Source organism: Coptis chinensis, chromosome 5 (genome assembly GCF_015680905.1).
Source record: "Coptis chinensis isolate HL-2020 chromosome 5, ASM1568090v1, whole genome shotgun sequence".
Lineage (NCBI taxonomy): Eukaryota > Viridiplantae > Streptophyta > Magnoliopsida > Ranunculales > Ranunculaceae > Coptis > Coptis chinensis.
In genome coordinates this window covers 68683139-68795900 of record NC_141460.1, presented here as the reverse complement: position 1 = coordinate 68795900, position 112762 = coordinate 68683139, and the positions used below count along the sequence as shown (strand labels likewise).

At 37.3% G+C, this 112762-nt stretch overlaps 8 protein-coding genes and 4 pseudogenes across 19 annotated transcripts; 3 read left to right on the top strand and 9 right to left on the bottom strand.

Moving 5' to 3' along the window:
- Positions 1–1755: 1755 nt before the first annotated feature.
- Positions 1756–3019, top strand: LOC147498565 (Late embryogenesis abundant protein (LEA) family protein). Its single transcript, XM_086560512.1, has 3 exons — positions 1756–2143; positions 2241–2460; positions 2552–3019. The coding sequence occupies exons 1-3, from the start codon at positions 1944–1946 to the stop codon at positions 2765–2767; spliced, it is 636 nt and encodes a 211-aa protein (XP_086416638.1). The 5' UTR covers positions 1756–1943; the 3' UTR covers positions 2768–3019.
- Positions 3020–5738: 2719 nt separating this feature from the next.
- LOC147498564 (3-oxo-Delta(4,5)-steroid 5-beta-reductase pseudogene) lies at positions 5739–7263 on the bottom strand (annotated as a pseudogene). Its single transcript, XR_015195517.1, has one exon. The product of XR_015195517.1 is annotated as a 3-oxo-Delta(4,5)-steroid 5-beta-reductase pseudogene (transcript).
- A 716-nt stretch (positions 7264–7979) lies between these two features.
- LOC147498563 (3-oxo-Delta(4,5)-steroid 5-beta-reductase pseudogene) lies at positions 7980–9098 on the top strand (annotated as a pseudogene).
- Positions 9099–36108: 27010 nt separating this feature from the next.
- Positions 36109–38792, bottom strand: LOC147498562 (uncharacterized). The gene is made up of 3 exons (XM_086560511.1): positions 38511–38792; positions 37741–38141; positions 36109–37634 (listed from the first exon to the last, which is right to left on the bottom strand). The coding sequence occupies exons 1-3, from the start codon at positions 38577–38579 to the stop codon at positions 36332–36334; spliced, it is 1773 nt and encodes a 590-aa protein (XP_086416637.1). The 5' UTR covers positions 38580–38792; the 3' UTR covers positions 36109–36331.
- Positions 38793–46741: 7949 nt separating this feature from the next.
- Positions 46742–47221, bottom strand: LOC147498561 (uncharacterized). The gene has a single exon (XM_086563273.1). It carries the CDS (start codon positions 47219–47221, stop codon positions 46742–46744), a length of 480 nt encoding a protein of 159 aa, XP_086419399.1.
- Positions 47222–59142: 11921 nt separating this feature from the next.
- On the top strand, positions 59143–60021 carry LOC147498560 (uncharacterized). Its single transcript, XM_086563272.1, has one exon. The coding sequence runs from the start codon at positions 59143–59145 to the stop codon at positions 60019–60021; it is 879 nt and encodes a 292-aa protein (XP_086419398.1).
- An 8321-nt stretch (positions 60022–68342) lies between these two features.
- LOC147498559 (uncharacterized) lies at positions 68343–71400 on the bottom strand. 6 transcript variants are annotated; one of them, XM_086560507.1, is made up of 7 exons: positions 71077–71400; positions 70912–70985; positions 69507–69569; positions 69108–69155; positions 68849–68911; positions 68696–68759; positions 68343–68598 (listed from the first exon to the last, which is right to left on the bottom strand). In XM_086560507.1, exons 2-7 carry the CDS (start codon positions 70969–70971, stop codon positions 68594–68596), a joined length of 303 nt encoding a protein of 100 aa, XP_086416633.1. In that variant the 5' UTR covers positions 70972–70985; positions 71077–71400; the 3' UTR covers positions 68343–68593. The 6 variants fall into 6 exon arrangements, with proteins under 6 accessions (XP_086416633.1, XP_086416632.1, XP_086416634.1 ...); XM_086560506.1 differs by having other exon boundaries at positions 69507–69584; positions 71249–71400; XM_086560508.1 differs by having other exon boundaries at positions 71249–71395.
- Positions 71401–75779: 4379 nt separating this feature from the next.
- Positions 75780–91389, bottom strand: LOC147498555 (nibrin homolog). 6 transcript variants are annotated; one of them, XM_086560503.1, is made up of 11 exons: positions 91026–91389; positions 90878–90933; positions 81778–81983; positions 81559–81678; positions 80245–80375; positions 80095–80141; positions 79904–80012; positions 79541–79624; positions 77183–77990; positions 76938–76998; positions 75780–76782 (listed from the first exon to the last, which is right to left on the bottom strand). In XM_086560503.1, exons 4-9 carry the CDS (start codon positions 81665–81667, stop codon positions 77907–77909), a joined length of 564 nt encoding a protein of 187 aa, XP_086416629.1. In that variant the 5' UTR covers positions 81668–81678; positions 81778–81983; positions 90878–90933; positions 91026–91389; the 3' UTR covers positions 75780–76782; positions 76938–76998; positions 77183–77906. The 6 variants fall into 6 exon arrangements, with proteins under 6 accessions (XP_086416629.1, XP_086416625.1, XP_086416630.1 ...); XM_086560499.1 differs by having other exon boundaries at positions 75780–76248; XM_086560504.1 differs by having other exon boundaries at positions 75780–76248; positions 79541–79613.
- LOC147498558 (nuclear transcription factor Y subunit B-6 pseudogene) lies at positions 77440–77889 on the bottom strand (annotated as a pseudogene).
- On the bottom strand, positions 80387–81434 carry LOC147498557 (uncharacterized; annotated as a pseudogene).
- On the bottom strand, positions 84572–85379 carry LOC147498556 (uncharacterized). Its single transcript, XM_086563271.1, has 3 exons — positions 85078–85379; positions 84904–85005; positions 84572–84805 (listed from the first exon to the last, which is right to left on the bottom strand). Exons 1-3 carry the CDS (start codon positions 85225–85227, stop codon positions 84572–84574), a joined length of 486 nt encoding a protein of 161 aa, XP_086419397.1. The 5' UTR covers positions 85228–85379.
- Positions 91390–92837: 1448 nt separating the features above from the next.
- Positions 92838–98902, bottom strand: BXL2 (beta-xylosidase 2). The gene is made up of 6 exons (XM_086560498.1): positions 98177–98902; positions 96131–96409; positions 95314–95483; positions 95061–95158; positions 94495–94839; positions 92838–94322 (listed from the first exon to the last, which is right to left on the bottom strand). Exons 1-6 carry the CDS (start codon positions 98570–98572, stop codon positions 93310–93312), a joined length of 2301 nt encoding a protein of 766 aa, XP_086416624.1. The 5' UTR covers positions 98573–98902; the 3' UTR covers positions 92838–93309.
- Positions 98903–112762: the final 13860 nt, after the last annotated feature.

Here is a 112762-nt window from a genome sequence, read left to right as displayed (position 1 = left end):
GTTTAGTCACTCAACTAATCTAGAGAGAAAAATTCATTGCGTTCAAGCTCGGCTCGTTTAAGCTAGCTTTGAAAATCGCTCGAGCTTAGCTCATATAATATAATAACAAGTATGAGCCGAGCTTTTAGCGAGTTGAGCCCGAATAGCTCGGTTATTTTACACTACGGTGATGCTATTTGAGTTTATTGAGTCGAGCTTCGTCAAGCTCGTTTATTACACGAGCTATAATATAGGCTCAAATGTGGCTCCTTTATTAAATGAGCAAGTTTAAACCATGTTTCGAGCCACTCAGCTCAAATTTCATCCAAGTCCAATGAGGGTGTTATATGGGCTACTAAAAGTCATATAACACTCCAAACACCAAAAAATCATTCCAATGGAAATGTTGTAAAGCTCTTAAATTTGGCTAGTGTGACAAACTCAACCAAAATTGTGGTATTATCTGCCATAATAAGTTTCGGGAAACAGACAATACAATTTATGTCGTATGTGTGTTAAATTTCGATGAAGGGTAGAAATTGTGTTGTCCGTCAAAAAAAATCGACTCAAGTTATAAACTAAATGAAGGACGGCAAAAAGTGTGTCGTCCGCATCATTTAGTACTTCAAAACACCAAAGAGCAATTGGAATGAAATTCAAGTTTTGGTATGCCCGTATTTGGCCGGCTAAAGTAAAAACCCTACAAATTTGAATTGGCAAGGGTTTAGCAACCCTTCACCTCAAACAACAAGTTAGTACAAGTGTGTCGCCCGATTAGCAAATACAATCCTATGTCATATCGTCATTTTGGCCAAATGACCACGTGTCATTGCTTGCTGTTTATTATTTCCTACCACATTTTTTTGTTGTTTGCTAGAGACTGGTAGGGGTAAACTAGGTAGTGAAAAATAAAAATGGTACTCGATATCAATGATAATTAAAATTTCGGTGAATATGCTTATGAGAACGAGAAATTGGTCTCAAGGCCCAATTTTGGGGAAAATGAAGTCTAGAGGACACGATTTTTTGTGAGTAATTCACAAGAACAAATTTTGGAGAAAAATGACTCACGAAACCACTATTTCAAAATTAGTAACTCTCAAGGGCAAAATAAATTGGCCCCGCCTTTTTATATTTTTTTAAATGCCAGTTATACCCTTATGTGAAAATAACCCTCATGGACAAATAGTCCAGATTTAAAATAAATATTTTCCAATTTTATATTTTATGTCATTTTACTATGAACAATGAGTGTTCATACTTTCTATTGGTGTATGAACAGTGATTGTTCATATCCAAATAGGTGAATGTACCTTATACAATATATTGATGTATGAACATTTAATGGTCGTACCCAAAGACTATGAACATTATCCAAAGGACTAAGGACTATGAACATTCAATGTTCACTATGAACATCGAATGTTCATACCCAATCAAGGACTATGAACATCGAATACTCATATCCAAAGACTATGAACATCGAATGTTCATACCCAAGGATTATGGACAATCCATGTCCATACCTACCAATTGAAAAAAAATTTAAAAGTAGTCATGAACAATGATTGTTCATGTTTGATGTATGAACACTTTTGATGTACGAACAGTGATTTTACATACTCCCAAATAGGTATGAACAATCCATGTTCATACCTATTGGATCATTGTTCATAGCTAATGTTTGTAATTAGAGGTGTGAACACTCATTGTTCATACTATTTATTTCGCATCAAGAGTATACTTGACATTTCATCTATCCCGTCCCTGTGAGTTACGAAAAAAGAGTGTCATTGAGAGTTAACGTTTTCTACAGTTTTGTCTTCGAGAGAATTTCCAAAATTCCAATATATATACCAAAATATCTGGATATATCATAACCAACCAAATTAGAAAAAGTCAGTTTTGAGGCCTCACCTAATATTACAGAACACTTATTTCAGTAGTAGAGAGAAAAAAAGAAAATGGGTTGGATTACTCGATTCCTCACAGCAATAGCATTCCTAGCATTCGGAATTCTCTTCTCCCCAGAAACATTCGGTTCCAATTCCTCCTCATCCTCAAAACTCCTCATCGCTATAAAACTCTCCCACCTCCTATGTTTCTCCACTGCTTGGGGTGCTGCACTCTGGGTAACTTTCATTGGTGGAATCATCATGTTTAAGTAAGCATTCATTCATTTATGTGTTTTTTTCACTTGTTTAGAATTTGTTGTTGTTTTTTTTAAGTATATGGGTTTTGTGTGTTTTTTTTTTACATAGGAATTTGCCCAGGCATCAGTTTGGGAATCTCCAAAGTAAAATGTTTCCAGCTTATTTTTCAATGGTGGGGATTTGTTGTGCGATATCGGTTGCTTGTTTTGGTTATGTACATCCTTGGAGAAGTTCTTCGTCTACTGAGAAGTATCAGTTGGGGTTCTTGTTATCTGCTTTTGCTTTCAATCTTACTAACTTGTTTGTTTTCACTCCCATGACTATTGAGGTACCTCCTTTTTATTATTAATATTACTAGTTTATTTATTGCGCAGTGGGGGGTTGTTTTGAATGTGTTTTTTTATTTTTTGGGTATATAGATGATGAAGCAAAGGCATAAGATCGAGAAAGAAGAGAATATTGGGGAAGAAGTTGGGTGGACTAAGAATAAAGAGACAGCAAAGAAGAACCCGAAGCTAGCTGCTATGAACAAGAAGTTTGGGATGATTCACGGATTGTCTTCGCTCGCAAATATTATGTCCTTTGGTAGTCTTGCCATACATTCATGGTACTTGGCAGGTAAAATTGATCTGTGAGTTTGTTACTGTTTTCATTGAGGAAGATGTGGTCTTCATATGTCACTTTATATGGGCGTTAGTATATGATCGCTTCCTTGTGATTGTATTTGTTATTGCTCGTTTTAAAAGATTGTTTTCACGCTATGTTAATGTTTTCAAGCTATGCTTCATTTCCTAAGTTTAAATAAATGTGAAAATTAGGGGTTGCATTCCCTTATACCAACTTATGATGCAGAATGCTTGGGAATTTAAGTATTCGTTCTGTTCTCACTGATTTGCATCATTATTTAATTCCTTCATAGGTTCTGTAGGTTATTATAGTGTTTTATCACTATGAGTAGGTTATTGCGTTTCAAATGTGTTAACAACTTTAGCATATCGCAGGTTGATCTCAGTGGCCCTTCTAAGCCTTACTTTTATATTTCTATAGCAGTCAGAGTTGGTCTCACCTTTTGGCCGACTTAAGTGTTTAATCTTCCCTCTTATATAGTTTCTGACAATCCTATACATACTTTGGGAGGGAGTATTGAGACTTGTGTCATAATCTCTTAAACTCTCTGAGTACCATTTTTATTGTTACTTTCTTTGATGTTCCTGACGGGTGTAAACGAGCCAAATGCCTTTTGAAGTATAGTCTACTCATTATATAAGCTTGTTTATCCACCTATAGGTTATCTGCTGTGTTGCATGGGTACGGGACGGAGTGTCTGGTTTGGACACGGGTATGACAATTTGGACACGGCGAGATCTGAGAATTAGGGTCTGTTTTGCTTGTGTCCGGGTGTCCGTACCAGTGTCTGCAGGACACGGGTACGCGATACAGAGGAAATTAGGGCGTACCCATGCAACAGAGGTTATCTGGTTATGCATACCTCAAAAACATATATCTAGGTATTAATTGACATCATGATTTGAACATCCTTTGTTTGTTGGAACGATTTAGCTACAAATTTGGGACTCTCTACTGTAGGCCTCCATATAGTTATGTTCAGGAAGGTTTAGTGTTGAACGCATTCAAATCATGTGGACTGTGGACACAATCATTTGGGGTTTGGGAGTATTATATTAGGTTACGATAGAGAGGTCTGAATTTATAGTTCTTAGACGTGTCAGATTAAGTATTCAGTATTGTCGAAAATATAAATTAAGAATAGCAGAATGGAAATACTATTTGCAGATCAATGTAAAAGCTAACTGGGATGTTGACTTTCCAAAACGTATTTTACATGGGAAGCTGTTTGTGTGTTGCTCTATTGGTTTTAAGGAAGGATGAGACTTCTATGTTGTTCATATAAAGTTGCATTCTCATCTTTTATGAATCAATAAGCTTTAACTTTGGTAAATCTATATATTTATTAAAATAAAAGTCCAACGTAAGGTATGCGTTAAGAAGCATATTCATGTGTATATAGTCCGGCTTTCTTCAAGTAGCCTATTGGTCTTCGCCTCCACCTTCGTTGGAGAAAAGGGATTTAACTATTTAAGGGGTTAGGGAATGAAGTTCCAAGAAAACACTCCAGCTTTATTAAGAAATAAATTGCTGGAGAAGTTCACTTGCAGCTTCATCTGTTTTCTTGTTTAAGTTCAATTCTAGAAAAACAAGTGATTAGCAAAGCATACGTTTCACTTGTGAGTATCAGCAGATTTCTTTTTGTAAGCCAATATAACCCTGCACTTGTAAAAACATATGAAATGTCAAATGTATAAACTTGCACCCTATGCTTAACTTTATTCAACTTTATTCGAGTTAATTAACTCTTCTCGGAGTAGAATTATTTGCAGTCCTATTTTGCAATACAACTCGATAGAGGCATCATGGCTAGGTGCTTTGAATCCCACCCTAGCAATTTCATGGGCCTTCCCATTTGAAGACCTAGCGATCCAAAAAGACTTATCTGTACAGAATTGCTCGAGAGTTTCCGACACACAAGCAATACTGCTAGAAAACTTCCAGCTACTACGCTCAGAGGGGTTGCCCAGTGACTTGATTATCCCATTAAATTCTGATTCTCTAGATGTCCATTCTCATGGTAAGTAGGGCTGCCACCTCGGCTGCAACTAGCTCAACTTCCTCTGCAGATTCCGCTGTATATCTCTTGTAAGCTGCAGCTTGGGTACTTCGTTAATCTCCCCATAGCACAGGTCTAGCGGCTCCCTCAACTATTTTCCTTGTCAGAGGCAGCATCCCCTCTAGCATAAGTACAGCCATACAGTTGAGTATTTGAATTAGTATTAGAAATCATTCTTGTAGGAGGGTTGGAGTTCTCCTGTTGGCTTTGGATAGACAGCTTGGTTCTGTCCCACAAGGCTTCAGTTCTTCTGATCACTGCTGCTCTGTTCTTTATTCCTGCACCAAACTTAATTTCGTTCCTATGCTCCCATATCCTTGCAGAAATTTGCAGGCATACAGCCCCAAGCCACTGAGATGTTGATGGCTATTCATGACCGAGTTCAGAATTTCGTCCAAGTAATTTCTTGAAATCCAGTTAGAATGAGCATCTATTCTGATCGATACTAAAGAAGTAAACCACAGCCCCCTTGTCCTTTCATAAGTAAAAGAAGATGTGAAGTTAGGAATCCTTCACCAGTTGATAAAAGGGGCAATTTAATTCCCCTATCATTTTCCTGGAAGCAAGCAAGTTTCCAGTAGGCTGTCCTTAATGTATGTTTAATGTATGTTTTGCAAAGAAACAGTTGGCTCTTGGCTGCAAGTTTGGAACTCTAAATTCTCTTAACAGGCCTGAGTTGGAAAGTTGACCCTCTTGGCCTTCCCAATTAGCGGATTTAACAGAGAAATTTCCAATTGGGAGTTTTATTTGCAGATAAGTTTGTCAATCAGTACAGAAGGCCTAACTTGGACAGCTGGAAGCCTTACACAATCAGCAACTGGTTGATGGAATGAAGAATGTTTGTGTTCCACCCACTTTTATTCTCATTAATCAAAATTCTTCAGAAGTGGGTCATTGGCTCATTGTTGGGATTGATCAGATATTCACTGAGTACCAGGGTTTATCATTGAAGCAATCTAGTTATCTTTAAGAGCACGGAGTCATGGACAATGTTTCCATTTCCAACATACCATGCCATACCATACCATGTTTGATAAAATCATAAGTTTTCCTAATGCCCCTCCAAACACAGGAGTGTATTAGTTGTACACTTGTACATGAATCACCAACTATTGCATTTTGTAGTGCGTGGAATACATAAGATGAGTTTCCTAACCATCTGCATTTCTTCGTGATTTTGTACTCATAATTTAGGGATGATCTTCATTTCTCTAAGCCTATCAACCCACATACGAATACTTTTAAACGTATTCGCATACCCAAAGAACCCATACTCACGACTCTTGGTCATACTACAAACATGCTGCAAGCCAAAGTGCAAAACCGCATGAAGTGCTGCAGGGCAAGTGATCTCACCCATCTTTGTATTTTCAAGTCCTTCTTTTTTAACTATTTCATTCCACACACTTTCCTTTTTCTCCATCTCACCCACAAAATCAAACTCATTCTCTTCATTCAGAGGCTCATATTTAACATCAAACACTTCAGTAAGAAACTTCCACATGTTTTTCCACAAGAAAAAATCTCCATTTGTACAATTAAACGCTTGGTTCTTTGCTTTATCAGTTACAGAGGCCCATATTTGTTGATCCGCAAGTAGACCCGAATCCGACATATCACAGAAATGCTCCCAAGTGTACCGGGTACCTGGGTACCTGAATGGGGTACCCTGGTACCGACATATTGCGGCGTACACTGCTAATGTGAGCAATGCGTTATAGAAACTCCGTGATGATGCACCTACAATGATTGAAGAACGGTGTACTGACCAAGTGATTTTTGGGGAGTAGGCAGTCACGATATCTTCCAAAGTGTAGTAGAAGTTAGGATAAGGTAACCGAACTGAGTCTTCTTGGAACGGTTGATCGTGAGGAACGAGTTGACCCGCGTGAATCGGATCAAAGATTGGACCCATGTAGTGCTTGGTGCCTGTTTGGAGAGCTACATGTTTAAGGGTGGAATTAGGAGACAGGGTTAATACGTTAAGTACATTAGAAAGCATGGTGGAATTAACCGATATATTTTCTTCTTCGGTTTCGCGAACTTGGATAGCAACCCAGAATACATGAGTGACTTCATTGGATATGGGGTTGAGGTGGTGTTGTGTGTCGTCAAAGTTAACAGCATCAAAAGCAATGTAATGGTCAATGGTGGAGGAAGGGAACCAGGACGGCTTTGGACGTCGTGCAGCGCCATAGACCTTCCATGGTCCACCTAGGGCGGTAGGTTTCTTTAGAGCTTCGGCTAAGCTCAAGCCCACCATCCCTGTTACACCAACAATCAGAGCTACTGATTTATTGTGAGACTGTGACTCCATTTCTAACACTCTAGACTATAGAGAGAGATGGAAGGGCTTATTTATAGCCAGACTTGAATTGTGATCTTATCCATTCGTTCCAATGGTATAAATGTCAACGTTTTTTTTTCCATAAACTATAAAGATCGATCCACAGTCTATTCTTAACTAAGACAACAATGACTATTTTATTAGTAGTTAGATTTCAAAATATTATAGACACGTGTTTTTTCTTGATCGGAAGAAGAAACAGAAAAAAATCACTCTACGCAATAATGGATGGATGCATATGTGGTTTATATTTTCGTGGTGATTTCAGACGTAGATGCACTTGCCACTTGTACATCGGACAAAACTATAAGGGAAATTAAAGGTTTTGGCCTTTCCGCACACTCTATATTGACGTGTTTACGGAAGTGAAGATTAAGAGGAAAGTTATTAAATAAAAAAAAAAGTGGAAGTCATACGTAGGGGTCAGAACATGCTTGCATCATCCTTGACCATATATCATTACCAAATATACAATTGAAATATGGCCGAAACAGCATCAATGAGGCCGAAATATGGCCGAAGCCTTGCAGCCAACCCAAACGATTTATTTTGTTTTTCGATGTCTCTGGGGCCGATTTTTCAAACATGACAAAAAAGTGGATTTGCCTTTGGCTTAGAAGACAAACATATGATAAGATGCTGGGTTAAATTATCTTTCATTATTTTTTAATATTTTGGCGCAAATTCCAAGTATATATATATATATAACAAGTTCTTTGTTTCAAAGTCACGTACCCCATTCATCAGCAACAAGTTCTCTTTCATTATTAGTCTTTACTTCTTTGAGTTTGGTTTAATTTGCACTGAGAAAGAAATGGTGACTCTAACATCTGTTGCTCTTATCATTGGTGTCACTGGCATGGTGGGCTTGAGCCTCGCCGAGGCACTTAAGAAGCCTACAGCTCTTGGTGGTCCATGGACTGTCTATGGCGTGGCTAGACGCAGCATGCCTACATGGTTCAACTCATCTCTTGTCGATCGCTACTTGGAACTTGATGTCCTTGACAATGTTGCAACTAAGAGAGAACTCTCGCCTGTATCAGACCAAGTCACGCACATTTTTTGGTTAACTTTTAAGTCCTGTGAGACCGAAGAAGGTAACATAATTGCGAATTCAGCTATGGTAAACAATGTTCTCAAGGAACTAGCATGGACAGCGACTTCCAAAGTCCGCCACTTTTCCCTCGTTACGGGCACCAAGCACTATTTAGGCCCAGTATTTGATCCACTCATATCTAACCAAATTATACCACAGGAACCACCATTCCATGAAGACATGCCAAGGCTCCCATTCCTTAACTTCTACTATGCACTTGAGGATCTGCTGGCATCATACTCTCCAAAGTTTACTACATCGATTCATAGGTCGTCATTTATTCTCGGAGCATCAACTCGAAGTGGACATAATGGATTGCTCACATATATCATATACGCGTTAATATGCAAGCATGATGGATCTCCTTTTAGGTTTCCCGGAAACAAATTCATGTGGGAACATTTTTTCGATGCTTCCGATGCAGACTTGCTTGCCGAGCAACAAATCTGGGCCGTGGTATCTGATAAAGCCAAGAACCAGGCTTTTAACTGTACTAATGGTGATGTGTTCACATGGAAGAATTTCTGGAAATTTTTATGTGAAATTTCTAGTGTGGAGTTTGTGCCATTTGATGAAGCTGACAAGTCTGGATGGGTAGATGAGATGAAAGGTAAAGGAAAGGTATGGCAAACAATTGTGGAAGAAAATAATCTGGTTAAGACTAGACTTGAAGAGGTTGCTTGCTTTGATGTGTGTTATGCAGTTCTAAATTTCAACATTCAGCATGTTTGTAGTATGACCAAGAGTAGAGAATTTGGTTTTCAGGGTTTTGCTGACACATTTAGTAGTGTGAGGAAATGGGTGAAGAGACTTAAAGAGATGAACATCATTCCGTAACAATAGACTTTGTTTCAAACTATGGTTGTCTATCTTCTATTCTTCTCGGGAAAAAATATATATAATTACGTTGTCTATGGTCTATGGAATTGAATGTCCTGAAGTGTACGACTTGGTCATTATTCTACACATTTTTTGTTAGAAGAAAAATGTGTAGAATAATGACCAAGTATATATATATATATATTTCCTTTTATGTTATGGAGAGTGGGATCTGTTGTAATCGTATATGAACAACAAATATCTTAGTTTTCAATAGTTTGTTCTGTTTTTTTTTTCTGTAGATGAAAAGAAATGAAATATCACATTGAAAAATAGAGAAATTGAAGACTTGAAGATGATTGAGCAACTTTCTCAATTGAACTATGGCTGTAGGAAAGTCGATCAATTTGCTAGAATAAGCCAAGAATATGCTCATTAAATAGTAACATCTCCCTCTAACATCTACCAGGGGAGGCCTTGAGTTTTGGGGGACCTAGGAGAGATCCTAATCCCTAAAGTGTGGCCTCTACCGATAAATGATGAAAAATACATAAGCCAATTTTTTTTCTTATTTGATAAAAAATTTAAGTCCAAATTCCTTCGTATTCTTACGGAATCAAATGTGTGCTTAACATCAACAAATTCACACTAAAATTCAATTACAAAAACTAAGCACTACTGAAAAGCTAGTCTTCTTATATTTCTAGTTGCGAAATCACTAATTAAGTCTTCATAATCAAGTTTTTCTACTAAATAAGACTTTTCAATAGATAACATAGGTAATCCATTTAATCTTTCTTGATACATGTTAGATCGAAGGTAATATTTGATCAACTTCAATTTTGAAAAACTTCTTTCTGCAGATGCGATGGTAACTGGTATAGTCAACAAAAGAGAAAGGAATGGAGACCGGGGAGTGCAAGTTGGAGAACTGGAAAGACCTTAGAGAATTGCAGAGACCGAGAGATTGAGAGGAGAAGTGGAGTCGTGGAGAACAAGCCTTTGTACAGTTTAGTATCGATGTTTAATGATTTATGTTTGGGCCAAATTTGGAGCCAATGTTGGGCCGCAAAAAGAACAGTAGGATGTTTGTTTGCTAAAGTCTTTTTGGGCCGAAAAAAAAATAATTGACCACAACTGACCATATGTTGGGATTTATACCAATACCAATCGATTCCCCCACTACACAGATAATTTGTATTTGAACACAATTCAACTCCAGACAAATTCTAAATATCAACTACAACCTATACTAACATGCTCAACTTGCTAGACAACTATTAATAATAGATAATAATGTAAAGCAGAATTAAACGCATACCACAACACAAAGATATACCGTGGTTCGGCCAATGATGCTTACTTCCACAAGAGCTAGTTCTTTATAAAGTGTGAAGGAAGATTACAATAATCTCTTCTTTCAGTCTCTCACCTTACTATATCACTCTTATCTCTTTACAGGGTTGTCTCTCTGTAAATATTATCTCTCAATCTTGATAGCTTTCAAGATTGGGTTTTCTATGACTTTTGTGCTGCCTCTCGTCTGTTTTCTGGGTGTTAGGTTTTGCCAAAAACTTTAACTCTTATTGCAAACTCGCAGTCCCAATTTTCTTATGAAAATAGACTTGTGCGCGGGTCGCGCCTCGGGCAAGACCAATTCGAGCGCGGGTCGCACTAAAGGTATTGGAAGTCTTCCACGGCATGGGCGCGGGTCGCGCCTTGGTCAAGGCCAATCTGAGCGCGGGTCGCACTCAAACATTTCTATGCAGAATGAATTCCTTTTCTCTCTCCTCATGTGAGGGATAAAGCCAACAATCTCCCCCTCCCAAACAATGAGGGGGGCTTCCTCCATGCAATTTCCATACACCATGGGCCCCCTAATATTTGGCTAACTTTTGGGGCCCCAACCGGCAGCCTGTGTGGGCTGTCCTCAGGGCCGGCCTTGACATCTACCAATCTAAAAGTATATAAATGCAATCTTATGTGTTTTTGCTCGCACAATGAATGAATCTCTGATGTAGGATTACTAGCCTTGGCCTCTTTCTTGGGCGATTAGATTTAGATCGAAACAGGTTAGATTTAGAAGTCTAGGTCAGTTTCTTGGTTATCAAGTATCTATGGTGGTTGAATCGGGGTCCGATTGGAACCAGTAAATTTTCGGTTTGGGTCAATTATAACTTGAGTTTTTGGTTGGACCCTCGGTCTAAGCTTAAACTGTGGTTGAACTGGCGAACTGGTTCAACTCTAAACCGGATCACTCTTATTATATTTGATAATGTGGGGAGTTGAACCTAGCAGCTAAACAAGATAGTCTAAACTCCAAACCAACATGCTACTATGTGTTTCTTGTATAAGAAATTTATTTTGATATATAATAGCAATTAATATTGAATTAAAACATGTATTTATTTATTTTATTATTGTAATTATTAAAAAATTTGCTAAATAAACATCATTCGGTCCGACCAAGTCGAACCATGGTTGAACCATTTTAACAAAAAATCGGTTCGATCACTGGTTTGGTTTTCAAAACATTGATATAAAGAGGTCTTTGTAGTTTAGTTCATTCATTCAATTATCAAACTATCAAATCTCCAAAATCTAGGAGTGATACATTTTTTTTCCCTAAAATTCCAATTTTTTTGAATTCTGATCCAATTTGTTTTTGGATTCGGCATGACGACATCAATATTACTCGTCCGACTTCCGAAAATCCGATTTAAATTCTGATCGACTTTCGGATGATTTATGAAATTCTGATTTTCCGATCTAAATCCATCGATGCATATTCAATTCGATCCGATTTTGCCGAATTATTATTTGGAATTACATACAATATATCTATAATTCTAATGTAATTAGAATTGTTTTAATATAACCCCACTTTTTTTTTTTGCTCATTTCCAGTGGATATCAATATTACTCGTCCGACTTTTGAAAATCCGATTTAAATTCCGATCGACTTTTGGATGATTTCTGAAATTCCAATTTTCCGATCTGAATCCGTCGATGCATATTCAATTCGATCCGATTTTATCGAATTATATCCGATTTTGCCGAATTATTATTTGGAATTACATACAATATATCTATAATTCTAATGTAATTAGAATTGTTTTAATATAACCCCATTTTTTTTGTGCTCATTTCCAGTGGATTAACTTGCATTAATCAATATATAGTATAAACAAACTATAAACCACAGAATTAGTATTTAATGTACAAGTTACAAAATAGATTTAATATTAAGATATTTGAATTTTCAATAATTTCCTATTTTTATCCAAATTATCCAATTTTTCATTCGAATTTCGAATTTCCCAATTTTTTTTGAATTCCGATTTTCATTTGATTTCCAAAAATTCCGAAAAACAAATCAGATCGGATTCAGCATAACATATCAAAATCCAAAAAATCTTAAACCAAAAACCCATATTCCGATCCGATCGAAACATACTGTTTCGACCCCCACCTACGTGGCAAACGTCCATTAGTAGGGGTCTCTATTTTATTCATTTAATTAACAGGGCTAAAGCCCAATTCGCAATATCATGGATCAATATACATGCCCATTAACTCATGTGTTTAAGGCTGAACCTTAGTCACATGGCTTGCCACTAATGTACATTGATTTATGTCCAGATTCATTTATTATCAAAGAGATAATTATTAGTTGACAGTTATATTCTATCACAATTACTCAAGCAACAAGATTACTTGAGCTACAAGGACTCTCTACTCTACCTCTATAAATACCATATTATTTTTCATAAGGAACTACGTGGAAACTTGATCCCTAGAGAACAGATCTTGGGTACGTAGGCAGCCATTATTTGGTTCATTTTCATCTCCCCCAACATCAAATTCCTCTGTTTCTTAGTGCGTTCTTTACCATTTCTCTCGTTGTGTTGAAGCAGTTTACTGCCAAAACATAATTGGCGCCGTCTGTGGGGACAGAGAATTCATTATCACGTGAAACAATCAATATGGCAAGCACGAGAAGTAGACCAAATAGTCAACATATTCCTCCTACTAACAAGAATCGCAACCCTCGAAATTCAAATCGGCCGATGCATGAACCGTTGAACAATCAAGTTGCTCCTAGTAGTAGGATCAATTCTCAACATCCGATTTGTAGCGGTAACCGCCACCGCCTCCGCCTCCAAAAAAGGTACAAGTGCCGCCACCCTTAATGACCTTTGCAACAAGAAAATCGACAAGTCGGTAATCCTCCATGCGGTGCCGTCGTCCGTCCATGTCGATCGCCCGGTTGACATGGATATGGGCGTGGACATCACTCTCTCCGCCAACTAGCGGAAAAGGTGATAGTAATGCGACCAATTCACCCCTAATATGGTTGAGCGGGAGTTACGGACGAGTCAAAAATTTAAATAGGAATTTGAGAAGGAAGCCGGCAAAGAGGCAAAGGCGGTGTTCGATGTTGCAAATTCAACAACATCAAGGTGACCACGAAGGGACGAGGCCATTCCAGTTGTATGGGACCGTCTTGACGATCCACTTCGTCGATCCAAACAATGTGCTATTTCTCAAGCAATAATCAACCAGCGGTCTGCGCTCTAGGAGTAATGACCCTATTACCCGTACTTATGGGGCGAATCGGATTGGCAGGGATAACTACTACCCTAGACATGTCCGATCTCAAAGGGAAGATTTACCTTTGAGAAGCAATTTCAGGGAAGACCGCCATCCGAGATATGTCCGACACGACTGGGAAGGCGGGCATCCCAGACAAGAGCAACAAAACATGGAGAAGTGGTATAATTATTCCGACCACCCGGCCAAGGGTGACTACCGGCCTAGACAGGCTGGTTACATGGATAGACAAAGACAATCACCGGTCGGAGCTAATCGTGGGTACCGCCAAAGATCTCTAACTCCAATAAGAGATAATGGAAGGTATTTGTCTCCACATGGGGCATGACGGACCGCCCAGGGTTGTTCGAGCCAATACTTTAACTCTAACGAACAACGGTGAAAGAGTTGATTGCAAAAGAACTTAACGATAGAGAGTCAAGGGATGTAAGAGCGAAAAACTTGGATCAATGATGACATACTTGATAAGTTTTGATTCGACATTCAAGAAGCTTACCACCATCCCGACTTCAAACAACCCGATTTTGAACTTTATGATGAGTCGGAAGGAGATCCTGGCTTGCATGTTCTATCGTTAAAAAATAAGTTGGTGTTATGGGGTGGAGATGATCCGCTCATATGTAAGCTCTTTCCATCGACTCTAAAGGGAGAAGCATTATTTGGTTTAGTGAGTTGCCTTCAAGATCAATTCACCAATTCAATGAACTAGAAAATCGGTTTGTTAATCGTTTCCGCCACAATTGCAAGGCGCCAAAGGATGTCGACTCACTTTCGAACATCAAGCAACAACGTGGCGAGAAGTTACGTACTTTTGTTACTAGGTTCGAAGGCAGCGGCAGATGTTCGAAGTTTTCGATGGGAAGCTTCTTTTAGCCTTTAAAGAAGCATTATCATCCACTAATTTCTAAACAATAACAAAGTGAATATTTGAAATATAATTATCTCAAACATCACTAGGTTCACTTGTTTAAAACCCGGACTATGACGGAGAATACTACACATACAAACCCTAATATCCATGTCATAAAAGAAACAACTTAAATAACAATAATCCCAACAATTTATCCCAAATCTCTTTATTAAGATAACATCCTTCCAAATAAAACATCAAAACAACTCTCCAATTAAAATTCATCACTACCATGTTCTCATGCCATGAAAAGGCAAAATCGTTATTACATTCTTCCAACAAAGAAATCAAACCTAAAAGAAAACTATCGGACAGCTCGGATAACGAATCACAATCACACGCCTGGTTCCATCGCCTTCCACCTATGTTCCTAAGAACACACCCACGTTGCCAAAACAAAGCAAACATGGGATTGACAAATTTGAATTTGCTGGTATGAGTAGACTAAACACATATAAACATTTTAAACTTTACTTATCCAACTAACATTTTAAATCTATCACAACCTAAACATTCTCAGCTTGGAAGACAAGTAGTTCCGTCATCTCAAACGGCATAGTTTCTTCCCAAGCAAAACTTCGAAATTTATTAACTTCCATCTTATTAACTCATTCTAATAACTCCTTTTAATATCTAAATAATTGAATTACACTTACCGATATCCGCCGCTGTATAAGGGTAGGACCGCGTCCCTGCACAAAATATTATTAAGTCCTACCCTCCTGCAAAAGAAAGTTAGAACTTGTATATATAACATATGTAGATATTCTATATGTATTCAAAGGTAAACCCAAGCACACTCGTATAAACAAAACCATTTCTCTTATCAATTAATCAATTACTTTTCTTATACACCCACCCTTTAGTACCTACTCCACGATTTGCACTCCACACATTTGCCAAATCACACATTCTGTGTGCCTCTCTCCCACGAATACCACAATATCATAGCCATCTACGGGCTTTCATACACATATTTCACGACCTCTTTGGTAATAAAAACTCGGTCATTCATGGCACATTCAATGAATACCTATCATATCACTAACGGGCCATTCATGGCACATTCAATGAATGCCCCGGGTCATTCACGCCACATTCAAGGAATACCCAATCCTACATTCCCAGTACATTCAAGGAATACAACTAACCCGCAAGGCTTAATACCTTAGTTCCTCTTTAGGGCGATCTAACTACAATCACGGTCATTCATGGCACATTCAATGAATACCCGGTCATTCATGGCACATTCAATGAATACCCTTATATAACACTAACGAGCCATTTATGGCACATTCAATAAATGTCCACCTACATATGACTTCATCGATTCATAAACTCAATTCTAAAACTTGAGGTGGAGAGTTCTAAAAGGGTGCGGTAAGTTTTGTTTACGCATTATTGTATTTTATTGAATAGATTATTTCAGAGAACGTAGGAATATCTTGATTCAATTAATTTTGGTTTGGCGTTATTAATTTCATGAATGTATAAGTGTCATAGCGTGGTGTATTGCAAAAAGCGAAAAAATCACCAAGCAAAGAAATACACGCACACAAGTATATTTATAAAGGTCCTAGCCTAAATCAAACATGCTAATAGTCCTAGATTTATTCTAATAGACCGAATCATAATTTTAGGAAAAAGTCAAATTTCGGGTCAATTTGGTCAAAATCAACCCTGGTCAAAGTCAGCGATCAACTCGGGTCAAAGTCAAGTCAACTCTGGTCAACCCGGCCTAAACTCCAAAAACCCAAAAGCCCAAATCCTAAGGCCCATAGTCTAAAAAAGTCAAATTTTAAAATCCAAAACCAAAAGAGAATAGCCCACGATTTTGGCCCAAGCCCAAAATCGTTTTTTTAACTTGTTCATCTCCTTCTTCAAACCAAACTTCCTCCACCACCACCACCACACAGCCACCACCGCCACCCATCATCAAAACAAACCCCGCGGTTTGGTTCCTCATAAAAACCCCCATCTACCCATATCAAAAACATAGTTACGTCATACGAGAAAAAATCGACCGACGCCATTAAAGCCAATTCAAGCTTCAATTCTCAAATTTTCCAACACCCAAATCAACCCCCAACCATCAACATTAACCCAACAACAATCAGCAGCAAAATTCCTACCCAACAAACATTCCAAACAACACAAAAATTAGGGCCGGTTTGGGTTCTTGTTTTGAAACGACCATTAATGGTCGTTCAAGCTTTCTCACCGTCCATAACATACCTCCACCACGCCCGTCATTTGCGGCAACCCACACAACCTATCTAACATCAATAACATTCACAGTAACCATTTCACGTAACAAAAATAAGAACCATACAAAAAGAACCAATAACGGTTTGGTGGCTGGCGATGGCCATTACGCCATCGACCCCTAGTGTCCGGACTTTGCGCGGTTAATTGCCAAGAGTCGCCCTAATTCCTCCTTGTGGTTCCAAAGTGTATCTAACCCTTTAACAGAGTTTACAAAACGCAGGTAGAGAAACGTCACACTATTGGTGTGTTTAAATCGAAACCAAATAAAAATATGATATAGTATGACTACTCATTGTAAAAATCGAAATGCGCCCGAGCGAAATAAATCGAAAACCTCCAAAGCCCAAGTCGACAAGCGATCTTTCTTGTTCAAACCCTTTTTTTTTTTTTCTCGATTAAAACTCTCACCTTTCTTTTTTCTTTTTTCTCCAAACTCTCACGGAGAAACCCTTATTTTCTAGTTTCTCCCAAACCCTCCTCCGAAAAACCGGGTTTTAAACCGATCTACTTACTTACGGGCTTTTATCCTATCTACTTACTTACGCTTTTTTTTTTTTTTCTAACAACTGGATATCCTATTTATGTATTCTATTTACATTATTATTATTATTAATATTTATATTATTATAGGAAAAATGCAATTAAAAAGACGGGGTGTTATAATATACACACCTTAAAAGGATCTCGTCCCGAGATTCAAGGTAGAGTGTAGATTAACCAAACAAACAGTACGTCAACCAATTAAAACGAGACATACGTGTATACGCAAGTATACACACCTTAAAAAGGAATACACATATACGATATCATATAGATAGACACACTAATATTCAAATCACATACTTTGAAAGTGTGTCTATATACGTATTGAACCCAAGAAATACGTGTATATGCTAGCATACACAACTCAAAAGAATAAACGTAATTAGTTTCTTTAATTGCCAACACTTAATTAAAATCATTCTTTCACAGTTCAACAGATTCATATCATCAACTACTTATACTATGTCCACTATCACATAGGATCAAACACCTACAATGTGATGCATGCATACTGGCTCACACACCAACGATATGCAAGTATACACTGGTTCACACACCAACGATGCATACTAACTCTCTACCATCACATAGGATCAAACACCAACGATGTGTGGTATGCATACTGGCTCACACACCAACGATATGCAAGTATACACTGGTTCACACACCAACGATGCATACTAAGCGATGTTATGTATATTGGATCACACACCAACGATATACATAACTTGGACAATATCAAATATTTCAAATCCAACCTTTATCAAAAGGGTTTCCTTATTCCTTGGATAATTCCAACTTACTCAAATATGAAATTTTAAAATAACCATTTCTTCTTTAGCCAATACTTACTTAAAATAGAAAACTCCGTTAGGAAACAACACTATAACATGCTGAACAATTTCAATTATAAATTCATAAGAAACTAACCATTAAAACAACCAGCATTTTATTTTCATAATCATACGATACTTTCTTACATGCTAAGTACCAATAAAGGAAACTAGCAAACAACAAATTCAAACATACCTAACATTAACCAAAGTCAGGTTCTTCCCATAGTGTCCTAACCGGCCCACATTTATAACACTTGCCTACTAGTTCATTGGGTTTAGAACATCTTGAATAGTATGTCCAACCTCCCCGAGTTCAAACAATTACCATCAAATCTCTTTAGCGAAGCACTCGGCCCTTATCCACATGCTTACTTGTTTGTCTATTATATGGGTGATCTTGACTTTTTTCTCGCCCTTGGCGTGGGTGACTAGAAATAAGGTGTAAAGGCTTGTTTTGGGGCATTCTCTTTAATCTTCTCATTTCGGGTTTATTACCCAATTGTTCATATCTTAATGCCAAATCTAACACGCGATCGAAAGTTTCGAATCAAAGGGTATCAAATAACTTCGATAGATATGGCTCTAGTCCACGGATGAACTTCTCGGTTCTTCTTTACTTGGGTATCCACTAGATAAGGAGCATACCTCGATAGTTCATTGAACTTAGTCACATACTCGTGAATTTTTTTTCCTTCCTTGGGTCGGATGAAAGAATTCCTCAATTAATTGCTCTTTAACAAAGATTAGGAACAAACCTTCCCTCAAATCTTACCGGAAATCCTCCCAAGTCATATTTCCCACATCCACATTATCCTTGATAGACCTCCACCAAAATAAAGTCGACCCCCTCCAACCGGTGAGAAGCCAACTCTCATAGCGCACCTCGGTGGAGTTGCATCTTAGCAAACACGGACTCACACATAGTAACCCATTTTCAAAGATCAATGGCCCCCTTTTCTCCCCTTGAAACTTCGGCCTCCTAAAGTTATAAAATCCTTGTTTCTCCTAGCAAAAGGATCCCCTAGATTAGCATGTTGACCCCCCGAATAGTTTCCACCAACCGAAAGTTAATATAGCTCCCAAATCAGCAGATATAGTATTACTTCCAGTACCAGTAACGTCATTGCCATCTCCAGCCATCACCTTAAAACAAAACGGACTTCTATTAGTACTCCAAACATCTTAAACTCAAACACACTCAACCAATCACCACATTCCGAGGATCACCTAGACCTTCACTATCTAGGCTAACCTAAGCTCCGATACCAAAATGTCACAGCCCGAATTTCTAAACAATAACAAAGTGAATATTTGAAATATAATTATCTCAAACATCACTAGGTTCACTTGTTTAAAAACCCAGACTATGACGGAGAATACTACACATACAAACCCTAATATCCATGTCATAAAAGAAACAACTTAAATAACAATAATCCCAACAATTTATCCGCAATCTCTTTATTAAGATAACATCCTTCCAAATAAAACATCAAAACAACTCTCCAATTAAAATTCATCACTACCATGTTCTCATGCCATGAAAAGGCAAAATACGTTATTACATTCTTCCAACAAAGAAATCAAACCTAAAAGAAAACTATCAGACCGCTCCAGGCACGAATCACAATCACACGCCGCGGTTCCACTGCCTTCCACCTATGTTCCCAAGAACACACCCACGTTGCCAAAACAAAGCAAACATGGGTCAGCAAATTTGAATTTGCTGGTATGAGTAGACTAAACACATATAAACATTTTAAACTTTACTTATCCAACTAACATTTTAAATCTATCACAACCTAAACATTCTCAGCTTGGAAGACAAGTAGTTCCGTCATCTCAAACGGCATAGTTTCTTCCCAAGCAAAACTTCGAAATTTATTAACTTCCATCTTATTAACTCATTCTAATAACTCCTTTTAATATCTAAATAATTGAATTACACTTTACGATATATCAAATTTGTATAAAGGGTGGGACAGCGTCCTCAAGACAAAATATTATTAAGTCCTACCCTCCCGCAAAAGAAAGTTAGAACTTGTATATATAACATATGTAGATATTCTATATGTATTCAAAGGTAAACCCAAAGCACACTTTCGTATAAACAAAACCATTTCTCTTATCAATTAATCAATTACTTTTCTTATACACCCACCCTTTAGTACCTACTCCACGATTTGCACTCCACACATTTGCCAAATCACACATTCCCTGTGTGCCTCTCTCCCACCGAATACCACAATATCATAGCCATCTACGGGCTTTCATACACATATTTCACGGCCTCTTTGGTAACAAAACTTCAGGTCATTCATGGCACATTCAATGAATACCTATCATATCATTAACGGGCCATTCATGGCACATTCAATGAATGCCCCGGGTCATTCCCGCCACATTCAAGGAATACCCAATCCTACATTCCGTACATTCAAGGAATACAACTAACCCCAAGGCGAATACCTTAGTTCCTCTTTTGAGGTGATCAACTAACTACAATCGGTCATTCATGGCACATTCAATGAATACCGGGTCATTCATGGCACATTCAATGAATACCCTTATATAACACTAACGAGCCATTTATGGCACATTCAATAAATGTCCACCTACATATGACTTCATCGGTCATAAACTCAATTCTAAAACTTGGAGTGGAGAGTTCTAAAAGGTCGCGGTAAGTTTTGTTTACGATTATTGTATTTTATTGAATAGATTATTTCAGAGAACGTAGGAATATCTTGATTCAATTAATTTTGGTTTACGCGTTATTAATTTCATGAATGTATAAGTGTCATAACGTGGTGTATTGCAAAAGACTGAAAAATCACCAAGCAGTAAATACACGTACACAAGTATATTTATAAAGGTCCTAGCCTAAATCAAACATGCTAATAGTCCTAGATTTATTCTAATAGACCGAATCATAATTTTAGGAAAAAGTCAAATTTTCGGGTCAACTGGTCAAAGTCAACCCTGGTCAAAGTCAACAGTCAACTCTGGTCAAAGTCAACAGTCAACTCTGGTCAACCCGGCCTAAACTCCAAAAACCCAAAAGCCCAAATCCTAAGGCCCATAGTCTAAAAAGTCAAATTTTAAAATCCAAAACCAAAAAGAGAATAGCCCACGATTTTGGCCCAAGCCCAAAATCGTTTTTGGGTACTGTTCATCTCCTTCTTCAAACCAAACTTCCTCCACCACCGACCACCACACAGCCACCACCGGCCACCCATCAGTAAAACAAACCCCGCGGTTTGGTTCCTCGCAAAAACCCCCATCTACCCATATCAAAAACATAGTTTACATTAAATGAGAAAAAAATCGACCGACGCCATTAAAGCCAATTCAAGCTTCAATTCTCAAATTTTCCAACACCCAAATCAACCCCCAACCATCAACATTAACCCAACAACAATCAGCAGCAAAATTCCTACCCAACAAACATTCCAAACAACACAAAAATTAGGACGGTTTGGGTTCTTGTTTGAAGCGACCATTAATGGTCGTTCAAAGCTTCTCACCGTCCATAACATACCTCCACCACTGCCCGTCATTGCCCGGCAACCCACACAACCTATCTAACATCAATAACATTCACAGTAACCATTTCACAGAACAAAAATAAGAACCATACAAAAAAAGAACCAATAACGGTTTGGTCTTTGGCGATGGCGGCGCCATCCCCCTATGACTTCGGCAGGTTAATTGCCAAGAGTCGCCCTAATTCCTCTACTTGTGGTTCCAAAGTGTATCTAACCCTTTAACAGAGTTTACAAAAACGCAGGTAGAGAAAAACGTCACTCTTGGTGTGTTTAAATCGAAACCAAATAAAAATATGATATAGTATGACTACTTTCAACGTTAAAATCGAGCGTTCGAACGGCTCCCGAAATCGAAAACCTCCAAAGCCCCGGAAGTCGACAACGATCTTTCTTGTTCAAACCCTTTTTTTTTTTCTCTCAATTAAAACTCTCACTTTTTTTTTTTTTTTTCTCCAAACTCTACGTGAGAAACCCTTATTTTCTAGTTTCTCCCAAACCTCTCCAGAAAACCGGGTTTTAAACCGATCTACTTACTTTACGGGCTTTTATCCTATCTACTTACTTTACGGGCTTTTTTTTCTAACAACCTGGATATCCTATTTATGTATTCTATTTACATTATTATTATTATTAATATTTATATTATTATAGGAAAAATGCAATTAAAAAGACGGGGTGTTATAATTATATTATGAAAGAGACGAAGTTCGAACTTCATTGTAAGGGATCTTTACCACTCTCTAATTAAAGATGTCCCTAAAACTTGATAATGATCGTATGTTAGGGCTGAACAACACATCCGTGATCGAGGAGAACCTATCGGCGAAAAGCAGCAAAGGGACAAAGATATTGAGTAAAGATTTTTCTACGAAGCAAAAAATTTTAAGACGGCAAAAGCGATCGGATCAACAACATAACGATGGAAAGAATGACAATCGGAAGCAAGTCAATTTCAATCGTGATGGAAAAACTCTACCCGAGCTAAAACCTGACCCGCCAATGCCAAGTACTGTTATATATGAGAAGTTGAAAAGTGGGAATCTTCTTTCCCAATCGTATCCACTTTCAGAAGATACCAAAGCGACAAGGGACAAAGCCTTGTGGTGTAAATTCCATAATGACTATGGCCATGAGACAGAACTTTGTCGCTCTCTCCGGGGTCGGATTCAGAAATTAGTGGAGAAAGGACTTTTGAATGAATATCTTATGAAAAACTCTCAACAAGCAGTTGCTGCAACTTATGAGCATGTCATTAATGTCTCCCATTCTCATGTTGAGTCTCTTTCCAAAAGTCAGAGTAAGAATCAAAAGCGTTTGAAAGTTAGTTATGTTGGTGAATTTAACCGTATCAACAAAGTCGATTTTGTCAAAGGAATCCAGACCGAGACTTCTGAAGAAGAGCCCCTCCGATTCACTGATGATGATCTCCATGGTGTATATCACCCTCACTATGATGCAGTTATAATTTTCGTGTCTATAGGTGCTTTCGTGTTCAACGGATAATGATCGACACAGGGGGCCACTTCCAGTCATCATTTTAGGTGGATGTTATTCTCGATGCAACTTTGAGGGTATGATCATCGCCGAAGACAATCCTATCATCGGTTTTGATGGGACAACATCTTCAGCGGTTGGAAGAATTACCTTACCAATCAAATTAATGAACAAAGAAGTTGAGCTCGATTTCTTATTGATGGACTGTCGATCCCACTATAACGCAAATTTTGGGCATAGATTGGATACATTCCATGGGGTCGTAGTCTCCACATTTCATCGGTGTGTCAAGTTCCCATTCTCGGGCATATTTGCAAGGTTCAGTAGTGACGGTGTATCGCCCATTCTGTCATGACAAAGCAATGGATGACTATAAAAAATCTGAAGTTCGAGGTAATACGATCCTTGCAAGTACCCTGCCCAAGTTACAGTTACCAAGCGGCGTGCCCTCCATCTATAATATTGAGGCTCATGTGCAAGGGCCGCCCGACCGGTGGATCGACTTTTGGAAGTGCAAGTAGGAGATTCAAAGAAGAAACCACTTTTATTTCACTGAACTTTCGAGTGTAGAAACGACAAGAGTTGGTTTCCCTTTTGTGAAATAAGTGTATCTTCGCATGGAAAATTGAGGAAATGCGGGAATAGACCATTCATTTGCTGTCATAAACTTGACATTGATCCAAGTTTCAGGGCGGTTAAGCCAAAACCAAGAAGAATGGCACCGATCGGAAGCTCAAAGTTAAAGAGGAGATTGATAAGCTACTTGCGGTTAACTTTATCCGACGAAGTTACTTACCGAAATGGCTTGCTAATGTCGTTTGATTAAAAAGAACGGACAAATCAGAATTTGTATTGATTTTACAAACCTTAACGCAGCCTTGTCCGATTTATCCGTGATCCATTGCCACGAATTTCGAACTAGTGGATGCCACGGGATTCCAACGCCTATCTTTCATGGATGCTTCTTGAGGGTACTACCGATCTCTTTGAATGTTGATGACCAAGAGTTCACCGCTTTCATTACCGCCAAGGCATTTTTTCGCTATTAATCGTTATGAAAATGCGGTGCAACCTACCAAAAGCTTGTCAATACAATTTTTTTTTCCGACTGGGGATAATAATGGAGGCTTATATTGATGATATAGTCGTTAAATCGAAGCTTCTTGGTGATCATCTTTCCGATCTTCAACTTGTTTTGATAGGCTTAACAAGTATAACATGAGACTCAATCCCGCCAAATGTTCTTTTGGCCTCTCTTTCTGGAAAATTTCTGGGATACCTCATGACTCGTAGAGGTATTGAGGCTAATCCTGATCAGATACGCGCCGTTATTGATATGTCATCACCAAAAAATAAGAAGGAAATTCAACGGCTTTAACTGGTCGGCTTGCCGCTCTTCATAGATTTATTTCTAAATATTCGATCGTTGTCATCCCTTCTTCCGGACTTTAAAGCGGGGGGCAACTTGGAACATTGATTGTGAGATGGCATTGCAACAACCGAAGAAATACTTGGTCATCCTCCTATATTGACAAGTCCTTTCAACGGGTCAACCGATTGGCATGTACCTAGCAGCTACAACTCAGCCGTTAGTCTGCCGTTCTTTTTCGTCGATGATGGTAGACCCGCCTTTTTATCGATAGAAGACGTTAACCGAGCTGAGTCTCGTTATTCAAAGATGGAAAAAATGGCACTTGCATTGGTTCATGCCGCTCGTCGGTTAAAACCATACTTCCAGGGGAGGTTGGTCAGAGTTTATACTGAGTATCCCTTATGCAAAATCTTTTGTATTGCACAGGAATCAAGCAGATTAGCCGAATGGGAAAGTTATCTTAGTGCATATAGCATTGTCTTTGAAAGTCGTACTGCTGAAAAAGGACATGCTCTAGCTTATTTGATAGCAGATTTTCCGATTGATGATTCCCCTATTGACGATTTCTTGCGCCAAGAAGAATCTATGGAAGACATTCTGCCACCAATAACTGGGGGCGACGAAGACCAACTTGCAAATGCAATTCCTAATCCTATTGACCTATGGATTGTTTATTCAGATGGCTCCCATAATAAACTGGTCCGAATTGGATGCATTTTTGTTAAACCCCGAGAGAAGATTGAGAAATCAAGGCGACTTGGCTTCGCCGCTTCAAATAACGGCCGAGTATGAGGTCGCCGTTTGTGCCTTGAGAACGCTTTGAAACCGGGGCGAAAGCTCCAGTTATATAACGGATTCTCGCCTTGTAGCCAAAAAAAGCACGATAATATGAGTAAACTACATTCCATCGAAGTTGCATCCCATGCTAAGCCCGCGTGGCCATTTGCCAAATGGGGCTTAGACATTGTTGGTCCTTTACCTAAAGCTCCGGGTAGTATATGATTCCTTCTTGTGGCAACCGACATTTTACCAAATGGGTAGAAGCAAAGCCTTTGGTCCAAATCCATGCTTCCAACGTCAAAATGTTTTATGGAGAAATATTGTTTGTCGTTTTGGCATCCCGCGGCACTTGTATCGGATAATGGTAAACAATTTGATGTCAAGAAATTCGTCGGATTCGGCTAATTTGAAGATACGCATAACTTCTCCGCACCTTATCATCCATGAAGCCAACGGGCAGGCCGAAGCCACCAATAAGGTGATTTTGGCCAACCTAAAGAGGCGTTTGGTCGGGCGCCAAAGAAAATTGGGTCAAGGAGTTGCCGGTGTCTTGTGGGCTTATAGGACAACGCCAAAATATTCAACCTGCATTATCACCTTTTAACCTTGCATATGGTGTAAAGCAGATCTTACCTACGTAACCGATTTCCAAGTCATTTCGGTCGATTCGCGGTTGAAACAGGTTCCAATGACACTACTTTGGCTCAGTCAAAAACTCTTATTGATGAGGTTCGTTCTGAAGGACTACAACAGCTTATTAAGTATCAAGATGACATGAAACGGAACTACGACAAGAAGATCCGTCCTAAGTCTTTTGCTACTGAAGACTGGGTTCTCTGTAAAAACCCAAAGCTTGTAGAATCAGAAAAGTTTGGAGAAAATTGGCAAGGACCCTACATCATAGATCGTCCAATATCTAAGGGGTCATATTTCCTCCGTACTATTTCTGGAAGAATGATAGAGAAGCCATGGAATGCTTACCACCTGCGCAAGTTTTACCGTTAGGAAATTTTTTGCATTTTTACATTACTCCATCAATAACAAATCTATCCATCTATGTAGTTCGTTCTATTTTATCCATCAATAAAGACATTCAACTTCCATTCTCTTAGTTTGGTTGTCGTTTTACATTACTCTATTCGTCTGTACTCTTACGTTCAACAATGTCATTCATTAACGTTCATTCCAGAAAGGTCATCCATATTATGCCTTTTTCGGTCAAAGTAAGTCGCATTCATGCCTACTTGACGGAAATTCGAGTCAATAAGATAGTTATTCTTGCTCGGAACAATTATTGCAATACTCCCACAATACAATATCCGTGCTGATTCCACTACTAAGGCAATGGCATTGTGTTTTAGTTTGGTCCCAGTGCACGGGTGACGACTTTGAACCTGTGACAACTCCAACAGTTGTCAGGCCTTGATTCACGTTCGGTACAAATAATTTAACACCTGAATAGCTAGGTTCATTGAGGACAATCATGTCCCCTTTGCCTTTCAATAATTTTCTCCAATGGTTCTATATTGGGAGGTTTTTTTCTCTACATGGGGGCGTCTCGTTCTTTTACATTCATAAATCAACAACACTAAGTTTTATACAGGTATGTTATCTGACATCACAATGATATTCAATAGCCAACACATACTTTATTTTTATTTTCATAAAAAGAATTTTTAGCTCTACAATATTACATACTCGCAATCACATGATCATTGGTTTGGGAAAATCCAATGGTTTCTTCCCAACTTTCGTGATATACAACTCATACAAATATTTGTAATTCATCTTCTCACGTTCTAGTTCATCTCCCGTTTCTATTAAAGTCTCTGTCAATTGTCTTATGGGACGATTCACGGTGTGCCATTTGCACGTGATCTTGGCGAGCCGCTCGTTTAAATCGTCATTCGCTTGTTATTTTTCTACCTCTTTTGCGCACGTATAAGTTCCTCGATCTTTGGTCGCCACGAAGTGACTTCAATTCTATCACATCTGCTTTTAAGTGTTTGTGTTCCTCCATTATCTCACAGGCTTTCCCAAATTCTTCAGACGATCTCTCCTCCTTCTTTCCATCCATTTCGGTTAAGTTTTTGTTTTCGTCTTCTAACTCTCTCGATGGTTCCGGCTCAACGCTTTGTTGGCCTCTTCCAATTTTGGTTGAGTATCTTCACTTTCTCTATCTCTTCTAAGGCATTGACTTCATTCGGAACGATATTTTTCTTCGCGACTTTTTCATGAATTTCTTTGGCCCGTACTACTGCCGTTTTAACTTGCGGCGAAAAATATCTGATTTCATCATCTTTCAGACTTAAACACAAGTTTGCAATAACTGATAAAAATAATACTATCATACCTGGTTTATACTATCGAAAATCATTGACATTGCTCTGTCATATTCTCCGAGGTTCTCCGTATTCTGGTCACATTTTTTATATTTTTCAAGACCTTCCATTGGCATAATCCCGGGCGATCCCTTCACTTCGTCTTCCAAACTTGAACATCTCTCGCTTCATCTACCAATTTCATTGGATTAGTGTTGGACACAAATTTCTTTACCGTCCTAACGAATAGTAAAATCAACGATCAACTTACCATTAACAGTTCGTGGTTTTCCTCCATGAGTAGTATTACCCCGACGCCACTTGCCGGTGGTTGTTGGATTCTTTGCTCCTCGCATTTTGCTTTGCCGTTTATTTTCTTTTCACCGATTTTGTGTTCTCCTTTGCACTATCTTTTGTAAGTATCATTTGTTTCATTCTTTTCCTGTATATACCAAACCGTAGCGAGATATTACATTTCACCACACTTTTACATATCTATGTTTTCTACGGTATATACATTTTTCCTCTTGATGTTAGTATGTATTATATTTAAATGCGGGATGTTTGGTGCATTGTAGTCTCGTCCCTCGAGGCATCATACATTGTAACGTTGGTTGTCTCTCTTGGTCTCCGTTAAGCCCATTTTTTCTTGTGGCACATCTTCTTTTGTACAATTCACTTTTTTCTTGGTAAACTCAAAGACTAGTTCTCGCCGTGTTAACTCCGTTCCATCTCTTTTTTCACTATCGCTCATTTGCCGAATATTGCATTTACGAGACTCTTACTCTTCTTCGCCATTTCGCTATGTGTCTCCTTGGACCTATCGGGCCGTTGTTCGATACCCCCATAATGTCGGAAATCAATGATATCATCAAAGTAGCTCAGATCTACCAATCTTTCATCGAGCATTCATGAAAGAAGAAAAGGTTGTTCTCTACTTCTTTGTCCAATTCAATATCTGGTAGTATACTCGCGTTTTCTGTTAGACACAAAAATAACTCGTGTTAGTCAACAGTTTACTCATAGTACTATTTTCAATACTTATGTTTTGGCTTACCTCGAAATTTGTTCGGCACTTTAAACTCTGTCGGATTCCATTTCCCTCGCAAGCGGTACAGAAATCTATCCCATCCGGTGTATACTTTTGGAAACCCTTTAAAACTTCTGTTTGAATCCTTGAATTCAACTTCCCTTTCGTCAGTATGGCTTTCGGTAGTATCAACGCGAAGATTTCTTGAGCCCCGAACCTTCTGTTAAATTCATTTTGTAAACGGTGCGCTCTCGTAAAGATTAACCATAACGATATTGGCGGTTGTCCGGTGCAATTTGCCACCACTCCGATCGCGCTTATTTCTTTTGTTCAACGGAATTGCATTCCCGCAATTTAATTGTGTGTGTAAGTCATTACTACTTCATCTTCTTCGACTTTCGTTTCAAATTCGTACACTTCCTCCATCTCAAATTTATCGAGTCCTAGTATTTTCTGTATTTCCTTAAGCGACCATCGATGCGGTTCCAGGTAGTCGCTGTATCGGTCATCTTCTTTCCACCTCACCAAGTCTGCGGTTGTCATCGAGTTTCCTTCTCAAGTATTTTTCGCCCGTATAGTACAGTAGTTCTACCTACAAAAAACGAAGAGAAAAAACGGGTCAGATTGCTCGAAAACCGGGTTCACTAAGTCCACAAGGACGAACCAGGCCAACTCAATGGGACACAGGTACGGTGCCCTTCCTTAAAGGGCGTTTCACCGTATCATGTGTGTTGATAATTTCCGCATGCACCAAACCAGATTATGTAACAGCGGTTACGATGCCCTTCCTTAGAAGCATTGCACCGTATCATATTTGATATATCTTGGTTTGAATAGTGGCGCCATTGATTCGCCATCTCAGCGTCTTCCACACCGGTTCCTGATAAAGTTCACCCAACCAACCAACGTTAAATTTTTTGTCACCACCATCTGTAACATGCGGGGGACATCATAAGAAAAGAATTCAAAAGTTCAAAGGCAATGAAACCACAGCAGCAGCGTAACGCGCAAGTTTACTTACCACAGTATATTTGAAGTCCAAGTTGAGCTGCAAGGTGGATATTTGGTGGACGCGGCTGATTTTTTTCATTCGGAGTAATGGTCTACAGAGGGACATCACTTTGCAACCAAACCCACTAGATTTCCAACACTTGAGATCGGAAACAAAGTGACCATCAGCACCACCATGCGATAGGTGTTCGTGTTTGATCGTAATCGATCCGAAATCTGCCTCACGCGTTCCTCGTTCACGCTTAAACTTCATGGCGAGAGAACGTCGTTATCGCGGCCTGAAACGAAGGTGCTCTACCACCAAAGGCCATGTTGCTTTTGCCAGCCCTAAGCCTAAACCGAAACCGCCACAAGTTTATATCTAAGCAGAGTTTGCTGGAGCGAGAACGTACCTGCTAGTCAACGCGAAGACGAAACACGGCGTACGGCGTTCTAGAGCGGCAAGATCGCGTCAAGCTTTCGCGCGACTTCGGGGAGTCTTGACCCGCGTCTCGTTTGATAAAAGCCCCTCTCGCGCCCGACTTATATATAATGTTTTGTTGAGTTGGTTTTTCATTGCTGGGAGGATTCTTTTCTAATCAAACTTCATCCGTCATCTCAATTCTTATCTCTTCCATATTCTTATCACATCCTAACACTTTGAGTCCGATTCCTTTTTAACTTCCTTTTTACTATTATTACTATATTGCCCCTATGTTTAATTTCAACGGTAACATCCTCATATCGATATTCTGCTGGCACGCGTCGTCGACATCGCCGCGCATTGTTACGTATCGCGTCGATCGATGTTCGACACTCAATTTCTTTTGAAATTTTATTTATGTGCATCTTTTATTTTTTCTGTGCATTTTCGGCCATTTTTATTTAACTACGTCATTGCGTCCCGTATACGTTAATTTGACATTATTTCGTTTCCGCTAATTCACGAATTTTTTCCGATTGTCCATTTTCTTATCGTTTAACATTATTTCGTTTCCGCTAATTCACGAATTTTTCCGATTGTCCATTTTCTTATCGTTTACGTTCACACGACACTTTATTATACACTCCGCTTCCTCTTTTATTATTTCAGTTTTCCTTGGTTTTTCTTCTCTTCTTTGCCATGTAAACTTTGTTCGCATGACAAAGAGGGGGCGGTGTTTCGACCCCCACCTATGTGGCAAACGTCCATTAGTAGGGGTCTCTATTTTATTCATTTAATCAACGGGGCTAAAGCCCCCATTAAGAATATCATGGATCAAATATCTGGGCCCATTAACTCATGTGTTTAAAGGTGAACCTTAGTCACATGGCTTGCCACTAATGTACATTGATTTATGTCCAGATTCATTTATTATCAAAGAGATAATTATCAGTTGACAGTTATATTCTATCACAATTACTCAAGCAACAAGATTACTTGAGCTACAAGGACTCTCTACTCTACCTCTATAAATACCATATTATTTTTCATAAGGAACTACGTGGAAACTTGATCCCTAGAGAACATATCTTGGGTACGTAGGCAGCCATTATTTGGTTCAGTTTCATCTCCCCCAACATCAAATTCCTCTGTTTCTTAGTGCGTTCTTTACCATTTCTTCGTTGTGTTGAAGCAGTTTACTGCCGAAACACATACCTTTACCAAAACCTATTATACTTTTCTCTCTCAACTTCTACAATTCTTCTATTCAATTTTCTTTTCCCTTAAATCTATTCCATCTCCCTTTTGAAGATCTTCGCATATTTTCTTCTAAATCTATTTTACTTTCGCATCAATTGGTATCAAGAGCCCCACTTTTTAGATTCTGATCTAAGAAGCAATCCACCACCACACTTTTGCAAACCACCAATTTTCTCTCTCTCTCAGTTAATGGTTGAATCTGTTTCAAAGGAAGAACTAGTAGACGCTATCAACAAGCTTAAGTTAGAATTAAATCTTAAATGTGAAGCTATAAAGATAAGATTTATGAATATGTTCAAAGAAGCATTCCCTCACACTCAAGCGCGCTTTTGCAAACCCTCACACCACCACTCTCACAAATCCTAAATCTACTTCCACAGCCTCCACCACCACTTTTACAAACCCTATCACCTTTGCAATAATCCATGAGACCATCGTTCCCATATCCCCACCAAAATATTTTCTTACCATTCTAATTATACTTTCAATTCCAGCTCCACCAATACCATTTTATACTCCTTAAGAAGTTGAAACTGTGAACGAAGAAGATGTTGAAGATGTTAGTTCTCCATATGTTACGAAGAATACTCCACATATTGCTTATGAAGATCCCAACTTTCGAAGTCTACAGATTGGACAAAAAGGTGAGATTTAAAAAAAAAATGAGTTTTTTCAAGAAGGTTAGGGGAGTGCACACCAACTTGTGAAGATCTTTTCACATTGTTCTCATCCCCACTAGTTACGTGCTATTTGAAGAAGTGCAAGAAATATCATAAGAAGTGTCATCGAAAAAAGTTAGTTGGAATTTTGTTTGAAGCTTATTTTAGACATGTGCTTACTTCAGGCATAAGACTACGAAATTTCATCCAAAAAGTTAAAAAAAAAAAAACGTTGGAAAGATTGTGAAAATATTGTTTTTGACAAAACAGGGTTATTTATTTTATTTTTATCATCAACTCGAGGCCGAGTTTTTCAAAAGAAGGGAAGAATGATGTTAGGATTATTACTAGCCTACTCTTTCATGGGCCAGAATTCGTTCTGTTGCTAATATTATTGTTTTGAAATTAGAATTATTACTTATTAGAAATTTAGAATATTTAGTATTTTATATTTAGAGTTTAATTATATTTAGAAGTCTAGTTAATTTCCTTGTTAATTAAGTATGATTTATATATTATTGTTTTGAAATTAGAATTATTATTTATTAGAAATTTAGAATATTTAGTATTTTATATTTAGAGTTTAATTAGATTTAGAAGTCTAGTTTCATTGTTAATTAAGTATGATTATTTATCTATATAAAGACTATTGTCACCAAGTATGGTACGAATTTAAAACGGTGTATTTGAAAAAAACTTAGTTCGTGTTTTAAACGGAACGTCTCGGGAAAAAAACGGAAAAAAAAAAGCGTAAAAAAACGTGAGACATAAAAAAACGGGTTTAAAACGTATAATACGTACAATACGTAAAAAAAATGGTAAAAACCGATGATAAAGAATATAATAGATAAAGAATTTAATTTTTTTTATAAGAGTGGAAAAAAGAATTGACACATAAAATAAAAATAAAAATAATACAAATGAAAGAAAATTCAAATATATGAAAGTATCAAATTATCATTACTCATCCAATTACTATAAATTTTAGATTCAGTACCAAAACACGACTCTAAATAAGATACTACTAATTACCAACCATAATGACATAATCAAGTTCTACAAATAAGTTAATAACTTTAAAATTTATAATTAATTATTAATAGTCCAAAACAAAATAAAACTGTCTCAATAAGTCAATCTAACGCCCACTCTTCAAAAAGATAAACTCCAAAACCTCTTTTTCTTTTTCGTGTTTTCTTTTAGATTAAAATAAAATAAAATAAAAGGTTTTAACGGGAGATTTTCAAAATCTCGGGTTTTAAACGTTTTTTTAAGTTTAAAACGGGTTTTTTTTAAAACCCGGGTTTTAAACTAGAACTACGCCTTGCCAATATCTCAGGTTTTAAACGCATTTTTTTCAAAAAAACGCCGAACTTGGTGACAAGAGACCATTGTTGTTTAGTTGATTGAACCAATTATCAATTATTAAATTATTAAATCTCCAAAATCCTATTATAATTTTCTCTTTCAAACTTATAATATAATATTCTTCAATTCAATCTTCTTCCTCCTTTAAATCTATTATCTCTTTGAGAATTATCTCCACCTCTTTTTTTCTAAATCTATGTTTGTTCCGTATCAATCTCATTGTTACACTCTCAAAACAATATATCCCTAAGAAGCTTCCTCCTTTAAATCTATTATCTCTTTGAGAATTATCTCCGCATCTTTTTTTTCTAAATCTCTGTTTGTTCCGTATCAATCTCATTGTTACACTCTCAGAACAGTATATCCATATGAAGCCTCTGTCTTGTCACTAAAGGCTCATATACTATTCCTTTTTCAGCACCATTCACTGCAACAGTGCAAAATCAATAGTTACCAAAAGATTAAAAATATTTGGCAGAACCCCAGTGCCAATAAACCATTAGACATTATCTTGGCCCAACTATCTACAAACTAGAGGGAAGCCCAATGGATAATGAAGAAACTCATGTCTATAATAACAAACTCATGTGTTTTAACTTTTAAAGGTAAACCGCCATGGGCTATGGCCCGCATTTATAAACATGGGAGGTCCGTACCTTTAAGAATCATGTATTTGGAGACAATCATCGATTGCGACGATTGGTGTGGTGGTGTTGAGGGGGTGTAAGGGCCTTACCCAGTAGGGTCCTTATACACAGCCCTCTTCAGATAATTTCCTTCAGTACAGTTGTGCACTACTATCTTATGACTTATGTGCTACTCTTTTTCTACGACTGGAAAATCTTGCTCATTAATTGGAAAAAAAAAGTGCTGCAAGTCTGCAACGGATAAATGTGATCACGAAATCGATAGTATGGTTAAGAATCTGTGAGCATGAAGGGAGGAAAAGTCGATTACAATCAGAAGATTTGCACTTTGCCGAACTTTTTCAGAGTAGTATACATCCTAGTACAGTAGTAGTACTTCTGCACCCTTAATTTTTTATTGTTCACTTTTTAATCTCTATTATCACAAGAATGACAAGATCATCAGCTGAACTTCTTTAATCTAGGATCCACCGAACTTTTGTAATCCCAGCTACCCAATTGTTCCATTAAAGTTTCTTTGAAGGTGTACTGAAATCTTTTGCAAGTAACGAATGAACATGTGCTAATGCAATATGCAGTCAAGTGGATGCTAAGCGGCAAAGTTTGCAGTACTGCAAGACGCCAAGCCAAGACGGATCCCACCTCAAGATGTCCCTCCAGGAGTCCAGGGTTTTATGTGTCAACCTAAAAAAATGGCTGCAATCATTTACTCTGCAATTATATAATTCCCTTTACAGAGAGGAAAACATTGGAAGGCTTCTGAGGGGCCAGTTCTTTAACAGTTTGGGCCAATCAATGACATACAGATGATGATGATAGCGACCCACTGAATGCTGAGAATCATGGATCAGTCCTAAAACAGACTAAACATGAAGTATCTTGCAATCATCAATGGCAATAAAACATGGTGGTGGGCATAGTATAAAATATCAGGATATGAGTATTTATCGATCTCTGATTTATGGATATGTATCGTGGATATATCTTTCTCTTTGGGGATATTTGACATTGTTTCACATACAAATATCATGAATATATCCAAAATATCAACAAATATCATAGATATTGTAGATATTTCTTAATATATCATGATATATTATTTATATTTATTTGAAATATAATAGTAAATATTAAATAAAATTGTTACATATACAAAATATCGCAAAATATCACAAAATATCCCTAAATATCATAAATATCAAAAATATCGTTGAAATATCACAGATATTTACAGATATTTACAGTTATATCTTAACATATCAGGATATTTATATATTTTTTTTCTGAAATCTGAATAAATATCGACAAATATCACAATATATCAAGATATTTTGTACTATGGTGGTGGGTACACACTGTAAACCAAGCCAAATAATAGATCCCCCTATCTTTTTCTTTTTTCTCCACCATTTTTTTTTGGATTAAAGCATGTCCTTTGTTTCTTCCTAGAAAATTTTGTTCACATTGTAACAGACGGGGTGGTTGGATGAATGAAATGTTAGCAAGTCCGGGTTTCAGAACTGAGAACTCGTTTACGCTCATCCAACTAAACAAACCAAAAATCCTTGCTCCTAGAGCATAGTCCGATAATAGGGCGGGAGTTCTTAACTGAAAGGAGACAAGGGGCAGGCTCTTAACTGATAGGAGACAAGATAGACGAGGTGGATTTCATGGTTTTGTAGAATCCTAACGACAAACATGTTGATGACATGTTGGCTAGTGACTCATTAGAAAGTTCCTGCAAGATTTAGATGATTACTTGGGAGTGAAGAAAGAATCCACACATGCTGAAGTGCTGAACATAATCTCGCGTTCATGCTGTCTGATGAATAAACTGAACCCAATACAATCCCACACGCAGAAATAAGTTTCAACCAGTTTTCAGTAGGAACATCCATTTAATATTGTGAGACTAATGAATATATCCCTGCAGCACAGATGACCACATCAAATTAAAGAGACAGTGAAGCAAACTAACAGCGTAACGATGAGGTAACTGTACATCCACAGGTATACATAGGAAATAGGGGATGAGAACATCTTATAACATAAACAGTGCAAAGAAACTAACTACATAAATACATACAGAGGTAGGTGAACAAAATTTCCTAGGAATAACACTTTGTACAAAGAGAGATGAAACCTCTTCAAGGGGTGGAACCTGAACACCAGTGGCAAATCCCATCATCAACAGCTCAGTGCCTCGTACTTCACTGGAATTGAATGGTTAAAATTGGCTTTTGATAGCATGTTTGCCACAATAACTATATCTCTGCAAAAACTTTCAGGGAAAGCTGTTGCTGCTCCAGCTGCCATTGCAGCCACTGAGGACTTCTTCTCGAGCAACTTGGTGTTGCTAAGACTAAAATTTGATGGAGCCGACTTACCACTTTGGTTCACCACAGTGGGTTTAAAATTATTAATGACATCCGATGTTGACATATTCATTTTCTCTCGCAATGGAGATTGCGGTACTTGGACTGTAACCTTCAATGCTGCTGCTTGTACAGCAGCAATTTTCTGTCTATGCCTTTCTGCTGCTTCCTCCTCCATTATTGTAGCCATCACACTTGAATAAGCTTTCTGCAACAATCGATAGAGCAATAAAGCCGACATCCGTGCCTGATCCTTGACCAAATCGAGATCATGATAGTCCAAAAACTCGCACCGATCTATAAAATTTAACGACTTATCTGGCCCATGTCGCAAGCAAAGCAATAAGTGCGCCCTCTCCAATTCCGACCGAGAGCATCCCCTCCTTAATCCAATCAAAGAATAATAATCTACATTTCCCGTCTCACCTGATCCAACTCTTTGCCTAAAATCCTGAATTTTAGAGGTGAATTCATGGAGATTACTTGGGACATCTCTGTATTGGACATTGTGTCGTCTCCAACCAGGACCTGGGAGCTTCCGATCTCTTAATATCGTGTTGTAGAGTAATTTAAGATGTTCCAAATCACGAAGGCAATCTTGGAAACAGCGGATAGACTCAAGAACTGCAGCTCGAGCACTAAGGGCTGGAATGGATGTGGGATCAAGAGCGAGAGCGCGATTACAATCACCAATGCACTCAGCAATTCGACCTGCAGCTCTGTAAGCATTTGCTCTATAGACATAGCATCCAGCTAGGAAACCCTGTGGAGTACCTCTACGGCCATCCAGGATCTTGGAGAAGTGCCGAATAGCCTCAGGATAGTGGCCAGAATCTAGTGCAGCAATGGCAGCAGTGCGGCGGCAGAGGAGGACCTTGATGTGGCTAAGGAGTTGGCCAAGGGTCACATCCTCTATTGGTGCCAATGTTGCGGAGGAATTATTGTTGTTTGCATCACTGTCTAGTGTGGCACTAGAGGAGGAGAAGCTGTCATCGGACCAGTATACACTTTCCTGCCTTGATGATACTGCCGCAAGACGTTTTCCAGTCTGAAGTAATACCATGGCATCTTCCATTAGCCCAAGATGATAACAAGCTTTTCCCAGAACCAAATACCTTCATTTATAAAATTAAAGGTTGAAACCAAAACATGGGCAAAGCAGACCAACATAACAAGCCGCGAACAAATTCAACATCGATAACAGAAATAAATAAAGTTTACCTCCAATGCCCTTCCTTTTCAAAACTCAAACACAGACCAGCCATGACCTTATTCTTTAGGTCTGAAACAGAGAAGCATTTGAAGGAGGAGTCTCCCTCGGACGAGTTCTCACCCGAGAGGAGCTTGACTCGCTCCTTCGAGAGCTGCTGAGAAGAGCTCTCCGACGACAGAGAAGAATCTTCAGAGTCCATTTTTAAGCTGGGTATATAATCTTGAAGCATGTCAGCAACTTCCTTGAATCGCCGTAGATAGAGAAGTGATCGTGCTTTGAGCTCGAGAGCATCTTCAAATCGGGGAGACAGCGCGAGGGATGCATCAAGAAGATCGAGAGCAGAAATGATCTCTCTCTGGTCATAGGTTGCAATGAGAGCTCGAGCTTCTTTCACATATTTGTCAACAATCTGTAGAAACAAATTGAACAAAACCACCATCTTAAAAAATTGCTGTTCACAAAAAAGAAGAGATTTTTGTAATTTGCACAGCTAAAACAAAAGGACATTCATCAAAGTTCATATAAACAAAAATCCATTAAGAAAACCCAACATCAATATACAACTCCACAACAGAACTCAAGGAATGAAATTTCCTTATAATCAAAACATCATGAAAAAAGATTCCCCATTTCTATTACAGCTTTTAATATGAAAATCTTCAAAACATTGAAAATCTTCAAAACAACATAAAACGCAAAACAAAGAAAATCCCATTTCTATACACACCAAATAAAAACACCCCAACAAACTAAAATATCACTACACAAAAAAACATACCTTTTTATTGGTAATCCACCAATGCTTCTTCTCTCCACCACCAACTAAAGGTGGAGAAGAAATTGCCATAGTGTTACAAAAACCATTAACTTTCTTATATTATTCAATCATTACACAAGAAGAAAAATAATGTAGAGAAGAAACAAAAGAATGAGATCTAAGAACTTAGATCTTCATGTGGGTAAATAAGGTGGTGGTAGGGAAGCAATGCCAGCTTTGACTTAAAAAGTTCTCATGATCATCCTTCAAGTTTTGAGCTGGCAGCTCATTTTAAGATGTCTTATTATTCACGCTATAAGTCTTTAACTATATAAACCACCAACAGGTAGAAATTCAAACTTTTTATGAAGTTGACTGGTAAATGTGTAGTAATTACCGGCTGTAGTAGGTAAGCTATCACGGGTTTCAGGGTTGAAAAAGATAAGACGGCAGGCAGCAGAAGCCAGAAAAAGGTTTGTAAAAGGTGATCAATTCTCGTAATGTGCTGATTCTTTTACTTGACTAACTTACCCTTTAACATAGCTAAAATATGTGTTTTTCTGTCTAATCTATTGGGAAATGCGTATAATTAAGTGACTATTCATGAGAAAATGTACTTTGTTTTTTCCCTCATATGATCATATAGTTATCGAATTAACTTAGTTTTGCTTTCTAGTGTGTGACCAAAATCTGTATACATTATTACATGTGATTTGTTTGTTCAATTACACGAGACCGTTAACAAGGCTTGTTAGGAAGGAGATTTTCAGAATTTTTATCTTTGGTAAAGTCGTAAAGATGAAAGCAGACACCATTCTTTTGTGTTTAAAGGATAAGAAAGTGACCCTTCTCGTAAGGCACAAGAATCATGCTTTTCCCTTTGGTGTGCTTTTGTAGCTGATACCAATTTATGACGCACATGTAGTAGATCGGGCTGTATTAAAGGCTCCCAACTTCTGCCATAAGTTTGTGCACACCCTTGACGCGTGTCAGCAGTTCACGCTGTCCAACACTACAACTTATTCTGCCTCTCGATCGATCATCATTTGCTCACACGATATAATCATAATTTTGCTTGTTCTTTTCTTTTTATTCTTTTCCCATTTTAGGAATATAATCATTATTGTTGTTTTCACTCTACTGTAATGATGATGATCAAGTACATATACACAACAGTAGTAAAAAGTTAAGATTCGTGTGCCACGGTTAATAGTTTAGGAGTTGAATTATTTAATTAATTACTACATGGTTGATCATCATTCATCAGTTTGAGCGTATGCTTTCAGTAGAATTGAATCATGGCTGCCAAAATTGGCAAGAATTTGTAGGATAAATTCATTTCGTCCTAAATTCCCAGGATTGGTATTGAGCTGTGCGCCTGTGCTAGTAACCTATAAGTGATTTCCGATTAGTCGATTACTATTGCAAGTTTTTGACATTTCGTCATATACCATAATTCCACACACATACCACCTAGAGATTTCAACTTCCCTAAGACATATCATTGTACCACAACTTACCACTATATTTTTTGAGTATATTCTGATATTTATGTTAACTTACCAAGTTTCTAATGATCTCAAATCTCATTTTACCGACCCATCACACCTGAGTTCTAACCAAAATATCAAAATTGACTACTCCGATATTTTGCCCTAGCACAAAATTTTGTACTATAGGTTCAGATCATTTTTTAAATGTCCTTACATCTATTCAAGCTCACTCAATTACAACTTATAAGTGCACACACATGAATGAGCTTGAGTTAGCTAGAAACTAGTATATATGTCAAATCCTAAGTTGAGTGCTCGACTTATATAAGTTGCAATTTGGGTTTCCGTCGACAAAATTCGAAGCTTAGTTCATATGGTAACACGAATAACCTTGAGATCGAGCTGAGCACAGACACGAGCTAGCCTAAGTAATTCTAATATATCAGCCTAGTGATTCCATATATATATATATATATATATATATATATATTGGATCTTAAAAATACATACTTATAACTTATTTTAAGTTAAAATAAGTACATAACTAAAATTTCACTTAGAAAATGAATTAGAAACCTAATTTTTTTGTAGATATCATCTATTAACCATAAATATCATCTCTACAAAATTTCAATTCATTTGAAAATCTCTAACTTAGGCAAAAGATGATTGCAAAAATACTATTTTCTGGACCGTTATATTTCTTTTTAAAGATGACAACAATTTTTAGCTAGGTTAGAGGTTTCCAAATAAGCTCAAATTTTGTGAAGATGATATTTATGGTATATAGGTAATACTCACAAAAAATTAGAGATGAATTTATTTTCTAGGTGATGTTTTACTTTATTTACTTTAAAAAATAAATTCATCACCTACGCCTAAGATCTCATATATATATATATATATATATATATATATAGTCATTATCTAAAAAGTAACTACTTAAGTTAACTTAAAATAAGTGCGTAAGTAAAACTTCAACTAGAAAATGAATTCAACCTCAATATTTTGTAGTTATGAAGCACTCACTATAAAGATCATCTTCACAAAATTTCAACTTATTTGGAAACCTCTAACATAGATAAAAATTGTTGTTATCTTTAAAAAGAGATCTAACGGTTCAGAAATATTGAGTTTTTGTAATCATTTTTTGTCAATGTTAGAGGTTTCCAAATGAGCTGAAATTTTGTGGAGATAATCTTATTATTTAGTATATCATATCCACAAAAAATTATAGTTGAATTCATTTTCTAGGTGAAGTTTTACTTACGTACTTATTTTAAGTTAACTTAAATAGCTATTTTTTAGAAAAGAATTATATATATATATCTATTTTTAATAGTAGATTGAACCATACGATATCATCACAAAAAATGATAATAACATTTAAACTTAAAGTTTTTCTAGTACCTTAGATTTTGAACAAAAAAAAAATTGATATGAAATATAATTAAATTAACAATAAGACTACTAAGAGCATCATCAACGCAATTGTTATTTCGGTTGTGACACTTCAGTAAAAATCGTAAAAAAAAAATGTTATTCTCAACTTATGTTTCAAAGCGTTTTTTTAAATTGCTATTTTCTATTTTCGAATGGTTAAACTTTAGCCGTTTGAAATTAGGTTAATTTAGAGCGGACAACTATACCTGTTTGAATTTGGGGATGACTAGGAGGGGACAAGTATACTTGTCCCAATGAAAACCAAAATCTTCATAAAAAAACGAGCGCTGTTGTTGATAAGTGAACATTTCAACCAATCGAGCAAACTCTCATCCCTCAATTCAATCATCCATAAAAACTTCGTTGATCGACCAAATTTACTTATGTTTTTTGCAATGAACTTCCTTTATAGTGTAGGACATAAGAAAACCATTTTTGCGTGGTCGGGGAGTTCAAATCCTCAGCAAAACGAGGATGGATTTATACTGGAAAACAATTTTAATTTTCCACCGATGACGAGTATTTCTGAGTATCCAAAGTTGGCTCCCAACTCGAATGATCACATATCGTCTTTATATACTAATGAAACAGTAAGTATTGATGTTTTATGATTGTTTTTTCACGTATTATTTACTAAATATTTGAATAAATGTCTCAATGTATTAAAAATAACTTACCAAGTTTCTAATGATCTCAAATCTCATTTTACCGACCCATCACACCTAAGTTCTACCCAAAATATCAGAAATTGACCACTCCGATATTTTGCCCTAGCACAAAATTTTATACTATGAGTTCAGATCATTTTTTAAATGTCCTAGGGCAGATCCAGGAATGTTAAGCTGGGGGGGGGGGGGGTGGTTGTACTTAAGTTAAACTAAAAAAAAAAAATTATAACAATATCCCACAAAAAACTATACAGGTATCATCTTCACTTTCATATTTTCGACAAACATCATACCAAAAAGTAATCATCTTCATTATACTATTCAAAATGAACAAAAATAAATGTCTTCACATAGACACATACTCAAAAGACATCCAAAAGTTAAAACATGACACTAATGAAATCGTGACTTGCGAGGTTTCTTATCAAATTCATCTATTACTAACTCTATATCAACTTCGTTAGCAAACTCCCTTTCGATGTATATAACCATACAATCCGCAAGAAACTCGTCATCCATCTTGTTACGGAGTCGTATTTTGACAAGTTTCATAGCTGAAAAGGCTTGTTCAGCAGTCGCTGTGGAGATAGAAAGAGTCAAGACAAGACGAATCAATCTATCAATCAAATAATAAATAGTTTATTTTTTTGTTTCAACTAAAGCTCGACATAACTCATAAATGGTAGACAATTTCTGAAAACAAGGATAACGAGTCACATCAAGCTTATAATGTTGTAGTTGACTTATCAAAATAAGTATCTCATGCTTCGTGAAGTCTTCACAATAATATTTCTCGGCGAGCTTGCAAATATCATCAATATGAAAGTGCTTAAAAGCATCTTTTGGGTCCAAAGTCGAACTAAGAGAAATAAGCTCCATTGCCTCTTCAGAGAATCTACTGTTCAACTCCACCAACTGGTAATCTATTATAGCATTGAATATATCAACGTGGTAGTGGTGCTCAACTGTAATACAATCATTCTGCTAGCAAGAACGACATGTACCCGTCATATGACGAGAGCTCATATTAGGAATATTGTCACAACCCGAATTTCTAAACCATTAAAAAAAATGAATATTTGAAATATAAATATCTCAAACATCACTATATTCAATTGTCTAAAAACCTAGGCTATGACGGGGTGGATACAACACGTGTCAAAACCTAAAACCCACATCATAAAGAATCTTAACAACAAAAATTTCCAAAATTCCTCAACCATCACTTTATTAAAAGACTTTCTTCCATCCCAATAAAATATCAAACCACTCTAAGAATAACATGTCTTCAACATCGGATTCTCATGTCATATGAAAAGAAAACTACGTTATTACATACTTCCAAAAGATCAGACCTAATAAACTAAACTCCCAGACTGCTCCAGGCGAGAATCCAAATCACATGCCGTGGTTCCACTGCCTTCCACCTGTGTTCCCAAGAACACACCCACGTTGCCAAAACAAAGCAAACATGGGTCAGCAAAAATGGAATTTGTTGGTATGAGTAGATTAACCACATAAAACCATTATCATACTTTAATTATTCAAACAATCACTTTATATTATCCCATAACTTAATCATTCACAGCTTGGAAGATAGGTAGTTCCGTCATTTTAACCGGCATAATTTCTTCCCAAGCAAGACTTCCATTATATTAACTCATTCAAATAACTCGTTTTAATATCTAAATCATTTAATTAAAACTTACCGATATCCACTGCTATATAAGGGTAGGACCGCGTCCCTGCACAAAATGTTATTAAGTCCTACCCTCCTGCAAAAGAAAGTTAGAACTTCTATATAACCTTTGTAAATATTATATTAGGCATTCAAAAGAAAACCCAAACACTCACATAATCAAATTAATATCACTAACCCGCAAGGCGAATACCTTAGTTCCTCTCTAGGGCAGTTCAAACAATCTGGTCATTCATGGCACATTCAATGAATACCCCTATATAACGCTAACGGGCATTTATGGCACATTCAATAAATGCCCACCTAACATATGACATCATCGGTCATAAAACTCAAATCCAAACTTTTTAGGCTGAGAGTTCTAAAAGGTTGCGGTAAATTGTTTACGCATTATTGAACCTTATTGTATATATCATTTCAGAGAACGTAGGAGTATCTTGTTTCATGTATATTTTAGTTTACGCGTTATTAATTATATGAATGTCTTAGTGTCATAGCGCCGTATATCATAAGAGATTGAAATATCACATAATAGTTAATACACGTACACACGTATATATATATAGGTCTTAGCCTAAAGTCAAGCACCTATCCCAATAGACTTAATCATAGCCAAGTCAAAGGTCTTTATGACTATGTCTCTAAAAATATAAATCTTGTCACGTGTCTAAAATATGCCATATCAACGTCAAATCTTTATTAGATAATGACCAACCGAGTTATACAATTTCGACAATATTTTATTACTATATTTGTCAATATAATCAAATGTGTGAAAAACTGGAAAAGTCAACATTTCATAGTCAACGGTCAAAGGTCAAAGTCCACAGTCAACGGTCAAAGTCAACACATCATTGTCAAAGTCAACTTGTCGTTTCTATGTTCGACAGGTTCAGGGTCATAGCCATGGTTCATGGCTAAGGTCAATGGTGCATGGCTCATGGGCTCATGACCAAGGTAATGGTTCGGACCCAACTGGCCAAGCCCAAACCTTAGAACCCGGAAGTCTAAACATTTAAAGACCCAATTAGATCTATTTTAATTCCTATGGACTGGCCCCAAGCAATATCAGAAATTGGCCTAAAAACTTATACTGAACTGGCCCAAAACATAATTGGATTCGGCCCAAAAACTTTAAATTGAACTGGTCCACAAATTTAAAACAAAACGGGCCCAACAACTAAACAAGCTAAGGCCCAAGCCTCAAGCCTCAAGAGAAACCGACCCAGGCCCAAGCCCAGTTCGGTTATCTCCTTCCTCCAGCAGCCACCACCAAAACCGGCCACCACCAAGCTCTAATCGCCCACCTATTTCAACCATGCGGTTGGACTCATAGAGAAAAACCCAACCTCTTTAATAAAAGCTAAAACTCCATTCTTGAATTTAAAATCGTCAACCCAAAACTGGATCTAGAAAAACGCGGCCGCCATTAATGGTTACTCTAAGCTCTCCATCAACACTCAAGCCTCCACACTACCCCCACACCTAAATTAACCAACCCATAACACCAACAAAACAGTTCGCCATAACAAAATCACATAAACATCCACCCTCAGTATCACAGTAATGCAAATCTACAGAGGAGGAGGATTGGGGGCTCGCGCCTCCCTTAATTTCCTTCTCCAAACTCCCAACAGCACCACACACGACCTAAATCACAATTTAACAAACAATCAACACAACAATCAACAAAAATACCAAAAACGATACTGGGGTGTGCTGCCATTAACGCTTGTCGAAGCTTCGACAACATCCGACCCATCTTCAATACCCGACAACAACCAACGAAATTCAATATATAAACAGTGTTGAATAATCTACAACAGTTCCAACCCGTAAACAGACCAACGGTTTGTTTTGGCTCGCCGCCATTAGCGACCTCAGTCCCAACAGTTCAATCTCAATTTTTCGGAGTTTTTAACAGATTTTAATCAGTTTTAATAACAACAGTTTTACCAATGACAGGACGAATATTAATACCAGAATAATTAACATATTTCGTGAAATAGAAACTATCTACTCACCTTTAGCGCGCTCCGACTATCAACCAGCTACCAGGAAAAACTTCCTTTCCTTCCTTCAGTAAAACTCTCATTTTTCTGTATAAAACTCTCGCTATGTTTTTCTCTAAAAACTCTACGTGAGAAAACTCACCGAAAAACAAGGACAACACTTATCTATTTACCTACGGGCTTTTATCCGTAAGCTGATAGTTATCCTATATTATTTTATCTATTATCTATTATTATTATCTTTTATTATTATTATTATTAGGAAAATAAAAGAATAAAAACGCGGGGTGTTATAAATATCAATGTCATGTTTCTTGCAAAAAGAAATCACATCCCTAAGGAAACTATGCCAACTTGTTTATTTAAACTCTTGAAGAAGCTCCTTCGTACTTGAGACTAAACCCATGGCATTTAGAATGTCTTGAGACTTCACTTGCAAGGCTTTACATAGTACATTTGTGATTCCCATAGTCTTATGCAATAAATGAAACATAAAGACAAATTCAAAGTCTCTCATAGCAACATAAGAACCATTAGCTTCCCCACGCATGGTGTTACTAGACCCATTCTTCATGACGAGTTCAAGAATCGTACAAATTGCATCATACATCTCCATTAAGCTACAAATGGATTCATAGTGAGAACTCCATCGAGTTTCTCCAACTCGTTGCAATGTACAAACTTGATTAGCACCTCGTCTACTATTAAGCTCACCAATTGCTAACAAGTTTCAATTTCCTCTTTTCGAGCTCTCTCTAACTCTTTCTCCCTCTTAGGCGGAACATGGAGATTAACAATGGATGCCAACTTTGAAAAGAATAACCAAACATCGGAAACATCTTTAGAAGCCGCAACTAATGCAAGTTGTAGTCGATGTGCAAAACAATGTACATAATATGCATAAGGACACTCCTTAAGAAATAGTGTTTGTAACCAATTATTGACCACGCATACTAGCATCATCATAACCTTTGCCTCTCATATTTCCAATAAGCAAATTCTTACTAGCAAGAACTTTGGAAATCTTTTTTTTCAAAGTTAATGCACAAGTGTCTTCAACACGAACAATAGCAAAAAACCTCTTTCTAACAAAACCATCACGATTAACAAATCTTATAATAATTGTCATTTGCTCTCTCCGTGAATTATCTTGTGCTTCATCCACAAGGATACAAAACTTTGCATCACCAACATCCTCACGTATTTTCTTTCTCACATTTTCGGCAAATATATGCAAAAGTATCTTTTGAATACCATGTGAAGTATACATGGCATTTCCCAAACAATTACCTACTATTTCAGCAACTTTCTTGTTCAACAATTTTGAAAACTCGGACATTGCAAAGAAGCTTCCACAATTCTTTGATTTCTTTGACTCATCATGACCTCTAAAAGGAAACCCTTGTAGTGTAAGCATTCGAATACATTAAACAATATTTCGGAGTAGATCTGATTATTTGCAATTGCTTCATTCGAAAGTCTATTGATAACACTATATATATGTCGAGAAGGATTCATTAGATTCTCACAATATAATATTGCCGACCTATGTGGAGAACAAATACCACATTCATGTTTCAAAAAAGGATATTGCTTTTCACTGTTAACTTCCCTCTAATTTTGAAACCCATCAATGGTAAACACCGGATGCTTCAGAGGATTGGTTTCAAAGAGAAAACAATAGAAACAATATGCTCTATCCTTGTGGAGTGAGTACTCTAGCCAAGGAAATAGTTTGTACCAATTAGTATTGAACCAACATCTTTGCTTTCCAAACATAGTCAATGGATAATCTTTTTCATTCTCATGAGCCGGTCGACAAGGTCCCATTCTAAGATAAGCTACTCGGACTTCATCATGTTTGTTAAGCAGGTATTCGTATATAGCAATACGTTTACCCGGATCACGTTCAAATGGAGAAGTGACATCAACTTCTATAAGTGTAACTTCTTGAGCTTTGGAAGAATGTTCAACTCCAACTCTTTGGACTTGAGAAGAAGGTTCAACTCTTTCAATTTCGATAACTTCAACTTTGGTAGGACGTTGCTCATCCCCATCAAGTTTTGAAGTATCAAGAATAGATGTTGAAATTTCGCCACTTTCCGGTTTATCATCTTTTCGCTTATAGAACGATAGAAGAGTTACTGGTTTTTTGGGCGCTTGATGATGCGACATTGTAACCTAAGATATTAAACAATTATCAATATACAATATATAGAGAAAATAATTATTATTGGGCGTTATCACATCATCCACATAATCTAAAATTTATAATGTCTAAAAACAAAATCCAATTTAAACAAAATAGTTCTATTGGTGTCACTAAATCTTAGACAAATAAACGAATTCATATAAACAATTTAAATAAATTGGTGTCTTAACTAAACTAATGTCTAATGCACAAACATTTAAACAACTAAACAAGTATCATAATAAGTTAATAAATTAATTGAGAATAATTGAACTAAATTTTTTACCTTATGAGAATAATAAGAGTTTGCAAGAGTCGAATAAGTGAAGAACTGAAGAAAATAATAAGAAAATAATCCCAAGAGGCCAATAGTGAGGAAGAAGAACCAAGAGTGTGATTGAGTGAGATAATACCTGTCACCCGAGAGTTACTCGAGAATGCCGAGAGTTTGAGAGAGGAGAGTTTCTCTCTGTTCCTGTTCGTTGGTAATTCTCGGGTTTCTAATTTCTTAGTTTCTAAGTGACTGGGTTCAATGAGTTAATGGGCTGGGCTAAATTTGTTGGCTTTAAGTTTCTATTTTGAAATTTGAACACTACTACTTTTTTTTTTTTACCAAAGCTTGGGTGTGCTGCAGCCCACCCCCGCCCCCTGGATCCGCCCCTGCTTACATCTGTTCAAGCTCACTCAGTTACAAATGAACACACATGAATGAGCTTGAGTTAGCTAGAAACTAGTATATATGTCAAACCCTAAGTTGAGTGCTCGACTTATATAAGTTGCAATTTGGGTTTCCGCCAACAAAATTCGAAGCTTAGTTCATATAGTAACACGAATAACCTTGAGATCGAGCTGAGCACTGACACGAGCTAGCCTAAGTAATTCTAATATATCAGTCTAGTGATTCCATATTTAGTTAGGACTATGGGTATAGGAAATCATCTATTATTTAGTTTTATATATATAGGTCGGATCTTATAAGTACATACTTATTTTAAGTTAAAATAAGTACGTAAGTAAAACTTCACTTAGAAAATGAATTCAAACCTAATTTTTTGTGGATATCATCTACTCACCATAAACATCATATCTACAAAATTTCAATTCATTTGGAAATCTCTAACTTAGGCAAAAGATGATTGCAAAAATACTATTTTCTAGACCGTTAGATTTCTTTTTAAAGATGACAATAATTTTTAGCTATGTTAGAGGTTTCCAAATGAGCTCAAATTTTGTGGAGATAATCTTTATGGTATATAGGTAATACTCACAAAAAATTATAGTTGAATTTATTTTCTAGGTGATGTTTTACTTACGTACTTTAAAATAAGTATGTACTTCTAAGATCGGTCATATATATATATAGTCATTCTCTAAAAAGTAACTACTTAAATTAACTTAAAATAAGTGCGTAAGTAAAACTTTTGTTAGAAAATGAATTCAACCTCAATATTTTGTAGTTATGAAACACTCACCATAAAGATCATTTCCACAAAATTCAACTCATTTGGAAACCTCTAACATAGATAAAAATTGTTGTTATCTTTAAAAATAAATTTAATGGTTCAGAAATGTCGAGTTTTTGCAATAATTTTTTGTCAATGTTAAAGGTTTCCAAATGAGCTGAAATTTTGTGGAGATAATTTTAATATTTAGTATATCATATCCATAAAAAATTATAGTTGAATTCATTTTCTAAGTGAAGTTTTACTTACGTACTTATTTTAAGTTAACTTAAGTAGCTACTTTTTAGAGAAGGATTATATATATCTATCTTTAATAGTAGATTGAACCATACGATATCATCACAAAAAATGATAATAACATTTAAACTTAAAGTTTTTCTAGTATCTTAGATTTTGAAAAAAAAAAAGATTAATACGAAATATAATTAAATTAATAATAAGACTACTAAGAGCATTATCAACGCAATTGTTATTTCGGCTGTGACACTTCAGTAAAAATCGTCAAAAAAAAAATGTTATTCTCAACTTATGCTTCAAAGTGTTTTTTTTTAAATTGTTATTTTCTATTTTCGGATGGTTAAACTTTAGCCGTTTGAAATTAGGTTAATTTAGAGTGGGACAACTATACCCGTTTGAATTTGGGGATGACTAGGAGGGGACACGTTTACCTGTCCCAATGAAAACCAAAATCTTCATAAAAAACGAGTGCTGTTGTTAATAAGTGAACATTTCAACCAATCGAGCAAACTTTCATCCCTCAATTCAATCATCCATAAAAACTTCGTTGATTAACCAAATTTACTTATGTTTTTTGCAATGAACTTCCTTTATAGTGCAGGACGTAAGAAAACCATTTTGCGTGGTCGAGGAGTTCAAATCCTCACAAAATGAGGATGGATTTATACTGGAAAACAATTTCAATTTTCCACCGATGACGAGTATTTCTAAGCATCCAAAGTTGGCTCCCAACCCGAATGATCCCATATCGTCTTTATATGCTAATGAAATAGTAAGTATTGATGTTTTATGATTGTTTTTTCACGTATTATTTACTAAATGTTTGAATAAATGTCTCAATGTATTAAAAAATAAGGAAGATATGATGGAGGTGTGCAATGTCAAGTGTCAAATAGTGGTGGAGAACATTAGTGTTAAGAGGTGTCGAAATAGATGAGTATTTTAGGTAAATGGTACACTATTTGGTTCGCTTATATCGTGTGCCGACTTTCGGATGGATCGTTGTATTATATTTGCATTGGTTGAGCGATGGTGGCACACCATACATACTTTTCACCTTTCCTGTGCAGAGATTGGTATTACACCTCTGGACTTTACGATGTTGACGAGCTTAAGTGTGGGCAAGAAGAAGCCGGTGAAATTTGATCCGAGTCTTGAAACTGATTGGGAGAAGTTGAAGAGTATACTACCAAAGATGTTTGATAAACAAGACATGATTAAACTAGAGATTATGAAAGGTATGTAGATACATTGAAAACTCCTTCTTCCTTAAGCACTATATGTGGCCAACTGGTCGAGATTATTGTGATGAGCAACAAGTTGATATAATATACTTACAGGAAAACTCAGTGGCGAAGGCTAGATGAGTATATCATTGCTTTTATGTTATATTTTTTGGGACAAGTGGGTTTCGTGATTGGGAGCAATGGATTTATGTCCTGGTTGTGGCTTGTGCGATGAATGCAATCCTTCAACGTGTGCTGTAAAAATAAGTTACTCTTAGAATTTAAGTTCAAAGAATGTATTATCTATGTATTGTTTTTTAATTTCGTTATGTTAATGTCTTTAATTTCAAAATGTATTGTTTTTAATTTCCACATGTATTGTTTTTAGATTAAGTTGTATTGTCTTTCAAAATGCATTGCTTTTATTTAAAGAAGAAAACACACTTTTATTAAAAGAGAGCACACTTTTATTTAAACAAAACACACGAATTAAACATACATTTAAACGATAAAACAAAATTTTCTCCTCTAGTTTCTTCAAACATACATTTCGCCGCAGTTTTTCGTTATTCATCGGTGTTAAAGCACCAACAACTTCAAGACCGCGAACCAACGCAGGATATTTATTACATAACTTGCAAATCCTCAAAAAAACGATTCAAACATATATGCCATATTGTTTTTGTCTCCACTACACTCCATTTGTTTGAATATTTAAATTTGCATGGGTATGGACGTACGGTGCAAAATTTGCTTCCCTAATGTCACGACCCATTCAAACAGTTGCACTGATATATACTTCGCACAGTAGTTCATTTTCAGCTGAGAGAAAACACAAACTACGTCTCCCAACAGGTCTATTAGGCTCAATGATTCGTAAATTTTTGGGATAAAATGAGAGAATGAAAGAAGGGGATGGTTATATGAACTCCATTTAAAATGACTCCAAAAAAACTCCACTACTAAATATATTGAATTAGAAGCTAATTTTTTGTGTAGATGTTCTCCACACAATATAGATCATCCTCACAAAAAATCAATTCATTTGAAGATGTACAATCTCGTCAAAAATCGTTTATAATGTTATGAAGTTATCCAACGGCCCATATTATTTTAATTTTGGTACAACTTTTGACAATGTTAAACGTATTCGATTGAGCTGATTTTTTGTGGGAGTGTTCTCCATCATGTGATGTATATCCTCACAAAAAAATTAGATCTCAATTCATCTTGTAAGTCCACTATTATGAGTGGAGTAACTTTGGAATTATTTTAAATGGAGTTCATATAACCATCCATAATCAAATTTGGATAAATATGAGAAAAATAATGATTTTGGTATGAAAACTGAGAAAGTATGCAAAAGTATGAAAGCTGACTTTGTTGGAGCTAGCCATTGGGCCCAACGAATAAAAATCGATCAGTTTGTTTTTTTTATTGTCAGACGGCTAAATTTTAACCATTCTATAGTGGGACGGCTAACCGTCTGACCCGTTGTTATAAATGGTTTTGATTTTGGCAATTGCTGGATGCAACGACCCTTTGGCAGCACTAGAATAACTTGCTGGTAGACTGAAATTGTCAAATAATTTGCTACCTGTCATACTAGAAATCGATTATAAACAGTAGGCTGATGATGCTCTAATAATTTTTCTTTTTTTTTTTATTATTGTAGACTTTAATAATCATCAGTGACCTATAGAATTCACTAGAGTACAAAATTTTGATGCAAAATGACTTTGGTTCAGTTTGCTTCCGGTCCCAGCACGAAAGATTTCCCAAACATGGCACGTACTTTGGGATTTTGGTAGCTTTCATCCTCCAGTGTTGCATGAGTGGCATGATGAATCTGATAGACACCGATCACTGCAGCATCTAGCTGGAATTCAACCAGTAATAGGTAGATTATAACAGTAATGTGGCACTTCTGGATTCCAGGTTGGATCTTATACCTCAGCAATAATACTAATGGATAACTTAGGTGTCACCTTCAGGCTCACTTGGTAGTTCAGCACCTTCAATAGATTAGATAATGACATTTTTCTTCTTTATTTTTCTCTCAATTGTCCCTTTTAATTGTTGGCAATAGAGAGTGATATTTGAGTGGGGAAATGAAGTGGGACCTTTATTGTGGTGGTTGACTTGATGCCTTGATGGACTCCTCTCACTTGACCAAGGCCTACTATTTCGATATGGGGAGATATATTGGACCTCCAAAAACCGGTATATATAGGCTATATTGAATTATTGATATATATATTTTGGTTGATTGGTCATTTTTTTTTATATATATTGATATATAGTAAAATATCAAAAATATTGCTGATATAAAATTGATATATTGAAAATATCAGAAATATTAATAAAAATTCAGTCAAAAAAAATGGGTCAAAGTCAATAATATATATAATATATCTATCAAGATATAAAAAAAATCTAATATATATATATCAATTCAAAATTGTGTCAATATATCCATCCGACATATCATAATATATCTATGTCGTGTACCCAAATACCGATATATATTGCCGATATATCAGTTAATATTTTTGGCACTACTTATATATAGGTAAGTGTATTTCTGTCAACGAGCCCATTATATGAATTCCACTTATACGAATTTCAAAGAAACTCCATCATGAAAATCAATGAATTAGAAGCTGATTTTTTGTGGAGATGTTTTTCCCACAATATAGATCATCCTTCGAAAAAATCAGTACATTTGAAAATGTCTAGACGTATCAAAATTTGTTTACAGTGTTATAAAATTATCCAACGGTCTAGATTTTTCAAATTTCAAAACAACTTTTGACAAAGTAAAACATTTTCATTTGGACTGATTTTTTTGTAGAATCAATACATTTATTGCGACCCACCTATTATCACCATTATTACCATAGGTGTTATCATGCTTCACCATACATATACAGGTAGATTGTAGAGCTCCAAGTTTTAATATTCAAGAGGAGCCTCATTCTCCGAAGGTAGGTGCCTTACCTTCCCTTTCTGTTCTTCAATGAACAAAAAAGACTAAAATTACAGAGTCTGATGCATATTGCAGTCATTATTTAATGAAGAATTTTGTAGGTTTGAACAAGCATAACGATATTATGCTCCCTCCTCTTTTTATTCTCATGTAAATCATTTTGTGCCTCAGCTACCCAACACAACACATGAACTGAACATTTTATTAAGTGCATCTGTTTGGACAAGGTACCAAGTACAAATGTACAATGTCTCAAAACGAAGCAATAAATTTTGTTCCTTATAGGTTATTAATGAATATTGCATTTCTGCGCGCAGTGATTGTTATGAATCACTCCCAGTAGGGATATTGCCCAAGTAATTAATTATTTTTCTGAAAAACCAAAGGGGATGTATTGTACATTTAATTCAAGAGCCATAAACGTGGCCGCATAACCTGCATTATTTGTTCGAAGATACCTAGCTGCTCTTCGACCCATTTATTATTTAAAGCCATTTGATCTCCAAAATGCATGATTTAAGTTTTTTTTATGTTGGGGTGGTTACATTCTTACTTAATATAAACTCTGATTCAAATTAACTCCACCACTAAAATCAATGAATTAGATGCTAATTTTTTGTAGAGATATTCTCCACACAATATATATCATCACCACAAAAAATCAGCTCATTTAGAGATGCACAATCTTGTCAAAAATTATTTAGATTAATGTTATATATGAAATTATGAAACAACATCCTAGATGATTTTTTTTTTAAATTTCACTACAACTTTTGCCAATGGTAAATATATTCAATTGAGCTGATTTTTTTTGTAGAGGCGTTATCCATCATGGGATGTATACCTCCACAAAATATTAATTCTCAATTCATCATGTAAGTCCACTTTTAGGAGTGGAACAAGTTTGGAGTCACTATAAGGTGGAGTTCATATAACCATCATAAAACTATGTATTAAACTTCAAAAGTAGGATAAGATCTAAGGATGTAATGAACAGACACAAATATTGAAATTACACGGGTGCATCCTCAAGAACGTGATGTACACGTAATCTCCTGAAAATATGCAGACATGATTTCATGTCTTCACTACCGCTTCTTCTTCTTTCGTATCTTTTTATTGTAACATGGACGATGTAAAGTCCTGAATTATTATTAAGGGTATTTTTATAAATTTTATATCAAATTTAGGGTCGTTTATGTAAATTGGTCGTTGGGTTTATATTTTAAACGTACGTAACTTAATGAAACTTAACTCCGACTCATAAGTCACGTTAGGTAAGCGACCCATATGCGAAATTGGACAAAATACCGATTAACGGCTTTCTGCGTTCGAAGTGGGTACGAGTTAACAGCTTACACGCATGAGTGGGTCATCGTTATAGCCTGCGGTGAGATAGAATATAGGAGATTAAATTTAGCGGGATGGGCCGGAAAAAAAAAAATTACGACGCGACGTCAAATGAGTTAGTGGTTAGGAGTGAATTAGGACCTTAAGCCTAATTGGGATATATTGGGCTTGGGCCTTAATATATCGGCCCAAACAAAACAAAATCGCGAAACCAAATTATCGCACCCAATTTCTCCTTCTTCCCCAATTACGCTATTTCTTAAAACCTAGGAGAGAGAACACCCAATTCTCCCCAATTTCAGTGATCCAAACCAAGAATTCGAACACCCAATCCCTTGGAAACCATAACCTCAATTGCAAGAGTTCGAATTTCCGGGAATTTCATCGCATCGCAGAGAAAGGTGAGTGTAATTTCGTTTTAATTAGATGTTTAAACTCGATTTCGATGTAGCTGATTGTATTGATGAAAGATAAGTGAATTGGGGGTTTTAATCTTCGGCAGTAGCTTGTTGGAAGAGATAGAGTTGGACGAAACTGGAGGAACAGGAAGCTAAGGAGAGATTTTTTTCTAACTTGGTAAGGATTTTTTTTTATATATTCAATCTATTGTAGAGAATTTAGGTTAGTTCACACTCGTTTAAGATTTTGTTGATTATTGGATTTAATGGGAATGGAAGAGTGGAATTTGTTGTTGTTGTCGGAGTTGGAAAAAAAAAATCTTAATCGTTATTGGACGCGATATGATTGGCGTTGACGTATGGGCCTGCAGTGGCTCAAAATAGCCTGTAGAGCCCTGTCAGAGGAACAGTGCTAGCAATGGCCTGTAGCTCTGTTAACTACGAAACCAAATTCGTAGCGTTGAGATTCTTCTCGACTTACATTAGATAAGAATTTCCTCGTTAGTTTGATAAACTCTAACGACCGACGTATATATATGATGTTATAGGAGTGAATTCGAGTGGATTCGGTTAAGTGGACTCGATTCGGTTAAGTGGGTTTGAGGAGAACGGAGCTTGCTAAGGTAAGAACTTACATACCAATATATAGCATGCTTATTGTCATGCATGATCTGATTGTTTTACATTGAGAAAAATAGTTTGCGTATCAACCATGCATGTATATGTGATATCCATGTTTGCATTGTATTCCTCGATATAAACTAAATATACGGATAGCTTTTGTGTGAAAAATGGTTTTTGTGAAATCGGGGTAGCGGAGATTTATTTTCTTTGTTAAAAGAGCAAAACTGGTTTTAGGAAGGGTTCGCGTCTCTTGAATTGTCTCAGTAAGGAGACAGAGAGATGAATTTTATATGCGGGTAAGGATTACCCGGTTGTTTGTAACTAGGTGGGAGGTTCTGGATTGTTCCCGGGATGGTTGTTGTTATTTACGATGATTCGCCGTTTGGGAATCATCGGTTGTTATTTACTATGACCGCCCGTCGAGGGAGTCATAGGTTGTTTTACTTTCGATTGTGGAAAATTCAGGAACTCACACCTCTGTAATCAACAGTTTAAAAGGAAAACTAAATATGTAAATATAGTATTTTGAAATAAGCGGCAGTATATATATATATATATATATATATATATATATATTACTATGTTTATCACAAGGGATTTGGAAAAGAATTGGTGAATTCCTATAAAGAAGGAACTGTTGTCGATTCGGAGGACGGTTTGCTCTTTCAGATTCCAATTGTGGGGTACACCTTCGAGGTGGTGGGCCACCTTTAAAGGGATGCATCACGGGGATGTAGTCCGGGAATTCCTTTTCTACTTTTCTAGATAACCATGGTTGTATCGCTCTCACTTATTTGTATGGTGATTAGCTTGTGTGAGGTTACATGCTACCTCGATGAGGCTTAGGACGCTGGAGAGTGAGAGTTTAGTCCACTCGGATGTGTGTCGGGGATCCCGAAAGCGATCTGCAGTCGTCGAGCGGTTGACCACCGTAAGTTAGGTGACAGTTCGTATGGGTCGTGGTCATAGGGCCCACCCCGAGCCCTAAAAGTTTTGGGGATTTTTGTGTGTCTGCGAACACAACAACGGCATTTCAGCTCCTCGCCGGTAAAATCGGGGAAAACAACGGTGCATGGTTCACACCTGGAAAAAATCTTGAACCGAGATTTTGCCTCGGGATCGGGCCGGTCGTACCCTCACCATTCTAATAGGATCGTGACCCCACAATAGTTGTATGATGATTGTGAAAACTATATTTTGAATATTAACGAAGCATGTCGAAATGATTTATGCTAGTTAGTGATGTATGTATATAGTCACGATATTTGAATACTTTTATGGAAACCCTGCATGTTTTAAATGTTTTCTATAAGTAGACTATTTATTGGTTATGTGCGTTTCTTCTGGGCATAGTTGTTTTGCTCATCCTACATTAACATTTCAGTCAAGCCCGTTGCAGATGAGACTTTCCCTACCACCGAGGATGATGGTTATGGGGATTTGGGTGGGTTCCCCCATGCTTGACGAGAGATAGAGTCAAGTTCATATTTTGGGTTGTATAGAGATAGTCTAGTTTATTCTTTTGTTGTATATAGAGAGCATAGCTCTTTTCTTTTGGTTGTATAGAAAGAGACTAGTTTCTTTTGTTGTATATATAGAGAACTATGTCATTTTGATGTAATAATCGATGTATTTGGCAACGGTTCTCCTTGTTTTGTAGATATACCGTCATATCCCTGTAGTATCTAAAGTTAAGAGTAGTATATATGGTTGTTGGATATATATATGGTTGGAAGGATGAATTATGAGATGTCCAAGGGTTATGACAATTTTTTGTATAAGAAATGTCGATTAAACAAAGAAAACTCTGCCGAAATTTCGTTAGAATTGGGATGGTGTCAGCCTCGAGATTCACTCCTCAGTCCTCGGGATGTGTGTTGGGTCTCGGGGCGTGACAAAACATGGTATCAGAGCGTTCACTATTAGATCCGTCTGGGAGCAGTAGTGGGGGACTCAGTCGTGACACGTTTCGAAAGTTTTAGTCGGAAACCGATAAAACTCTAAGTAGTGGTTACGTTACGTTAAGCGTTAATAATAGCTTAGCAATGTCGAGACGTCTCACGGTTAGTCGTCTTGTCACAGCGGAGAGCGCAACTTGCGCTTTGCTGAAGTCAATCAGGTTTTCTGCTTGCAAATTTCATCAGGTTACGTCCACCTGAATTTGTGGGATCTTCTGAGGTTAAAGTAGCCGAAGACTAGTTGTTAGACATGTCTAGTATGCTGGACTCCATGATGTGTACTGATATGGAGCGGGTTACTTTGGCCTTCATGCTTAGAGGTGAAGCCAAACACCGGGTGGATCGGTGTTAAGGATGTTGAGACGCGTTTCCTATGACTTGGGCTAAATTTGAGGAACTCTTCCTTTTGAGGTATGTTACCGAAGCGGCGGAGAGCTAAGAAGCGAATGGAATTCCTCAAATTGGAACAAGGAAACATGACCGTGGGGACGATGCGAAGAGAAATTCACCGTTTTTTCACGATCACGGAAGGAGTTGATTTCCACGAAAAAGCTAAGGCTAGGAAATTCATTGACGGGCCTGAAACCGTGATATGCAGAGCAAGATGTCGGTCCTTGGATCGATTCTTATCCGAGGTTTGTGAGAAGGGCTCAAAGGCATTGAAAGAGTTGATGATCGGGTTATTGCTCCGACGCAAAGAGGTTGGAAGCGGTAAGGCGATCGACATTTCCGGCAGGCGGGCATGATATGGGAAAGAGGCGAGGTTTATCAAGGCGATGGTTCCGGTCGCCAGCAGATGTATAGGCGGTCATCCAGCGAGTAACAACGATGGAGGGCACCACCGCGTACATAGGGGTTTGAATGTGGTTAGGCCGGCCTGAGTCTACCGATTCTTGAGACCGATGAGTGGATCACGAGATGGCACCGAGGGTACCGCTCCTTCGCACTCGGACGAGCACCAAAGACAAAATTTTAGGCCTCCGAGTCAGAGAGCTAGATTGCAATCTGTAATACCACAGAGTACACAGTCAGGGAGAGAGAGTGTGGTTTGTTATAGTTGCGGTGAAGCTGGGCATATCAGGCGGTTTTGTCCCAAGTCCAATTCTGGGGTGGAACAGAGACCACATGGCAAGGTGTACTATCTAGTGCCAGAGGAAGAAGTTGTGGATCCTGCATCAATCCAAGAGGAAGCCACAGTATATAACGCGATGGGGGCAGATATCAGCGCGACTGATCAAGTGGTTGAAGGTATGATATGTCTGTTTACACATAAGGTGCATGTCTTGTTTGATACGGGTGCTACTCATTCTTTCATTGCTAAAAATATGGTGGAGATTCTTGGTTTGGATGTAGTTAATACCGGGAGGAAGCTTATTTTATCTACTCCTCTAGGAAAGAAAACTATGTTCTTTGAAGTTTGTCACCATTGTGTGATAAAAATAGGTGATAGGGAGATGATAGTCGATCTAACGGTGATGGACCTAAAAGATTTCGATATCATAGTAGGGATGGATTTGTTAGGGAAATATCATGCCCAGGTGGATTGTTTTGCCAAAACGGTGACGTTTAGAGTACCGGGACAGCCTGAGTTTGTGTTTAAGGGGATTAGAAATACAGTATCTCGAGTTGTGAAGGCCAAGCCTGACTTCAAGTATGATAGATACGGATTGTTAGCTGGTCTTAGTCTCCAAGGGCCGAAGTTCGAATCTTCCGAGCTTGTTCCCGTGGTTCGTGAGTTTGCGGCAGTGTTCCCAGATGCATTGCTGGGATTGCCTCCCTAGCGTGAGATAGATTTTGTCATAGATCTAATGCCGGGGACGTCGCCTATTTCGATGATTTCTTATCGAATGGCTCCTCTCGAAATGAGAGAACTCAAATCCCAATTAGATTAATTGAAAAGATTGGGGTTCATAAGGGAAAGCCGGTGTTATTTGTGAAGAAGAAAGATGGGTCTTTTCGGCTACGTGTGGATTATCGGAAGCTGAATAATGTGACTATCAAGAACAAATATCCGTTGCCTAGGATCAATGACTTATTCGATCAGTTAAGGGGTGCCAAGTATTTCTCGAAGATAGATCTCAGAACAGGCTACCATTAGATGAGAATTCGAGAAGAAGATATAAAGAAGACAGCTTTCCGAACACGGTTAGGGCATTTTGAGTTTTTGGTGTTACCATTCGGTTTGACAAATGCGCCAGCTGCGTTTATGGATCTCATGCACCGAGTGATGTGGAAATACTTAGATCAATTTGTTATCGTATTCATAGATGACATCTTGATTTATTCAAGACTAGAAATTTGAACATAAGGAACACTTGAGGATTGTTCTCCAAACCTTAGTTGATCATCAGCTTTATGCCAAGTTTAGCAAGTGTGAGTTCTGGTTGAATGAGATGAAGTTTTTAGGGCATGTTGTATCGAAGAATGGAATAAAAGTTGATCATTCAAAGATAGAGGCAGTGAATAATTGGTCGAGGCCCGACGTCGGCGAAAATCGAAGCTTCTTGGGATTGGCAGGTTATTATCGTCATTTTGTAGAAGGATTCTCTAGCATAGCGTCGTCCTTAACTAGATTGACACAGAAGGAAGTGAAGTTTGAATGGACGGAGGCATGCAAAAAAGCTTTTCAAGAGCTAAAGATGCGATTGATAACAGCACCAATTTTGACTATTCCAGATCCGGAGAAGAGTTATGTGATTTATACTGATGCTTCTAACACCGGGTTAGGATGTGTCTTAATGCAAGAAGGCCAAGTGATAGCGTATACGTCTAGACAATTGAATGCCCATGAGAAGAATTATCCTACTCATGACTTGGAGTTAGCGGCGATTATTCATGCTCTAAAGATATGGAGGCATTATGTGTATGGTGAGAAGTTTGAAATATTCTTTGATCACAAGAGTCTCAAGTACTTGTTCTCGTAGAAAGATTTGAATATGAGGCAGAGGAGATGGGTTGAGTACATGGAGGACTATACGTTCTCATTGCAATACGAACACAACAATGGCATTTCAGCTCCCTGCCGGTAAAATCAGGAAAACAACGGTGCATGGTTCACACTGGAAAGTACTGAACCAACATTTGCCTGTGACTAGGGCTGAGTACCAGTCGTACCCTCACCATTCTAATAGGATGCAGCGGCCACAATAGTTGTATGATGATTGTGAAAACTATATTTTGAATATTAACAAAGCATGTCGAAATGATTTATGCTAGTTAGTGATGTATGTATATAGTCACGATATTTGAATACTTTTATGGAAACCCTGCATGTTTTAAATGTTTTTTATAAGTAGACTATTTATTGGTTATGTGCGTTTCTACTGGGCATAGTTGTTTTGCTCATCCTACATTAACATTTTAGCCGAGCCCGTTGCAGAGGAGACTTTCCCTACCACCGAGGATGATGGTTATGGGGATTTGGGTGGGTTCCCCCATGCTTGACGAGAGACAGAGTCAAGTTCATATTTTGGGTTGTATAAAGATAGTCTAGTTTATTCTTTTGTTGTATATAAATAGCATAGCTCTTTTCTTTTGGTTGTATAGAAAGAGACTAGTTTGTTTTGTTGTATATATAGAGAGCTAGGTCATTATGATGTAATAATCGATGTATTTGGCAACGTTTCTCCTTGTTTTGTAGATATACTGTCATATCCCTGTAGTATCTAAAGTTAAGAGTAGTATATATGGTTGTTGAATATATATATGGTTAGAAGGATGAATTATGGGATGTCCAGGGGTTATGACAGGTTTTTGTATAAGAAACGTCGATTAAACAAAGGAAACTCTGCTGAAATTTCGTTAGAATTGGGATGGTGTTAGCCTCGAGATTCACTCCTCAGTCCTCGGGATGTGTGTTGGGTCTCGGGGCGTGACAGACGAAGAGCAATCGAGAACCTTTTTTTCTCGCAAACCCTCTGTAAAGGTTATGATTTGTTAACCTTACAAATGTAGACAGTTTTTGGGGAGAAAGGGTTTGTAGATTGGAATTGACCGAGTTCATGTGGACAAACTGCCTACGTATCAAGATCTCTCTCTTTGGGGGGAGACTTGAATCAGGTCAGACATATTTCCTCATCCTTTTTATATAGGCAAGATGTCCGCGCTTCCTCTTCTCCCGCGTCAGGTCAGGTTCAGCTCTTCATGTCATTTGCGAGCCATGATGGTGAGTTATATATGGAGGTTTAATGAGGTGCATGACTAAAGTTGCGGTCATGAAGTCAGCAGTAATGACGTACGTTACGAGCTGTTGTGGAAACTAGGTGGCGTGAGTGTTGGGGAGGTCGCTTCTGGACGAGGTCGTCACCCGGTTTAAGCCACTTTGAAGCGAACTCGTGGAACGAGTACCTGAGATCGGCTGGTGGTGACGTTGCTTTGGAAGCGAGTCATGTAGATAGCCTGCTTGAGTTGAGTCACTATGAAGCGAGCTCGTAGGGCTAGTACCTGAGGTCAATTGGTAGTTTTGTATTTTTGTTTGTGCTGGACACGTGCGTGGTATTCATTGGATGTGAATACTATTCCTTCACACAGCCCCATCTCAGTAGGTTGCTTTGTACAGAGGAGCGATATGCTGAGAGAGAACGATAGCAAGTGTTTAGCACATGTGAGGATGCGAGCAGTTGTGAACAGAAATAGTAACCACCTCGTTTTGTGGGATTTGTGATGGGCTTTGACTGAGTTCTTTATGGACGAACTGCCTACGTATCAACCTCTTTCTTGGGGAGCCTGAATCAAGTCAGGCATAGTTCATGTTTGGGATGATTTGGTGTGGTTATGGAGAGTGAAGAAGATAGTGTGTGAGGTGTAGAGCCTAGGGTAGATAGAGAGGTCTCTTCTGGAGAGCGTGGAGGAAGATGGAGTAGATCTGGGCATCTCGCGGAGGGAGTCGATCCAGCCCTAGCGGATGGAGTTGATCCAGCCCCTTTGAATGGAGAATGGAGTATGCTTTTATAGTCTTATTGGTGATTGTTTACTTTCTTTGATGGTGACAGTTCGTGAATAAATATTTATGCGACTTGCTCGATAACTGCTCGGTGATCTCACAGAGAGACTGTTGGTTCACTATGAAGCGAGCTATAATGAGTTCGTCGGGGAGATATTCTCTAAGTGATTGTTTGGTAGGTTGGGTGGCGTTTCAGTAGACTAAGTACGTGGTCGCTCCAACGTTGAGTTGCTCATTGTTTTAGATCGAGTGATCGTTTGGTAGGTTGGGTGGCGCTTCAGTAGACTGAGTGGCCGCTCCAACGCTGAGTTGCTCCTTGCTTTAGATCGAGTGACCGTTTGGTAGGCCGAGTGACTATTATGTTAGCCGGGTGACCGTTTGGTAGGTTGGGTGGTGTTTCTGTTAGCCGGGTGACCATTTGGTAGGTAGGGTGGCATTTCTGTTAGCCGGGTGACCGTTTGGTAGGTCGGGTGGCGTTTGTGTAAGCCAGGTGATCGTTTGGTAAGTCGAGTGGCGTTTCTGTTAGTCAGGTGACTGTTTGGTAGGTCGGGTGGTGTTTATGTAAGTAGGGTGACCGTTTGGTAGGTCGGGTGGAGTTTCTGTTAGCAGGGTGATCGTTTGGTAGGTCGGGTGGAGTTTCTGTTAGCAGGGTGACCGTTTGGTAGGTCAGGTGGCGTTTCTACAAGCCGGGTGACCGTTTGGTAAGTCGGGTGGCGTTTCTGTTAGCCGGGTGATCGTTTGGAAGGTCAGGTGGCGCTTCAATAGACTAAGTGGCCGCTCCAACGTTGAGTTGCTCCTACCTTTAGATCGTCGTTGGTCTGGCAACTCGAGCCCGAACTGATCCTAGAAGTGTAGGTTCTCAGTTGGCGAGACTCTTGTGACTAATATGTGGGTTGGGTGGTATTTCAGTAGACTGAGCGGTCGTTCCAACGTTAAGTTGCTCCTAGCTTTAGATCATCGTTGGTTTGACAGCTCGAGCCAGAACTGATCCTAGAAGTGTCGGTTCTCAGTTGGCGAGACTCTTGTGACCGATCTGTGGGTTGGGTGACATTTCAGTAGACTGAGTGGCCGTTTCAACGTTGAGTTGCTCCTAGCTTTAGATCGTTGTTTGTTTGATAGCTTGAGCCCGAACTGATCCTAGAAGTTTAGGTTCTCAATTGGCGAGACTCTTGTGACTGATCTGGTGGGTTGGGTGGCATTTCAGTAGACTGAGTGGTCGTTCCAACGTTGAGTTGCTCCTTGAATTCGGGCTGAGTTGCCGCATTAGTGGGCTGAGTGACTTCTGGGGTCTTGGTCTCTTGTGCTGCCTCCTTGACTGCAGGAGATTGGGCGACCTCTAGGGCCTTGGCTTCAGAAGCGACTCCTTTGATCGAGCCCCCAACGTTCTCCTTTGCCAAGTCGCGGTGAGAGCCTGTTGTTGGGGTTTTGACCTCAGCGATGATGCATTCTCCTTCACTTTGTTGATGCCGTCCTCAGCGGTGATTTTGTTCGAGTTTTGCGATGCGACCTGATTTTTTAGCGCAACATTTTCCTATCGGAGCAGGGTGATGCTCTCGTTCATCATGCTAAGCTGGCTGACCAGGTTCTCGACTTGCTCCTATATACTTTCCATGCTTCGTGGGCTTGAGGTGTTTTTGTTTTGAAGATTTGTGGTTTCTTAAGAAATCGAGCCACAGACGGCGCCAATGTAAAGGTTATGATTTGTTAACCTTACAAATGTAGGCAGTTTATGGGGAGAAAGGATTTGTATATTGGAATTGACCAAGTTCGTGTGGACGAACTGCCTACGTATCAAGATCTCTCTCTGGGGGGAGACTCGAATAAGATCCGACGTAGTTCCTCCAACTCTTTATATAGGCAAGATGCCCGCGCTTCCTCTTCTCCCACGTCAGGTCAGGTTCAGGTCTTCAAGTCATTTGCGAGCCATGATGGCGAGTTATATATGGAGGTTTAATGAGGTGCATGACTGAAGTTGCGGTCATAAAGTCAGCAGTAGTGACGTACGTTACGAGTCGTTATGGAACTGGGTGGCGTAAGTGTTGGAAAGGTCGGTTTTGGACGAGGTCGTCACCCGATCCGAGTCACTTTAAAGCGAGCTTGTGGAACGAGTACCTGAGGTCGGCTGGTGGTGACGTCGCTTTGGAAGCGAGACGCATAGATCGCCTGCCTGAGTTGAGTCACTATGAAGCGAACTCGTAGAGTGAGTATTTGAGGTCGGTTGGTAGTTCTGTTTGTGCTGGACACGTGTGTGATATTCATTGGATGTGAAAACTACTCCTTCACACCCTTACCTCCAAATATCGAAGGTTTAACATGTGTTGAACATAAAAAGATAAAATAAGTAAGTCACTATGATAGAGCAATCAAAACGTGTCATTTTTTTCCTACACATTTTAGGCCTTTGACATACGTAAATGAGAGCTTGTGACTTGTGAGCAACATATCATGAACTCATGTAGTGTCAAGGTAAAATAAACCACATTTTCATACAACTTCAAAAATTCTTAGACCAACTTTTGGATCCTCTGTTGATTTGTTCATATCCTTGAATTAGCTTATCTGAATCATGTATCACATATGCAGGGCCATCCGTGAGTTTTCAATGGCCCTGTGCAAACAGCGAAATGTGGCCCTCTTCCAGTACTCTTTCATCAACACAAAATGGATTATCGAAATATTTCCTTATCGCATTTTTGGCTGCAAAAAGCTTTCAAAGTTAATTTTCTTTAAAAATTCATTTTCAATAGATATTAATGCTAGCCCATTTAGTCTTTCTTGTATACTTAAAAGTCTCCTAATATGTTTAATACTTAAATGAAGATGAACGATAGTGGTATGCGTCTACCTTGATGAAGTCACTGCACACTTCACAATTCACATGACAATGTCTAATGCATGCAGTTAAAATATATATACAACACTAAATTAGACTAGATTATTTTGGAATTAAATTGAGTTATTAAAATAATATTTAAGAAAGGAAAAATTGATTTTAATCTCTAACTTACTTGAAGAAGAATCAAAAGTTAGGTGAATAATCAAAGTGAAAACTAATACAAATCCACAATTGTAAAAAGAAATTTTGAGAATGAGAGAATACTAGATGATTAGAAAGTGAAATGGTGAATGAGATTTTTTTTTTTTTTGAGTAATTGAGGCAAATAATTAATGAGGTATCTAGTCGTTGAGAGAGATATCTAGTCGTTGAGAAGATCTATCTTTTCGATAATGCTTATTTATTATATATCTTATTTTCTATTTTTACGAAAATAATTAATAGGGAAAGAGAATATGAAGGGATATTTCCGTTGCTTATTCTGATTTGTGAAATTTCTAGTTTTTTGGGCGTGTGATTTGCCAAATAGACCTTTTCTACTAATATTATTTTTTTGGTCCTTGTATATTGGGGCCTTGTGCGGTCGCCCGCATTGCACCTGCTCAGGGCCGGGCCTGCACATATGATGCGACCAGTTTTAAAGGGCATGCATGTGCGAAGTTAGAAAAAAGGACCTTTCTTAAAGCACAATTTTGCTCTACTAATTTTTATTCGTATAACATGGTGACTTAAATACAATAAGGGTGTGTTTGGCAACTAAGATTTTAGGGTGGAATTTAGAATATATTTCCGAAAATTAAGAATTACTTTGTTTGGCAAATTTTTCTATACTGGAATGGAAACCTCAAATCTCCAAAATCAATAAATTGTAAGTTTCTATAGGGTAGGGTAGAAACTTTAGATTTCCATACATTTAGGAATTTTAACTACTTAAAATTGTAAGTCTTGAAATTATATTTTTAATTTCAATTCCTTAAGAAAAATTCCAAACAGACCATAATAGCACTTATCAACCTTTTCTGTTGAATATATTCTGTCAGTATATTGACATACTAATTTTATATCAAGTTGCTTTCGAAACATAGTTCGGGATTTCGGAATTTTTGGAATTCTGATAAATCCAAAACCGAAATCCAATAAATTTCAATCCTATTATATTCAGAATTTTGAATTCTTTCAGAATTTCAATTATTTCGACACTATATTTAGAATTCCGGTTTTTTGGAAAATCGAAATTCCGAGCGAATTCCGGAGTTTCTTTCGGAATCACGAAGTATGTTTGGAACTACGTGATAAGGCAGCACTCCCATTTCTAGACATGTCCAATTCGAGGGAGTGATGGGAATTCCTAAAGATTCTCTTGTTACTTTGTTAGTGACTTAGAACTTAGATAAGGGACATGTTACGAAATATATTAAACTATGTTTTGACGGCACAAAACTATAAATTTTCCCCTCAAATCGTCATTAGTTGCTGTATCCAATGACAGTATTGTTTCCTTCAGTGTTGCAGAGGAGTGTAAGTGTCTGTAGGTTGACTTTCATGTGGGTTGAGCAACCCCATGTGCTAGAGAGGTTGGTCTTGAAGGTTACCAAATATGGTTAGGTTATTTTCTATACAGTACTGTGTTCAATGTTTCAAGGATGCAGAATTGAACATGCCTTGTTAATTTTATCTGCGGGCTGGTACATGGTTTCAGAATTCAGTTTTAGTTAGGAAGCCTTAGTTACAGCTAGTGCAATTAAGGTTATTAAGTTAACCAAAATTTGGAAACAACATGAGAAAGGATTTCCAAAACTTTACGTTCATATTTGGTGCTAAAAATAAATAAAAGAAAAAAAAAAACTGATGAAGGATATAAAGAGAAATCAAAATAAGAAATGAAGTATTGCCTACAACTCAGCAAGTAGTGTCACTACACAAGTGTGCTCCTGGGCTTCTAGTAAGTGTATATATTTGAACAAATTGAAACCACATGCAAGGTTATGTACCATACAGTCCAACCGTTGTGAAATGTATCTACAACTGAAAAAGACTAGCTACCCTACCATATTTCATATTTGATCCATTAGGGAAATGAGATCTTAATTTCTTACATTGATCATCCAATGATCCAATGTTCGAGGTCAAATGTGTTTTTCAATACGGAACACTGTCAGCGCTTTGCCCAGTTTTGCTGATATATCTTTCTTTATAGCTTGAGAGTTCATATTCTTCTACAGTTTTTTTTTTTCATTTTTTTATAGGAAATTCTTCTACAGTTCTACATCATGTATAAATTTGGAGACATTTTTACCTGGTTTCTAGCTACCCGAAGAAACGGATTCACCAAGAATTATTATTACATGCATTAACTTTAAATGGGCATGTGGCCCAACAGAGATAATGAAAATGGGCTTTTCATGGCTCAATTTATTCTTTCTTCAAGAGACGGACTATGGTACGAACAGTTTCCATTATATTGGTCCAACCGTCCAAGCAAGAATGGTTTTCAATTGTTTGTTTAGTCAAAAGACTTCACTGTATCGAATATATCGTGCAATTTGATTCTACAGCCACATGAAATTGAATCCAATTAATCTGCAACATCGTCAAACAAAAATACCATCAATTAATATTTTATTTTTCCCTTAAATTTCAAATATATTACAAATACTTGGGATGAGAAAAAGCTTACTTAGCCCATCCCTGCCAGACGAACAAGTTGGTTTTCGAGGAGGTAGCTGTTGATGAGGCGTTCGCTGTTGATTTGCATGCCACGTTCAACTAAGCAATGATTTCATGATAAAAAAATAACATAATAAAGCTATAGAGTACCTCAGAAGTGTACCTTCAACTTTGGACGTAAATTTTCTACTGCAACTTTTGATTTTTGACCCACAGTTGCTCCTTGCTGGGTTAAAAATAATGAATTGTAAGCTTAAGCAAGGCTTAAAAAAAAGAGTCTGCGTAAGTGTGAAACTGTACTAAGATGGTGTCTTAGACTCTTAGCTACTTATGAAAAGTCACTAAGGCCAATCCAAATTTTATATGAAAGTCCAATCATTTTTATACCAAAAAAGAAAAAAATCCAATTCTTGTATGACTACCTTGTTTAATGCCCAATCAGCAGAGTCGAAGAAAGCACGCTCATGGTCCTGAAAATAAATTAAAGTAATTTAACTTTTAATTGAGTGTAGTTTGTTGCCTCTCTAAATATTTTTTGTACATTTTTTTTTATTTAATATATTTTAAATTGGGTTAACTAGTATTCCCCCCCCCACTAGATGAGCCAATTAGGATTTTTCTTTATTATATGAGAAATTAAGGTTTCTTCCCAAACTAATTCTTTTTTTGTGTGTTTGGGGGGAGACTCTAATTTCCTATCTAGTAAGGAGATATCCTAATTGGCTCATCTATACTCGTTAATCCTTTTAAATTTACCCATCAAAAAAAAAAAAATCTTGCATAAAAAAAAAAAAAAAAGAAACGATCAGCCACGAAGTTACCTTTGAGATCAACGGTTTCTTTTTTGGAATAAGTGCTCCATATTTCTTCTCTAAAGAGTTGCCCTGCCAGTTAAATTCCTATTAGACTATTAGTGGGATAAAATGCAACTAGGTAGAAGATTGAAAACCTATTAGCACAGTTTAGAAGAGGAATATATAAGGGTTCAACATAGAAGAGGAGGACCAATGCCTTGTTGTTTGAAAGTCCATTGGGATACTCATGCCACTTCATTGATACCTATGACCATATACTTGTGGTTATAAAATGAATGGCTTGTCTTCCATTTCAAAATGTCCACGCAACACTGCTGCTGAGCCAAATATAGCGCGATCCGTATCTGTTGACCAAAACGCCTAACTGGATACCTCCCAATAATACGTACATCATTATGGGCTTTCCGCTGTGACATAAGATTCCACAAGTGGACCATATACGGCCCACCACCGATGAACACAAGAATTCTGTGTCTCTGCAAAAGGATCGTCCTCGTATTTGTACACATGTTACACTTACACATGTCTGGTTTGTACACATGTCTGGTAGGTGGTAGCCTTATGAGTTTTTTGAAAAAAGGGGTACCGACAGTTTATGGGTACCCCAATCCATGGCCGGAAATATCTTGGCATAGCAGAAATGTATATAGACTTATAGAGTATGTAACTATGTATATACATTTACCTATAGCATATAGTAGGCATATATGCTAAGCACAGGTATGCAAAGCTAACCTTACTATTCTTCACTCGTGTGTTGTATCCGAGGTATATATCGTTCATTTCGTATTTCCGCAAGAAGAAAAATATTTGGAGGATTCTCCCTTTTGTATCTCCCAATTTTTTTTTAATTTGGAAAGTTTTCATGATTTGCCATCCCAACCATTCATCGAAAAACAAAAGATTTGCCATCCCAACTCCCAAGGACTCATTTTATTAAAAAAATAATAATAAAAATAATTCAACCGATATAACTTTAGGATGAAATCTGAGACCGATCCTTGAATATGAGTTTGTTTTTGATTTTTGAACAGTTAGTTTCGGAACCCTCATCCCTATCATATTCTCGTGGTAGCCCAGACCTAATATTTATATACATTCTCTGCCTATTGATCATCGATTAGAGTATAAATGAGTACGGTAAATATTTTGATATTCATCGTATCAAAATCTAAGGGGGCAGGTTGTTTGCAATGTGCAACAGTGCCTCTGCCCAGCTCTGCCCTTAGTGGGACACTAGGACATGCGTGTAAGGTAAACCATCAACCATGAATCCCATGATTGATAAGATTAAACTAAATAACATTCGGTCCAGGGAAAATCTCAAATTTTGTCTTGAATGGTGGTTTTCAGTTACTCTGCAATGAAATTCAAATAAGAGTACAAAAGGAAATATCGATGGATGTATTACCTCTTCATCTTGGGAAGCCACTACTCCTACTAGCTCTTCACCTCTACCGCAACCTGCCATCTCTAGCTCTCCTCCTAAATAACAAAAAACCAACAAATCTTTAGATAGAGAGAGAGAGGGAAAAGGTCAAAAGAAAGAAACTATCAACAAGAAGTTTTATTTCACCTTGCGCGCTTTGCAATAGAGACAAGCGTGATAGGCAAAATGCAACAAGAGTAGACAGAGATAATAAGAGCGAGAATTGAAGGGGTTGGAGTGAGGGGGATGTGTGCTTGAGAAACCAAGTAATAAATAAAAGATAAGAATGTTAGATGGCTTGCAGAAAGAGAATACTAACCAGATAAAGGAGCCAAAAGGGCAAAAGAGTGGGGTTAGGGAGTACTGCAAAAATTTCTAAGTATTGGTTCGCTATGGAGTTGTTACTGTGAAGTTATCACAATCTTTGATCCATCACAAACACACAAACCTAGCTTCTTTTCAATTCACAACAAAAGATGAGGAGTCTTCCAAAATATATATATATATCATGTATTTAATGCCTAAATCTCCAAGAATATCTTTCCCTCTCAATTTGCTTTTGGATAGAAAACTCCAAAGTTAGGAAGAAGTTGAAATACAAGAGGCTAGCTAGTGTCTATTTCTAGTTTTTGTTTCTTGTTATGGCCGGTTTATCAACCTTCTTTTTCCTCATGGATTCTCTTACTCATTTGCAATTGGTTGTTATGGGAAAAATTCTATCTGCCATTATATCATAAGATTCTATACCATATCATATTGTATGCCAAATTGCCAATTACTCGAGACTCAACTTAGAAAATTGACACCATGAATGACTATCAAGTATCAAGTAGAGCATCAAATGGGACCTGACTGCCTGAGGCATGAGTTGAATTGAATCTAGTTCAAAATCCAAGTTTGGTATGTACTATGTATCAGGTCAATGCTGCCTGAATTCCTATCCAATAGCTATGTATTAGGTCATTGACTCTTATCCAAGAGTCTTATGTACGCAATTATTTTTTGGGTCAGACCCTGACCCAACTGGATCTAATTTGGGGTCTGTACTGATGTTGGGTACTACACAAGGTCGTGTACACCCCCTCCCAATTCACCAAGAACCAAGAAACTGATACTAACTAGTTTCAGTCTTCATGTCTTTTTTCTCTCTTCGACTATTCTCTAACTGTCTTCACCTAATTATCACCAAATTTTGTATTGATATTTGTGCAAAATTGCAAATATTTGTAGAATTTTTAAATAAAATTTTAAATTAAGATAGCTATTGAGAACAATTTACATGAGACTTTGGTACAAAATTTGTTAACCCTAAACCCTAAACTAGTTGTTGATTTACAATTGTACAAAATAAAATAGAAAATAATAAATTTAGATTTAAAACTAAATATTATTTGAAATTTACAAATGTTTGATTATAATAATTCTTATTCAACTTGTTTATGTAAACTCTAACTCTGAGTTTTAAATGTGGGGAGAAAAGAACTATAAGAGGTTGCCAACATGTTAATTAGATGTATTTGGGGGTGGCCAACACAAAATATATTTTTTAGGTCAATGACAAACTTGTAATAAATCTTTTTTTTTGTCTACTCAATACGATATGAAATGTGCACATACCGGATTTCGGGCGGTGCTTAAAATATTGAGGAATTTAATCCAACTCAAATTTGATTTGGATTTTGGGGCGATGCTTGAAATATTGAGAAATTTAATCCAACTCAAATTTGATTTGGACCAACATACCTAGTCCTTTGATCAACTCTATGAATTTAGGAGTTTTAAACTTATCGCTCATTCACCCAAGTTACGTAATGACATACATTTTCCAGAACTCAAAAGTGATAAACACCTTGTTTTAGATCTAGTGTTTCCAGCCAGCTTATAACAGAGAAATTGTATCAAACAGTTAGGCTGAGAACTTTGGTGAGAATGAGCTAGTTTTGGAATATATCCTTGTCAAATTCATTTTGCAATTTCCAATTGTTTTGGGCCGTCAATTTTACGTGAAATTTTCAACATCTTTTGGTGGACTCAGAGATTATATGTCCAAAACCACTTAGTAAGAGCATCTTTAGGAGTGAAACAAAACACCAAAATTTTGAACCAAACCAAATACCAAACCAAAAAAATACCAACCATCTTTAGGAGCAACATCAAATTTTCGACATCAAATGATGTGGTTTTCGATAAACCGTGCCATATAGCCCATACGGTTTTCCCAAAACTGCGCTACTAAAGCCCATCTGACAGGCCCAAGCCCAACGCAGTTTGTTCTCAACACCGCATGCTATTTCTATATAAAGATGACCAAAACCGTGCGGTTCAATCACTTTTAACTTTTATCTAAATTATAAACCCTTTCCTTAGTAAAAAAAAAAAAAAACCTACCTAAACTCTTGAAATTTTATATGGATCATTTTCAACTTTTCGACGGTGATGACGATGTGTATTGGCAATACACAAACGACATTGGCGATCAAGTAGAGGTAAAAGAACCAGAGGAAGTACAAGAAGGTGGGGGAGAAGAAGCCAAGGATGTCGCGCCGACTGATAGACATCCCTATGTACTTGAGTATCAAATGAACGACTTCGATTGACAATTTAATCCCGGTGAAGCACTTGATATGCAAGTTGTGTCTTCTACACATGATACAAAACACGTGTCGAGTGCTGTGGCTAATTCTCAGATAATTAATTAGTTTTGATTAAATATTTTGAATATTATGCATTAATTAGTTGAGTTGGACCAATTAATTATTTATCTTATATGCATTATTTGTTTTCTTCATAATATCAGCAAGTTATTGACTATCGAGTTAGATCAGCTTTACTTGGTGTTAGAGAGTGGTGGAAGGTTATTAAGAGTGTGGATGAGTTTGTATATATTAGAGATAGTATTCTGTGTACACCTTTGGGTCTTTTAGTTTATGTAGATTATGAGAAAGCTGATTGGGCAATGATCATAACTTTAGTAGAAAGATAATGGAATACAACTCATACATTTCATTTTTCTTGTGCGGAGTTAGGGTTCACACCACTAGACTTCACCATGATTTCTGAGTTGAGTATCGGTATAGGCCAATCGATACCTTTTAATACAAATTATGAGAATATTGGTAGTATGTTTATGAGTTTTCTTCGCTTGGATGTGGATGCTTATGATTCTTCTGGTATTAAGCTATCTCATATTAATATTGCATATATGGAACCCCTCTTGGATCTTGATACACAAGCGGAGTTAGCTTTGACTGTTCTACCTGGTAGTGAGAACAGGTAGAACAGTCAAAGCTACGGTACGACTTTGATATTTTTATTGGGCATGTTTTGTTTCTAAATGGTCATTCTACGGTACGACTTTGATATTATGTTTATGTTTCTGATTTGCATAATATAAGAGATTATGACCTTGGTAGCTCAGTATATGCCACATTGATATCGGCGTTAGATAAATCTTCACAGACATTCAGAAGTAGAAGTCCTCAGATTGTAGGATTCACAGGACTTTTAGAGATTTGGTTTTATAAGTACTTTCGTTGTCTCTGTCCTAACATAAACATGATTACTGATACTCGCCCTAGATTTGCTAGTTAGTCAGGGCCTCACTTGACTCGTAACAGGGGGCAGATTAGAAATAATGTCTGTATGGCTCGTGCTCAAATTGATATTAGATCATTGTCATCTATTGAGTAGAGACCTTGGCGTTTGTCTACTGCCTTTGACGATCCAGTTGTGCAACATGCTTGTGTGTTGTCACGTCACAGACTTGTTTTTGTCGCACGTGACTGTAAGGTTTGGTAATGTGGCAACAGATGTTAGAGACAGATGACTGGACGTTATGGAGTTCCATGTGCTCCCATACCAGATGTTAGTGATGTTAAGTCGTGGAGTAGAACTCGAGTTCATGAAGTCCATGTCAGTTGTGGTCCTTGGCCAGATGCATTTTCTTTTGTTGTTGAGTAGATTGCAGATCAGTATTATAGATGGTGGAACTATGTCTCCATGGGTTCGTTGTTGCCCCCTGTTGGTCGGGCTAGCAACTTCGAGTTTGTGGGCCTAGAAGGGATGAGACGTGAGTTACGTGTTCTTCATCCGCCACAGCATGTTTACAACCTACAATCTCTGAATGCATATCATCCAGTTCATGTGTCTGCCAGTAATCCTCAGATGAATGCCGTGTGTGAACCTGATGGGGAGGCTACTTACATTTCCATTCCTGAGGTGCTTCGTGTTCGTTGCCATGAGTTAGAGCCGCAGATTGATCAGTATACCACGGTGAGTTTAGTTGTTTTATTTTTCTTATTTATTATATATATAATATGTACTCACAATGCATTTTCTTGGATTTTTAGGCTGAGATTCGAGAAAGATATAAGAACTAGATTTGTATGTTTGATGGGATGAGGACTGCTTTGTATCATTATAGCCAAGAAAAAGAGGAGGCATATTCTCAAACATATCAGCAATTTCAACGTCACTACACCATAATAGCCTATTTGTAACGGATACTCATCCGTTACAAAAAATATTAGTAACGGTTATATTGCGTTGACACAAAAGCGTGACAAATATTACTAACGGATATCTGTAACGCTTATTATCCGTTACAAAATTTACTAACGGTTATAAAGTGTCACTAAAATTAATTTCAGTAACGGATACCTATCCGTTAGAAATTATTAGTAACGGTTACCAAATTTGTTTATTCTTTGTCAGTAACGGATATAAATGACACTTTATTTTTGTTTCTAACGGTCTGCTATCCGTTACTAATGAATTTTCTTTGTATAAAAAAAATTTATTGCTAACGGTTTACTATCCGTTACTAATTAATTTTCTTTGTATAAAAAAAATTTATTGCTAACGGTTGGGTATCCGTTACTAACGAATTTTCATTGTATAAAAAAAAATTGGTTTCTCTGGCCCTTTTATATATGAGCCACCTTTACAAAAGAGTTATTTCACTGCGTCCAAACATATACAGAAGTAACAACACCAAAACAAAGTATTGTATGGTAGCTACTATAAAAATTCATTAGCATAGGAAGTTGTCAACATCGATTAAAGACAACCAACAGTCCAACACTTTAGCCAAGCAAATAAACCTCAAACTAACCTCTAACGACTTGATATATATCCTCCGCCCCCTACCCAACACCTTATCAATGTATACCAATTTGTTTATGCAAGTCTGCAACACCAAGCTCCATCATTTCACACAGCGTAACACCCAACTCCATCACACAACATAACACCCAACTCCATCACAGTTTGCAACACCAAGTCTGGAAGTCTGAATCCAAGTCCTTGGGAAATGGCGCGCTGCATGGGTTCAATGAGTTCATGGCTTTTGTCAAAATTTTCATTAAGTGATGAGAGTGTAGTATATGAGATGAAACTGCAATATGGTATCCAATGAAAAGAGCACGCCTTGTTGGTATACGAGCTAAAACAGGGAAGGCTGTAATATAAAGAGCTACGCCAATGAAGACGAGAAATGAAGCATGGTCCACACCATTGGAAATAATTTTATGGAGAGCAAAAGAATCTGCAATTCCTAAAGCAAATGGTACGCTGATCCCTGCAATAGCAATGGCAAGGGCTTTCTTTCGGTTTGGCGTAAGGACTTTGGGTCTAATTCTATGCCGACTAGGAAGAGAAACAAGAAAAAGACCGATGTTGGCTAAAGTATCTAGGATTTGTGAGGCTCTTGGCGGGAAAAACATAATGAAGATAAGATTTATTTATGACCCGAGGTGATGGTCCTAGCTATACACCTCCCTGGCATTATCCATGCATATAAAGGCCATTGTTCACTATCAATGAATCTCCCCTTAAATGGTATCTCTCCACATCCTGAATTGGAATTTAGAGAATTTGTGTTACCTATATGTGGGACCAACATCTTCTGAAAGTTATAACATTGGTATGGTTAAGCCGTGAGTGTGCATTGATCTTAATACTGGCCAAGTCAGAAAACTAATTCTCCAGGTATAACAAAGTAATAGTACCTTGATCAAACGCTGCAAACGCTGGAGAGCCAACAACTCCATTCGATACCCATATGATTCGCTGTGAAGAAAATGACAAAAGTCAATGCAATAAAGCAAAATACACAAAGCATTAAAAACGATAAACAGATGATGCCGATAGTTAGTATGTAGTATTGAAGTATTCTTCAAAACCATTTAAGGTGCGAAGGCTAATTATGTTTATCGGAAACTATGGTATATAGAACAAGCAAACAAACGCTTACTCCTTTCATTCACCAGAGAATAGTTTCCTCACATGCCCACTGCGTGCAGAAAGGAATACACTGATACACTAGAAGACTGAGAACCACTGATAAGTAGAATAGACAGAGTGAAAACTAAACCAAGATAAACACTAACAAAACACACAACCATCCATGTCTTCTTCATTCTTCACTTACAATACTCATCACCTATCAACCATGTAAACCCATCTCTCCAGAAACTGAGTCTATATGTCCTTGCTAGGATAGAAGGACATTTATCTAAAACCATAAGGATCAAAGCAAGCCATTGAAGGCTGATGAGCTGAGTTCATATTAACCCCATCCTTGACAAACCCATTGGCCATTGGTGGTGTTAAAATTCCCTGGTGAGGAGCCACATGAAAAGGTGGTCCATATGCTGCAGCAACCAAGGGGGCCATCTCCATAGTTCTCTTCGCCAAAGGGTCACCCCTTATCGAACCACGGTCACCTTCAAATTCACGATAGCGATGGAGAAACAGAGTCAGAGGTGCAATGTACTCATCGAAACCAAGCTTGCCCATGGCCCAAAGTACATCCTCGGCAGTGATGGTCTTGCGCTGCTCACATTGGCATCGTTCATTTGCCTCACTCGTTATGAAACTGATGTACTCAGATACACATTCCTGGATAGTTTCCTTGGCATCATCAGAGATCTTTGCATGAGAGGGGAGGATCCTTCGCATGATTCGGATCACATTGGCTATTGGCAAGAAACGATCCTGCTCACGCACAGTACAAGTGGAATTCTCATCGTTGTTGTTCGCACTTTCAGACAACTTAACACCTAATAAGATTAAGAAATTAATTAAAATAATCCATTCAGGTCATTTAGCAGCTGGAAATACCGAATACGAGACGCATGCGTTATGTGAGAATCAGTAGATGCTAGTGGCGTGCACAACATTTTCAAACAGTTTACTAAATGCTTGTGCATGCACTACAAAGACCATTAATGGATCTCATGGTAATTCTCCCAGTCTCATGTTTCTAAACTGTCGCCAAGTGGGTTTGGACTTTTGGCTTTATGATGACAAAATCTGGGGTACGTAAAGCTTATGTGTCTCCTACGAATTCAAATGAGTCCAACAAAAAAAAAGCATGCTTTTTGTTGCCACATAAATATCTCGAAGAAAATGACAAAAGTCAATGCAATAAAGCAAAATACACAAAGCATTAAAAACGAAATCCATACTGGAATACTGGATCCAAATTTTAAAACCTTTTATACTTATTTTTTCGTAACGCTTAATCTTAATCTATCACATAAGATTGAAAAAAAATATGAAATTTTCAACTGTTATGTCATTAATAAAAAAAATCCTTTATTATACTTCTTCATTTGGGCAAGAATAACTATGAGTACTCAATGACTATATCGATTATGTTGGAAACTGCATAATTAGCTCTAGAAATTTAAAGCAATAACATTAAGGGTGTCTGACTTTTTTAGTAAATGGGGCAGGGCGGGGGAGGGGGAGGGGGAGGAAAAACCTGTAAGCTAGCTAGCAAAAGACAAACGTGAAGTTAAAAAAACAATGGTTAAATAGTCAAGTACACCGACGACGATCACCAAGAGCATTAGTATTCTCTGAAAGGTTTTTAGGCAAATCCAGTTTTATCAGAACAAGAATCACGAGTTTTCTTTTTTGCTGGAAGAATCATGAGTTAACGTTGCATGATTTCCAAAGGTCTGCCAGGGGAAGAGCACGAGGTTTCCCCAAACAACACTAGGTGGTAACAAAAGGTAGAACCCAAGTTCAAGTGGGTCTTACTGAGTGCTGACTCCTGGTCATGGAACAAAAATCAACAGTTCAAACCAACATAAGAAAAAAATCAGAACGATGCATATATGATTCGCTGATCCTGGAGGGTTGACTAATACCACACGATTATTTGCTCCATCTTTTGAAATCTAAAGTGAATATTGAGACTGAAACTTTAGTAGTTACACAAACCAGGATGTACACAGTTCCAACAAAAAAAATGATCACCCTAGACCTCCTGCAACATGTTATTTAAGAAAAAGTTTTCTGCACTTGCAACAAAACTGTGCATTCTCTATCACTAAACTAGGATCAACAATTAACGAGTTCCAAACTGCAGTGTTTAAGTGATGATATTTCTGCAGTAATACATCAAAACCATCACTCCTGACTGCACAAGATATAGTAATTAAGTACTGCAAAGGATACCCCTCAGCTAGTATCGATGCAACGGGAAATAATATTCCTAAAGAGTTATCTTGTAAGTTGACCCAAAGCAAGGCTGTTCAAATATTTCGTCACACTAGAGCCTATTGTATAAAGCAGTAGAAATGTAGAATGAATAACTTACTTCACTAGAAGAAGATTCGCTGACGGAGAGAACCTTTTTGCCACCAATACTCAATAATTGCTGCAACTTATCCCTAAATTTATACTTCATTTGATGAAGACTGATATTAGAACCTCAAAATTAAATCCCACAACATCAAGACAAACAATGACGGACCATAAAATAAGATAGGTCATAGGCGCATAGCTGACAAAAATTAATTTGCCAGGTTGCAACAGACCACAGCAATAAATAATGGCTTTACTCAAACATTCATATCCCATATATTATCTGGAACCAGAAATGTTAATTCTGGATGCCCAGTGATTAGGTAAAACGATAGATAAAAAAACGTCAAGAAACTGAAGAGTGAAGAAGTTCTACCAACTCCAAAGATCCCAATACAAACGTGTAACCAGCAACACAGCTTTCCCGTAATTTGGGGTCCACAATTTTGACTGGTAATCCTTCCAGTATCAAGGTTGGAACATAGCTGTGGAAACATACCTCAGTTATCAATTTTTCATAAACCTGAATAGTTGTAAAGCAACAGAGGGGTATACAAGTAAGCTTACATGTCACAGCCTGGAATTTCAGTCCGAATTTGTTTCTCTGCAATCACCTGAGTTTATAGAAAGGTAGTACCCTCAACTTTGAGGGGTTACTAAGTCGCGAAATAAAACTAAGCTATCAGATACGTGTATGTGTGTGTGTGTGTTAGATACCTTTAGCCAGCTTTTAAGAACAACAGGTTTTTGGGCCACAATAGCATCAAACAAATCTTCTTTAACGGGCATGGACTCATCAACAAGCATATGTGTGCACTCTTCCTTCCAGCTATGAGCAATTCCAGCACCTATACAAAATATACAAAATTAGTAAAGTACCAACTTATAGAATTCTTAGCATTGTATAAAATTAGAATTCTAAGCAATGTATGCCAAAATTTGTTTTTTTCGCTTTTCCCTTCTTCACATCTTCAAGGTACTCAGTGAATCGCGATTCGTCATGTTCCATGAAGAGTCCCTTGTAAATTTTCATAACAACAGAGGCCACCCTTTTGTAAGGAAGACAGTTCCACTTGTTTGCAGCCATGTAAATCTCAGGAAGTTCTAGAGCTTGACGAAGAGGGACGAGAACTTGTTTTCTCAGACGATTACGGACTTTAAAAGCATAGTGACTTTCTACAATCCCTTCATACTCCGGATCAGAGTCTCTTGGAAAAACTTTTTTCGCAATGCTCTCACATATAAGAGTCGACTGATCATAGGAAGAATCAAGAGATGGACACCATTTCGCAGCCAAACTAACCTTACCATACTTTTCAGATTTCAAACACTTAATATCCGAACTCAACAACTCAGCAAACAGAGCAGAAATCTGATCATGCAAGAACTGATAATTGGGATCATTAGTATACCTTGCAAGAGCTTTTTCCGCCATAGCAGTAGTCTTTTTCTTTCTAAGCACTTTCGGAGTCAACTTCTCCCGATCCTTATCACCTTTCTACTTCTTCTCTTCAATAGTAAGATTCTTCATATTCTCATTAACCCAATCTTTCAACAATGGTTCTGAACCTTTCTTTATAGTACCACTCAAACTTCTATTCTTACAAATTTTCTTATTCACCTTAACTCTTTCACCTTTCTTCCAAATAGTAACTTCCTCTGTTCTCTCAATCCTTTTCCCTCTCTTCCAATACACCACATGATCTTTCCTCTACTCTTTCGCCACCTTTTCAACATCTAACCTTTCAAGTATCCTATACAAAATCTCAAGCAAACCTTTCAAATACCCGGATTCAGCAAACCATCTAACATTAAGAGCTAGTGTCTTAGGGTGGTGTTCATGTAACCACAATGCAGCTGCATAAAACCCTTGTTTATCTGACTTACCAGTACCTCTAACGCCACATAAGTGGGAAACGAGTTTTAATGCTGTTAAAGGATTATGAGTCCATGCTAATTCTAGACGTTGGATTAAATCTTGTGATGGTGTATCAGGAAGTATATGGAAAAAGAAATCGAGACATGGATTACCTGTTGTGAGTAAAGTTGGTGAGCAGGTTTCAGTCAAACCCTTTGTTGGAACCGCGTCCATGGGATCATCAGCGATGGAATCCACGTCGGATGATTGATTTGAGGACATGGTTGTGGTGGCTGGATCGAAAAGAAAGAAAGAAGAAGAAAAGCGTTTTGTGTGAAGGAGGAGGTTGAGAGGAAAGAAATTTTCATCTATCATAAAATGCAAGAAAATACCTGCTTTGTGCAGCTTGGTGGAGAAGAGAGGAAACCTCTTTCAAACTGCAGACATCTACCACGGTCAGATAAGAAACATGTGTATTTCGATTCACGTCACGTTTGATTGTATATTGCCTACCGGCTGTGCTATTGTCCACACTACCAGCTCGATTTGTTGATAACAAATCACGAATTGTTTCATTATATATTTCCAACATTGAGGCCTAAGAAAATTTAGGCAAGACATTTAGATTAGTTAAAAGAGTAATACACAGTAAGACTTTAAACTTGAAGAGTGGAAATGTAACCTGCATTTTATACTTCCAACCCTGGGATACAAGAGATTGACTACATTGAAATATCTGAAAAAAATTAGACAAATGTTAATCACCTCAAAATGAGCATTTATATAAGCTCAGAACACTCTTTGACATCAAAGAATGAATCCAAACAAGGTGTAAAAGCGACGTAAAGTAATCATTGTTAACATAGATAAGACCAAGTAACAAAGCATGTACTTCGCCTTTATAACCATCCAGGGCACTCTGAACAAGCTGTGAGATTTCTACAAAAAACATCTTGCTGTGAAGACTCGTGTGTAAAGACTTTATCAAAAGTAAACTGGTGTTTTGCCCTGCAGACAATAAAATATGACATGTTCATACAAAGTTTCAATCACAATAAGACCCCATTCAATAAACATACAGTGTAGTTGAACTGCAGTAAGACCAGATTTGTCTATACCTAAATTACCATTTTGTAACAAGTCTATGCCCCGACCCAAAGACTCTGTTGATGTAGGATAACAAATAACTGAGGCTTCTACACTAGCACCATCATCACGCTAACATGGGTCGCACTCTGCAGAAGACGAATGCTACCTTTAAGCTCCTGCAGTTTGAAGCAAGGTTATCACTATATGAAACAAAGAAAATTAAAGAAGTGTTGAGGGTTTAAGCTCCTGCAGTTTGAGCCCCCTTTCCAGGCATTGCCTAATGCTTTCCATGCTCCTGATGCAATGTTTTCCACAGAAGTATCAAAAACCTTTAAACCCTACACATGACAAAAGAATAAAACGGCACATCGAGTTAGCTCCAGGGATCATCCCAACCTTTTGGTCCCTCAGTTTTAATGAAGTTTACTATGACCTTCACTGCTTCTTCAACTCTATTAGATAGAGAATGATTTCCCCACTCGATCTCAACTTTCTCTGCTCCTCCCAGAGCTCTACACAATCTACAAATGACCAACAATCAAACTAATCATTACTTGTCGAGATACACATGGAGGAGAGGACATACAAGCATCATGAATTTGCAGTTATGACTAAAAATACTTTTGTTGTTTTCCTGTGCGTGTATTCACAGTCTAGTGTCTACTGAGGTCCGGATAACATTTGGTGGAGACATCGAGTATAGTACATAAACTAAATTTTCTAGCTCTTCTGTTTGGATAAACATGATCAGCTAAAAGCGTCCCTACCTTTCAACTTAGGCTTTCTTATCAACGTATTCAGGCACATACTCATCAGCCATGGAAAATATAACCTGCAGTTAGCACACAATAGTAGAGTTTAGAATTATTCACCCAGCAAAAATGAAGGAAATAAACTTAATTAGAGCCAAATTGCATTCTCATAACACGAATACACAGGCACAAACACAAGGAAGAGGAGAACGTGCAAATTCACATACCTGACAAGGCGTGCTTGACATGTGCCCAAGTCTTGTTCTCAGTTGGTCATCACTAAGATCAGAACTGAACACATTGTCATCTCCCATATAAGATCAGTCTATATACTGAACAAATACCAATAAAACCAGACGACATGTTTACCTTTGAAATGGATCACCAACCCTAGACTTCCAAGATACCCCTTTCTTCCTCCTCCTTTATTCGGGCTGGGAACCGGCAATGCAAAAACTTAATTTCATAAGTTTGCATTGGCGGAGTTAAAAAGGGGTTAGAAAACTCACAAACCTGCAAAACAAACAAGCATACATATAATACAATCAACAATAATGAAAATTATATACATATATCCAAAAAAGGCTCAACAAGTTGCAACTAGAACCCTTATCCAATATGTCCAAAAAGATTACATAATTACAACTAGAACATTAACCATACTAAATTCTTTTGTCAGCCCATATGTCCAAAAGGATTGTTAAATTATAACTAGAACATTAACCATACTTAATGTTTTTGTCAGCCCATATGTCCAAAAAGATTTGCTAAACAATATGTCCAAAAAGATTAGCACTAATCAACCATTCTTAATCATATTTCAACCGCCCATCAGCCCAAATCAACCACCCTCCAGCAACATAACCATGAAGGGTTTTATTTCCATCTTGGGGACCATCATAGAGTAACGCATCACCCATAAACACTTCCTCAATATTGATCTTTTTTTCACCTCTAAGCACTCTTCTGCCATGACAAACATCTTTGTGCATGGGATCGGTCACCACTAACCCCTTAGCTACTTCATTGCCTTCTCTATCCAATAGGGTAACTCTAGGCTGGTCAGACAATCCTACACGAGCACTTGTCGAATCAAAATGAGAAGCTAAATTTTGAGGAGACATTGGAGATGGATGATGCGGTGAGTTTGAACCATGAGGTGTATTCATCGCAGGTGTGGGGGACAATTCCGGTGCAATGTGAGCCTGTGATAATAGAAAACACATGTAAGGAAAAAATACAAGTTATATGTATGCCTAATTGTGGAAGTTACAAACTCACCAACAATAAGTTAGTCAAACTGGTAATGGAAGCTTTAACCTCCCAACTCTTTTCGGCGTTGGGACTAGCACTCTAGAGATGATGACAATGCTTTTTCAAGTAAGTACTCACCAACCGCAGCATGTTCAACTTGTGCAGGTGAGATTTGAGAGCCAACACCACGAGTACGCCCTTTTTTGTCCTTCCCAAAGACTTCAACTAGTACATCACCTTCAAGGTCTATGACCTCGTCAGTATCTTCCTCTCCCCTAGCACTTGCTTCAATAGCTTTCCTTTCTTTAACAGACTTCACTTGTTCCTGAAACAACAAGCACAACCAAATAAGGACACTCATGTATATATACTTACATAACAACAAGCTCAACACATTTAAATGTAGAAAAGATAAATACTTACATATGCTACACGAGCACTCTCCAAAACAGATCCATCACGACGTTCGTGACCGGTTAGCCAATCGTCCTCTCGACGTACTTTGACATTAGGGTTCTTTTGTTTCTACACAAAAAAATATATAAAATGATACTACATACCACTTCTAATAATAAAGACATTGAGATAGGACGGTACCTTCTTGTAACGTATTTGGGCATATTTTTTGTCGCCAAGAGTATGACCAATAGTGTTCATTTTCCTATTTGATGCATTCTTTGCATTCCTTTGTACGACTTCAGGTCTGAATTCACGGGTCACAAACTCGGCCCAAATTGTTGGATTCATACCATCCGGACAAGCGGCAATAGCAGACTTCCTTGCTTAAGGCTTTCTTTATGATCTCTTTTCGATAGTTGCTTTTTGCAGTCCTGAATTTAGAGGAAAACTCCCTCTGAAGTTGTTTGTAAGCCAAAGCCATGGGCACATCATATTCAAACTCACCCTATCAAGAATTTTAATAGTTAGAAATTCATTTTGGTGAAGTTAAAATGATAACATTATTAACAAGAATTGAATGTTACCGCCAAAGCTTCCCACATGCATCCTTAAAGGATTGTTTCACAAGCCTCAATCCTTGTAATTCAATGGGATGGTTACTTTCGAATAAAATGCCCCAAGCGGGTTGCCCATTTTGCCCCATAAGGACCAACAGCGGTGCCCTTACTAGACACCAAGACAAGCATCTTAGCCTTAAGCGATGAAGGTGCTCGGATGATTCGGATGTTCTTTGGGGGTGTTGCTTGACTTTTTCGGGGTGTTGCTTGACTGATGGGGGTGTACGCAAGGCACTAGGACGATGATTGACCACTTGATTCCATTAAAATATCCCGCAAATAGTGACAATTATAATGGATGCATATATATTAATGCTTGATATGTTAATCTTTAAGTGAAATCACTACACTTCAAAGCGTAAAATAAATCACATTCAACTTTGAGGCACAACCATCAAATAAATTTCGGTGTACAATCATCAAACTTGCAAAGACAAAATCATGACTCACCCAATATAAAACTAAACACAAATGGATACATCGATAGCAAAAAGTTATATTAACATATTAGACAATTAATTAACGTCGTCTTTCTAGCAAGGGTCTCAAATTGGGCTGGTCTTCAAGAGTAGATTGGAAGTCAGTTGGTACATCTAGCTCATCCACTCGACAAGTCAACCGCTTTGGAGAATGTATAACCACTGACCAATCAGGATGTTTCAAATCTTGTGAATAAAACACTTGATATGCCTCTCTAGCAAGAATGGTTTGGCTCATCCAAAAGTTACTTGAACTTTTCAGTTTGTTGAGGTTGACCATCACCAAGCTTGAGTCTGGACAGATTTTACAGCCATTAGTCTTGTCTTCCACCCTCACCCAATCACAATAAAAGACCACCTCTTGAAAGTCGGTATAGTCTACCTCGATTATCTGTTTAATGACCCCATACCACATCGTTGTCGCATCAATGGGATTCTTGTCTTTCCTACTTGCAGTAAAAGAAGTAACAGCCCTCATGAAAACACCACTATCTTGGGTGGTAACAGTATCATCATGAGACTTGGGAGAGAAGACAAAACCATTGACGCGGTACTTCTTGTATGTCTTAGCTTTAGTTGGCCCTTTGACTAACTGCCACAACATAGAATTCGTGGCATCGTCCTCCAACAACTATAACAATACACAAGAAAACAATTTAAAACATGACTAGTAAAGAGAACTATCTTAGTATTTTTAAATTATATTGTTTTTGTAAGAATTAATACCTTCTTATATAACCCGGTCAATGAAATTTGTATGCGTATCTCTACCTCTGTTTTGCAATCCCTTTTCCTTTAGCACGTGAACCGGATTGCAATGACTCACAATACTGTTTGCATTTTATTCATTCATGCTTTAATAGAACTATCTACATAATAACAAAACATGTTCCGGGCCTACATAGTGAAGGATTAAAGAATTTAGACTGTGTAGAATGTATCCGCGCTCTTGACTTCAAAGTCGAAGCTTGGCCCATCGGCGATATCTGTACAAATTGATGAGGGGATAATAACACATCCTTACCATCTAGGATAGGCCCTTCATCATTGTACTCACCATTTTCATCTAAAAAGACTTCTTGACTATATTTGTGATTACCGGCTCGTGGATTAGACATGTACTCCATGGCATACCTAATGATTCAAACAACAAGATAGGATTCGCAATAGAACCTTCAACATATCGTTTGTTGCTAGGAATATCTTTACACTCTTTCATCGACCTATTGGAATCAAATATTCCAAACTTACATATGTAAATTTTAAGTTCAAAAACACGTCAAATGAAGTCAAACAATTGAAATAAAAGTGAATTACCGTTCGAACGGATACATCCACCGATCTTGGGTAGGTCCACAACGCAAAGCCTCATCTGCCAAATGCACTACAAGGTGGATGCTTATATCAAAAAGGATGGCGGAAAGTGTTTCTCTAACACACACAATGCCTCAACAACCATCAACTTGGCTTCTTGAATGTCTTTTTCGATCAAGACCTTGAACACAATAAATTAAAGAATAAGCTTATCGGTGAATAGCTTTCCGTAAGTCCCGATGTTTTGAGGAAGGCATGTTGAAGTAAAAGCAGGGCAATAAGTACTCCATGATGACATGATAGTCATGCGACTTCATTGTTAGCAAACCGGTGGATTGAGACTAACAATGTTGCTTTCAAGTTAGAAAAAACACGAAGGGAGCTTTAAGTACTTTCAAAGTTTTAAGAAATCCATTTTCTCATTCTTATCCAAAACAAAAGAAGCATGTGGCTTAACTGTTTTCCCGTGTTTGAATCAATTTGCATCCCGCCTTGTGTATGCCAAGAAGCCTCATATCCTCTCGTGCATTCAAAGATCTTTTGTTTTACTCAAGCAAAAAGGATCGTGTTTAGTAAATGTTCGCAACATTCTTTCGGTATGCATCACATCAACAACATGGCGGACTTCATGGTCTATCCATTACTCCATACCAAAAAGATTGACTTCTTATACCATGCCCCGATGAAGTTCACCACCATCATCATTATCATCAACATTTACCTCGGCTCTTTTTCGCTTTGCCCTCGCTATCTTTCCAAGTTACAAAGTCGATCACGATCTAGATGTTTTAGAAGTTCTTCCCCTCTTAGTGGTTACGGAGGTAGACTATCTTCTTTGTCTTGAGCCCCAAGTACTTCCCATCTCTAAAAGGGTGATCACTACTAAGAAACTGCCTATAGTTTGTGTAAACAATTTTCTTGCTAATAGGTAGATGAAGAGATGGAGTATTGTCACCACACCTTGGACAAGCTTTATATCCATGGGTTACACAACCGGATAAGTTCCCAAAAGCCGGGAAGTCGTGAATCCCCCACATCAACATAGCTCTCAACGTGAAATATTCCTTTTTATACATGTCATAAGCGGGCACTCCATGATCCCACAACTGCTTCAACTCTTCATACAGTGGCTCGAGAAAAACATCAATGTCTTGACTCGGTGCCTTCGGCCCAGGAATTAACAGAGACAACATTTGGAATTCTGCTTTCATACACAAGGATGGTGGGAGATTATAAGGCACCGTGATGATAACAGCCAACAAGCGTAACGATGGATGAACTCCCGTGGATTAAATCCATCCGTTGCAATAGCAAGCCAAACATTGCGCCCTCCTCCTGCGCAAATTCTTCATACTTCTCTTTACATACTTTCCATTGGCCAGAATCAGCTGGATGCCTCATATAATCCCATGAAGATTTTGATCTAGCATGCCAAGTCATGTCACGTGCTATCCATGGTATTGTATACAACCTCTTGAGTCTCGGAATGAGAGGAAAGTGTCTCAACACTTTGTTAGGCTCTTTTGAAACCTTCCCTCCTTTGCCCGCTATGACTTTATATCTAGGTTTTTTACAATGACGACATTCCTCCAAATTTTCGTCAAGTTTCCAGTATAGCATACAATTATTTTCGCACACATGAATGCACTTGGCTTTCATCCCTAGGTCTTTCAACATTTGCTTCATTATAGGATATTTCACTGGCAATGTGTTCTCTTTGGGTAACCATCTCCTCAACATGGACAACAATGCTGTCACACTATTCCCAGACCACCCAAACTGTTTCTTCAAATTGTGAAGTTCAACAATTGCTGAAAGTGTTGTCTCGGGTCCCTCACAAGAAGGATACAATTTTTCTTTTGCTTTTTTTTTGTAGTCAAGATACCTCTTACCCAAGTCTGGTTCGAGGGGAACAAAGCGGTGGTTCATTACCTCCTATTTCAATACCATGGCCCATATAAGCATCAACAAAGTTCCCTATTCCAAGCCCTTCTTCCTCGGTGTTTATTTCTTCCATGTTTCCCACCACCGGATGCTCCATCGAAGTTTGCAAGCGTCTTTCACCATGTAAAACCCATACACGGTATGAAAGATCTATACCGTTTAGGTTCAAATGATCTTCGACCACATCATATTCTAGTCGGAACCTATTCCTACGGTTTTTACATGGGCAAGGACAAGCGGACCACCAACTTTGTTTTGGCAAATGAAACAAAATCCCTAACCCCGTCTTCATAAAGTATGGACCTCTTGTTTTTTCATCCATCCAAACTTTTCTGAATTTGCTCACTCATTCTACAATAAAACATGTTTATATATAGTTAAGGAATTTAAGACAAAATAAGCAAATAAGTTCCAATCTTCCGATTATATGCAAACGTCTGGTAACACTTAAACACTCATATGTACTATCAACTACCATCACTACTAGAAAAATGCACATAGATAGCTTTTTGTTTAAATAGCGCTTATGTAAAAACGCTATACAAAAAAAAAATAAGATTGCGTTTGTAAGTCTTTGGCTATCATTTTACTAAATGGTTCCCAGTTCAATTCGCGTTTCTTTTCGTGGTATTTGTCGATAAATCCTACAAACGCAATCCTTTTTTACACGATGGGAAGACCGGGACGTTAAGTTGGAACACGTATGAAACAACCAACGAAGGTATATATAATAATAACAAAAAGAAATAAAGTAAATCTCTCAAGAGAAACAAAAACAAAGGAGGAGCTTTTAAAGGTGAGAGTTTGATCATTACATTAACGAAAACAAAAAAAAATTGATCCTTTAATTAAAAAACAAATTTTTTATTTGCCAAAGTGGAATTTTTTATATGTTTGGTTTCAATTTTGTTTCTTCTCTCAGTTTCAGAAGATCCTCAGCTTTGGGTTCATGAATCTTCTGGCTTGCTTCGCCCCGTTTTTAGGTCCTCTCTCTTTCACACACACACAAATTTTGTTGATATCGAAATATCTGAGTTTTAGGATTTATTGGTTTTTAGGTATTTGGAGATTGATCCGATAGCTTGGCTTGGGCTTGAGGAAACTGGTGGCTCATCTCCAACTAAGCATCATATCGGAGCGGTATGTATTGTTTATCATTGCTATATATATAATAGTTGAAATGTTGAACATAGAACTAGGGCTTGGTGCTTTGGTAGCGTTAGCTTACAAACACAGTTAGGTCAAGTTTAATTTATACAGCTACTCATTGTAGAAGAGATTAAAAGTAAACCATTGGTTCAAACCAAACTATTAAAAAATCATAAAATAACAGCCAAAAAAGGTAATCAATACTTTATGAGCAGAGAAATCATAAAGCTCTCAGTTTGATTGATATCTGAATTAGAACCATTAGAAATAGAGATAAACTTGTTAATTAGAAAACTCATAAATCATTCTTTAGCTAAACTTGATATCTAAATTAGAACCATCAAAATCCACTCTTTTACATATTAAAAACAATCTTGTACTGATCCATTGAAAATCAACATAATAAACAACAATCAACAAATGAAAATGAAAATCCTAAACATCAAATTAAATATGTTCAGCAAATAATAAAAACCCTAAACATCAACTACTCACCTCGGTTAATGAGAATCTTTTCTTCAGTAGATCGAAAAAATGAAAATCTCGAAACCCTAGACATACAAAACCAAAACCTTAAATAATTTGTAGGAGCGAGGAAGAAGAGAAGACGAACGAGAAGGAAGACGAGGATAGAGCAACTCACCGAGTGAAGAAGACGTTCACGGCAGCAGTGGCAGCACCACTCGTCGAAGCTTTAGTGAAGAAGACGTTCCCTTTTTCTTCTATTGTTTTTTTTCGATGAGCGCCAGAAGTGAAATACTCCCGCTTCAGTTTATCTTCTTTTTTTTTTCCGATGTAATATTCTTTTTCTTGTTTTTTTTTTCTTAGTTTCTAACGGATGAGTAAACGTTGCTAAATATCTAAAAAAATGTTACAAAATAATTCAACTATTTAAGCAACGGTTGATTGCATTGCCAACGGATAATATATGTGACTAATTTCCTAACGGCTGTATAAGTGTTACTAATGAAAAAACCCAATTGTTGCAAATTCACCCAAATGGTGTAGTGCATGCGTATGATGAGACTCAAAAAGCGTATGAGGATATTCAGCAGGTGACGCAACAACATCAGGGATATGAGGAACTTCAGGCCGAGGTAGTTAACTTTCGTGCAGACAAAGAAAATCTTGATTCTCAGGTTAGGAATTTAGAGGAGCAGCTTTGGAACATCCAAATAGATAGAGGAGAGACATCGAGTGGTAAAGGGCGTAAGAAGAGAGCTAAATAAATTTTACGTAATATGATAGGTTTTGGATCATTTTGGATATTGGATCATAATCATAGACTTTGGATCATTTTTATCGTTTTATATACATAATCATAATCATAGGTTTTGGATCATTTTTATTATTTTGGATACATAATCATAATCATTTTTTATCATTTTTAGATACAATTGTACAATTCCTAATTTCTTCAATTTCACAATTCTTAATTTCTTCATTTGCATAGTTCCTAATTTTTAGAAAAAACGTACGCGGTGTTGGCAAAACCGTGTCATATAAGCCCACTTAGCAGTCCAAGCCCATACGGTGTTAGAAAAATCGCACGGTTTTTCCAAAACTGCGTGAGAGATTTGATACAACACTAAAACTGGAACCAAATTTTGGCCGATTTGGTGTTTGGTTTGGTATTTTTTTAATGTTTTCATCAACATGTGACTCTCCTAAAGATGAAACAACACTCAATTGTTAAAAATTTAGTGTTTGATGCTAGAAAAGTATCACTCCTAAAATGCTCTAAACTATTATATTTCACTTCACAAGCTAATTTTCAGTACAGTGTGAAAGCAATCTATTTTCAGCAACAGAATCACCTTTTTGCGTTTTTTTCAATATAAGTTAACTCCAATCGTTTCCTGTTACATGTGATTTAGTAGGCTTTGGTTTAAATATATTTGTCATATGGAGAAGGTATTGAGAACCCTCAACAGCGGGTCGTTTTCTTCTGTTGTATGCATAGTTCGTGATTCCGAGCGAAACTTCGGAATTCCACCCGGAATTTCGGTTTTAAAAAAACGGAATTTCGAATAAAGAGTTGAAATATCTGAAATTTTGAAATTATCTGAAATTCCAAATGTGATAGGGGTCGAACTTTAATGAATTTCGAATTTTGGATTTGTTGGAATTCCGAAAATTTCGAAATTCCGAACTATGGTTGTATGATGAACTCATGGACCTAAATTGCTTTCACATAAAAAGTGAATGCTTGATTATGTGTCGAGCTAATCTTCATATATTATTCCAACTTATTTCTACCTTCATTTCTAACTACATGTTTTTTTTTTTTTTTTTTTTTTAAGCAGTACTTTTTTTTATAAAAACTACATGATTGGACCCTCAATGCACACAGCCACACAGGCACAGCCGCACAGCCCAATAAATACAAGGTCAATATGAGTGGAATTATACATCGAAAAGTAGGAAAACAATTTCAATTATGAAGAAACAGTCAAACAGACAATGTAAACCTTTATTTATAGGGATTTAATCCCTACCAAACATTAACAATTGCAATAATGCTACTCCTAAACATTTAGGAACGTAACTTACAAATAGGATCATAACTTACAAATACGACAGATTTTAATTTAAATATTTTCAATTACCATAACCATAAACCATGGCGCCAACCAACTTAATTATTCTTGTCCGATGGTTGATAATCTGTTATTCTTATTCCAACTATACACAATTAATGTATCACACTATACACAATCAACTTAACCACTATGGATTAAGAAAAAAATATATAGGCCCGTTCCCTAGCCTTTTCTTGTAGCCAGACCCTTGCCTTTGCACTCTTGAACTTGTGGTCCTCTTCGAGGGCCCCAAAGGGCAAAGGCTAATATCAGGGACTGTGCTAGGACAGACATGACATAAACGAAAAGGAAGATGGGCATTCTGGTCATCCTATAAGCAATTAATTATACTTTGATCTCCCCAAGAGCTGATGCATGAAGAGAGACTGAATGCCTGAGATCCCCAATATGGAGTCTATGTTCACCCATTGGAATTCTCCTAATGCCATTCTTGTCCACAACACTAAGGTGCTTGCACACATGTATCCCAATCTTAACCGTTTGCTGGGACCTTGCTGGTACATGAACTTTCTCAAATGCTACTAGCTGTTTATGAGGTGACCACTGTCCGGCCGGAGGTTTCGAAAAAATTAATAGTGTCTGGGATCCATCCTTAGAACCAACGTTCTTTACGTTGACATGTACTCCGACAGAGAGTCTGTTGCACTTAGCGCGTGTGACTCTCACTGCCGCACTCGAGAAAGTGGAGTTTCCAGTACGTAGACCATGAAGTGGTACTGCCATAATTTTTGGTGCTTGAGCAATGGTATGGACAAAATTGCCGTAACTCATTCCATGTCCAAATGGGTAGACAACTGGACCTTTGTAAAATCTGTAAGTTCTGCCTGGGTACCCTCTTGCTGGATCTGCTCTCATGCCCATAATTGTCATGGGCACTTTAGCCAAGTAGTCTTGTGGGTACCATGTCATTGGAAGTTTGCCTCCTGGATTAGTTGTTCCAAATAGGACATCAGCAATAGCTGTACCACCAGATTGGCCTGGGTAACCAGCCCATATGATTCCAGCAATGCGTGGATCATTCTTAGCAAATGACACATCAATTGGGCCCCCACTCATTAGCACCAGTATTGTAGGACCTCTTGAAGCCATGGCTACCCTAGAAACAAGCTCTTGTTGGTGGCCTGGGAGAAGAATCCCTACCCTATCTTTGAATTCTGCCTCGATAGATTGGTCCAGTCCCATGACTAGAACGGTTGCATCGGCTTGGCGTGCAGCATTCTCTGCTGCACCAAATAGACGATTATCCAAGCACGCGACATCGATGCACCCTGCTTGGTGAATGGTTTGAACATATCTTGCTATTCCTTGTAGAGGTGTTGTGTATCCACATGCAACACCTATGCCCACCCAAACAAAAAACATTAGTTAAACCAGTCGCTAGTGGATCCACTGCCCTGGTCACTCAACTGGGCGGTGAAAAACTAGGAAATCAAGCAGAAAATAAATAGGCTATCTAAAGGGCCGGGCTTTGGTTACTATTTGTGCAACTGTTTGTGTGAGAGATATTACCTGCATAATTCCCAATCATGGTGACTGTGACATCGGAGTTGGGTCCAATGACCGCTACTGTACGATGACGTATAATTGAGAGTGGCAGTGACGGGCCACCATTCTTCATCAAGACTATCCCTTGGCGTGCAGCTTCAAGAGCGAGTTGGTTGTTAGCCGCCGTGCACACATCCCTTATGCCTAGGTTTCCATAGGGCTGCCCATCACCATCAAACATACCCAGTCTCATCTGAACCGTAATTGTATTAACCAATGCATTATTTACATCCACTTCGTTCAATAACCCTTTTCTTATGGCTGCCTCCGTATGTACTGCAAGGAATGGACCACAGTCCAAATCCAAACCTGGAATTGACGGTTTATTTAGTTTAAAAACACAGCTATAACCATTTTTAATAATAAAACTATGCACTTGTAACTTGTAACAACAAAATTACCACATAAACAGAATATTATTGACCTAGATATAATCATAAAGGCAGAGTAAAATGTATAATGTCAAGCCAATTATTTATCCACATATCATGGCGTATCCAAAGTTTGTCACTGTGAATGCAGTTACTAACCTGCCTTAATGGAAACTGCTGCTGCTTCTTCTGGTGTACGGGTGTAGTGTTGGTTGTCATATAAAACACCAACAGAATCACAATCAGAAACTATGTACCTGTGAGTCAAGCAATACAAACATGTTAAATTTATATTTTTCTTTTTAAATTTAACGTTGCTGGTTAGAAACAAAAATAAATAAATAAATACAAATGGTTGTGATCAATCATGTTGGTATTTTTATTTCATTTTTTGGTGAAAAATAGTACTCACCCATTAAGCTTCCATTGGCCTCTGATGGTATTACGTAAAAGATTAGGATCAGCACAAGTAGGAATTCCATTGACTTGATTGTAAGAACACATAACACTTGCAACCTTCCCTTCTAGGACACATGCCCTGAAAGGAACATCAAATGTATCCGCCAAATCTTGCTTGCTAACCTACACAAATGTTCCAAATGGCCTTAAATAATCGGATCCAGCTTTTTTGTTCATTCTATAGCTTGTAAATTGCAATACACTACTTTTTTACTCGGGCCTCCAGCCAGTCCAAGAAGGCCGAAAAGTTTTGTTAGTTTGCTTTTGCTCTCTCCAAAATAGTGTTCTAAAAATCGGTGGACCAATTAGGTGGGTTTAGGTAGACTAATCGGCCTCTAGGTGGTCCAGTCAATTTTTTTTTTTTTTGAATGATTAAATGTCGAAGATTAAAGATCCACATAAGTTTAAAGTTTGAATGAGTTTAAAAGACTAAAGTCCATTATAAATTATATGTCATGCACTATAAGAAAGAGTATGTTTTTATATGAAGTCAATATTCTTCAACTATTACGCATTTTTATAATAAATATATTTGTTTGTATTTATTTTTTGAGTTATAGTAAATGATTTTTTTCATTTCTTTCTTGTAATATAAGTGTATTACTATATATATTATCAAATATATTAGAAAAAAAACCGTCTAGTCGTCTACCACTCTCCCACTGCCCGACTATTGCATAACGTTTTTTAGAACATTGCTCCAAAGCATAATTTTTGACTCATTAAATTAAAATATTTGATCTTAGGAAAAGTAACCTTCCTATTCCTACCTTAGCATTGAAGTGGAAGCGATCGACCCCATTCCAGTTATCAAGGTCGTAGGCTGTATAATGCTTACAACATGCTGCTACCTTTAACCGGTTCCCATCATAACCTTGTAGTCCTCTAACGTAACTAGCCGCATACTTACCAGCTACAACTGGATCTTCGCCAGGAGTTTCTTGTCCACGGCCCCACCTCGGGTCTCTTAGTATGTTCACATTCGGACTCCAAAATGTCAAGCCAGCATCTCCAAAATTGTACATTGCTCTTGCCTCATCTGATACCACCTGCACCCATAGAAATAAATCAATCTACACTCTACAGTATTCCCAGGTAGTGTAATGAATGTTTTGGGCCGTTTGCACTTTGTAGGCTTGTACAAAATCCACATAGCCCATGGGCTTGCGTGGTGAGCGAGGAGAAAGGATATCTCCAAACTGTAAAGTACATTGGGTTGAGGCCCAAAAGAAAATTTACACACAAACAGGCCCATCTCCTAGCTTGAACAACAAAACCGAATAAAGCGCGCAGTTGGCTTCAAGAGAGCCAAATTCATGCTTCAAAGCATTTATAGTTCAATCACTTCACTGCGAGACTGATTGTAAAACATTGAGAGTTATAGGCAACTGTTAGTTACCTATCTTAATGCAATCTCTAACAAAATTAAAAGAGAAAACAGCCTTGAGGAATCATGAAAATTGATTATTGAGCCATTAATTGTGTGATCATGATTTGGTTTAATTTATTATTGGCTTGTATTTTGACATTGTCATTTCATCGTATATTTAGCAAAAAATTCAGAAACCTCACCGACATGCGCCTAAGCCCAAAACGAAGTAAGCAACCTAGCTAATGTGCGCTGCACCATAGATTATGGCCATCACTTGCCGACCAATCTTCACTGTACCACTATCAGGCATGGGCAGATTTAGTATTCTTTCGATCAAAGTACTTTCTCTCAGTCTAACTATTGTTGATTACTTGATCCAAAGCTTGGCAGTGAAGAAAAAGCAAGACAGACTTTTAACTCCTCAATATACTCTTTTCCCACTATATAATAAGTAGGCAAGTAGCTAGTGTAGTTTTGAGCCCTCGAAGTATATACCATCATTGGAAACATTAGCGAGGTATCGATCTAGAGGACTAGAGGTACCCGGGAAATGAATATGAGCCGTGTGATTAGTTGTCTATACTCCACTTGGTCGTAATAATAGGTGGTTAATTACTTAATTGGTGTCATTCCATGGGTCCCATAATTATATGGCCTATGATCGTATGAAAATATTTTCATCTATAATTAAATTAAAAAGAAAAAAGAAAAAGTGTGATAATTAGGCAATTAGGGATGGAAAATAGATATCTTACCATCAATTTTGTTTTATGTTCATTTGTAATCAATTGCAACCAATAATTTGTCCAATATGTAGTTGTCATAAATCACATGTGATTGTTGGAATTATTTTTATAGATATGCACCTTCAATTCCCAGTTTCCTACCATTTGATAAACAAGAGATTTACATCTACTAACGGATATTTGAAATTTAATCACTTTCCTAAAGATGAGTGGTTATGTAGTAGGGACGCATTTTAATTTGGAGAATATATTAGTGACAACTGACTATACTCGAAGAATTGTGGTCCTAACGCTAATGAAAAACAATTTTGGTATATCAATCAAAACAAAATTCAACAAAGCTAAGTACATACATAAGCAGATGAGGAAATATATTAATACTTTCGTATAGAATGAAATTGAATAACCCAACAAGAAGAACGATGATAATAATAAATAACAACAATAATAGTTGGCCATGATAAAGTACATCATAGTTTGTTTTCATGAGCAAGTACTTAGCCACCACATGGTAGTAATATGTAACAAAATCCATTGGATAGTGAGTGTGAGAGATACACTGACATATATACAATTATAATGAAAATATCCGTTGCTTCTGTAATTGGTTATTGTTTGCGGTTAATTGGTTCATCATGATTTCCACAAAAAGACATATTAAAAATAATAAAATTGCATAAATGATCGAAAAATCTTACCCGCCCAATATCCTCCCAGAGAGAGGCATTGAAGGAAGCAGCAGTGGTGATGACTTGAGGGAAGCTAGTAGCACCAAGAAAGTTCCGGCCAAATCTAGTACCTGGGCCCACATTGGACACCCCATGAAGAGCCTCCGACCACCATTCATAACCTTTAATACCAAGCCTAGGAACAGGTGCAGCATTATTAACTAACAGACTGATCTTCTCTTGCAATGTCAGTCGTCCGATTAAATCCTTAACTCTTTCTTGTATTGGCAATGATACTCTACAGAAAGGCAAGTTATTGGTGTGTGCACCATCTCTTGGATCACATGCAAAAGGCACGAGTGCATTTGCATCGAAAACATGGAGAAATAGAAGAAATAAGAAGAAGATAGAAGGTAAGAAGGCCATTATTAGAGCTAAGCTAGTTTCTTTTTTCTTTTTTCTTTTATATCTTTTTCTCGAGGTAAGGGGGTGGATATATATACATATATATATAGGTGTGTTTTGTTACGTATGGAGGTGTGGGAGCGTTTTGTGAGAAATGAGAGGGTGCGTGTTTGAGAATGTTTTAGGGAATGAGGGGAAGTTTATATAGAGAATTGGATATATGTGATTGACTGGTTGGGTGGTAGGTACATGTAATATTATTAAGATGGTTTTAAGGATTAGATCACCATGTCCTCCTTTTGAACTGTTTATAGATAGCGAGATGATTGGTATCTTGGTGTAGTGTTAGTGTGTTACAAGTTACAACTTGCAAGTCGCTAACAACTGAAGAGTGTGAGTGTGTAGCACGCACTCGTTTGTAAAAAGGAGTATCTAAAGAAGCCCTCTAAAGAAGGAAAGTGTGAAGTTAGAAGATAGAAGATAGAAGCATGGGTAAAAGTAGGAGAAGCCGAGAATTGGAAGGTATTAAGTTTGTGATGCCATTACTAGCTGACTGGCCCCTGGACCGCGCTCAACTTACGTACAGTCTTACACACACAAAAACACCATTTTTTTGACACGGTAGTTATGTCATATATTGTGGCAGAAAAAGTGAAGCAGAGAAGCTGACGGGATTATAGAGAGGGGAGAACTCACGGGGTTCAGATTTGCAGTTCTTCCCCAAGTAATAAAACAGACATGTGGGACTGTGGGAGAGTTCTTTCTTGTGGGACATTTCAGACCTGTTTACAGTACTCAGGGTTTTTATTTTCCTGTTGGGCAAATTTTGTTTTCTAGCTATGCTGATATTCCACATACGAAAACTTTTGACGTTTAATGTTTTCATAAAGAATAATATGCGCAAATTAAACTATTCCATCTTGTCCTTCGGATTTATAGATTGAGTACAAATTTCAAGCACTAGCAACCAACAAAAGTAGCAGTCATGTTGTACCAAGAAAACTTGGGACGTACAACAAGAAACAAAGAAAAATTCGCACTCGAATGAGGTCACGGACTAACAAGAACTTGCTGAAATTACCAATTACAAGTCCTGCTCTGCTCTACTTTTACTGTTAAACAATCCCTCGTGATTCCATGTTGACTATCAATATCATTATGAGTAATACTGTCTATGGTTTGATCTAATTGTATGCGCAAAGATTGTGTAATTTCATAATTTCATGTGAAGGTGAGAACTCTGAGCGAATATAACAATCCTAAGACAATTAATGAAGTTCATGAAGACTCTGGTACACGTTTGATGTCGTTGGAAACTTCCAACATGATTTTTTTTGCTATAATGTTCATCTCCCAAGAGTAACTACTAACAACATGGACCAATGTCAACATGGTCCTAAAATTATAGCCCAAAAGTACCGCAAAACCCTATCAAAGCTAGAATTACTGAATTACTCCGAACATTTCCAATCGATCTGGGCTCGGTTTAGATTAACAATAGCGTGTTCAGGGCTTCAGGCCCTAAAATTTATTCAGGCTCGGGTCATATTATGCACGAACCTAAATAGTTTTACTTCTTAAGTTCTTAACATAAATAAGCCCGAGAGTGCTTTAGTACAATGGTTAGTTTACTTAATAGTTAGTAGTTAGTAGTTAGTAGTTAGTACGAACGAGTTACCCCACAGAACCAAGAATATATTCTTGTAAATCCTGAGTATCCTTGATATGCACTCTTCTGTTCTAGGGGCTCTGTTTGGCAGCAAACATTAGTGCAGCACAACGTAGTATTTGATCATATTTGGAGTATCCAATTCTTGTCGTTGATGTCTTACAAATGATCAGTGTAGAAAGTGTTTGGTTATCTCTTAGCCTCCCTAAGAAATTATCCCACCACAATTTAATGAGAAAAGAAAAATATACAAAAAAATAATAATTCAAAAGGCTTCAAATTAAAATCCCAACCTTCAATTCAACCAAAATCAGATTATTGGATCAAGCTTTACCAGTTATATTGACAAATAACAACTCCATGCATATTTCCATATTCTTCAAAAGAAACTTACAAAGAGAAATAACATCGACTTCTTTTAGAGCAACAATCACCAAATTAAATTGGGTATAATCTTGTATCTACGAATTTGGAGGAATTCCATCTTTAAATTCTTTGAGAAATCAAGAGATGTAGTTGATTTTGTTTATGCACCGACTAAAATTAAATGGTATTTTTCAATTAGTTGTAGAGAGAACTTGGGATTATAACATGGAAGAAGTTATTTGTTTCGAATGAGATGCTAATACCCTTGTTAGCAATTCGTCGAATTATTCGCGAATCGAATTTTTTAAGGGCAGAATGTATAATACTTCCGAATGTTTGAAAGATTTGCAATAATTCGCGATTTTTTGCCTTGAAACGAATAATACGGATTTTGCCAAATTTTCAAAAATTCGGCTAAAAAAAAAAAAAAAAAAAATCGGTTGCATTTTTGTTATTTTTTTATGTACTTTATGTCTTCACTCTTACTTTAAGTCCCTCACTTTTATATTTTTAGTGATAAATTAATCCAAAAATTTTGCTTTTATACTTTTTGGACAATATTTAAATTGTCATGTCATGGTGTGTGTGTATTTTGAAATTTGAACGTTAATTTCAATCTAAGAACAAATAAATGAAAGTATATATATAGACCATTCAATTGGTTTCAATATTTTTGTAGCTAAATTATTTAGATATATTTGTTATGTTATAAAAAATGATAATTATTATTAATATTTACTAACATAATATCACGAATTTTTTACTTTCGAATTTTTGCAACCAAAGCGTATTAATTAAACACTGCATAATTGTCGTATTGCGAATATTTGACTGTACCGTTTTTTTGAATCACTGAATAATTCTCGAATTATTCCCGTACTGAATTTTTGTCGTATCCCGAATTGCTAACAAAGACTAATACCATGGAAGCTAGTATGGTATTGTAGTTTAGATGGAGGAAATGAAGAAGGTTTATTTTCTTTTCTTTTTGGTTTTTGAGTTTCTATCTATCAAATTTATTATTTGGTTTTTTTCTCTCTCATCCTTCCTAGTTCCCACTATGCACGTTAGTGAATGCAACTATTTACTATGATAACGTTCCACCCGGTTTTGGCCCATTTATGTTTTCGCAAATTATAAGTTGTGGCCCATATACTGAAAAATGGATATGACCAAACAAATAAATATCTTATCCAGTGTCTTATTCCTTGTACAGGTTACCGAAGTAAGCTTTATTCATGTAAAACATTTTCTACTATTAAACACTTCTCATTTTTTCAATCCACAAACCTCATTGCATAGTAAAAAAGGAGAAAAATGGTTGCTAAAACCCGTACTTTTTGTTTGAAACAAACAAACCTCCACTTGTGTGTTGTGTCTTGGGAACTTAGTTTATTGGGATGTTATCCATAATAATTAATAATGATAATATGTAGCAGAAACTTGTGTCTGCTATTCCCTCTTCTTTTCTTTTTCAGCTCTCTTCAAAATTTAGCTTTTTTCCCATCATCTCTCAGTCAGGACTGACAAACAAACAGTTTTTGTTCTATGGGGTCATATGGCCAGTTTTGGCTACCATAACTAATGTCAATGCAGTGCTTGGATATATTATACAAAGTGACCGATGGGTCCACTTTATTCGAGATTCTTTCATGTCAAAAACACGGTTGAGTCATGAGTGTTTGTTTGTGAAATCTGGTGCACTTTTTTCTTTCTGTAGCATCAGCCTGTGCTAACTACCTTGGTGAACAATTATCTTTTCAAACTATATATACTAACCACCTTCCTCAGCCTCAGAACCATATAACTTGATTTGCATCTTGAGACCGGTTCCTCTATAAGGATTAGTGTATGATGTAGGATAGATGGTGAGACCCACACATGAACAGAAGGATAAGGAGTCTGATATCAGCCTGTCCTGAATTCCTGATCATTAATGTGACCATACTATATACATGGAGATGATAATTTTTCGCGCAAGGGGTTATATGCCAACTCATGCATATCTAGAAATGGATGTTAGTGATGAACATAACAGAAATCTAATAGCTGGATATTTGGACATGTTTGATACATTATTATCGATCAATACCGAATATATGTGTATAAACTATAATGGATGCACAACATTTTTATGTTACAGTGTTTCCTTCATTTTAAGTAGTAGTAGTCTTTGTCGTTGCGAGTATGTAAATGACGATACATTTAAGTCCCGATTTCTCACTTCAATGGAAAATGTAAAATAACATGAACTGCAAAAGCCTACTCCAATTAATAAAGAACTGATAACCTAGAAATGAATTGAACATAGAAAAGATGCACAAGTACACATTGTTTACTGTAAACTATGCTTAAGGCCTTAAAGCTATGAAGTGAATAGGATCTCTGTTATACAAAGACAACAATACGTCAATATTACCATTGTTTTAAAACCTTCATTCGTTTAAAGCTGAAAGTTAGGGACTCAGGGTATGTATAACGAAACTGAGGCCGAACGTTATAGGAAGTTTTCTCGATTCCCCTGCAAAAGGATATTCAAAACTTACTAACATTAGTACAAATCATACACGTATCCACAGACTAATCTTGAAGGAAATGAAGAATCCATTTCAAAACTTCTACACCAGGTGTAGAAGCATATAGATTTATCGGTTTGGAATACTAAATAGACGTGAATGTTCCTAATAGACTACAGTTCTTCCCTCTGATTGGCACGTGAATTAAACCTGATGTATTTGCTCTATTTAAACTACTTTACCAAATTTGTTGTTTCAAGCCCAGGTTTGCTTGATTTGGAATTATGATATCAATAGCATCCAGATGAATGCTAAAACTAAATTAAATCCTTTAATTTGAGTGATCAAAATTAACAGCCAGATTTATGATGTAGGCATACCAACACCCGCCCACCCCCCCCCACACACACACACACAGAGGGAGAACCATAAGCTCGATCCTTTTCCTTTTACCCATACTCAAACTGTATGATGATGACATATATGGATTAAAGAGATTGAAAGAGATGGGATAAGGATGTGATGTGCATGCAAATGCCAAGTTGAAGAGGGAAAGAATGAACCAAACAATTTTGAATTTGGATCATGAGATGTGTAGGACCACACAACATTTATATTGCTGGTAAGGTTTGCCAACTTGGATCCCTGTCATTCACAGTACACCATGCATGGTTTGAGATCATGACAAGCTTATGTTTTCATGCTGCCATATATTCACAGATTATAGCATATAGGAGACTTGGAGTATAGGTAGACAAGTTTATCTCCACATATAATGGTATGAAGATGATAGCCTTGCCAACAAATCAATATAAATTTCTTCCTATCTTCATAGGTTTCCTTGCAGTTTGGAACTCTTATGGCCTTATCTTTGCATGAATAAAGAAAAGGTAGCTTACTTGTACGTAAATGTGTAAAGATACAATTAATTATGCAATTTTAATAGAAAATGGAGCTAGATACAGTCATAACAATAGTGTCTGGAAGCTAAGTTCATTTTCTACTCTCCATCTGAATTATCAAGCTTATGGGCATTTGAAACTTTGAACTAACCTATGATGAAGTAGGAGAAATGTTTACATCACAAGAACTTGCTTCTCTATCCCATAACATATTAAACGGTTTTTGTTTTTGACATTTGAATATGACAGGTTACGTTCTTCATTAAACCCAATAATTAATGATACATATAAAACGTACTGATTCCGCAACCTGATTCGTGTAAGCCGAAGATTCACCTTATTTTTTGGACGATAAAGCATATGAGAAACTGGAAACTGACTACTTAACTTGAAGTGGCTCTTTTTGCTTGGAAAGCAGATCACCTAGAAAGTTGGATTGCAATTTTCCATTTTAGAATTGAAAAATGGCCGTTTTGTACCATGAACTTTGTTGTTTTTATCAATTTAGACAAAATTTTTTTTTTTTAGCAAATTGGGCCATGATCTACAAAATCTATCACGTTAGACCACCGGTGTTCCGTTATTTCAAATGCTGATGTGTACTAACGGATGTCAATGTGGCTTAACAGAAACTTATGTGGCGCTACTGTAAGCGATACCTAGGAACAGCTGATGTGGCATGATGATGTCATAATGTTTTTATTGTAAAATCACGCTTGTTGCACGTGAACTAGAAGCACATGAATTAGAAATATTGTAATATAATCCCAACGGGCTAAAAAATTCGACAATAGTTGGTGATTTTGATTAATGTTAATTAATCTGTAATTAAGACAAAGATTAAGTAGCTAGAAAAATTTTATGTATTGCTTGAATTATTAGCTGCAAATGATCTGAATGGATTCAAACGTGCAGTTGAAGAAGAGGGGGATGTTGATGAAGCTAGTTTTTGGTATGGAAAAGCTATTTGGTCAAAGAAAATAGGATTTCAAATTAATTAAAAGAGAATTCCTGTCATGGATCGGCGGAGTCAGTTGAGATTGTGAAGTTGTTAATTGATTCGTCAGCTGATGTGAAATGTGTTCTCTATGCTTATCTTCTTCATTAGCTATAAATGGGTAATCTCTAAAACGCATTGCTTAAGATTGGTGCGAAAAGACTCGTAAAGACTGGTGTGAACTATGGTTTGTGATGTTACTTGTCTGTGTTTGGGTCGGAAGAGCTCCTGTTACTGCGTTTGAATTTGCATGGCGATTTGGGAGGAAGTTGAAGGAGGAGAAATTATGAGAGCTGATCAAAGGAATGAATGATCGTGACTTAATTACAGTAACAGGAGAATGATGAGATTGTTTTTTTTTTTTTAAATTCTTTCTAGATCGGAAGAGAGAGAAAGAGGATGGGTGGCTGTGGGTCCAAGAATACGAAAGGTAGGCCTAATAATTATTGGCAATATGGTCCATACAACAAAGAACCCAGAGGTCCAAGAGCCCAAGAAGTCTGTTTTATGGGCCCTTGTTAAATAGTAAAAATAGTTAGCTTAGGTGTGCACTTCAACGGTGACACATGAGCATTTGATCAGACACATATACATCCGGTAGGGGTGGGCAATGGGCCGGGTCGGGCTAGCCCGGCCCTAAACATTTAAAGCCCTTCAGATATTAGGGCCGGGCCGGGCCGGATCACAAGTCTAAAATAGGGCTTTAGCCTTTAGGGCTGCCTATATATTTTTTTTACTACATCGGTTTTAAAACTCATTTATATTTCTAATAATACAAACTCAAAGTCCAACCAATCAATAATAATCGCGTATAAGTCCAAAAATTTAAAGGACATCCACAATCTAAATGAATGAGTTGAATTTGTGACTTAACTTAAACCTGAAATTACATTTAAGGAAATACAGACAAATAATTATATTATCATTTTAAAGGATTAATAGATATTTTTAGAAACATAATAGTTTTGGTAGATCGGAAGTTGTTGATTGATCATAAATTATTTCTATAATAGATTCAAACAAATATAATTTACCTTTTTCTAATTTAAAAGTGATTCAAGCTTTGTATATGGAAATGAAAATATTGGCTTTTGAACAAGTGATGGAGAAAGGTTTGAGATTACAAATGTCATTTTAGACAAAGGGTGTTTTTGGCCTAATGTTACAAATGTTATTCTGTATTTTTCTTTAATGGTGTGGAAGGAAACCTTTAGTTTTAGACTTGGCTTGGATGTGAATAAAAATATAATTTATAAAAATAAGTGAGAAAAGGAATAATAAGTTATGGACTTTGACTTGATGATCAAAGGAATAAAGTCTTATTTTTTTATTAGGCTAGTGCTCATTGTTCTTATTTTGCTAAGTTGACAAGTTTTTGTTATATAAAACAAGTTATTAGAAGTTAGCTTGGGTGTAAGTGATAAATTACAAAGGACAATGTTATTTTAATTGAAAATATTTAACAAAGAGTTGGACAATTATGGTATGTGTATTTATAGTGAAAGTATGAAGCGGGGCGGTTAGGGCTTGGTTAGGGTCGAGATGCCCTAGAAGGCAAGGCCCGCCCTAAACTCTGTAAAGGGGCTTTAGTTGTGAGGGCTTTATAGGGCTTAGTGGTCGGAGATCGGTCGGTAGGGTTAGGGTCGTTAGGGCCAAATTCCCACCCCTAACATCCGGCATGCCACATAAGCTTGTAAAGTAACATAATGGTAACGGTGGCCCAAACTGATAAAAAAAATGAAAGGTCATGACCCAATTTACTCAAAAAAAAAGTTTTTAGCCTAAATTGATAAAAACAACAAAGTTCATGGTACAAAATGTCTATTTTTTCTTTAGAATTCTCCTTTTATATACATATACATTGTAGGAACAATCTGGTTTATCCCTCACTAAGTTCACCTCCGGATTTCTCATCGTTATGCCCATCATTTAATAGTAAAAAACTCAAGGAATGGTATTTTACTTCGAACAATTGCGAAGTATATATGAAAAACTCTTTAGAATTCAAGTGCATGTTTTCGAGTGGGTTTCAACAGCTCCATGGAATACTAGTATAGTAGTATGAAATATGAATACTAGGAAAGTGGATATCCTTTTGATCCAAATCGAGCACAACGCGCAGCTGTTAGGAAGGATTCTTTCCTCCTGATATGTGTTAGACATGACCCTGCTCTTACTCTCCTTCCTGGCCCGTCCAGCATGCAGGACGGAGCCAAGATTCTAAGCTAGGGGGTGCGAGATTATCTATACACCCCACCCCACCCCACCTAAAAAAAAAAAGTATGCAATTTTTTTTATATTTTTTGTCGGAAGGTATAAACAATAAAGATCAACAAAATTATACATTTATTTCAATTCACAAAACTAGAATGCGTTGACTATTAAGGATTTAATATAGATTGATGAAGTTAATTACTTAAGTACTTAAACCATTAATTGATACTACTATGTCTATAGGGGTAAGTTCGTTTACAACACTTTTTATACAACGTTTTATACAATACCCCTTAAAAATATGAATTAAGCCTTGATTCCTTGTAGATATGATTTCCACACCATGGAGATCATCTCCACAAAAATTCAGCTCATTTGAAAATTCATAATCATGAGAAATATTGTTCTCAACCTATGAATTTTTATCAACGGTCCAGAAATATCGATTTTGTAACTTTTTTTTTGGCAAACTTAGAAATGTTCAAAGGACCCAATTTTTTGTAGAGATCATATCCATAGTGAGAACATCTTATCTACAAAATATTAGCCCTTAAAATATCTTGAAGGGTCCAGTGGGAGGTATTGTATAAAATGTTGTATAAAAAGTGTTGTAAACAGAACCTACTCCATGTCTATATATATCTATATAATCTAGTCCACAAGTCTACAACAATTCAACAAACTGTTAACTTTCTATAATGTTATAAGTCTATATAACCCTATTATCATCTGGAGAAAACTATAAAAGATTAACATTGAAAGTAAAAAATTACTTTGTTTTGTTTTTTTTGTGTTTTTTTTAAGTGAAAATTTTATTGATAATGATAACGAGTTTTACAAATAATTAGGATAAGCATGCAACAATTTGCGTGCGCCGCAAGTCCTTTTTGAATTTGTTTTTTTTTGTTTTTGTTTTGGGTTGAGGTATGACACTTGAGAGTGAAAGAAAGGAAGGAGAGCTTAAGGGTTTGTTATGGGTGATTAGAATTATACAAACTAACCGGTTGGGCTTTGGGCCTTTGGCTATTTGTTTTAGTCTCATCAACCCATCAAACATTCAAAAACATATTTGTCCCTCTTTAATGGTTTTGGATTCAAAATAAATGATAAATTATAATTTTGTAAGGGCAAAAAGAGAAGTAAAAAAAAAACTATGGTTTATTGGAATGCTTTTTATTAGTCTTTTTTTCATACTATTTTTTTTTTTTTTTGTTGATTATATTCTCACTATATTTGTGAAATTTTTGGGGGTGTGGTAATGGAAGTTTGCTAAAATAATTGGTGGGTGCGAGTCCTTATAGTTTGATATCCCAGGGGGTGCGACTGGCCCCCCCCCCCTTATATCCATCTATGTTTTTTCCACTCCACTTTCTGGATAAACCTACCATGTATGGCTGTACCCACTATTGTCATTGAAAAGAGGAAATGCTAATGTGGTAACGCCCAGAAGCGCCATCTTTCATGCCTCCCCTCTAATTGTTAAAGATTATGTTTTTTATTCATTCATTCATTCTAATATTACACTAAGCATGCATACATATATATTATAGGATCCTTAGAGTAGATCCTACAATCAAACACTTCCTATAATTACAAGTCTCTAGAATAGGAAAGACTTGCAGCCCAATATCGCAATACTCCCCTTCAAGTTGGTGCATAGATGTTACACATGCCCAACTTGCCCAAAAACTTGAAGAATACTTGATTTGAACCTGCTTTGGTGAGAATATCGGCCAACTGATCCTCTGATCAAATCTTAGCAATTCCACAATGTTCTCATCCAACTTCTCCTTGATAAAGAATCTATCTACTTCCACATGCTTAGTACGATCATGTTGAACCGAATTATAAGCAATATCACGTGCTGCTTTATTGTCACAATATAATCGAATTGGCTACCTAGGCGGATAGCCCAAATCCCTCAAGATAAGTCTTAGCCATAGAACTTCACAAACTCCAAGTGTCATACCTCTATATTCAGCTTATGCACTTGAACGTGCAACAACATTCTATTTTTTACTTCTCCATGTAACGAGATTACCACCTATGAAGGTGAAGTAACCTAAAGTAGATCGCCTATCATCGATTGCTCCAGCCCAATCAGTATCAGTATATGCATCCACGCTTTGATGATCTCCATGTTTAGTGAACAAGAGTCCCTTTCCAGGAGCAGACTTCAAATACCGCAAAAGTCGCATAACTGCATTCATATGTTGCTCACCAGGATTATGCATAAACTGGTTGACAATACTCAATGCATAGGCAAGTTTCGGCCGTGTATGTGCTAAGTACATCAGTCTCCTTATGAGTCTCTAGTATCATCTATCAACCGGTACTTGATTAGATTCAACACATAACTTCAATCCTTCTTCCATTGGTGTATCAACTGGTTGACATGCCGACATACCAGTTTTCTGTAACAAATCTAAGGCATATTTTCTTTAAGATAGGAAGATCCCTTTATCAGATCTCGACACTTCGATCCCAAGAAAAGATTTCAAGGAACTGAGGTCTTTCATTTTGAATTCGCTGGACAAGTAACTCTGTAAGGCCTGCCTTTCCTCAGGATCATTCCCTGTAACCACCATGTCATTTACATAGACAATAAGTGCAGTGATCTTACCATGTTGTTTCTTCAAAAATAAAGTGTGGTCTGAATTGCTCTGACGGTAACCGAAAGCTCTCATAGATTTCATGAACCTTCCGAATTGAACCAAGCTCTCGGAGATTGTTTCAATCCATATAATGATTTCTTCAATTTGCACACCTTCCGACTATGCATTTATGCTATCATGCATCCTGGCGGGAGGCATTTTTCACATCAAACTGTTGCAATGGCTAATCCAAGTTCACAGCAAGAGACAATAAGACTCGAATTGTGTTTATTTTAGCTACAGGTGCAAATGTCTCTGTATAATCGATCCCATAGGTTTGAGTGTACCCTTTTGCCACCAGTCTTGCTTTAAAGCGTTCAATTGTACCATCAACTTTGTACTTCATAGTATAAACCCACCGACATCCAACTGGTTTCTTGCCTGGTGGACGGTCAACGAGTTCCCAAGTGTTATTTTTCTACAAGGATTTCATCTCCTCATTCATAGCGACTTTCCACCTTGGGTCAGCTAAGGCTTCCTGCACATTGTTAGGAATAGATACAGTAGATAATTGATTGACAAATGACTGGTTTGATTATGACAAACGATGGGTAGACACATAATGACTCATGGATATTTAAGCTCAAAGAGGGACCCGAGCGGCAACAGTTCATGGAGACTCGGAATGTCAGAACCAGCGATACTCAAGAGAAGAGAGTGTACTGTAGTTGGGAGAGAGGAGGACCAGATATGTTAAATCTTAATACAGATGGCACGCTACAAGGGAAGCTCGGTGGATGGGCTGCTCATGGGAGGTTAGAGTATCAGGCAATTGTGTTGATAGAATTGCAAGGATTACATCAAGGGATGAAGTTAGCAAAGGCAAAGAACATCACAAGGCTGCGGGCACAAACATATTCCACCAATGTAATTTCATTTCTAAAGACATCTCACCACCCTTGGCAGCTGAAGCACATAATTCGAGATATCCAGTTGTTGACTCAGGAGTTAGAAACTTTTGAGTTAGTTCATGTGTACAGGGAAAGTAATAGGCTAGCTGATTTGTTAGCATCAACTATACCTAATGATAGATTTATTGAACTGATCCCTAGCTTATTTTCAGAAGATATCAGGAAAATTGTACAGGAAGATACTAGTGGGAAACAGTACTTGAGATGTAATTGACTCTAGACTGATTTTATTTATTAATAAAGGGGTAGGGGACCCCGTTAACAACCCCGCTTGCCAACCAAAAAAAAAAAAAACTCATGGGATATTTAACTTTACTATAAATTTCGGGTTCATATGTGGATTTAGGGATACCTCTGTTGTGATGTTGTGGTAGTTGTTTTATAGATGATTTAGGAACATCCTCGGTAAGCGATTGGTTTAGTCTATCAGTTGCATGTAGTGTGAAGGAGTCGGACAGAGATGGATCCATAACTTCAATAGCTTGAACCTCATCAGCACTTTGGTCCAAAGTTCTACTATTCAAATCTAATTCATTCACTTCTTCAGAGATGCGAACCTCATAGTCTAGAGTCTGAACTTCCTTCTAGTACTCCCCCTGACGTTCAGGCTCAGAGGAAAAATACATCAAATCTTCATGAAAAACTACATCCAATGAAATAAACATTTGTTGGGTTGGAGGATGATAACATTGGTACCCCTTTTGACAAGTCGCATATCCTAGAAAGACACATCGCAACGCTCGAGGAGTTAACTTGTTGTGATGATGTTTATGAAGGTGTACGAAGGCTACACAACCAAAGACTTGAGGAGGTAAGTTTGGGATAGCTGGAGCAACAACAACTTCAGTGAGAGCATGGGATGGTGTCTGGAAATCAATAGTGATGGAGGGTGGAGGGTACTCAGTTAATCAAATACGCTGCAGAGGTAAGAGCTTCTCCCCAATAAGATGAGGACATATGGGCTTCTATCAACGAAGCCCGGACAACCTCCAATAGGTGTCGATCTTTTCTCTTGGCCACCCCAATTCTGTTGAGGTGTAGTGGAACAACTAGTTTGATGGATAGTTCCGTGGGCTTCCAAATACTGCTGAAATTCAGAACTCAAGAATTCACCTCCATTGTCACTATGGAGAACCTGAACCAGTGCATTGTATTGAGTACAAACCATTTTATGAAAATTTTGAAATAACAAGTTCACCTTGCTTTTGGACTTCATCAAGCACACCCACGTCATGCTAGTACAGTTGTCAATGAAAGTAACAAACCATCTTGATCCACTCAAGCTAGGCACTTTGGATGGACCCCAAACATCAGAATGTATGACTTTTATTCAAAGTTAATGGAAATGAAGTACGATGGCTCTTTGCAAGTTTACAAACATTGCAATGGAAACTAGAAACATCAATTTTTTCAAATAAACTAGGAAATAATTTCTCCAGGTAACCAATGTAATCCTCTCCTTTTTTCCCTACCGATGCAATTCTCTCAATCTATGTTAACAAACTCAAGTAGATTCATATGAATTATTTGTTCTTTCAGTTGCTGTTTGGACAATAATTCACCTAAACACACTAATGAAGTCGTAAGGGGTGTTGATTGTGGTGGAGGAGAGACTGAACCATGTCGATGGCTGCTTACGTATCCAGAGTATTTTATGGAATCAAGTCTGCATGCGCGTAGTTCTTTGTTGAAATGAAATGAGGTATTTATAGGTGAGCAATAAGTGAGGTTTCTTATTGCCTAAGAAATATAATTTCCATAATAGTCAGAATATTTTCTTATTGAATAATAAAAGTAGGCCAGCATAGTAGGCACTAAAAGTAGGTCAGCGCAGTGGGCAATGCAAATCGGCCGCACTAGTGGGCAATGTATGTGGGCACCTTAATAAACACGCTAGTAGGCGGTGCTATTGGGGTGCCCAATGATAGTCGTATGTAGGGGTACGCATATAGTGGTACATACACTGCCCTCTCTTCGCCGGA

Excerpts from the sequence above, each read along its gene's own strand:
- LOC147498561 (XM_086563273.1), bottom strand. The coding sequence starts at position 47,221 with ATGCTTACACTACAAGGGTTTCCTTTTAGAGGTCATGATGAGTCAAAG.
- LOC147498565 (XM_086560512.1), top strand. The coding sequence starts at position 1,944 with ATGGGTTGGATTACTCGATTCCTCACAGCAATAGCATTCCTAGCATTC. Across the intron at positions 2,144-2,240 it reads GGTGGAATCATCATGTTTAA|GAATTTGCCCAGGCATCAGT; the intron begins GTAAGCATTCAT and ends TTTTTTACATAG. Across the intron at positions 2,461-2,551 it reads TCACTCCCATGACTATTGAG|ATGATGAAGCAAAGGCATAA; the intron begins GTACCTCCTTTT and ends TTGGGTATATAG.
- LOC147498562 (XM_086560511.1), bottom strand. The coding sequence starts at position 38,579 with ATGGCAATTTCTTCTCCACCTTTAGTTGGTGGTGGAGAGAAGAAGCAT. Across the intron at positions 38,142-38,510 it reads GGTGGATTACCAATAAAAAG|ATTGTTGACAAATATGTGAA; the intron begins GTATGTTTTTTT and ends TTGTTTCTACAG. Across the intron at positions 37,635-37,740 it reads GAAAAGGAAGGGCATTGGAG|GTATTTGGTTCTGGGAAAAG; the intron begins GTAAACTTTATT and ends TTATAAATGAAG.
- LOC147498559 (XM_086560506.1), bottom strand. The coding sequence starts at position 70,971 with ATGGCAGGTTGCGGTAGAGGTGAAGAGCTAGTAGGAGTAGTGGCTTCC. Across the intron at positions 69,585-70,911 it reads TGGCTTCCCAAGATGAAGAG|GAATTTAACTGGCAGGGCAA; the intron begins GTAATACATCCA and ends ATAGTCTAATAG. Across the intron at positions 68,760-68,848 it reads ATTTACGTCCAAAGTTGAAG|CGAACGCCTCATCAACAGCT; the intron begins GTACACTTCTGA and ends GCAAATCAACAG.
- BXL2 (XM_086560498.1), bottom strand. The coding sequence starts at position 98,572 with ATGGCCTTCTTACCTTCTATCTTCTTCTTATTTCTTCTATTTCTCCAT. Across the intron at positions 94,840-95,060 it reads AGCAGTTTCCATTAAGGCAG|GTTTGGATTTGGACTGTGGT; the intron begins GTTAGTAACTGC and ends CGTCAATTCCAG. Across the intron at positions 94,323-94,494 it reads CATGATTGGGAATTATGCAG|GTGTTGCATGTGGATACACA; the intron begins GTAATATCTCTC and ends GGGTGGGCATAG.
- LOC147498556 (XM_086563271.1), bottom strand. The coding sequence starts at position 85,227 with ATGAATCCAACAATTTGGGCCGAGTTTGTGACCCGTGAATTCAGACCT. Across the intron at positions 85,006-85,077 it reads CCCAAATACGTTACAAGAAG|AAACAAAAGAACCCTAATGT; the intron begins GTACCGTCCTAT and ends TTTTTTGTGTAG. Across the intron at positions 84,806-84,903 it reads AGAGTGCTCGTGTAGCATAT|GAACAAGTGAAGTCTGTTAA; the intron begins GTAAGTATTTAT and ends TTGTTGTTTCAG.
- LOC147498560 (XM_086563272.1), top strand. The coding sequence starts at position 59,143 with ATGAGTGGATCACGAGATGGCACCGAGGGTACCGCTCCTTCGCACTCG.
- LOC147498555 (XM_086560503.1), bottom strand. The coding sequence starts at position 81,667 with ATGTCCTCAAATCAATCATCCGACGTGGATTCCATCGCTGATGATCCC. Across the intron at positions 80,376-81,558 it reads ACCAACTTTACTCACAACAG|GTGCTGGAATTGCTCATAGC; the intron begins GTAATCCATGTC and ends TATTTTGTATAG. Across the intron at positions 77,991-79,540 it reads GCGAATCTTCTTCTAGTGAA|GTGTTAAGTTGTCTGAAAGT; the intron begins GTAAGTTATTCA and ends TAATCTTATTAG.